The sequence below is a fragment of the Pongo pygmaeus genome, chromosome 22, assembly GCF_028885625.2.
Source record: "Pongo pygmaeus isolate AG05252 chromosome 22, NHGRI_mPonPyg2-v2.0_pri, whole genome shotgun sequence".
Lineage (NCBI taxonomy): Eukaryota > Metazoa > Chordata > Mammalia > Primates > Hominidae > Pongo > Pongo pygmaeus.
This window is the reverse complement of record NC_072395.2, coordinates 38,071,968-38,216,146: the sequence shown is the minus strand read 5'-3', so window position 1 is coordinate 38,216,146 and position 144,179 is coordinate 38,071,968. Positions and strand designations below refer to the sequence as shown.

The following is a 144,179-nucleotide window of genomic DNA, read 5'->3' as shown; positions in this document are numbered from 1 at the left end:
TTCAAAAAAATAGGAACTTGTTAGTGCTCTGTTTGCAATGTTCTCATCAATCTTGTGGTGGAACTAAGACTATAGTCAATAGTCCTACAGTAGGACTATAGTTCCTACTGGAATTCAGAAAGGTAGCAGTCTTGAATTTGAGGCTAAGAATGGTCTTACCTCTATATAAACTGAGAGAAAGCTCTCTCATAATACCTTTTCTCCTGTGAATTAAAAATGATTTATCAATGTTGAAACTAGTTCTATTAAAGAGAAAATACTTCCCTATCGTTTAAAATATACTATGGAGGCTTAACATTTATAAGCACAATTTTAATGTAGTGGACTAGGATCTCTAAAACAGTATGAGATTGCAAAGCAATGAGTCTTGGTAGTGGCCTGAAAAGATTTACCTATTAATACATGAAAGTGCTTTCATTAAAATGTAAATTTCAAGTGAGGAAAACTACATCGCTGTAATTTTGCTATCCAGAGACTGACATGCACTTTAGGATACGTGCCTTTTTAAACTATCATATGAGGTTTAATATATGTTCAGCAGCTGTCTGCCACGTCCACTACATTGTTCTATGATTCAGAATATTTATTGACATAGTGAATCATTCTACCATTGGTTAATCAAGAGAAGCTGCAGTTGATTTAAGGAGGAGCGGCATGGTATATACACAGAAAGCAGCTGGTTTTTAGTAACAATTGAAGTGTGTAGGCATAAAAACAATAAATTGAGGTACAGATTTGAAGGAATATGTACGGATTCCAATAGCATGGCTTCTTTCCTGTTTATAAAGTGAAGTTATCTGGCTTACGACGTTAACAATTGTTTATTAAATTTAATAACTATTAAGCATTATGTTTATTTTATTTTATTTTATTATTATTATACTTCAAGTTTTAGGGTACATGTGCACAATGTGCAGGTTAGTTACATATGTATACATGTGCCATGCTGGTGTGCTGCACCCATTAATTCATCATTTAGCATTAGGTATATCTCTTAAAGCTATCCCTCCCCCTCCCCCCCACCTCACAACAGTCCCCAGAGTGTGATGTTCCCCTTCCTGTGTCCATGTGTTCTCATTGTTCAATTCCCATCTATGAGTGAGAATACACGGTGTTTGGTTTTTTGTTCTTGCGATAGTTTACTGAGAATGATGATTTCCAATTTCATCCATGTCCCTAAAAAGGACATGAACTCATCCTTTTTTATGGCTGCATAGTATTCCATGGTGTATATGTGCCACATTTTCTTAATCCAGTCTACCATTGTTGGACATTTGGGTTGGTTCCAAGTCTTTGCTATTGTGAATAGTGCCACAATAAACATAACGTGTGCACGTGTCTTTATAGCAGCATGATTTATAGTCCTTTGGGTATATACCCAGTAATGGGATGGCTGGGTCAAACTGTATTTCTAGTTCTAGATCCCTGAGGAATTGCCACACTGACTTCCACAATGGTTGAACTAGTTTACAGTCCCACCAACAGTGTAAAAGTGTTCCTATTTCTCCACATCCTTTCCAGCACCTGTTGTTTCCTGACTTTTTAATGCTTGCTATTCTAACTGGTGTGAGATGGTATCCCATTGTGGTTTTGATTTGCATTTCTCTGATGGCCAGTGATGATGAGCATTTTTTCATGTGTCTTTTGGCTGCATAAATGTCTTCTTTTGAGAAGTGTCTGTTCATGTCCTTTGCCCGCTTTTTGATGGGGTTGTTTGTTTTTTTCTTGTAAATTTGTTTGAGTTCATTGTAGATTCTCGATATTAGCCCTTTGTCAGATGAGTAGGTTGTGAAAATTTTCTCCCATTTTGTAGGTTGCCTGTTCACTCTGATGGTAGTTTCTTTTGCTGTGCAGAAGCTCTTTAGTTTAATTAGATCCCATTTGTCAATTTTGGCTTTTGTTGCCACTGCTTTTGGTGTTTTAGACATGAAGTCCTTGCCCATGCCTATGTCCTGAATGGTAATGCCTAGGTTTTCTTCTAGGGTTTTTATGGTTTTAGGTCTAACGTTTAAGTCTTTAATCCATCTTGAATGAATTTTTGTATAAGGTGTAAGGAAGGGATCCAGTTTCAGCTTTCTACATATGGCTAGCCAGTTTTCCCAGCACCATTTATTAAATAGGGAATCCTTTCCCCATTGCTTGTTTTTCTGAGATTTGTCAAAGATCAGATAGTTGTAGATATGCGACGTTATTTCTGAGGGCTCTGTTCTGTTCCATTGATCTATATCTCTGTTTTGGTACCAGTACCATGCTGTTTTGGTTACTGTAGCCTTGTAGTATAGTTTGAAGTCAGGTAGCATGATGCCTCCGGCTTTGTTCTTTTGGCTTAGGATTGACTTGGTGATGTGGGCTCTTTTTTGGTTCCATATGAACTTTAAAGTAGTTTTTTCCAATTCTGTGAAGAAAGTCATTGGTAGCTTGATGGGGATGGCATTGAATCTATAAATTACCTTGGGCAGTATGGCCATTTTCACGATATTGATTCTTCCTACCCATGAGCATGGAATGTTTGTTTGTATCCTCTTTTATTTCATTGAGCAGTGGTTTGTAGTTCTTCTTGAAGAGATACTTCATGTCCCTTGTAAGCTGGATTCCTAGGTATTTTATCCTCTTTGAAGGAATTGTGAATGGGAGTTCACTCATGATTTGGCTCTCTGTTTGTCTGTTATTGGTGTATAAGAATGCTTGTGATTTTTGTACATTGATTTTGTATCCTGAGACTTTGCTGAAGTTGCTTATCAGCTTAAGGAGATTTTGGGCTGAGACAATGGGGTTTTCTAGATATACAATCATGTCATCTGCAAACAGGGACAATTTGACTTCCTCTTTTCCTAATTGAATACCCTTTATTTCCTTCTCCTGCCTAATTGCCCTGGCCAGAACTTCTAACACTATGTTGAATAGGAGTGGTGAGAGAGGTCATCCCTGTCTTGTGCCAGTTTTCAAAGGGAATGCTTCCAGTTTTTGCCCATTCAGTATGATATTGGCTGTGGGTTTGTCATGGATAGCTCTTATTATTTTGAGATACGTCCCATCAATATCTAATTTATTGAGAGTTTTTAGCATGAAGATTGTTGAATTTTGTCAAAGGCCTTTTCTGCATCTATTGAGATAATCATGTGGTTTTTGTCTTTGGTTCTGTTTATATGCTGGATTACATTTATTGATTTGCGTATATTGAACCAGCCTTGCATCCCAGGGATGAAGCTCACTTGATCATGGTGGATAAGCTTTTTAATGTGCTGCTGGATTCGGTTTGCCAGTATTTTATTGAGGATTTTTGCATCAATGTTCATCAAGGATATTGGTCTAAAATTCTCTTTTTTTGTTGTGTCTCTGCCAGGCTTTGGTATCAGGATGATGCTGGCCTCATAAAATGAGTTAGGGAGGATTCCCTCCTTTTCTATTTTTCTGTTGATTGGAATAGTTTCAGAAGGAATGATACCAGTTCCTCCTTGTACCTCTGGTAGAATTCGGCTGTGAATCCATCTGGTCCTGTACTCTTTTTGGTTGGTAAGCTATTGCTTATTGCCACAATTTCAGAGCCTGTTATTGGTCTATTCAGAGAGTCAACTTCTTCCTGGTTTAGTCTTGGGAGGGTGTATGTGTCGAGGAATTTATCCATTTCCTCTAGATTTTCTAGTTAATTTGCGTAGAGGTGTTTGTAGTATTCTCTGATGGTAGTTTGTATTTCTGTGGGATCGGTGGTGATATCCCCTTTATCATTTTTTATTGCATCTATTTGATTCTTCTCTCTTTTCTTATTAGTCTTGCTAGTGGTCTATCAATTTTGTTGATCCTTTCAAAAAACCAGCTCCTGGATTCATTAATTTTCTGAAGGGTTTTTTGTGTCTCTATTTCCTTCAGTTCTGCTCTGATTTTAGTTATTTCTTGCCTTCTGCTAGCTTTTGAATGTGTTTGCTCTTGCTTTTCTAGTTCTTTTAATTTTGATGTTAGGGTGTCAATTTTGGATCTTTCCTGCTTTCTCTTGTGGGCATGTAGTGCTATAAATTTCCCTCTACACACTGCTTTGAATGTGTCCCAGAGATTCTGGTGTGTCGTGTCTTTGTTCTCGTTGGTTTCAAAGAACATCTTTATTTCTGCCTTCATTTGTTATGTACCCAGTAGTCATTCAGGAGCAGGTTGTTCAGTTTCTGTGTAGTTGAGCGGTTTTGAGTGAGTTTCTTAATCCTGAGTTCTAGTTTGATTGCCCTGTGGTCTGAGAGACAGTTTGTTATAATTTCTGATCTTTTACATTTGCTGAGGAGAGCTTTACTTCCAACTATGTGGTCAATTTTGGAATAGGTGTGGTGTGGTGCTGAAAAAAATGTATATTCTGTTGATTTGGGGTGGAGAGTTCTGTAGATGTCTATTAGGTCCACTTGGTACAGAGCTGAGTTCAATTCCTGGGTATCCTTGTTAACTTTCTGTCTCATTGGTCTGTCTAATGTTGACAGTGGGATGTTGAAGTCTCCCATTATTATTGTGTGGGAGTCTAAGTCTCTTTGTAGGTCATTCAGGACTTGCTTTATGAATCTGGGTGCTCCTGTATTGGGTGCATATATATTTAGGGTAGTTAGCTCCTCTTGTTGAATTGATCCCTTTACCATTATGTAATGGCCTTCTTTGTCTCTTTTGATCTTTGTTGGTTTAAAGTCTGTTTTATCAGAGACTAGGATTGCAACCCCTGCCTTTTTTTGTTTTCCATTTGCTTGGTAGATCTTCCTCCATCCTTTTATTTTGAGCCTATGTGTGTCTCTGCACGTGAGGTGGGTTTCCTGAATACAGCACACTGATGGGTCTTGACTCTTTATCCAATTTGCTAGTCTGTGTCTTTTAATTGGAGCATTTAGTCCATTTACATTTAAAGTTAATATTGTTATGTGCGAATTTGATCCTGTCATTATGATGTTAGCTGGTTATTTTGCTCGTTAGTTGATGTAGTTTCTTCCTAGCCTCGATGGTCTTTACAATTTGGCATGATTTTTGCAGTGGCTGGTACCGGTTTTTCCTTTCCATGTTTAGTGCTTCCTTCAGGAGCTCTTTTAGGGCAGGCCTGGTGGTGACAAAATCTCTCAGCATTTGCTTGTCTGTAAAGTATTTTATTTCTCCTTCACTTATGAAGCTTAGTTTGGCTGGATATGAAATTCTGGGTTGAAAATTCTTTTCTTTAAGAATGTTGAATATTGGCCCCCACTCTCTTCTGGCTTGTAGAGTTTCTGCTGAGAGATCTGTTGTTAGTCTGATGGGTTTCCCTTTGTGGGTAACCCGACCTTTCTTTCTGGCTGCCCTTAACATTTTTTCCTTCATTTCAACTTTGGTGAATCTGACAATTAGGTGTCTTGGAGTCGCTCTTCTCAAGGAGTATCTTTGTGGCATTCTCTGTATTTCCTGAATCTGAATGTTGGCCTGCCTTGCTAGATTGGGGAAGTTCTCCTGGATAATATCCTGCAGAGTGTTTTCCAACTTGGTTCCATTCTCCTCGTCACTTTCAGGTACACCAATCAGACGTAGATTTGGTCTTTTCACATAGTCCCATATTTCTTGGAGGCTTTGTTCATTTCTTTTTATTCTTTTTTCTCTAAACTTCCCTTCTCGCTTCATTTCATTCATTTCATCTTCCATCACTGATACCCTTTCTTCCAGTTGATCGCATTGGCTCCTGAGGCTTCTGCATTCTTCACATAGTTCTCGAGCCTTGGCTTTCATCTCCATCAGCTCCTTTAAGCACTTCTCTGTATTGGTTATTCTAGTTATACATTCGTCTAAATTTTTTTCAAAGTTTTCAACTTCTTTGCCTTTGGTTTGAATTTCCTCCTGTAGCTCGGAGTAGTTTGATCGTCTGAAGCCTTCTTCTCTCAACTCGTCAAAGTCATTCTCTGTCCATCTTTGTTCTGTTGCTGGTGAGGAGCTGTGTTCCTTTGGAGGAGGAGAGGTGCTCTGCTTTTTAGAGTTTCCAGTTTTTCTGCTCTGTTTTTTCCCCATCTTTGTGGTTTTATCTACTTTTGGTCTTTGATGATGTTGATGTACAGATGGGTTTTTGGTGTGGACGTCCTTTCTGTTTGTTAGTTTTCCTTCTAACAGACAGGACCCTCAGCTGCAGGTCTGTTGGAGTTTGCTAGAGGTCGACTCCAGGCCCTGTTTGCCTGGGTACCAGCAGCGGTGGCTGCAGAACAGCGGATTTTCGTGAACCACGAATGCTGCTGTCTGATCGTTCCTCTGGAAGTTTTGTCTCAGAGGAGTACCCGGCCGTGTGAGGTGTCAGTCTGCCCCTACTGGGGGGTGCCTCCGAGTTAGGCTGCTCGGGGGTCAGGGGTCAGGGACCCACTTGAGGAGGCAGTCTGCCCGTTCTCAGATCTCCAGCTGCGTGCTGGGAGAACCACTGCTCTCTTCAAAGCTGTCAGACAGGGACATTTAAGTCTGCAGAGGTTACTGCTGTCTTTTTGTTTGTCTGTGCCCTGCCCCCAGAGGTGGAGCCTACAGAGGCAGGCAGGCCTCCTTGAGCTGTGGTGGGCTCCACCCAGTTCGAGCTTCCCGGCTGCTTTGTTTATCTAAGCAAGCCTGGGCAATGGTGGGCTCCCGTCCCCCAGCCTTGCTGCCGCCTTGCAGTTTGATCTCAGACCGCTGTGCTAGCAATCAGCGAGACTCCGTGGGCATAGGACCCTCCGAGCAGGTACAGGATATGCACCGTTTTTTAAGCCCGTTGGAAAAGTGCAGTGGGGTGGGAGTGACCCGATTTTTCAGGTGCCATCTGTCACCCCTTTCTTTGACTAGGAAAGGGAACTCCCTGACCCCTTGTGTTTCCCGAGTGAGGCAATGCCTCGCCTTGCTTCGGCTCATGCACGGTGCACTGCACCCACTGTCCTGCGCCCACTGTCTGGCACTCCCTAGTGAGATGAACCCGGTACCTCAGATGGAAATGCAGAAATCACCCATCTTCTGTGTCGCTCATGCTGGGAGCTGTAGACCGGAGCTGTTCCTATTTGGCCATCTTGGCGAAGCATTATGTTAAACTGATTCATAATATTATTATTTGAACTCAAAGGTTGTGATTAGGCTTATGAAGTATGACTGAAAATGTAAAATACTGACAGAAATGATCCAAAAGTATTTATTTAGGTTGAATGCTTATTTGATATGTTCTGGTATTCAGTAGAACAACCGTTCTAAGAAACACTAAGACAACATGATATAAAGATTTATAATGGGAAGATCAACATATATTTACTTACAAAATAGAGCATCACCTTTTCTAAAGGGCTTCTGATTCTCTAAACTAATTTCCAAATATCTTTTAGGTCATTATATTAAAAGCAATGCAATGATCTTTGAAAACAGAGGAAGTCTTTTTGTAGTGCTGACCTCAGAATATTTCAGGTCAGCGTCACTGAACTGTCCATCTTAGTATCTAAGTATTGAGGCTGCTCCTAGGAGGGAAATACTGAAGGAAGGCTAAGATGTCTGGGAAGTATATCACAAGTTAGAGATGATTCAACAGCGAAGGTCTATCTTTCTCCCCTGGTTGTCTTACATTTCTCTCTGAATACTGATTTTGTTGTTGTTGTTGTTGTTCTTCGGTAGTCTTTTACTCCTTGAGTGATAGGAAGCAACTGCCTAGAGAGCTGATTATAGGGTCACTGAATTGCCATTGGAATTTTGGTGCCAGTTAACTCAGATGTCTGCAGACCACACCCTAAGTAGTTAGTAGTATGTAATAATTGGTAACGTACAAATTTGTGTCTCTTCCCAGGAACTGAGGGAGAGCTTCCTCTATTCAACAAAGTGTATCTGGAACATGGATATGATGCTCAGGGGGGTGAGGCAGCCATGTGTGACCATATGATGTTAGAAATTTTGAGATAAAAAATTATATAAATGTACATATATTGTGTATTTTTTTATTTCTGTTTAGAATTTTGGTGATGTGTAAGTGCAAATTATATAACGTAACTATAGGTGGTGTCACCAGCTCTAAGACCAGACACTTGATAGTTGTCTGGAGCTGGCAGTTGTCAGCAGCTGAAATTCTGAAACCAGATAAAATGGCATGCAAAGTATTAATGTCTGTGTGTTCCTAGACTTTCATTTCCTTCTACCTGCTAAGAAGATTCTGGTTTCTGTGGTCCATCATGTTCTCTCTGTATCCTTTGAAGGGGGCTGCTGTGACAGAAGAATTTGTGTTTTGGCTTTTGTGATGCAGAATCAGAAGTCAAGGATGATGGCAGAAAGGAAAATAATTTTGCAATTGGCTCAGGGGAAAAGGTTTTTTTCTCTCTTTTAAGAAAATGTGTTAAAAGACATATGAGAGCAGTGGTGGCATAGGAGGAAAATGGATATGAGGTTCAAGAAGAGCAAATGTGGCAGGTATTGAGGGTGAGCCATCTGACCCTCTGACTAGCTCCTTCATTCCTTGCCTTTCTCTATCTTAAGACTAGAAAACAAAATGCTCAATATCTCCAGCTCCCTTGCAGGTAGGAGTGCCCATGGGCATGATTTTGGACAGTAAAATATGGGCTAAAGTATATTGGGGGGAAGGTGGCAGTGGTTAAAATTATATTTTGTTGTTGTTGCTGTTTTTAGAGACGGGGTCTCACTCTGTTGTCCAGGCTGGAGTGCAGTAGTGCTATTGTAAGTCACTGCAGCCTCAATCTCCTGGGCTCAAATGATCTTACCTTAGACTCCTGAGTACCTGGGACTGCAGGTGCATACCACCACACCCAGCTGATTTTTTTATTTTTATTTTTAGTAGACAAGGGTCTCACTGTGTTGCCCAGGCTGGTCTTGCACTTCTGAGCTCAAGTGATCCTCCCACCTCAGCCACCCAAGGTGCTGGCATGAAATTACATTTCTGAGTAACACCTTGTAGGAGAAAGCTCTCAGTCCCTTTACGTTTTATTCCTCTAGAACATGGAGTATCCTGGAAGTATGAGAATGAAAGTCACTTGCCAAGGATGGCAAAATAGGGAGACAGAAGGAGCAACACTGTGGACTTCTGCATTGAACCTGATTGCCTACCTTTGAACATTGTGAAGACGAAAGAAAAACCTTACGTATCATGTAGTGTTCTGGCAGACACAGGTGAAGGACCAAAACACTTTAAAAAATAATTCAATGAAGAGACTATTTACAGAGATAGTAACAAGAATAAGGGAACTATATTTCAGGGTTCTCTAGAGAAATGGAACCAATAGAAGATTTTTAAAAAGAGGTTTATTATAAGGAATTGCTCACACAATTGTGGAAGCTGGCAAATCCAAAGTTTGCAGAGCCAATGTCCCAGTTCCAGTCCAAAGCCTGGATGGCTACTGTAGAGCCACAAAAGGCTGATATTTCAGCTTGAAGGCTGTCAGGAAGGAGAATTCTCTGTTCCTTGGGAAGGGTCAGTCTTTTGTTCTATGCAGGACTTCAAATGATTGGATGAGAGCCACCCACATTATGGAGGATCATCCACTTTACACAGTTTACTGATTTAAACATTAATCTCATCCAGAAACACCTTCACAGAAAACCTGGAATAAAGTTTGACCAAATACCTGGGCATCCCATGGCGCAACCAAATATATGCATAAAATTAACCATTATAGGAACTAACAAGAAATGATACAACACCCAAGGACTAGAAATGCTGGGAAGTGAGAAGGATTAAGGAAGGAAACAGTGTTCACTGGAGCCAGCAAGAACTTGAGTCAGAGAAGAGGGGCTGCCTCATATAACTTGTGGCTATAAAAGAAAGTAATTGCCGGAATTACAGCTGTGCCAATAAGGTCAGGAGGCATGGGAGTGGTGGGGAAGACACTATGGGAGATCAATATGTGATCCTTTCTCTTCCCACCTCTATTAGCCCATTCTTACACTGCTATAAAATACTACCTGAGACTGGGTAATTTATAAAGGAAGGAGGTTTAATTGACTCACAATTCCACATGGCTAGGGAGGCCACAGGAAACTTAAAATTATGGCTGAAGGCAAAGGGAAAGCAAGGACCTTCTTCACAGGGCGGCAGGAGAGAGAACAGTGAGCGAAGGAGGAACTTGCCAAACACTATAGCCATCCATATCTCGTGAGAATTCACTGACTATCATGAGAACAACATGGGGGAAACAACCCCCATAATCCCATCATTTCCCACCAGGTCTCTCCCTGAATACCTGGGGATTACAATTCACGATGAGATTTGGGTAGGGACACAAAGCCTAACCATTTCATCACCTAAGCCAGAGGGCAGAAGATCTTGAGTAAAGCTGCCCATGAAGGTCAGCCTCTTGGGAAACAGAGCAGGGCAAAGATTTAGTACAAGTCAGTGGGGAGACTGGGATTAACCACAATACTTTAATAATTTAAACCACTCTGTACATAGTCTCTTTGTAATTTTAAAAAAGCCAGTATAGTATAATTAAGCCACTCAATCAAATGCAATCCTAACTGATACAGCAGGTGACAAACTTGAGTTATGTCAGTTGTTGGACTTCTTGATTGAAACTCTAATATGAATGATGGCTTTATACATGTTGCCCAATTAAGGCACACTGTAGTGCAGTTTACCAGGAACATGTGGTTTACTTTATTTACATAGCAAATGGTTTCATATATTTTTTAAATAAATTTTCTTATTTAAATAAAACACACTACACACTATATATATGTTTTATATAATTTTTGAGAATGGAAATTTAATATCTCCATATTCCTGCTAAGAGAATGTTGAACAAATATTTAAATAAAATTGATTTGAAGAGGAACCAAATTAGTAGCCTTATTCTGGTACCGTGTTTAAGGTTCTAGTTAAAGCCTACATTATGCAATGAGGTGTTTCTACCATTCAAAGAGATAGTTCAGTTTGTGGTTGGATTACATGTGATCCAGCTATTGATGGTGCTTTCCTGGAGGTGACAGAGGAAATGATTAGTTCATTTTTGCAGAAATCAGTATATGAGGCAGTGTCTGGATCTTCTAAACTCCAGCTGATTCCTGTGGACCATGAAGTTTGGGTCAGGATCTAGAACCTCTGGAGTTGGGGATGCAGCCATTCTGCTCATGGAGAAGAGAGATTAGGTTTTCTGTAATACCACCAAGTAGTTCATCTGATGGGTGGACAAATACATTGATTCAGCCTTAAACCCACAATTTCTGCTTGAAAGAAGATGTGTGATATGGTTTGGCTGTGTCCCCACCCAAATCTCACCTTAAATTGTAATAATTCCCAAGTGTCAAGGATGGGGGCAGGTGGAGACAATTGAATAATGGGGCTGTTTCCCATATACTGTTCTCGTGGTAGTGAATAATTCTCACTAGGTATGATGGTTTTATAAGTGGGAGTTCCCCTGCACAAGCTCCATTGCCTGCTGCCATGTAAGGTGTGGCTTTGCTCACTCATTACCTTCCACCATGATTGTGAGGCCTCCCCAGTGATGTGGAACTGTGAGTCAATTCAACCTCTTTCCTTTATAAGTTACCCAGTCTTACCCAGTCTTACCCAGTCTCTGGTATGTCTTTTCATTTTTTTAGATGAGACATTGGACTGTGGTCTTTTGAGTTAATGCTGAAATGAGTTAAGACTTTGGGGACTATTGGGAAGGCATGATTGGTTTTGAAATGTGAGGACATGAGATTTGGGATGGGCCAGGGGTGGAAGGATGTGGTTTGGCTGTGTCCCCACCCAAATCTCCATGCTGTTCTCATGATAGCGAGTTCTCACAAGATCTGATGGTTTTATAAAGGCTTCCCCAGCTTCACTCTGCACTTCTCCTTTCTGTTGCCATGTAAAGAAGGACATGTTTGCTTCCCTTTCTGCCATGATGTAAGTTTCCTGAGGACTCTTCAGCCATGAGGAACTGTGAATCAATTAAACCTCTTTCCTTTATAAATTACCCAGTCTTGGGTATGTCTTTATTAGCAGCATGAAAATGAACTAATACAGTGTGGCTAAATGCTTATCTGGCTCTGCTATGACTAAAGTTAAATATCTTTAAACCATGTAGGTGGGATAGTCTAGGATGCAAGTATGCCAAAGATCTGAATTGCATATAGAAAGTAACAACCCCACTCAATCCAAACGTGGCAGCATTGCATATTGTTGTTAAAGAGAACTGACTCACAGCAGCTGTGGGTATTTCCAAGCCAAAATGATTGGTTAGAGAGGAAGGAATCCCACAGTGTACGATGGTCACCTCAACTAGAATGGGATGGCTGTCTGAGTGCTTTAAACTTCTCTCAAATATGTTAACATGTGGTTCTTTGAGAGACTGACATGCTGAGGAGCCCAGGTTTTGTTAATAGATATTTATAGTAGGTCTAGATGCTGAACCTGGGTGTTTTGTTAAGGATAGTATACCATTTGGAGATCCTTAGTTTCTACATGGTTTACAGTTAAAGGGTTGGTGGGTAGTAGTTTTTGGAGAGAAATATGGAGCTAGCCATGGAATTTTGACAATTTTTAGTTATTTCAAATTTTATGAGTCATTGGAGATTTTTCCCCAAGACATATTTTCTTTTTAACTTTGCTGTATTTTTAAAAAAATTCTTTTGAATGTTAGCATGAAAATCTAGATTTTATTGCATGTGTATGAAAAGCATGATTTCTGTGCTAATTATTTCAGAACTTCTGGTTGGCATTACATGTATATTCCATAAGAAATCTATGTGTCTTTATCCACTTCATCGCAACACTAAGCTGATGTGCAGAAATAATTGAAAAGGAAATTAATTTTCTTATAATCTCTTGAGAACACACAATAAAGAGAATATATCCATAATGCCAAGTGAAATGTCTTAAAATCCTCTTTCCCCATCTTTTCATTATCTATTGCTGTGTAGCAAACCACCCTCAAATCAGTGACTGAAAATATCATCACTGGCTATTATCTAGTGCAATTCTGTGGGTTGATAAGATCAATTGGGTGATTTCAGTTCTTGTGCAGTTGGCTGGGGCTCAGTCTTTTGGAGGCTCATTTGGGCTGGAACACCCAAGATGGCTCATTCCCATGGTTGGCAGTTGGCAGCCAGGAGCACAACTGAGATTGTCCATCAGAATGTCTCAGTTTTCCTTACTATGGCTACTCAACGAGGCTTGGGCTTCTCACAGCATGGGAGCTCAGTAAGAGGGAGTCTTCCAAGTACATGAAAAAGGCACCTTCAGATCTCTTTAGGCCCACTTTCAGAAGTTACATATCATCACTTCCCTCACGATCTATTGGCCAAAGCAAATTTAACTCCTCAGAGTTAAAGGAGTTGAGGGATACTCTCTGCTATGGTCTGAATGTGTCCCTCCAAAATTCATGTGGGAATCTGAGACCCAATGTGACAGTATTAAAAGGTAGGCCCTTCTGGAAAATGATTGTTATGAAGGTGGCACTTTGTGGGGTTAGTTCTCTTATAAAAGAGGTTGAAGAAAAGCCATGTTCCCTTTCTTCCACCTTTCCTCATGTGAGGACACAGCATTTGTCCCTTCCTTCCCATGAAAGAAGACACTGTCTATAAGGAATGGGCCTTTGCCAAACATTAAATCTGCCAGCATCTTGATCTTGGACTTTCCACCTTCTAGAACTGTGAGAAATAAATTTCTGTTGTGTATAAACTACTCAGTCTAAAGTACTTTGTTATAGCAGCAGGAATGGACCGACACTCTCCCTCTTGGTGGATGTAGTAGCAATGTTTATGGCCATCTTTAATCCACTACAGCATGTCTTTCTCAATAGTTCATACACGTGGCAGCTGCTCCCAAATCTCCCTCCTCTCTCACTCCCAACTCTGCCCAGACCCCATCCCCAAATTCTGTCTCTCAAGTTGTTTTTCTCATATTCTCCTGCTTCCTTTCCAATTCATCATTTCATGTCTCTAGCATATCTCTGCTCTTTCTAGTGTAAATCCACTCAGCTAGCCTTTTTAGTATTTCTTTCTTACTTGTTACCTTGAGCTTCATAATAAACTGGGACTTTATTAAGATTTTAAATAACATAATGCTCCTCCATGGGAGTAAGCAGGAGTGGAAAGTGGACATGATTATTCATTTTATTCCTGTCAATCTATGTTTGTGTGATGCACAGCACAATGGGAATTTATTTTATTCAATTGCATTTGGTATCAGGGGAGTCTTAGAATGTGACACAAGGGTTGGGTTAGCAGAGAATGTGGCCAGTTCAGGATTGAGTACTGGAGATTGCCTGAGGCACATCACGTATCAGGATTGATGGAAATGGTGCTTACTGGGCATCATGCTATTTTTTTTAATCCTGTTACTTTTATGTTTTTATTTTATTTTTTAAAAATTTAAGTTCAGGGGTACATGTGCAGGATGTGCAGGTTTGTTACATAGGTAAACGTGTGCCATGGTGGTTTGCTGCACAGATCATTCCATTCCCTAGGTATTAAGCCCAGCACCCATTAGCTATTCTCCTTGATGCCCTCCCTCCTCTCACCCCCCACCTTCTGACAGGCCCCAGTGTGTGTTGTTCCCTTCCATGTGTCCATTTGTTCTCATTATTTAGCTCCCACTTATAAGTGAGAACATGCAGTATTTGGTTTTCTATTCCTGCATTAATTTGCTAAGGATAATGGCCTCCAGCTCCATCCATGTTCCTGCAAAGGACATGATGTCATTCCTTTTTATGGCTGCGTAGTTTTCTATGGTGTATATGTACCACATTTTCTTTATCTAGTCTATCACTGATTGACATTTAGGTTGATTCCATGTCTTTGCTATTGTGAATAGCACTGCAGTGAACATACATGTGCACTAGTCTTAATATGAATGATTTATATTCCTTTGGGTATATATCCAGTAATGGGATTGTTGGGTCAAATGGTATTTCTCTCTCTAGGTCTTTGAGGAATTGCCACACTATCTTCCACAATGGTTGAACTAATTTACACTCCCACCAACAGTGTAAAAGCACTCATTTTTTCTCCACAACCTCACCAGCATCTGTTGTTTTTGACTTTTAATGATAGCCATTCTGACTGGTGTGAGATGGTATTTCATTGTGGTTTTGATTTGTGTTTCTGTAATGATCAGTAATATTGAGCTTTTCTTCATGTGTTTGTTGACCGCATGTGTGTCTTCTTTTGAGAAGTGTCCGTCATGCTATTTTGAAGAGCAATGTTGTTGGCCCTAGGCTTAAAGAGTTTTATTGTGAACTTGAGACTTGCTAGAAATAGATCCCCTGCAGAAGTTGGTTTCTGAAGAAAATAACATTAAGCAAAAATACATTTCAGCAGTTCTGGCCCAGTATTGTCTTTAGAACAAGAGTACATGATTTGAAGCCCACAAACCATATATTTAAATATTTTAAAATTATAACTCAAACTAGTAATCTGTTAAATAAGATCTGTTCTGTTCTCTTATCTTGACAAATATACCTTTATATTGGCCTGGGAGGCTATGTGCAAATTTTTGACTCTCAAGCTTCTCAGAGTTCTTTGATAAAATGTGGCAGCTTTGGGAAAACTGAGCCTGGACCCTGCCTGCTCCCCTTTTCTCCCCACCACTAGGCACCTCTTGTACTGAGAGAGATCTCCCTCTATGTATATGGATACTCCAGGTCATACTCCAGAGCTGTGTCCATAGTCCTTAAATACAGCAGCTCCTTAGCCACTCCTCTGGCCTGGGATGAGCAAATGACCAGTGCCATCCACTTTTAGGAGGCACACCTGGTGAAATGTTCCATTTCAGCCTTGGAAGCAGGTTCAAGGATGTCTGGGCAGGAAAATCCAGGGTCCAGATTCCCAGTGCAGGGTCTACAAAAGGAGGCACAGCTTCCACATGGCAAGTTTGGCTCCATAAGCTTCTTGCTTTCTGGTGTGGAGTGTGGCAGAAAGCGGGCTAGAGTGAGCACAGGGTGCAGAACAGGGGGACTTCTTTTCCAGGTCATGGGCAGTACTGCCTTGAGCTGTGGGTGTGCAGAAATTCAACTCGATTTTTTCTTTTCTGCAAAGGTTCAGCAGCCAGAGTCCTATCCTGTACTTCTCTTCACGGTGCAGACATCCACGAAAGAGTGAGACTGTTTTTGGTTGGATTGAAGAGCAAATGTGTGGAAGACACCAAGGTTTGTGTGTAAATGTGGTGAGTGGGGCCAAGGAGGACTTGTGGACTTCTGCCAGTAGGAATTAGGAGGCTGAGCAAGACAGACCGCTTGGTCAGTGTGGAGGCATTGGACTGTGCTATGTGAGACTGATAACATTTGGCTCTTGTCTAATAAGCCCACCCGGCCACACTGGGGAATTGAAGAATCTAGTGACTAGAGGGTACCCACGTGTAGGTTATCTATAAGAATTCCCAAATATTGAAGAAGCTTAAAAAGTGTGTTAAACAGTCCTTTCTGCCCAGAGATCAAAGGAAGCAGAAAGATCTATGTTGGATGTCCTGATCTATTCTTCAGTCTCAATGGATTCAGCTCCCTTGGAAATACTTTTTCGTGCATGAGCAATCACTTGTATCTGAGACTTTCTGAGTCATTAATTAGTGCAGGTTTACACCATCAGATACAGCTTGAAACCAATCTTTAGAATGTTTCCCAGTCATCTTTTTGTGATTTTATGATGGCAAGAATTTACATTCCTTCCCCGTCCCGTGACTGGTATGTGTGTTCTAGGAAAAGCTGGCATTGGTTCTATCTGGATGTATTGATGCTGCTGTTTGGGGGGAATATCCAGTGCCAGAAAATGCCTGGAACACCCTGATCCAGTGGGAGGGTGTTAAACCCTAATGGGTCTATGCCATTGCCAATGTTCAGCAGGCCAGATGCCTTTGGAGGGAGAAGGTCGGGGGTTTGGACCTTTGGGGTTAACCACCACTCAATAATTTCCTACAGTCAAAGACTCACTTCTGTCTACTGATTACACTCCCACTGCCATTTTGCACTAAAGTACAAGTGCAGATTAAGTGAGTTATTCAGTTGGTTGCAACAGCATACCACTACAGGGGTAGCTGGTCTTCTAAACAGAGCTTGGGATGTTACTTTACTTACATTTTTTTTTTTTTTGAAACAGGGTCTCACTCTGTCACCTAGGCTGCAGTGCAGTGGTACAATCCAGTTCACTGCAGCCTTGACCTCTTGGACTCAAGCAATCCTCCTGCCTCAGCCTCCTGAGTAGCTGGGACTACAGGTGCGAGCCACCAGCCTGGCTAATTTTTAATTTTTTTTTTTTTTTTTTTTGTAGAGACAGGATCTCACTATGTTTCCCAAGTTGGTCTTGAACTTCTGGCCTCAAGCAATTCTCTTGCCTTGGCCTCCCAAAATTCTGGAATTATAGGCATGAGTCACCAGAAACGGCCCACTTTATTTACTTCTGTGATGCCTATACATTGTGTTATCAATAAAACTTGAGATTCTGTAACTGAGACTGGTCTCTGTTTTTAATTACTTTCTTTTTTTTTTGTAATTTCAAGGCTACCACTGAGGTTCAGATTCTGCATTTTGGGGCATCAGAACTAGTTTTTTTTTTTTTTAATTTGAGGAAATATGCTATATGCTGGCATAGGGATGGCAATGCAGCCTATCTATATGTGTTCATTGGAGTGTGCACACTTGTGTACATATATGCATGTGTACCATGTGGTTGCCCCTGGAATCAATAAGGGAAATTCAAGGTGGGGGTTGGGGAAGAAACTATCTCATTGGCTTACAGAGTATTGGGAAATACAGAGTTTTTCAAAATAGAGGAGGATGGCTTGCACATAGCAGCTTCCTGGCCATTCCCAGGGGAAATTAAAATCCAACAGAAGAATCAAAACATATTCCATCTTTTAGTTCTCCATTTTTCCCCTTTATTTGGACATGAAAGAGTAGAAAATTCTCTACTTATTTTTACTAAATTATAGTTTAGTAAAGTATAATTTAGTAAAGTAATTCTCTAATTATTTTCTGTTTTGCAATTTACAGCTCCTAAATATTGAGAGTAGAGTGGACAGTCATATAATTGCTGTGATTGAGAATGACAGTATTTTTCTGATTGAAAACATCTCTCAGTTGGCAAATATAGTGCTGGAAGTTTATACCACTGTGTCACTTCACTAGGCTTAAAGCAGAATTCAGAAGGCTCTGTTAAAATCAGAAATGTTAACTGAAAAAATTCACTCATTATTACCTATTAGAAAGGATTACTTTTTTTTACATTAAGTGAAATGAAACATAACACAAGCAAATTTTGTAAAGATTCAAAGGAGAGGATCTATGATGGGGAGAAGCCTGGTCTAGATGGAGTGTTTTTCAGGGAGGGTTTTGAATTACCAGGGGCTAGGTTGTGTGCATTCGAGTCCTGGAGAGAAAGAGGTGGGTGCACTTTGAAGAAAATTAGGAAAAATTGAACAGAATTTTGAATTTATAATTTTGTCCAGAGTAAACCTTGGATTTTTTTTTTTTTTTTTTTTTTTTTTGAGAAAGAGTCTTGTTCTGTCACTCAGGCTGGAGTGCAGTGGCGCGATCTCGGCTCACTGCAACCTCTGCCTCCGGGTTCAAGTGATTCTTCTGCCTCAGCCTCCTGAGTAGCTGGGACTACAGGAGCATGCCACCACTCCCAGCTAATTTTTGTATTTTTAGTAGAGAAAGGGTTTCACCATATTGGTCAGGCTGGTCTCGAACTCCTGACCTCAGGTGATGCACCCGCCTCATCCTCCCAAAGTGCTGGGACTACAGGCGTGAGCCACCACGCCCGGCTGGATATTTAACTTATTATATTTTATTGCTAGCTATTAATGCTTTCTATATGCTAAGCATTCAAAGTCATTTACAAATATTAACTGCTTAAAACCTTCAATTACAAGGTGGGTACTATTAAAATCATCCTTATCATGCCAGTGAGAAAACTGAGGAAGAAGGAAGTGATTTTCCCAGGTGCTATAAGTAGCCATGTTTTGAATCTAGGCATCCTGCCTCTAAGTCAGCAGTCAACACTACATACATACTTCTGTGATGCATGTGAAAATACACAGCTGTCACAAGTGTCAGGATTCAGAGAGGATCATAATTGCACTTATTCCTTTCTCTTGATTTTTTTTTCCAGAAAACCTTATGCTGATAACCAAGATGTATATTTTCGTTGTTTGAAATTTGTCTGCCTGCATTCTTACCATTATCTAATCACCATCTTCACTTGTTAGGATGATATTCTTCTCTAGTGCAAAATTAATTCTTTCATTCCTGTGTGGAACATGATATGCTGCTCTCTTTGATTTAGTTTCTAATATATGAATGTGAAAGAGCTTGTGGACTATTTTGCAATGCTTCTGTTTACAAAAGATGCATATTTCTAGGCAAGATAAGACAGAAACTATAATTTAGTAAAGATTTATTGAGCACTTACTATGTTTTAGGCATTATGGTAAGTACTTTATAAGTATTTTCATGTTTAATCCTTGCCACTAATCTATGAAGTAGCTACTATTATCACCTTCATCTTATAAAAAGTAAACTGAGAAATAACAAAGTGAAAACAAAAGAACAAAACCCAGAAAAAATAAAACAAAATACCTAGAAATGAACTGAGCCAACATTTAAACCAATACTCTGCTCCAGAGAACAGCATCAGATTGTCTGTACTAGAATTCTGGGTTCCATTACTATAGATTAAATGAGTTAGCACATAAAAATTACATGGAAAAATATCACCTGGTAAAAAGCAAGTACTTAATGAAGATTAACTAATAGTTTGTTACCTGAGTATATTGTATGATGCTGAGGTTTGGGGTACAAATGATCCTATCACCGAGGTACTGAGAATAGTACTCAAAAGATTTTCAATCTTTTCTTCCCTCCCTCCCACATCATGTAATTCCTGGTGTCTATTGTTACCATCTTTATGTCTATGAGTGCCCAAAGTTCAGCTCCCACTTACAAGTGAGAACATGTGGTATTTGGTTTTCTGCTCCTGTGTTAATTTGCTTAGGATAATGGCCTCTAGCTGCATCTGTGTTGCTGCAAAGGACATTATTTTTCTTTTTTATGGGTGCATAGTATTCCATGGTGTATATGTACCACATTTTCTTCATCCAAGCCACCGTTGGTGGGCACCTAAGTTGAATCCATGTCTTTGTTATTGTGAATTGTGCTGTGATGAACATATGAGTGCATGTGTCTTTTTGGTACAATGATGTTTTGCATTGGATATATACCGAGTAATAGGATTTTTGGCTTGAATGGTGGTTCTAAGTTATTTGAAAAATCTCCAGACAGCTTTACACAGTGGCTGAACTAACTTACGTTCCCACAAACAGTATATAAGCATTCCCTTTTCTCCACAGCCTTGCCAACATCTGTTGTTTTTTGACTTTTTTTTTTTTTTTTTTTTTGAGATGGAGTTTCACTCTTGTTGCCCAGGTTGGAGTGCAATGACGCGATCTCGGCTCACCGCAACCTCCACCTCCCGGGTTCAAGCAGTTCTTCTGCCTCAGCCTCCCAAGTAGCTGGTATTACAGGTATGCACCACCACGCCCGGATAATTTTGTATTTTTAGTAGAGTCAGGGTTTCTCCATGTTGGTCAGGCTGGTCTCGAACTCCCGACCTCAGGTGATCTGCCCGCCTTGGCCTCCCAAAGTGCTGGGATTACAGGCATGAGCCACTGTACCTGGCCCTTGACTTTTTAATAATAGCCATTCTGACTGGTGTGAGTTGATATCTCATTGTGGTTTTGATTTGCATTTCTCTGATGATTAGTGATGATGGGAACTTTTGTCTTATTTTGTTTTTATTTAGTTTATTAAACTTTTAAAATTAAAGCCTAAAATGTATACAGAAAATGTACATTTCCTAAAGTGTAGAATTCACTGAGTTTTTGCAAACTGATTACTTTCATGTAATCAGCATTCAGATGAAGAACACAACATGTCCAGTACCTAGAGACCACTTTTGTTCCTTCTGGGCACTATCCCAAAACCTCAGGAGTAACCACCATCCTGACTCCCAACAGCATTGATTTGCCTTCACTTTTTTTTGTGGGGGGGGGCATAGAGTTTCACTCTTTTTGCCCAGGCTGGAGTACAATGGCACAATCTTGGCTCACCGCAATCCCCACCTACTGGGTTCAAGTGATTCTCCTGCTTCAGCCTTCCAAGTAGCTGGGATTACAGGCATGCATCACCATGCCCTACTAATTTTGTATTTTTAGTAGAGACGGGGTTTCTCCATGTTGGTCAGGCTGGTCTTGAACTCCTGACCTCAGGTGATCCACCCGCCTTGGCCTCCCAAACTGCTGGGACTACAGGTGTGAGCCACCCCATCCAGCCTCTTGTTTTATCTTTTATAGAAATGGAAGCAGGGAGTTTTATTCTTTTGTGTCAGGCCTCCTTCACTCCAATGTCTCAATGTCTGTGAGATTCATCCTTATGGTTGCATGTACTTAAGCTTGTTCATTCTTATTATATTACATTGTGTGAATATACCACAATCTATTTATCCCATTGCACTATTGACAGGCATTTGAGTAGTTTCCAGTTTGGAGCACTTATGAGTAGTGCTATGTTAAATATTCTAGTACATGTCTTTGGTAAACATGTATTAGCTATTTTTACTGACCATTATGTACATTAGAGAAAATTCGGCATGATGGTTTAGTCAGAAGGAAATAAAAACCAAGAAGATCCTGTTATTAGTGTATTAAAAATTAATGTCGATTGAGAAAATATTGCAAAACAAAAAAAACATGATTTTGAAATTTGTGGCACACCAAGGTGTCAATAAGTCAATAAGAATGTCTTACATATTAGAAAATGAGAGCATAAGTTTCAAATATCTCATCATGAAAAATGATACGTAGGTGAAATGATGGATATGGTAATTAGCTTGAGTTAATTATTCCACATGCTATACACATATCAAAACATCACATTATACCCCGTAAATGTGTACAACTATGATTTGTCAATTAAAGAAAGTTATTATTAGATTAAAAAACCAATCAGAACTCAGTAGTGCTATCCATCAGTTCCCTGGTTCATCTCATGTGTGTGAATCTGTACCTTCAAAAAATAAGGTACACTTTCTAACTCACAAATAAAAAGAAGGACCAATGGATATTGGACTGGAGGAGGAGTATGCTACAGTTTCCAGGAGGTCAAGAATTGTGATGGCAGCTCTGAAGGTGAGGGTTATGGATGGCCCATAGCCAACTCAAGGTGGCCATTCATGAGATGTGCTGATTTTTCATGGTCATGTCTAAACTGGGATGAAGAGTCTGCAAAACTCATCAACCGACTTCGTCATATAACAAAAAGTTGAGTGAAGAACTTGAATAATATTGAACAAAACAATTGGTTAGGAGTATGTGACTAGGGTTGCAAATAATTATAGTTGGACAAAGTCAGCATGTATCTCACATGAAAACAAATGACAGTAACAGGAAGTAAAGTGCAACGTGCATCTGGTCACTTTGAAGTCTGGGGTGGGAAACTAAATGTAGGGTGTCAATAGATTCTTCTAATTGAAGGTTGTACTTGGAAGAGAAAGAGGAGCTGGAGAGAGAATAGTTGAAGCTTCAGTATTTCAAAAATGTAGAATTTGATTTAAGAGTCATCAGTTTCTGACAAGAGACAAATTTGAAGTGACGAATATTGAGGAAAATATTGTAGCTCAGACTTGTGGATTAAATTAACTTTACATTCATTTTAAGAGGGTGGCAAACACTCAATGATAATCATCAAGCTAAACAGTGTGCTATCCACGAATGACTTGCAAAAGTAAATAGTGTAGACGAGGTGCTTCATCTTCCACAGAGGAATAACAGAAATGGAGATAATTTTGTCAAAATCAGAGCACTGAAGATGAGCATTTCATCTTTGAAAAGACAGAAAAGGTAATGGCAGTAAATGTCAGGGAAATTCAGTGTTGGAAGATGTCTGTCCAACCTGTATATTTTACAGATGAGCAAAATAGAAAACTGGTGAAGGATGAGTCAGGCTCTTGAGTCAGGCTCTCTGGGTTTAAATCCTGGTGCTCAGACTGACTCTCTTTGCCCTGTTTTTCTTTTGTAAAATGAGGTAATAATTGTATCTAAATCAGAATTGTTTTGAAGGTTAAATAAAATGATGTAGATAGTTCTGAACAAGTGCCTGATATGTAATACGTGTTAGTTATTGATTTTGAGTGACTGCCCTAAAGTTTTACAGCTAGTTAACGATAGAGTTGCAACTAGATGTCAAGTTTACCAGGCCCTCAAACTTCCAATTTAGTGTCTTCCAAACATATCACATTGTGTCTTACAGGGATTTCAGAAACCCCTTTTCTTTGCTCTGAATTCAGAACCAGTTTTGGTGTAGACATGAGAGTCAGGGAGATGGGACCAAAATATCATATTGTTTTTCACTCATAAAAGCTGGATTAAAGGTTATGACTTAGATCGAGGACAGCTAGATAAACTTTCTGTTGGTATAGACTGGGGCAAGGATTCCCCTGGGAATCTCAATTTACCTGCCCACTCTCTTGCCACAATCTATACCAAAGGAAAGTTTATTTGCAGCTAAGAATGCTGTCTTGCTTTAGGGGGTAAAGGGAGGAAGGGGTATGAGAGAGGAGAAGAAAGGGCAGAAAGATTCCAGATCCCTCTTGTGTAGAAGTTGTGAGCTATATTAGCTCTACTCAGTCGATAAATATGCACTATGGCTGTCATCCACCAACTAGGTGATGTAGTCTACCATATCAGATCCCAAATCCCTCTTGTGTAGAAGATGTGAAATATTAGCTTTACTCAGTCGATAAATATGCACTAGTGGCTATCACCCACCAACTAGGTGATGTAGTCTACTTTCCGAGGTAGATTACTTAGTAGACCCCTTTGGGGGATGACCAAAAGTTGGGCAGAAAAAGGAGAGAAAGGATCCTCTCTGCAGAGGGAATAGTGTATGAATAGGCTATACTTGAATATCAAAACCATGAAGTGAGTGCAGACTCCTGGAGGAGGAATGCCAGCAAATCAGGAGTAGGCAATCAGCTTTCCTTCTCCAACTTGTCTCAATGCTGACACAGCAATTCCATATTTTAAAATTAACACAAAGAACTTGCTGATGATATAGAAATAAAGAGAGCATAATTTATTCATTCATTTAATAAATGTGGAACAATTTTTTTTTTCCTTTTTCAACCCTATTAACTGAAGAACAAGTTTGTTTTTAAATATCAGCTAGATTGCATCACTATTTTTAAGGCCCTCTAGTGATTTGCAATTGCGGTAGAATACAATCCAAACTGCTTACTATGACATTCAAGACTTTATCTGATCAATTCCAACTCTTTGTTCCTTACTTGCTAAGATCCATCCACATAGCCTCTTTCTATTCCTTGGTCATGCCAAGCTTGTTCCAACTGCTATAGGGTCTATAGACTCAGGGTCCAGATCTTAATGTTGGTTTTTCATGTCATTCGGTTGCAGCTCAAATATTGCCATGTATAGAGGCTATGTCTAACCACCCCATCTCTAGTACCCTTCCCATTGCACTAATACATGGCCTGTCTTATATGTTGTATTGATTGCAATTTACATCTGAAGCAGTCTTACTCATTTATTTGTTTCTTGCTCTTGTCAGGCCTTATTCTGCTACAATTAAAAGCTTAGAGAGAGCAGGGATCTTGCTCTGTCATTCACTGATGATCTTTGGAGGCCCAAAGAGTGCTGGTATATAGTGGGCTCTTGAAAAATATTGTTAAAAGAATGATTAAATAAGTAAACAAATTGATGAATGAATATAGCTTATAAGGCTCTGGGGACTTCCCGACCAATAGAGATTATTTCAAGAACTCACAGTCTAGATAATTAACTTTAGTGAAATGTATTAAGTGCTGTAGTAAAGGCACATGTAAAGTGTGTTGCAAGAATAGAGATGGAGAACTGGAAGGAAGGCTCCAGTGTAATCACTTTTTATATGAGAAAGTAATTCTATGAGAAAAAGTGATTACACAGTAGGTCTTCTTGGGGTATGATGGAGAGTTGGCTAGAAAAAGAAGAGGAGGAAGGACATTCTAGGTAGAGGTAACAGTATATGAATAGCTTATTCTTGGACATCAAAACAATGAAGAGAGAGCAGACTGCAGGTACTCAGAAATGTCATTCTGGTCTTTCATGAAGCAAATTTAAAAAATAACATAAAAAAACATAGTATGATTCCATGTCAGGGATCCTAGCTCATAGATGACATGGTTCAAGAGGAATTAGAAGAATCCTCCTTAATAATAACTACAAATTACCAACAAGAAAGGAGGAGGATCTAAGAGGCTGTTGAATATATTTAGATTTTAGGTAGAAAAATAAACAGAATATACATAGAGGAGACCATGCTTTTGGAGAAGCAGAATAAGGGAGATGAACCTTAAGGATTATGTGAGACCAGAAGAAATGGTGGCTTAGAAAAATGTAATAGCTAAAAATGACTTTCAGACCCTCAGTTGGAAAAAGCAATATAATCCCTCATGGAAGAGGCAACCCCTTTACTTACAGAAGTTAGCATAATATAGTAGTTGAGAGAAAGAAGGCAAACCTTATTCTCTATCATTTTATTTCTAGCTTTTCCATTCAGTGAAATAAATTTCAGATTGGAAAGTTTACAGGCAGCAGCAAGTGCAGAGAATGAAGATCTAGGTAGATGAATTTCATTTTATATGAATTTATGTGTCCAGACTAAAAATACATTAGAATTAATAAAATAATGGAATGATTTGCTAGTGGAGAGACTTGTTCATGTGTTTGATGTATGAAAAATGAGAGAAGAGAGTATCAGAAGAAGTAAGGGCAAGAAGAAAAAGGTTGTTGCTCCATTTAGGTAGGCTATTGTAAGCTAATTTTGGTTTAAGCACACACAGAAATTACCTATACTCTCCAATAAATACCCTTTTGAATTATAATAACTGTGTCTAAATCCAGACATTTCTGGCTTAGCTTAGTTGTGAAGATTTGGGTTTAGTTATTTTTCAGTATCTATCTATCTATCTATCTATCTATCTATCTATCTATCTATGTATCTGTCTGTCTGTCTGTCTGTCTGTCTATCTATCTATCTATCTATCTATCATCTATCTAATTTTTTTCCCTAAAACTTTTCTGGATCTCAGACATTTTCCCAAAAGTGCCCTTTGGCTGACCAGTGCAATGGAGAAAATCTCTCAGAACCGTAATACTTTGGTTTGGGACACTGATCCCTTAATGAATATTTAGGAATTATTGTGAAATAACATTGCATTTTAAGAGAATTGTCAACTATCAAAGACACGCTCTTCCACTCTTAATTATTTAGCAGGAAATGTATGTTCTGAATGTATTTGGCACATATGTGTATTCATGACACATAACTGGATTTTTTGAGGTCTTTAAAGGGTAAAAGGGAGAAATGATTAAAGCATCCCTGGGGAAATGTGGCAAACTCTTTGAGTCACAAAATTACCCCCAAATAGAGCATGTTCAAAGGGACTTTTTGTCTGCACAGTGAATAAGTTTTTTTTTTAATGCGAACTACATACACTTTTGCAACTTAGGATTTAGCAACTCATCTAAACCACTGAACGTTAGGAAGTATTCCTGCCCAGTTTCTTAGAACTTTCACTGTTCCCTTTTCTTCTGAAGGCTGTTGTTGTGAACATATGTGTCAAAAATGATTTATGTGCTTCAAGATAAGTCTTGGTCCATGTTGTTAGTCAAAATCTTACTGTGCTGATTCAGGACTGTATCGAAAACAAATTTATGAATTGACATAGTCAAGCTGTGAAACACTGACATTAAAGTTTTAGATTGTTTCAGTTAGATTGTCTCGCTGAGTTCCACACCTCCTTTTTTTCAAATGGTTTTAACCTTTAATTGTACATTGCATTAAGTCAATACATTTAAAGGTGTTTATTCTTGGTGTTTACTAAATTTAAAATTACAAACAGAGGCCGGGCGCAGTGGCTCATGTCTGTAATCCCAGTACTTTGTAAAGCCGAGGCAGGCGGATCACGAGGTCAGGAGATTGAGACCATCCTGTCTAACACGGTGAAACCCTATCTCTACTAAAAATACAAAAAATTAGCCAGGTTTGGCGGCGGGCACCTGTAGTCCCAGCTACTCGGGTGGCTGAGGCAGGAGAATGGCATGAAAAAAAAAATTACAAACAGAAAGGGTTTTTTTTTGCTCTAATGAGAGTAGATAGTAATAACAATTTTAGCAGTACTAATTACGTTTCAGATGATTGACGTAATTTTTTGTCTCAAAGAAGAATTTTAAAATTTAGCAGCCTTTTAAGTTGCAAATTCTAAAATGCACATTCCCCAGGCATAATAGCAGACATTCAAGAGATACTGAAAATTGAGTTTTTCTCTTAAGTCCAAGAGCCTCCAAACAAGAGTCTACACATCTTGGAAGAATTTGTGAACATTCTTTAACCTTTTCCTTACAATGCTCCAGTGAGAAGACTTTACAATATAGTAAAGCAATCTTAGAAATAAATATGAAGAATTTCCTTAGAAATGTTCAAGGAAATAAAGATTATCTGAGGGAAAATATGAAATGTAAAGAGAAGGAAACTGTATTGAAGTTGGTTAAAATCAATATAAGATTTATGGTATGAAAAAGATATTTATGCACCTCTAAAGTGGTTCTCTAAGACCAGTCTCTTGCTGTAGGGTAGATTGGGGTTGTTACTCAAAAGGAATAGATTGCTTTCAATATAGAAGGAGGGCAAAATAATTACCTACATTCACTTCCTCCCTCCCTCCTCTCTCCTTTCTTCCCTACTCTCTCTCTCCTTTGAACACTTACTATGTGCTCCCACTGTGGTTAAGTTATATCGGTCATACTATGATAGGAAGAGAGACTCCCTGCTCTTATAGAGCTTGCAGTTTAGTGGGAAACTGTCATATACAGATATTAAAACGAGGGCATTGAGGGGATGTCCCTGAATTCTGTACCATTGTAGATTCTCCAAGTGCATGTGGTTGATATTTTCTCTTGTTTATCTCATTTTCTTCTTCTTCTCCTTTTTTTTTTTTTTTGGCTATTTCATCATATCGATTTTTTAAAAAATAAAGCTATTCTAGTTATTTGTAATTTTTTGTCTTTTTGATAATAGCCATCCTAGTTGGGGTGAGATGATAACTCATTATGGTTTTGATTTGCATTTCTCTGATGTTTAGAGCATTTTTTCATGTATTTTTTTGACCATTTGTATGCATGTCTTCTTCTGAGTAATGTCTTTTCAGATCATTTGCCCATTAAAAATTTTTTTTTTGTCATGGTTAAGATGTTTGAGTTTCTTGTGTATCCTGAATATGAATTCCTTGCCAGTTGAATGGTTTGCAGATATTTTCTCCTATTCTTTGGGTTGTCTTTTAACTCTGTTGCTTGTTTCCTTTGCTGTGCAGGAGCTTTTTAGTTTGATATAATCCCATTTGTTTATTTTTGCTTTTGTTGCATGTGCTTTGGAGGTCTTATTCATAAAATATTTTCCCTGTGTTTTCTTCTAACAGTTTAATAGTTCTAGATTGTACATTTATGCCTTTGATCCATTTAGAGTTGATTTTTGTATAGGGTGAGATACTGGGGTCTAGTTAAATTCTTCTGTGTATGAATATCCATTTTCCCCAGAACCATGTATTGAAGAGACTGCCCTTTGCCCAATGAGTGTTTTTGGCACCTTTGTAAAAAATCAGTTGGCTATAGATACATGGATGAATTTCTGGGTTCTCTATCCTGTTCTGTTGGTCTAGGTGTCTGTTTTTATTTCAATACCATTCTATTTTGGTTACTACAGCTTTGTAGCATATTTTGAAGTCAGTTAGTGTGATGCCTCCAGCTTTGTTCTTTTTGCTCAGGATTGCTTTGGCTATTAGGAATCTTTTGTGGTTCCATACAAACTTTAAGATTTTTTTCCTATTTCCTATATTAAAATGTCATTAATATTTTAATAAGGATTGCATTCTATATGTAGATTGCTTAGTGTGGTCATCTTAATACTATTAATTCTTCTGATCTATGAGCATGGGATGTCTTTCTATTTGTATACTATTCACTTACTTTCATCAATGTTTTGTTTTCCTTGTAGAGTTCTTTCACATCCTTGGTTAAATTTATTCCTAGGTATTTTTTTGTGTGTAGCTATTGTAAATGAGATTGCCTTCTTGGTTGCTTTTTCAGCTAATTTGTTGTTTGTGCATAGAAATGCTGCCGATTTTTCTATGTGAATTTTGCATCTTGCAACTTTACTGAATTTATTAGTTCTAAGAGTTTTTAGGTAGAGTTTTTAGGTTTTTCTATGTATAAGATCATGTCATCTGAAAACAGACTATTTGTTTTCCCCCTTTTCAATTTAGTGTGCTTTAGTTCCTTCTCTTGTTTAATTGTTCTGGCAAGGACTTCTAGTACTATGTTAGATAGGAATGGTGAGACTGGACATCCTTGTCTTATTCTAGTTCTTAGTAAAAATGTTTTCAACCATTTCCCTTTTAGTATGATGTTAGCTGTAGGTTTGTAATATATTGCCTTTATTGTGTTGAAGTACTCTCCTTCCATCCCTAATTTATTAGGAGTTTTTATAAAGAAGGGATGTGGAATTTTATCAAATGCTTTTTCTGCATCTATCAGGATGATCATATGGTTTTTATCCTTCATTCTGTTAATGTGGTGTATCATGTTTATTGATTTGCGTATGATCAACCATCCTTGCATTCCTGGGATAAATCCCAGTGATAATGACATATTATCTTCTTGGTGTATTGTGGGATTTGGTTTGCTAGTATTTTGTTGAGGTTTTTTTTGTGTCTGTGTCGATCAGGAATATTGGTCTGTAGTTTTCTTTTTATGTTGTGTCCTTCTCTGGTTTTGGTATCAGGGTTATGCTGGCTTCATCAAATGAGTTACGAAGAATTTCTTCCACTTCAAATTTTTTGAAACAATTTGAGAAGAATTGATATTAATTCTTTAAAATTTTGGTAGAATTTAGCGGTGAAGTCATCTGGTCTTGGATATTTCTTTGCTGGAAGACTTTTTATTATGGATTCAATCTCATTGCTTGTTGTTGGTCTGTTCAGGTTTTCCATTTATTCTTGCTTTAATATTGGTATGTTGTATGTGTTGAGGAATTTATTCATTTTATCTAGATTTTTAAATTTACAGGTGTATAGTTGTTCATAATAGTTTTAATAATCCATTGTATTTCTGTGGTATCTGTTGTGACATCTTTTCTGTTTCTGATTTTTTTTTAATTTAGATCTTCTTTCTTTTTTCTTAGGTCTAGCTAATGGTTTGTCACTTTTGTTTATCTTTTCACAAAGCCAACTTTTTTTTTGTTGATCTTTTGTATTTTTTATCTCAATTTTATTTCTGCTTTGTTCTTTATTTTTTTTTCCTTCGACTAATTGTGGGTTTGGTTTATTCTTGCTTTTATAGTTCTTCGAGATGTAACATTAAGTTGTTTATTTGAAATCTTTCTAGTTTTTTTAGTGTAGACATTTATCACTATTACTGCCTCTTTTTTCCTTTGTGTTTTTTTTTTTTTTTTTTTTTTTTTCTGTCGCCCAGGCTGGAGTGTAGTGGCATGATCTTGGCTCACTGCAACCTCTGCCTCTTGGGTTCAAGCAATTCTCATGCCTCAGACTCCCAAGTAGCTGAGATTACAGGCACATGCCACCACGTCTGGCTAATTTTCATATAGTAGAAACGAGGTTTCACATATTGGCCAGGCCGCCATGTAAGATGTGACTTTGCTCCTCATTCACCTTCTGCCGTGATTGTGAGGCCTCCCCAGCCATGTGGAACTGTGAGTCAACTAAACCTCTTTCCTTTATAAATTACCCAGTCTGGTATTTTTTTTTTTCTTCTTTAGATAGAGTCTTGCTCTGTCACCTAGGCTGGGCTAATATTTGTATTTTTTTTGGTAGAGATGGGGTTTCACCATGTTGGCCAGGCTGGTCTTGAACTCCCAACCTCATGTGATCCACCAGCTTCAGCTCCCCGAAGTGCTGGGGTTACAGGCATGAGCCACTGTGCTCAGCCTAAACTTGCCTCTTAAGGCAAGTTTTGCTATCTCCCATAGGTGTTGGTATGTTTGGGTTCTATTTGCATTTGTTTCAAGGAATTTTAGAATTTAATCCTTAATTTCCTCATTCACCCATTATTCATGCAGAAGCCTGTTGTTTAATTGCCATGTATTTGTATAGTTTTGAATGATTCTCATTATTGATTTCTAGTTTTATTCTGTTGTGGTTAGATAAGATAGTTGATATGATTTCAATAAAAAAAATTGAGACTTGTTTCATATCCTAACATGTGGTCAATCCTGGAGAACGTTCCTTGCACTGATAAGAATATGTGTTCTGCAGGTGTTGGGTAAAATGATCTGTAAATGACTATTAGGTCCATTTGCTCTATGGTGCATTTTAAATCCAATATTTCTTTTTTTGATTATCTGTCTAGATGATCTGTCCAATGCTGACAGTGGAGTATTGAAGTCCTTAACTATTAATATCATTGTATTGGGGTCTATCTGTCTGTTTCAATCTAATAATATTTGCTTTATATGTCTGAGTGCTCCAGTGTTGGGTGCATATATATTTACATTTGCTATATTTTCTTGCTGAATTGGTCCTTTTATTATTATATATTGCCACTCTTTGCCTCTTTTTCACAGTTTTTGACTTGAACTGTTTTGTCTGATATACGTATAGCTACTCCTGCTCACCTTTGGTTTTTATTTGTGTGGAATATCTTTTTCCATCCCTTCACTCTCAATCTATGTGTGTCTTTACAGCTGAGATGAATTTCTTATAGGCAGCATGTAGTTGGGTATTTTTTAAAAGAAATCTGTTCAGCTCATCTATATCTTTTAAATGGGAAATTTAATTCATTTACATTCAAGGTTATTATTGATAGGTAAGAACTTATTTGTGTCATTTTACTGTTTCTTTTTCTGATTGTTTAGTATATTCTTTCTTTCTTCCTCTATTATTGTTTATTTTTGTGGTTAGGTGGTATTTTGGTAGTGATAAATTTTGATTCCTTTCTCTTTCTCTTTTGTGTATTGGCCTTCCTGGTGAGTTTTATAGTTTTGCATGTTTCGTAATGGTGGTTATTGTCTTTTTACTTCCAGATGTAAGACTCCTTTGAGCATTTATTGTAAGGCCAGTCAAGTGGTAAAAAAATTCCCTTAGTTTTTACTCATCTGGGAATGATTCGATTCCTCCCTCATTTTTGAAAGATAGCTTTGCTGGGTATATAATTTTTAGCTATCTGTTTTTTCTTTCACTACTTGGACTGTAGCATCCCACTCTCTCACAGCCTGTAATTTCTGCTGAGAAATCTATTGTTAGCCTAATACATATTCTCTTATATGTGACTTGATACTTTTCTTCTTGCTGTTTTTAGAATTCTTTCTTTGTGTTTGTCTTTTGACAGTTTGACTATAATGTGCCTTGGAGGGGCCCTGTTTGATCTGAATATATTTGAGGTTCTTCGAGCTTCCTTGATCTAGATGTCCTTCTCTCTCCCACAACTTAGGAAGTCTTCAGCTGTTATACTAATTTAGTAAATAAATTTTTACACCTTCTCCATACTCTTCTCCTTCTGTAACACCCATAATGTGAATATTTGTTTACTTACTGATGTCTCATAAATCCTGTACATTTTCTTTGTCCTTTTTAACTTTTTTTCTTTTTTTGTCTGCCTGTGTTATTTCAAAAGACTGTCCCCAAGTTCAGAAATTCTTTCCTTTGCTTGGTTTAGTCTGTTGTTGAAACTCTTGATTGTATTTAGGCATTTTATTTATTGATTCTTCAGCTCTAGGATTTCTATTTTTTTTAAGTATCTATCCCATTGTTGAATTTCTCATTCAAAGTATGAATTGTTTTTCTGATTTTGTTGAATTGTCTATATTCTTCTATATTTCAATGAGTTTCCTTAAGATTACTATGTTGAATTCCCTTTCTGACATTTTGTTTATTTTCTTATGATTGGGGTCTGTTACTGAAAAATTATTGTGTTCATTTGGAGGTGTTATTTTTTTCTTTTTAATGTTTGATATGTTTCTATTTTGATTTCTGTGCATCTGGTGGAATAGTCAGTCACCTCTTCCAATTTTACATGGTTTTCATAGGGAAAAATGTATTTGTATACATGAGTCTTGGGGTGTCAGTTCAGTGGGGGTGAATTGACTTTAGTTTAAGGTGGATACAGTATTGTAGTCTCCATTAAGTTTTTTCGGTTGTAAACTAGGCTAGTGATGTTTGCAAGTGTCCCAGTAGCCTAGATTAAGAGAATTTATGGTAGTGGTGGTGTAGCTTTGCTGGGGGTGGGTTTACTGAACTGTTTCTCAGGCCAGAGAAGCATTAAAGCACACAGTGGTTGGCCAACTTGGCATTGGCTCACTTGGGTTGGGGTCATGGGGCTGTTACTTTGGCCAGGAAGGGCATGGTTGTGTAGCGGCTTGGCTGGCCTGGGGGCATACCTGCCAGGGGTGGCCTATGGATTGGGGCCTGGATGCTTTATATAGCTGTTTGACTATCCTGGGTGGCCCCTGGGCATGTTTCTCAGGCCTGGGACACAGGTGCATGTCAGCTTGGCTAACGTGGGAGCATGTCTGCTAGAGGCAGATGGTAGGGCTACAGACCTGGGAGGTATGTACAAGCCTGCTGCATTAGCCTGTGGGCATGCCAGTCAAGGACAAGAATGCCCACTCTCACCACTTCTATTCAACATAGTACTGGAAGTCCTAGTCAGAGCAATTAGGAAGGAAAAAGAAATAAAAAGCATCCAAATAGGCGAGAAGGCGGTGAAATTGTCTGTTTGCCGATGACATGATCTTATGCATAGAAACAATAAAGACTCCACTAAAAAAACTGTTAGAACTGAAAAACAAATCCTGTAATGTTGCAGAATAAAAAATCAACATACAAAATTTAGTAGCATTTCCATACTCTAATAACAAATTATCTGAAAAAGAAATTAAGAAGGCAATTTCATTTACAATAGCATAAAAATACTTAGGAGTAAATTTAACCAACAAGGTAAAAGATCTCTACAAGGAAAACTATAAAACATTGAAATAAATTGAAGACAAAACAAACAAATGGAGAGCTATACTGTGTTCATGAATTGAAAGAATGAATATTGTTAAAATGCCCACACTACTTAAGGTGATCTACAGATTCAATGCAATCTCTATCAAACTTTCAGTATCACTTTTTACAGAAATAGAAAAAGCAATCCTACATTTTTTTATAGAGCCACAAAAGACCCCAAATAACCAAGGCAATTTTAAGCAAAAAGAAAAAAGCTAAAAGGCATGATATTACCTTATTGAAAAATGCATTGCAAAGCTATAGTAATCAAAACAGCATGGTACTGGCATAAAACAGACACACTGACCAATGGAACAGGATAGAGAGCCCCAAAATAAATCCAGGCATTTATGATCAATTGATGTTTGACAAAGGTGCCAAGAATACACTGGGGAGAGGACAGTGTCTTCGAGAAATGGTAAAGAGAAAACTGGATGTCTACATGCAGAAGAATAAAATTGAGTTCTTATCTCACCCCATATACTCAAAGTGGATTAAAGACTTAAACATATGACTTAAAATTGTAAAACTTCTAGAAAAAAACATAAAGAAAAGCTATATGACATTGGTCTGGGCAATCATTTCTTGGCTATGACTTCAAAAGCACCGGCAATGAAAGTAAAAATAGACAAATGGGATTGTGCTAAACTAAAAAGTTTCTTTCTCAACAGCAAAGGAAACAACAGAGTGAAGAGACAACCTACAGATTGTAAGAAAGTATTTGCATATCATACATCTGATAGGCTAATATCCACAATACATAAGAAACTTAACAGCACGAAAACAAAAAACCTAATTTAAAATGGATAAAAGACCTGCCTGAATAGGGATTTCTTTTTTTTTATTATTATTATTATACTTTAGGTTTTATGCTACATGTTAAAAGAAGACATACAAGTGGCCAAAAAAAAGAAAAAGAAAAAAAAGCTCAACACTTCTAATCAGGGAAATGCAACTTAAAACCACAGTGAGATATCACCTGACACCTATTGGAATGGCTAGTATCAAAAAGGTGAAAGATAACAAATGCTGGCAAGGATATGGAGAAAAAAGAACCTGTGTACACTGTTAGCGAGAATGCAGATTAGTACAGCCATTATGAAAAACAGTATGGAGGCTCCTCAAAAAACTAAAAACAGAATTACCATATGATTCAGCAATTCCACTGCTGGATATATATCCAAAGGAATTAAAAACAATATGTCAAGGAAATATTTGCATTCCCATGTTAATTGCAGCATTATTCACAATAGCCAAGATATGAAAACAACCTAAGTGCCCATCAGTGGATAAATGGATAAATAAAATGTGGTATATATACACAAAGGATTATTATTCAGTCTTAAAAATGAAGGAAACTCTGTCACTTGTGATGATGTGGTTGAACCTGGAGGACATTATGCTAATTGAATAAGCCAGGCGCAGAAAGAAAAATACTGCATGATCTCACTTATAAGTGGAATCTAAAAAAGTTGAACTGGGAAATAAGAAAGTAGAATAGTGGTTACAAAGCCTGGAGGGCTGGATGGATGGGGAAAGGGGAGATGTTAATCAAAGGGTGCAAAGTTTCAATCAGACAAGATTAATAAGTTCTAGTGATCTATTGCATGGTCTGGGGACCACAGTTAATAATAATGCATTGTATATCTCAAAATTGCCTAAAAAGTCGATTTTACATGTTCTCATTACAAAGAAATAATAAATATATGAGGCGATGGCTATGCTAATTAGCCTGATTTAATCATTCCATAATGTATATATTTATTATAACATCCCATTTTACCCTATTAATGTATGTAATTATCTGTCAATTACAAATACAATTTAAAAATTTTTTAGCTTTTTTTTTTTAGAACATGAAGTTAAGTGTTGTCAGCAATGTTTCATAGTTTTTATTTTAGAGGTTTTGTTTAACTTTTCTTAGGTTTATTTCTATTCCTAAGCATTTTATTTATGGTGCCATTGTGAATCTTAAAAAATTTTATTTTCTAATTGTTGTTAATATAGGAGAAACATAATTGATTTTCGTATATTATTCTTGTAGCTAGATGTTTTATTAAGTTTACTTAATAATTCTAATGGTTTGTAATAGTTTAAAAAATTTTCTGTGTATAAAACCATGTCATCTGCAAATAATGACCATTTTACTTCTTTCATTCTAATCTTTATACACTTTCCCACCCTTGCTTTATTGCATGTATTCGAATTTAAGTATTAAATGGAGGTGGTAATAAGTAGACATCTTTGTCATGTTTCCCTACCATATCGTATCTCACTAGGAAAGCATTCAATATTTCACCGTTAATATAATAATAATGTAGGTAATGTGTAGATGTGGTTTTATCAGATTATCAGATTAAGGGACTTTTATTTACCTGATTAGGAATTTTTCATTTAATTCCTTTTCTTTTTTTTTTTTTTGCTGTCAGTTTTTATCATGACCAAGTGTCACTTTTTGTCAAATGCCTTTTCTGCGTCCTTTGATATATTCATTTCCCTCCCACCTTATTCTGTCAGTATGTTAATTTACATTGATCAGTGTTCAAATGTTAAAACAATCTTGTGTTGCTGAGATAAATTCCACTTTCTCTTGCTGTATTATCTTTTTTATATATTATTTGACTCTACTTGCTATTCTTTTTTTTTGGATTTCTGTATCTATATTCATGAGGTATATTGATCTTTACTTTTCTTGCATGTATCATTATTATGTTAGCTTCATAAAATGAGTTGAGAAGTGTCCCTTCTTTTCCTAATCTCTGAGTGTGTGGGCTTGATATCATTTCTTTCTTTAATGTTGATAAGAGTTCTCTTGGGTCTGGAGTTTTCTTTGTGGGATAGATTTTTGTCATTGTTGTTGAGACAGGGTCTCACTCTGTTGCCCAGGCTGGAGTGCAGTGGCATGATCATTGCAGCCTTGACCTCCCATGCTCAAGCATTCCTCCCACCTCAGCCTGCTAAATAGCTGAGACTACATGCACATGCCACTACACGAGGCTAATTTTTAAAATTTTGTAGAGATGGGGTTTCCTTATCCTGCCCAGGCTAGTCTTGAACTCCTGGGCTCAAGTGATCCTCCTGCCTCCACCTCCCAAGGTTCCGGGATTACAGGCATGAGCCACTGTGACCAGCTAGCTTTTGGGAAAGCTAGCTTTCCCAAAATGGTGGATTAAATCTACTCGAAGTCAACATGATCAGTTTTTTTGAACACCCCTCTTTTATGGTCACACAGCATATATTTTCACTTTCACAAATTAAAAAAAAAATTTAGTGCACTGGTTTAGTCCATTCTCACACTGCTATAAAGAAATGCCTGAGGCTGGGCATGGTGGCTGATGCCTGTATTCCCAGAACTTTGGGAGGCCAAGGCAGGCAGATAACCTAAGGTCAGGAGTTTGAGACCAGCCTGGCTAACATGGCGAAAGCCCGTCTCTACTAAAAATACAAAAATTAGCCAAGTGTGGTGACGTGCACCTATAATCCCAGCTGCTCAGGAGGCTGAGGCATGAGAATCACTTGAACACAGGAGGCAGAGGTTACAGTTGAGCTGAGATCATGCCACTGCACTCCAGCCTGGGTGACAGAGTGAGACTCCGTCAAACAAAAAAAAAAAGAAGAAATATCTGAGACTGGATAATTTATAAAGGAAAGATAAGATGTTTAATTTGCCCTTGATCCCACAGGCTGTATAGGCAGCATGATGCTGGCATCTGCTCGGTTTCTAGGGAGGCCTTGGGAAATGTATAATCATGGCAGAAGGTGAAGGGAGAGCTGGTACTTCACATGGCTAGAGTAGGAGGAAGAGAGAGAGGTGGGAGGTGCTACAAACTTTTAAACAACCAGATTTCATGAGAACTCACTATCATGACAACAGCACCAAGTGGGGGTGGTGTTAAACCATGAGAAACCATCCCCATGATCAAATCACCTCCCACCAGGCCCCACTTCCAGCATTGGGGATTACATTTCAACATGAGATTTGGGTGGGGACACTGATCTAAATTGTATCATGCAGTATTTGAAACCTCACATGTATATTTGAACCCAGCTTCCATTATGCATCTGAATGACCTGAAAAGAGCAAAACTAACACTGCTGAGGAAGAGGAACATTTTCTCAGAATGTCTGAGCAGATTAGTTAATTAAGTCAGCTTTTAATGTATTCCTATGATGTGTCAGCTACTGTGCTAGCCAGTGGTACTACTTCTCAAAACAGAGTGAAGTCCGTAGATACTTTTGCAAAATAAATTTTGAAACAATGTCACACACATACACTGGAGACACCTGTTAATCCAGCAGGGCTGAAAAGACTTTGCTGAGGAGCTAGTATTTGGGTTGGACCTTGAAGGATTAGTAAGATTTCACCAGTCAGGGAAGGGAGGAAGGACTAGACAGATGGTGTGTTATATTATATGCAAAGGCATGGTCGTGGGAAAAGGTAAGATGTGTGAAAAAGAGGAATGAACTTGATGTTAAAGGAGATTAGAGTACTTGGGGGGGACAGCCATGAGAGTTGTTGTTCTAAAGAAATATTGGGACTTTCAGGAAAGACGTTTGTTTGCGGTGTAATAAGTTGAATTCTATCCAGCAGGCAGTGTACAGCCACCAGTGGATTTTAACCAATGAATAGACATTATTAAATCTCTGTTTCATAAAGTTACTCTGGCCATTGTGGGGAAGATATATTTGAGTGGCGAGAGACCAGTGGAAGATCAAAACATACGGTGTACAACCAAACAATGAAAATTACTATATATAAATATCAAGGGATAGTTCGTCTCACTGAAATTATATGAGAACTAAATCAGTACCCACTTTTTTTTATACTTGAATGCATAAACATTTTTGTATGTTTGTCTAACTTGTATTTGAGTTGATTCAGTTTTACAATGGGCTTGGAAAGACCTCACTGTTGAGATTATATTGGTCAGAGCTCAGTCAGGGAAAACGGTCATGATGATCATCATGAGATAAGGGGTTGATTATAGGATCTCTAGTAATTGTGGGTGCATTAGTCCATTTTTACACTGCTATAAAGATACTATCTGAGAATGGGTAATTTACAAAGGAGGCTTAATTGACTCACAGTTCCACATGGCTGGGGAGGCCTCAGGAAACTTGCAATTATGGCAGAGGGTGAAGGGAAAGCAAGGGCCTTCCTCACAAGGCAGCAGAAGAGAGACAAAGAGCAAAGGGTGAAAAGCCCCTTATAAAACTATCAGATCTCATGAGCGCTCACTCACTATCATGAGAACAGCATGGGGGGCACTGCCCCCATAATCCAATCACCTCATACCAGGTCCCTCTCTCAACACATGGGGATTACAGTTTGAGATCAGATTTGGTTGGGGACACAGAGCCAAACCATATCATTCTACTCTGGCCATTCCCAAATCTCATGTCCTTTTCACATTTCAAAACACAATCATCCCTTCCCAACAGTCTCCCAAAGTCTTATTTCAGTATTAACCCAAAAGTCCAAGTCCAAAGTCTCATCTGAGACAAGGCAAGTCACTTCCACCTATAAGCCTTTAAAATCAAAAGCAAGTTAGTTACTTCCTAGATACAATGGGGTTGGAGGCATTGGGTAAATGTTTCCATTCCAAATGGGAGAAATTGGCCAAAACAAAGGGGCCATAGGCTCCATGTAAGTACGAAACCCAACCGGGCAGTCATTATATCTTAAAGCTCTGGTATGATCTCCTTTGACTACATGTCTCACATCTAGGTCACACTGATGTAAAAAGTGGGCTCCGACAGCATTGGGCAGCTCCGTCCCTGTGGGTCTGCAGGGTATAGCCACCATGGCTGCTTTCACAGGATGACATTGAGTGCCTGTGGCTTTTCCAGGTGCATGGTGAAAGCTGTCAGTAGATCTACCATTCTGGGGTCTGTAGGATGGTGGCCCTCTTTTCACAGCTCCACTAGGAAGTGCCCAAGTGGGGACTCTGTGTGTGGGCTCCAACCGCACATTTCTCCTCTGCATTGCCATAGAAGAGATTCTCTATGAGGGCTTTGCCCCTGCAACAGACTTCTGCCTGGGCATCTAGGGGTTTTCATACATCCTCTGAAATCTGGGCAGAGGTTCCCTAAGCTCGATTCTTGTCTTCTATGCACCCACAGGTCCAACACCACTTGGAAGCTTCCAAGGCTTGGGGCTTGCATCCTCTGAAGCAACAGCTGAAGCTGTACTTTGGCCCCTTTTAACCATGGCTGGAGCTGGAGCAGCTGCCTTGCAGGGTACCATGTCTGGAGGCTGCAAAGAGCAGTAGGGCCCTGGGCTGGCCCAAGAAGCCATTGTGCTCTCCTAGGCCTCTGGGCCTGTGATGGGAGGGGCTGTCTTGAAAGTCTCTGACATGCCCTGGAGACATTTTCCCCATTGTCTTGGCTGTTAATATTCAGCTCGTTGGCTTGAATTCCTCCTCAGAAAATGGGGTTTTCTTTTTCACCACATGAACAGGCTGCAAATTTTCTAAACCTTTATGCTCTGTTTCCCTTTTAAACATAAGTTTCAATTTCAAACCATGTCTTTGTGAACATATATAACTGAATGCTTTCAGAATAAGCCAGAATTGGCCTCTTGAATGCTTTGCTGCTTGGAAGTTCTTCTGCCAGATACTTTAAATCATCTCTCTCAAGTTCAAATTTTCACAAATCTCTAGGGCAGGGGCAAAATGCTGCCAGTCTCTTCACCAAAGCATAGCAAGAGGGACCTTTGCTCCAGTTCCCAATGAATTCCTCATCTCTATTTGAGACCACCTCAACCTGGATTTCCTTGTCCATATCACTATCAGCATTTTGGTCAAAACCGTTCAACAAGCCACTAGGGAATTCCAAACTTTCCCACATTTTTCTGTTTTCTTCTGAACCCTCCAAACTATTCCAACCTCTGCCCATTACTGGTTCCAAAGTTACTTCCCCATGTTCAAGTGTCTTTATAGCGGTACCCCAATTCTGGTACCAATTCTGTGTATTAGTTCATTTTTACACTGCTATAAAGGTACTACCTGAGACTGGGTAATTTATAAACAAAAGAGGTTTAACTGATGTATAGTTCCTCATGGCTGGAGAGGCTTCAGGAAACTTACAATCATGGCAGAAGGTGAAGGGGAAGGAAGCACCTTCTTCACTAGGTGACAGGAGTTAGAGAGGGTGAGGAGGGAAATGCCAAACACTTTTAAAGCATCAGCTCTCATGAGAACTCCCTCACTATCACGTGAACAATATGGAGGGAAACTTCCCCCATGATCCAATCACCTCCCATCAGGTTCCTCTCTCAACAAATGTGGATTATAATTCAAGATGAGATATGGGTGGGGACACAGAGCCAAACTGTATCAGGCACTTTGATTTTACACTTCTTTCATTTTGTCTGGAACTCAGACAAGATTTGGAGCTTTCTTCTTGTGACCTTAGGTGACAAACATATATTAGGATCACTGGTCATAAAGATGGCATGAACTTGAGTTTCTGATGGCATTATGGGGCTTCTCTTTCAGCTCTGCACTAACTACTGACTTTTCATACATCAGAAAAATAAAACCCCAAATGTGTGACTAGCAGCTGAATTTGATTCCTAACTGATGGGAGTTGGGAGGGCAGGGAAACGTTGTGAGGGCCTTTCTAAAGCAACAACACAATTGTGAGTGCCTCTCAATTATTAACTAATAGTACCTCTCAATCATTAGTGTGCATACAAATTACCAGGGGACCTTGTTAAAATACAAATTCTGATTCAGTAGGTGTGGAATGATGTCTGAGACACTGAATTTCTAATAATTCTCATGTGATGCTCTTGCTGCTGGTTTCTGAACCCACTCTGAGTAGCAGCAAGGATCTAGAACACCACTATCCTGCCAGTTGAACCAATGAATGTTATCAATTTCCTGATTGTAAATGTACCCTATTTTCTTCTACCTCAGCTACTTGAAGCTTACCTGCTTTGTTTACTGCATCATTCTATCATATTTAATCGTAATAACACAAAGCAAAAAGAGTTGAAACAATAGATCTGTCTACTAAAATAAGGATGTTGCCAACACAAACCGCAAATCCGTAAGGGCCAATTTCAAAGCATAATGGTAGGCAGCTCACATTCCGACGTTAATGAAAAGGAAGCTTAAGTGCCTCTCTGTAATGTGGTTCTCTGCATAGCCTCATTGTGCACATCCTCTTGAGACAGTAACAGAGTTCTTGGAGCTAGGGTTTTCACTGCACATCTGCCTTGGGAATATTCAACTTTCCTTAGCTCAGTTATATTTAGGACATGCTCTGAATGAGCAGCTAAAGTAATTTCCACTTTTATGATTGCTGGCTAGTTGTTTGAATACTCCTGTTGCTCTTCTGGAAGTAATGGGCATTTTGAGAGAAAGTAGAGGCCAATATTTGCCAGAAACATTAGACAATTAGGAAGAAAAAGGTGTCCAAGGAAATCCAGGGTTCTTCCCAATGCACATTCAGATCTTCTGATATTTCCTTCCTCTGTCTAACATGAATATTACATCCCAGCTGGTCTTACCTGCTTGCCATTGCCTGAACACAAATGATCCATTCCCACCTCTGCTCATACGGCTCATACTGTTTTCTTGACATACCCTCACCCACTAACTTCCCCTACCAGTAATCATTGCTATCCAGTGTGGGCCCTTATTATATCAGGCTCTGGGTTTTATGTAGAACTCATTTTAATTCTCAAGCAATCTTACAAACTAGGTATTATGGACTGCATCCTCAATTCATATGTTGAAGCACTAACCCCCCAATGGGATGCTATTAGGAGGTGGAGACTTTGGGAGGCAATTAGGTTTAGATGAGATCATTAAGGTGGTGTCCCAACTTTTTTTTACTCCCTATGCTTGAGGAGCGATTAAGGACTTAGCAACAAGTAAATCCACAACATATTTCAAATGCTGCAATCCTTTGGATCACTAAGACCTCCTTTGATTTTTCATGAAAAACATCATCCTATGCCAGTCAATACAAGCCCTGAAAGTTGAAATTGAGAAAAATCGGATAAAATGTACATTTCAGATTTGTCTCAGATAGATACTTATCTCCAAAAGCTAAGTTTTCACTTCCTTTCTCCCTTGAAGTCAAATTGTTCTCTAATCTTTGATATGTTCAGAGCCCATAGAATCATGTTTGGTTCTCTAGCCAATGTTTGGACATAAAACCTTCAGATAAAGTTTCTGTAGTGGTAAAGGAAGAGGTGGAAGCTCTGAAACTGTGCAACATTTTCAAATGAATGAGTCTGACTAATGAAATTTGGTGCATAATTTAAACAAAATTATGATATAATGGTTGGAGGGGATATTAGATATGTTTTTGGTAAGTAATAAAACTAATGATCTTTTTTAAATACAAGAGATATAAACATCTGAGGACAAGGAGAATATTTTTTGTCTTAATTTTTTGCTCCCAATAAAAAGTTATTTTATCATTTTTCCTAAAATATAAACAATCATTTTTGTTCTAATTGGATAAACAACTTTCCGGAAATTTATATAAAAGCACAGAAATATAAGCTTCACATCTTAAAAATAACATTTTTCTTAGTTTATTATTACTAAGCTTATGATCATAATGGAAATGTCAAAGGATGCAGACTGACAGAAAAAAAACTACATTTTGGAGCATATGCTTTCAGACGCTTCACTGTAATACTATTTTGTTGTTGATTTGTTTTACTTTTTTATGTTGATCCTTTTGTAGTTCATAAGTGTGATGCTTGGGTCTTCCCATTCATGTGTGAGATGTACCTCACTCAAATGTTGGCACATTACCCATACGATGTGAAAAAAAAAAAAACTTTTACATGTTAATCAGTACCTATCTACAATATACTTTTAATTGACTTTATAGCACTTCATTATGTGGGTGTACCTTAACTTATCACTTTTGCTGAACATTTAGGTTGTTAGCAATTTTGCTGTTGTATACTCTGCTATAATGACAATTTTTATAGCCTATTTTTTACATTTTAATATTTATTTTTATATAAGCTACATCTAACATTTCCTTAGTATGTTAACATAGAGTTACTGGGTCAAAGAACATTACTAGAATTATTTCCTTAAAAAATAGATGTAGACCATGGAATACTATGCAGCCATAAAAAAGGATGAGTTCATCTTCTTTGCAGGGACATGGATGAAGCTGGAAACCATCATTCTCAGCAAACTAACACAGGAACAGAAAACCAAACACCACATGTTCTCACTCATAAGTGGGAGCTGACAATGAGAACATGTGTACACAGGGAGGGGAACATCACACACTGGGGCCTGTCTTGGGGTGGGATGCTAGGGGACGGATAGCATTAGAAGAAATACCTAATGTAGATGATGGGTTGATGGGTGCGGCAAATCACCATGGCATGTGTATACCTATGTAACAAACATGCACGCTCTGCACATGTATCCCAGAACTTAAACTATAATTTAAAAAAGTAATGTCTCCATTAAACTGTGTGTGAGTTCCTTGGGGGCAGGATTACTGTCTTATTGATCTCCGTATTTTTAATCTGATTAAAAATACTTGATGTAAGATGGACACATTCTAATCACGTAATCCCTTAAAAGCAAATAACTTTCTCTAGCTGCAGGCAGAAGGGGTGCAGTAGAAGAAGTGAAGGAGATTCCAAGTGTAAGAATGACTCAAAGCACACTAGCTTATCTGGAGATGGAGGAATTCAGGCAACCTTACGTCCCTGAGAGAGGCTCTTGGTTCACAGCCTACAAGAAAGCAAAGACCTCACCTCTGAAGCCCAAATACCTGGATTCTGACAGCCAACCTGAATGAGCTTGAAAGAAAATTCTCCCTCAGAACCTCTGAATACTAGTCCAGCTTGCCAACAACTTGATTTCAGCCTATAAAACCCAGGCCAGAGAAAACAGCTGAGCTCACCAGACTTCTATGCTACAGAACTGTGAGATAATAAATTTGATTGGTTTAAGTAGCCAAGTTTGTGGTAATTATAAGGTAGCAATAGGTCATAAATACATCATACTTTACATCAAAAGACCCAATTTGCTGAACAATGTTTAAAAACATTTATTCCTAACTCAGAAGGCAGGACAATGAGAAATTATTATATTCTGATATTTTACCTGTCACATTGGGAAATATATAAAAAGAAGTTGTGGTAGCAAAATTCATTGCTTCATGGTATTCACCATGATATTTCAAAAGAACAAGCTAACCATTTTTCTAAATGCTACAATCTGACAAAATCATAAATATAATCAGATCCTGGCTTGATTTAACCACATATAGTGAGAGTTGGATTTCAATGAAGGTATAGATACTCTAAAGTAGCTCAGATGATTTGTCATTATAATTTGTTGTTATTTACTTTCTCTGTCATTACAACCTCTGTTTAAAGAATCTGGTTTTTAAAATCTTGGTTTAGATAAGCAAAAATAATATCTAGAGTAGGTAAGCCTTCAGAAAAATGAAAGCATTCATGAGCCCCTGGTGGGCATATAAATTGGTCCAAAGTTTTGGGGGAGTAATTGGTGATACATTTCAGAAGTCAGGATAATGTACTTGACTTTTGACCTAAAATTCCACACCTATTTTTTTTTGAGTAATGTATTTTATCCTACTAATTTATTGAAGTTTCATATAATACAAATAAAGGAACAAAAGGATAATAATTTAACAAAGTGAAAAGAATACTAGTGCTTTCCTTTTATTTAATGGATGGAAAATAACTTTTGGGGCATTAAAATCTTGCCAGCTTACACAACCAACATTATGATTCATTGACATCTTGCATTAACGATCTCACAACATAGAATTTCTTAATTTCATTCTTGTGCTGATCTCAAGGGAAAGTTGAAGGTAAGGGAGTGGACTCCTTGACTCAGCCCTGGCACATACTAATCTATTTTCTGTGTCTATATTTTACCTGTTCTGGATATTTCATGTGAATAGAATCATACAATATGTTATTTAACTTAGCAAAGTATTTTCAAGGTTCATCCATGTTGTAGCAGGTATTAGTACTTCACTTCTTTCTGTCACCAAGTAAGTATCCATTGTGTGAATACACCACATTTTATTTATCCATTCATCAGTTGATGGACATTTGAAATTTTTCCACTTTTTTGCTATTATGAATAATGCTGGCATAAACATACAAATTTTTGAATATACATATGGTTTTGTTTCTCTTGACGTATTCCTGGGAGTAGAATTATTGGGTCCTATAGTAACTTATATGATTAACCTTTTGAAGAACTGCCAAACTATTTTTTAAACTGGTTGCACCCTTTTAAAATTCCTCCTGGAACATTTCAGGGTAATCTATACATTTTTTAAGGTTACATTGTGTATCTATGCCATGGCTTTGTATATAATGGACAACTACTGAATATTGTGGAATGAACCAATGAATGATAACAATGAAAAGTTAAATTCTAATATATAATCTTCTTAAAAGTTAACATCCAGTATACAAAAAGTAAGTACTTAATACACTGAGTTCTATCAATACATGACAAGTGTGTTTTTCTGTAGTAAAACTGAAATATCAGTATTAGCTGCCTGTATTAGTTTGTTCTCTTGCTGCTATGAAGAAATACCTGAGATTGGGTAATTTATAAAGGAAAGAGGTTTAGTTGACTCACAGTTTAGCATGTCTGGGGAGGCCTCAGGAAACTTACAATCATGGAAGAAGGGGAAGCAAACACATCCTTCTTCACATGGTGGCAGGAGAGAGACATGCAGAGCGAATTGGGGAAAAGCTCCTTATAAAACCATCAGATCTCATGAGAACTCTCTCACTATCACGAGAACAGCACGGGGGAACCGCCTCCATGATCTAATCACCTCCCACGAGGTCCCTCTCACAACCCATGGGGATTACAAGTTGGATTACAATTCAAGATGATATTTCGGGTGGGGACCCATCTAAACCATATTACTGCCTGTCTTTCTTTGAGCTGCTGTAACAAAATACCCTATACTGGGTAGCTTAGAAAGAACATGTAGGCAAACCCAAACAAAAACTATCTATGAAAAATAATAAAAATACTGTCTAATTAGTGGAGTTTCCTGTGCGACCAGTCATTTTGTTTGGTATTTTGGTCTTTCTCCTCAGGCAGCTGGTGTACTTTATGTGCCTGGTGATCATTGGTTGGCCACTCATATTTAAGAGAAGAGGACTGGCTTGCTAGTGCAGCTCCCCCTTCCTGGTGCAGTGGTGATGTGATGGCAAGCTCTCTCTGTGTGTGGTAGAGTTGAGTGGGAAGTGGCATTCTTCACTTCAGGATGAAAAGGAGTAGCTGCTAGACTGTGGGTCTCAAAATTCCAGATGAGGAGAGATTTACTGTGGGCATCAATATTCACCTTCAAAACATTCGCTTACTTAGACATTCAGTTTATAAAGAAAAGGCTTTTGTTTTATTTTTTACCCAGGAGACAAAAGCACGTGACTCTGAATGGGGTGGAAGAAGCTGATGAAGTTTGCCAGGTGGGTTAGTATTCTTTCTAGAACACGTGTACTGTAATCAGTGTACATTTTTCTTGCTTCTTATGAAACTAAAACTGAATTTCCATAGGGATAATGGTCATTTAATTGTCTTCTAAACAGGCATATTTTGAGATAAGTGGGGGCTTCTGTTAATTATTCTAGGAAAATAAGTTAAAGACTGCCCTAGAAAATCATGATACAAGATGTTTCATCTATATGATTGGCTTTTAGCTTTGCAGATACTTAGCAGTTTACTGCAGTAACTTTTCCTGCTTGTTTTATCAACCCACTCCCACTTATTTTTGATCTTTCAGAAATATGTTGACATTTCTTATTTGTTGGTAAAGTATGTACACACACCTCCATTTCTCTGCCACATTATCTTTTTTATATGACTGTTCTATTTTATACTTGTATCCTTTTTTTAATCAGTAGGGTTTTGTGAGGTATTGGAGACAAATATGTGTGCAAAATTGCATCTAGAATTGATAGCATTTTAAAGAAAATTAGTTCAACTTTGGCATTTGTGGATTTAATTGATGCCACCAGTGAGGCTGTATTAATTATGATTTATGTTAAAATTAAGGTCTGACAAAAGTGAATATTTATTAAGTATACAGTGTTGATAGTTAGAATTAGAGCCAGAATATATGCCCTCTAGGTGGAGAAAAAGACTCTAAGCCAGGATTAAAGCACTTGTATAGCATTCGTATAATAAAGAATTTTGCTAATATAACCAAATAGGGCATGAGGTCAGTACCAAATAATGAACAGTTTGAGTTGAAAAACATTTAAAAAGAAATGCAAATTTTAAGCTTTTTACATGTGCACTCCATTGCTCTCTGAGATCATTTGGATAGCAGAGGAAAGGACATTTCAGGCAGAGGGTGTATGAAGTGCAATACTCTGAGCAAGGAGCTTGCCTGCTCTGTTCAAAGAACAGTGACGAGTGATGAGCCCAGTTTAGTTAAGGTGAAATGAATAAGGGAGGAGGGAGGAGGAGATGTAGTCAGAGAAGTAATGGGGCCAGCTCATGTAGGTCCTGGTATACCATGGTAAGGACTCTTAGTTTTTATTCTGAGTGAGATGGAAAGCCATTGAAAGGTTGTGAATAGAGGAGTGAGATTACGTTTTCATGGAATCTCTATGTCTGTTCTTTGGAGAATATGCTGAAGCTGGACAAACTTATTATAAAACAGTAGGTCAGGTAGGAGGTAGTTGCAATAATACAGGCAAAAATTATTGTGTCGTGCACCAAGTTGATGTTTTGTGATAAACAGCCAAATTCTGGATCTATTTTGAAGATAGAGACAGTAGGGTGCATTGACAAATTTTGTGTAGATAAGGAAAGACATACAGAATGAGTGCCCAGATTTACATGTCCTAGTTAGATATGAGCTGTATGAGGACAGGAGTCATATATGCTTGTTCAGTATTTTATCCTTTTCTAGTATCTAGTTCACAGACAGCAATAAGAAGTACTGAATGAATGAATAAAACATTCATATAGGACACTGTATCAGAATTTGTATATAAAGCAGAGATCCCTCTTTTCTAGGCTACCAAATTCTTGATCTTTCTGAAAGTCCTTTTGCTCAGGCACAGGGATGGAAGATGTATGGATTCTTCCTTTTCAGATCCAGGTGCTTCTTCCAAATGTCCTCCTGTCAGTCTCACTCTGGTGGCTGTCACCCTGCAGGGCAGTGGTTGGTTATTCTTTACCTTTCTAGATTATGCAGAGAAAGGTGTTGTGTAGACCAGCTTCCTCTGTTTCCTCCAAGATTCAGACTACTCAAACTGCATGTTCATTCTCAGAGAGAAAGAGGGGCCATATCCCATTTTCTCAAGATCCAGTGCACTCACTCATCTGTTTTTTGAAAGAGTCTTTGTATTTTGAAAGAGTGACTTCTGACCTCTCAAGGAAACTTTCACAACATGAGTCTTCAGAGCCTTCGATTTGGCACTACCTGTAGCACAGAGCACCCCAATCAAAGGCCTAATGAGTCATTTTAATCCTGTTACTCTGGTAATTTTCTATTATGGGTATAACACAGTTATTTCCTTAGTGGTGCCTAGAAACAGTGTATGTTGACCTAGTTACAAACGTTCTTTACATAGTACAATACTACACAGTGTAGAAAAATCTATTTGAACATATTTTAGAGCGAAATGATATAATAAAGAATAAAACTCAAAATTCTACTTTCAAAGTTTTGGCCACAGGGAAAGGTGATGAATCCAATTAATAAGGCTCATGATTATCAATAAAAAAGTATATAAAGGATAACAGAATAAAATTTTGAGTTTTAGTTTTCAAAAGTTCATTTATCACTATGACAATTTTTTAAAGTTGTTGGAGAGATGGTGCTGACAAATATGTCAGAATGCCCTAGAAATTAAGGGTATCACCTTAGCAACTGAAAGAGGTAATTCTGAATTTCAAAAAGAAAAAAAAAGAAAAAGAGAAAAGAAGAGAAAAAGTTGTTACCTTCAGAAGAACCAAGCCATTGCAAATATGTCCCTGTTAAGTTGATCGGATTGCTGTGAAAATGTCAAGCATCTCTGGGCTAATTGCTTAGAACATCCTTCTGTTTACTACTTAAAAAATGAGTAAAATGTGAAAAGGTGCCTTTGATCTAGATTTCTAAATCTGCACTGGTATGTTCATTTTAGGCATCATAATGGTAAATATGTAAAGCATGTTTAAATTTTTCGGTTAATTCCTCTATAAAGGCAACCCTTATTCAAGGAATCTATAGTGAGGGTGAGGTTATCATAGACTTTTCTTGCTAATTTTGGGTTGCAAATTTCTAACCAACTTTCTATAAAAAATGTAATATGAGACAAATATGAGAAATAAATGACATTTCTTTTTCTTGGTGGGATCCTGTGCTTCATGAGAAACACTGGATGAGTTTCCGTATTCCAGTTTAGAAAAACATATTGGGGCTATAGCTTAAGAGCAACACTTACGTGATTTTTTAGCAATCTTTGATGAACTCTAAGAAAATGGGGCCAAAATGTTTCTCGAACTTTATCACAGCTAATCAAACTTAGAGTCAAATAATATGTAGGCTGAGTAAAAGTTTCCACATAGAACAAAATCTTTTTTTTTTTTTTTGTTAAATGTGACTTATGGCACATTTTAATATTTTTTTCTCACTTCCCTACTTTGTTACATTCTATTCTCAAGCCTTTGGGTTAGTCCTTATTCTTAAATTCATAATGCCATGTATTGTGCTATAATTCATTCTTGGATGATGACTATATTACAGAATGATTTGAAAAAAGTAATTGTTCTTTTTTTTCATTCATTGTCATTAAACCAATCAAAGGCATTAGACTTGTCACGGGGTTTCTGATTGTTTTAGTCTGATTGGGCAGTCATAACAAAATACCATAGACCGGTTGACTTGAACAAGAGAAATTTACTTTCTCACAGTTTGGAGGCTGAGAAGTCCAAGATCAAGGTGCCAGCCAGTTGGGTTCCTGGTGAGAGCCTGCTTCCTTGCTTGCAGATGGCTGCCTTCTCTTTGTGTGCTCATATCGCCTCTCTTCAGGTGCACGTGCCTGGAGAGAAGGAGAGAGGTTTCTCTCTCTCTTCCTCTTCATGTAAGCCACTGTACTATTAGATTAGGGCCCCACCCTTATGACCTTATTTAACCTTAATTACCTCCTAAAGACCCTATCTCCAGATACAGTCACATAAGGCATTAGTGCTTCAACATATGAACTTTGGGCTTCAACATATGAATTCAACGTATGAATTGGAACACAATACAGTCCATTGCACTGATCTGTCAACAGATCTGTGTCAGTATTTCCAGTGGTTTATCATGCTGATGGTCTTTCAGTTTCTGCAATCAACATTTACAGAACTGTACTGACACTTTGCTAGACTCGGGGCATATACTCTATACCTGATACTATGCTAGATTTGAGGCATTATAAAAATATATAAAAGAGTCTCCTGATTTTAAGCTTATAGTCTGATAGTCCAGATTGTATATATATATATATATCCACAAACGTCATTAATAGTTCTGAAATAAGTAGAATCAAATAGGCTGAAAGTAAGATTATGGTTAATACACTTTTAAAACCCACTCTGATATCAATACCCCTGTTAGACCTTTGCAAGGCTATCTCGTGGTTAATTTCCTAAATTAGGCGGTAAAAGTTCAGGAGATACCCTGAGTATATAGGCATTGAGGCTAGCCCTGTCCTGCCAGTTTCCTTGGTATTATTGTGACTGTTAGGTTTTAAAGTTGTTTCTATGTGTGTTTGCCCTTTTATTAATTTTAGTCAGTGGACCCACCTTTTCCTTTTTACACTGGTGTGTCGACGGCCTTTCCTTGTAATAACAGTTGACATAATCCTGTTGAACTGAAAGAAAACACTGCTAAGGAAAACACTGGATCTTTCCAACTTTCTCAGACCTCTGTATGGAGGAATGTAGGTTTTGAGCCAGGGTCAAGCAGAGAAAGAGATACCAGTGTACAACCAAATATTTCAGGCTCTCAGGCACTGTTTGCTTTGTTTGGGACTGACATCATTACCTTTACTCTATTCTCATACTGAATTGGAATTACAATATATATTTTTTTAACTTGTCTGACTGGCAAATGTTCAAACCAGCAATAACAACTAATGCTGGCAAATAGTCAAGGATATGAGCATTCCCTCACTTTTATGAGAGACACGTGAATTCCTCCATTTGTTTTGGAAAATAAATCTAGCAGCAACTATTTGAATTAAAACATCTATACGTTACACAGGAATTCAAATTATTGAATTCTTACATATTAAAATCACACTTGCTATAGAACATGTATAGACATAATACTATTTGTATCATTGTAGTAACAATAAATCATAAGCTGTCTGAATGTCCATCAATGGGTAACTGATTAAATCATGGCACTTGTGCATGTTCTTGCACACACACACGCAATGGAAAATGAGGCAGCTCTTAAAGAGAATCATATTTAGTTGTATTGGGACATATAAATGTCCCAAATGGGAGGGATGTTCACAATACACAGTGAGATTTAGAAAAGCAAAATCAGAGTGAAACGAATAATACCAATAAATTAAAAAAATCTAAATCTAAAAACATGGGGCCAGGCATGGTGGCTCACACCTGTAATCCCAGCTCTTTGGGAGGCCGAAGCGAGTGGATCACTTGAGGTCAGGAGTTTGAGAACACCCTGGCTAACATGGTGAAAACCCATCTCTACTAAAAATACAAAAATTAACTGGGTGTGGTGGCACATGCCTGTAGTCCCAGCTACTCGGGAGGCAGAGGCTGCTGTGAGCAGAGATCATGCCGCTGCATTCCAGCCTGGGAGACAGAGTGAGACTCCATCTCAAAACAAAAAACAAATAAACAAACAAAAAACACCTAAAAACAGCTTATGTGCTGACCAAAGAGAAAATGGGGTCAAGTACATACCCAGTTCTTCACATATGTAAACTAAGGGAAGTATGGGAGGATTTTTGACTTTTCATTCATTTGTATATTCACTTATTATATCAGAAATGGAAAGGTGCAGAGAAGAAAAGAAGAGGAACACCATCCTGTTGCTGGATGGTGGGTGAGAGAAGGGTTGGACACCAATATGACAGCCAGATTCACTCCACTCCCCTAAATGGAAACGAGTGGCTGTCTCTGACTTTTTCAGCACAGAGGTTCGGAGGAGGATGGTGACTGAGGAGGAAGAAAACATGGCTGGAACACCCAAGTCACCTGCAGTTATTGACACGGCTGTCCCCTGTACAGTTGTCTTTTATATTGGCAGGGCACCTCTCTCCCTAATTATGTTCAGGGGAAGTTCTGCCCATACTTGTGCCAAGTTCCCAAGGTGGGGAGGATAAGGGCGGTAAAGGGATATTGATGAAAGAGGGTGCATCTACTCCAGGTATAAGCAGAAACTTTCAGGTGAGCCAAGAAATTCACCAGATGTCCAGGCTTCCCTTTCTTCCTCTACCCACAGAACCAAGCACCAGTTTGCGTGTGGGGGTGTCACTGTCCAAAGATTTGCTAGGAGAAGAATATGGTAAGATAATATTTGAGGTTATTAATCTATGCTTTTTATTCTCTCTATACATATTTTTCTCTGCCTGTTCCTCCTCATTCAGGAAGGTAACTGGCCCTGGGAATTGTAAGATAGGTAATGTTTCTGGCTGTTAATTTTCAGTTCCTTAAATCTGAAGAGGTCAGGCAACATTTCCAGAACAGGAAACATTAAGGAGGAGTTGTGGGCCTAGATGACGTATCTTGGCTAGAGGCAGGGTAGAAGGTGAATTTTCCAAGGTAGAACGAGATCCCCGTGGGAATAGGGGAGTGTAGGGAGGAGGAGAGAGGAATGTCAGTGGGAGTGAGTAGATAGGGTCAGTGCCCGGCTTCCAACTACATGAAGAAAGGGATGGAAAGATCCTAAAGAGAAAGTGGATGCTTAGTGCTGAGGCAGATGAAACTAAGAGGAGCCATTCTCCCAATGGCAGACATTTTGGAATTACAAAAAAAAAAAAAAAAAAAAAAAAAAAGGATGCTGCAGGGAGCATTCTAGTGTTCCTGTGCAAAAGCGTTTCTGGATTTTATGCTTTAGAAGTTGACTTGCTGAGTCCTGAATTTCCAAGTTTACTAGATAGTGCAAAAATGTTTTCCAAATCATACCAGTGTACTCTTTTAACCTCTTATATTTTTCTTCTCAAATGTATGCTACACTGCCTTAGTGAAATGTCAATGTTCATTAATTACCAGTCATTAAGAATTTGTAAGTTTCCTGTCTCCCCTACTTCCTTACCATTACTTGTCATTGTCAGCCTTTTGAAAATTTTCCAGTCTGATGGACAGGAAAGAGTATCTTGTCTTAATTTGCATGTTTCTATTACCAGCAAGTGACAGCTTTTTTCCACATATCTTTGTTGGCCATATAGAGCTTCTCTTCTGTGAACTGAAGGTTTATATTTATCTATCTGCTGGACTTTTTGTAGTTTCCTCATTTATAGGATTTTTAAAATATTCTAGATTGCAAATATTTTTCAAATGTCTTGTAAATATCTTCTGTCACTTGCTTGCCTTTTAACTTGGTTTATAGTGTTGATTATAGAAATTTAAAATGGTAATGTCATTAAATTTATTCTTTTTTATTGTGTACTTAATGATTTGCTCTGTTATTTCTTTATTTCAATAGACTCAATTTTTTAAGAGCAGTTTTAGGCTCATAGTAAAATAGGGTAGACAATACATAGATTTCCCTTATACCTACCTCCACCCCTGCATAGGCGTGGATATTCGTTTTCCATATCCTGCACCAGAATGGTACATTTGTTACAACTGATAAACCTTTTTATATGTTGATAAATCTTTTTTAACTTTAGTATAATAGAGAGCCTCCTACATTTTCTCCTAAAATTTTTAAGGGTTGCTTTTAGTCTTTAATCCATGTGGACTTCCTGTTGGTATATAGAATGAGGAGAAACTTGATTTTCTGATACATTTTAAAATCTACTTCTAAATTACATGGGGCCAGACCATCCTACTGGCAGATTCACCTGTGTCCCCGCTGAAAGATTCAGGATAACAAAGCAGTTCATAACAGGTGTTAGGACAGGAGATTGTGGGTCTATCACTGGACTCTTGGATAGGTCTCAGAAACCAAAGAGCAGGCCAGGGTATTACCAAGATTAGTGAGTGGCATGACTTTTCCATGTCAGGGATGTTGGCTGATTAGGCAACAGGGACATTCAGATTGAAAAGTGGTATAGCTGGCCTGTCCTTACAACTGGATATTAGGATCTGTCAAAACAACTGACAAAGCTGCCACCATAGGAGCAAATATGGCAGAACTAACACAGCCAAAGCGTTTTCCAAGCCAGTGTACACAACCTAAAGGAGAATATTTCCTGGGAAAGGTTTCATCCCTGTAAGATCATTAATTTATGCCATGTATACTGTAACATTTTTAAGTTCTTAAAAAATTTTAGTGTAGTGGGATGTAGTAGAGAGAGGGAAAAATCATTTTTAATTGTTTGGTTGGAAAAATGAGATTTATATGTATTTCCCCCCCAAAAAATAATACAATAAAAATAATAAATTTTAATAATTTTTTTTTTTGGAGACACAGTCTCACCCTGTCATCCAGGCTAAAATGCAGTGGCGTGATCTCAGAGCTGGGATTACAGGCGCAAGCCAACATGTCTGGGTAATTTTTGTATTTTTAGTAGAGATGGGGTTTCACCATGTTGGCCAGGCTGGTCTCGAATTCCTGGCCTCAAGTGATTTGCCTGCCTCGACCACCCAAAGTGTTGGGATTATAGCATGAGCCACCGTGTCCGGCCCAATTTTAATAATTTGAGCAGGGCTCACAGTTTTTCCTATAAAAATTCTTCCTTATAAGTAAAACAACTACATGGGATTTCATGGCTATTTTGGTATTTATATAACTCTTTAAGGAAAATAAAACTTTAGTTATATATATAAAACCTTGAGTTATATAAGTAAATTTGAGTTATATACAGTTATAATGCATTATGTGCTCTAAAGTAAAATCTCAATGTCCATTGTCTCACTGATCGTAATTAAAAAGTATAACCCAGAATCCAGTTTGTAATTTCCAAGATGACTGTCACTGTAAGTATTTGAAACATAGTTGATCTTTGTAAAAAATTTTTTTAATGAAAATAATTAGCTGGGAATATCCCACATGTATTCTAAATCCCCCAGTTGGTTTAGGTAATTTTTCTTATTCTTCCACAACACATGGTATTCTTTCTATGAATGACATCAGTTTGGAAATACCCCGTGGTTTTCTGAGTTATAAATGGGTATCTCAGTATGAACTCCTGATTATATTATGATTCATACTTTCACTTCTGTTTTTTCATACTATCATTTTGAAAAAGTGAAAATGAAACTATGTCTCACTGGCCAAGAGTTCACAAGGGAGATAGAAAAGCAAAGTTTAATGGAATGATTTTTAAAATATTGAAGGATTGTGGTCTGAGAATATTGTAAAAACCATTTCTTAAGGAAAAGCAATGTAGTTGGGATCAAAACAAAAAAATGCTCTTTGAGAGTTTCTCTGGAACTTTAGAGTGCCTACTGTCAGAGTTTTGCTTCACATAAGAGCATTGATGAAGTAATAATTATTATACTTATAATTATTCAATTATTAAGTATTAATTTCTTCCGGCATTTATTTATTTATTTATTATTTATGACTCTTTTAAAAATTGTTTTTCTTGGTGGAACTAGGTTATGAACCCTAGCATTTTAATTCTAGAATTTGTTCTCTTAAGTATTACACTATAGTAGCAATTTGATGGTAACACTAAAGAAAGAAAGAAAGAAGAAAAGAAAGGAAGGAAGGTGTGGAAAGTCCCAGAATGACTGCAGGTCTGAGAGCATTTATTCAAACTGCAAATTTTCTTAGGGCAGGGGTCACGCTTGCTCTGGCTGTGTTCCCTGCACCTCAGTTCCTGGCACATAGCAATGCATGACAAATATTTGTTGAATAAATGAGTACAGTAGCTTAAAAACAAATTTTCGTACTTCATGGTTTTCTGTAGAAAGCCACAAGAAAAAAATTTCATCTGAGGTCTCAGCATTCTAGTAACTGTGAAGTATTAAGACTTGTATGAGTTCCCCTTATGAGAGCCTTAGAGTATTAGTATCATGAGGTATGAGGTCTAAGGCTAGATGCCTAAATGGCATCTCATTTTTTACTAAGCTGGATTTGTAGCATGGGAACTTTGCCAGGGATTATAAGACCTTTATAAAGATTAATGTGATTTTAAAAATCGTTAGCTTAGGCCAGGTGAGGTGGTTCACACTGTAATCCGAGAACTTTGGGAGGCTGAGGTGGGCAGATTGCTTGAGTCTAGGAGTTCGAGACAAGCTTGGGTAACACGGCGAAACCCCATCTCTGCAAAAAATACAAAAATTAGCTGGGTGTGTTGGTGCATGCCTGTAGTCTCAGGTACTTGGGAGACTGAGAGGTGAGAGGATTGCTTGGGCCCGGGAGGTGGAGGCTGCAGTGAGCTGTGATTGTGCCACTGCACTATGGTCTGGGTGGCATACAGCAAGGCCTTGTCTCAAAAAAAAGTTAAAAAAAATTATTAAGACTAAATTTACCTCCTTGAGCTGCTTGTCACCAAATGGTCATTCTTAACAAATAATTACATCTTGTGGGTCAATATGTGTTTTTAAATTTTATTTTATGTATTCATGTTTTGAGGGTGTCACTACTGTTACTCAGGTTGGAGTGCAGTGACACAATCATAGCTCACTGCAGCCTCAACCTCCCTGGGCTCAGATGATCCTCCCCACTCAGCCTCCTGAGTTGTATAGGCATGTGCCACGATGCCCGGCTGATTTTTCTTTTCTTTCTTTCTTTCTTTCTTTTTTTTTTTTTGGTAGAGACAGAGTCTGGCTATGTTGCTCAAACTTGTTCTCGAACTCCTGAGCTCAAGCATTCTATCCTGCCTCGTCCTCCAAAGCGCAGAGATGACGGGTGAGCCACCATGCCTGGCAATATGTGCTTTTAAATGAATAGATTAATTCTTCACCTTCCAATCTCCTCTTCCCAGACCAATTGTTTTCTCTACCAACCTTGCTTTCATGATTATATTTCAAATATATCAACTCCTTTAGGTTAAGGCATTGAAGAATGGTTTGTCTAAGAGAGGATATCACCTGTTTTAACTTTCATTAACATTTTAAGATGGAATAGTCCAACAGACCAATGAAGCAGTTATTCCCTGCATTTCTAAGAACAGAAGAGGGGTATGAGTATTTAAGTGTTGAGGAATAAAAAGAATGTCTGCATATCTGCAGTGGCCAATATGAAATGTGAAGAATGTTTAGTAGAGAATAGAAAAGTTACTTCTTCCAAGAATGGTCAAGAGGGCTTCAAAACATCACTTAAAAATGTTATATTATTCTAATGTCAGTTATACCAGTAACCTGATCTGAAAATGATGTTGAGAATATGCTGAGAATAATAATGATATTAATAAAAATGCTTATTATTTTGAGTAATGACATTTTGTGATCACTTATTAATCAGCAATTGATTACCAGAACAGAATTGTTGTAAGAATTAAATGGGTATTAATGAAAAGAAAGTCAAACAGTGATATTTTCTTTGAAAGCTTATGGAAATTGAGTGCAGCAAGATGGATCATCTTAATGAGATAAAATAGTTTATGGGCCAGTACGACTTGACTTGTAACTTGTTAAATATTTTTGAAACAAATAATGTGTTATACAGATAGCGAGTTGGTTCACCTGGCATATGAAAAAATAAAACAAAGAATCTATGAGGTACATTATGGCAGAAAAATCTAGCAAAATTGGGTTCCAAGTTTTTTCCTGTCTGATGATTGTTGAAATTGTAGCATCAGCCATTCTTCGCTTGGTGTAATTGAGCATCTTGCTTAAATCAACCTTCCACTTACTCTAGATTCAAGTCAAGCAATCAACATTAGGTTGGTACAAAAGTAATTGCAGTTTTTGCCATTACTTTGAAAGGCAAAACACGCAATTACTTGCAATTACTTTTGCCCTAACCTAGTATTTCAATTCTAATTTGACTTCTGATATAATTTTACAAGGAAGGGATGCTTTAGCTAGAGATCCCCCTTGGAAGTTGTATTTCTTGTTGTAATTAATAAGATGGCTTTTTGTTTGTTTGCACAGAAGTCTCTTGAATCGAGTTTCTGTGAATTATAATTCCCAAGTTTGACCGAATTTGACACCTTGACGAGACTGAGTTTTTGAATTGACAAGGCTGAGCAAGAGAGTTAGGGCTGCAATGGCTTCCCAAGGTTGTTGCCACTTGGATGACTTCTCCTGTTCTCTAGCTTCTGGTGGGGACACAGTGTGATGAGTACCTGGTAATAAGCATGACATGGGGTGGTGGTGTGCTGCAGATGTTAGTTCCCATTCCAAAGTGTTTCTCCAATAGCTTGTATGAGGGTGAGGGAAAGAAAATAATGCACTTGAGAAGAAGCAAAGTAGGGAGAAAAAGGAGACCTATTTATTGCAAGCAAATTTTACTGACATGGTAAGCTCTGAAAGAAATCTGTCATGAGTATTTATCAGGTGTAATGGTTAATTTTAGGCATCAACTTAACTGGGCCATGGGGTGCCCAGGCATTTGATCAAGCATTATTCTGGGTATATCAGTGAGAGTGTTTTTGGATGCATGAGATTAATATTTAAACTGATAGACTGAATAAAGCAGATTGCCCTCCATGATGTGGATGGGTCCACATGGTTTGGTTTGTTGAAGACCTGAAGCGGACAAAGGCTCATCTTCCCATGAGTTAAAGGAAGCTCTTTCTGCCTGAGTGCCTTTCAGAGGAGACATTTTCTTTTTCCTGCTTTTGGACCCTAACTGAAACATTGGTTTGCCCTGAGTCTCAAGCCTGCCAGCCTGAGCACTGGAACCATCAGCTCTCCTAGGTTTCCAGCTTGCTGACTTCAGATCTTGGGATTTGTCAGCTTTATACTCTTGTGAGCCATTTCCATATAATATATCATATTTCCATATCTCCTGTTGGTTCTATTTCTCTACAGAACCCAGACTAATACATCAGATGCCTTCTTAATATGTCATGTTACCAGGAAATTTTACTTTTGCAAATGAATCATATCTTTAATGTATTCACTGGCAGGGCAAATTCTTTTCATCTAAACTAGATTTTTGTGATCCAGGGTGAATGTGTTTCCTATTTTTTTCCTTTCATAAGGATACATCTCATTGACACTTTTCAAATTTATCTTCAGTAACTGAATTAAAAATTTTGTTGTACTCTTATGACACAGATGCCTGTGGTTCATCTCATCTGGTTTGTTTTGTTTGTGATGCTGCCACATTTCCTTTCCCTTAACAGGCTCTTCCCTCCAATCCCCAAACTAAACCTTGGACCATCTCTCCACTGGACCACCAGCTACAATGTCAACAGCTCCACAACTTGCAAGTCTTGCCAACGTGTTTTAAAGGATGATTTATTAAAGGAAAATCTAAATTAGCAATTGGATATATTCCACTATAGGAACTTAAGACCACTCATTAATTCTACAATGACTTCCTGAGCACTTACCAGTAGGCCAGGCTGGGGAAACAAAGGTAAAATAAGCAGACTTTTTCCTTGAAGAGGGAAGGTAGGAAAACAGATATGAAGACTAAGAGGAAAAGAAAAGTGCCTGATATTTATTGAGCATCTACACTTTACCAAGCACTCTGTGAGGGGCTTTCCAGTGAATCTTTATAACAGCTCTTTAAGGGAGGTACTATTATCCCTCATTTATGTATGAGAAAACCAAGGCTCAGGGAAGTTCTCCAGTTAGGAGCATAGAAATTATAGCTAGCATTCACTGAGCCTCAGAGACAGGGTGGAGTTAAAACACTGGTCTGTCTTCATTTTTGTTCTTCTTTCCACTTCACCTTGCCTGTCTGCTCTAGACCTTCACTGCCCAATATGAAGGCCACTAGCCACATGTGATTGTGGCTCACTAGTGTGGATCACTAGCACTTGAGATGTGGCCAGTCCAAACTGATAAGTGCTCTAAGCACAAAATACTAACAAGATTTCAGAAACATAGTATGCATAAAACGTAAAATATCTCATTAATAATTTTTATATTGATTACATGTAGGAATAATAACACTTAAGATATACTGGTGTATCAGGGCTCTCCAGAGAAGTGGAGCTAATAGGAGATTATAATTAAATGTTATATATTTAATTTACATATGTAATAGGATATATACACATACACACATGTATATACATTTATGCATACACACAAACACGTGTATTATACATATATGTATATGTAAATGCACACGTTATGTATATGTAAATACACATGTATGTGCTACATATACTTATGTATATGTAAACACACATGTATATTTATATACACATATGTATGCACACACACAAAGAATGAGAGACAGAGAGAGAGAGAGGAGAAAGGAATTTATTTTAAGGAATTGGCTCATGTAATTATGGAGGTTGGCAACTCTGATATTTGTAGACTGCGTCAGCAGCCTGGAGATTAAGGTAAGAGTTGATGTTGCAGTTTCGAGTCAGAAATCCACAGGGCAGACTAGTCAGGCTGGTAACTCGGGCAGTGTCATGAACTGAATCATGTCTCTTCCCCACATTCATATGTTGAAGTTCTAACCCCCAGTGGAATTGTATTTGGAGACAGAGCCTTTAAAGAGGCAATTAAGATTAAATGGGACTGTAAGGGTGGGGGGCTAATACAATAGGACACCAGGGATGTTCTTGAACAGAGAAAAGGCCTTGTCTGAAAGCCAAAAAAAAAAAAAAAAAAAAGCCACAGGAGAAACCAAACCTGCCAATACCTTGATCTTGAACTTCCAGTTTCCAAAACTGTGAGAAAATACATTTCTCTTGTTTAAACCACTCAGTCTGTGCTGTTTTGTTATGGGAGCCTGACGTGGTTTGGCTCTGTATCTTCATTCAAATCTCATCTTGAATTGTAATCCCCACATGTTGAGGGAGGGACTGGATGGGAGGTGATTGGATCATGGCGGCAGTTTTCCCCATGCAATTCTCATGGTAGTGAGTGAGTTCTCACTAGATCTGATGGTTTAAAAGTGTTTGGCAGCTCCCCCGACCACTCTCTCCTGTTGCCTTGTGAAGAAGGTGCTTGCTTCCCGTTTGCCTTCCACCATGATTGTAAGTTTCCTGAGACCTCCCTAACCATGCAGAACTGTGAGTCAATTAAGCCTCTTTCCTTCATAAATTTCCCAGTTTCAGGTAGTTCTTTATAGCAGTGTGAAAATTGACTAATATAGGAAATTGGTATTGGGAGTTGAGGCACTGCTAAAAAGATATTTGAAAATGTCGAAGAGACTTTGAATTGGGTAATGGGCAGAGGTTGGAAGAGTTTGGAAGGCTCAGAAGAAGACAGGAAGATGTGAGAAAGGTTGAAACTTCCTAGATACTTGTTGAATGATTTTAACCAAAATTATAGTGATATGGACAATAAAATTCAGGCTGGGGAGGTCTCAGATGGAGATGAGGAAGTTGTTAGAAGCTGGAATAAAGGTCACTCTTGCTATGCTTTAGCAAAGAGACTGGCAGCATTTTATCCCTGCCCTAGAGTTCTGTAGGACTTTGAACTTGAGAGAGATAATTTAGGGTGTCTGGCAGAAGAAATTTCTAAGCAGCAAAGCATGGAAAATGCTTATTCTGGCTTTCTCTGAATGCATACAGTCATATGTGTTCATGTAGAGATGATCTGAAATCAGAACTTATGCTTAAAAGGGAAGCAGATCATAAAAGCTTGGCAAATTTGAAGCCTATCCATGTGGTAGAAAAGAAAAACCCACTTTCTGGGGAGAAATTCAATCCAGCTGCAGGATTTTCCATAAGCAGCAAGAGGCTGAATGTTAAGAACCAGGACAATGGGGAAAATGTCTCCAGGGCAAGTCAGAGATCTTCACAGCAGCTTCTCCCATTACAGGCCCAGAGGCAGAGGAGGGAAAAATGATTGCATGGGCCAGGCCCAGGGCCCTGCTGCTCTGTGTAGTCTTGGGACATGGTGACCGGCATTCCAGCTTCTCCAGCTCCAGCCATGCCTAAAAGGGTCCAAGGTACAGCTCAGGCTGTGGCTTCAGAGTGCAAGCCCCAAGCCTTGGCAGCTTCCATGTGGTGTTGGGCCTGCAGGTGCAAAGAAGACAAGGGTTGAGCTTTGGGAACCTCTGCCTAGATTTCAGAGGATGTGTGGAAACACCTGGATGTCCAGATAGAAGTTTGCTGCAGAGGCAGAGCCCTCATGGAGAACCTATACTAGGGCAATGTAGAGGGGAAATGTGGGGTTGGAGCCCCCATACAGAGTTCTCACTGGGGCACTGCCTAGTGGAGCTATAACAAGATGTCCACCATCCTCCAGACCCCAGAAAGGTAGATCCACTGACAGCTTGCTCCGTGCTCCTGGAAAAGCCACAGGCACTCAATACCAGCCCGTGAAAGCAGCTGTGGGAGTTGTATCCTGCAGAGCCGCAGGGGTGGAGCTACCCAAGGTTCTGGGAGCCCACTTCTTGTATCAGCATGCCCTGGATGTGAGACATGGAGTCAAAGGAGATTATTTTGAAGCTTCAAGATTTAATGAATGCCCTGCTGAGTTTTGGACATGCATGGGGCCTATGGCCCCCTTGTTTTGGCATTTGGAACAGGAATGACTGTACCCCCATTGCATCTTGGAAGTAACTAACTTGCTTTTGATTTTATAGGCTACTACGTGGAAGGGACTTGCCTTGTCTCAGATGAGACTTTGGTCTTGGACTTTTGGGTTAATGCTGGAATGAGTTAAGACTTTGGGAAACTGTTGGGAAGGCATGATTGGTTTTGAAATTGAAAAGGACATGAGATTTTGGAGGGGCCAGTGGTGGAATAATATGGATTTCCTCTGTGTCCCCACCCAAATCTCATCTTAAATTGTAATTCCTCTGTGTTGAGGGAGGTGATTGAATCAAAGAGCAGTTTCCTTATGCTCTTTTCATGATAGTGAATGAATTGTCACTAGATCTGATGGTTTAAAAGTGTTTGGCAGTCCCCTACACCTGCTCTCCTGCTACCTTGTGAAGAAGGTGCTTGCTTCCCCTTCACCTTCTGCTATGATTGTAAGTTTCCTGAGGCCTCCCCAGCCAGGTGGAACTGTGCGTCAATTAAACTTCTTTCCTTTATAAATAACCCAGTCTTAGGCAGTTGTTTATAGCAGTGTGAAAATGGACTAATACAAAGTCCTAGCAAAGACAATACAGGTAAATTTTTTATGTTACAGTCTTTTTTTTTTTTGAGATAGGATCTCACTCTTTTGCCCAGGCTGAGTGCAGTGGCACAATCATGTCTCACTACAGCCTCAACCTACTAGGCTCAAGTGATCCTCCCACCTCAGCCTCCTGAATAGCAGGGATGACCGGCACATGACACCATGGCTGGCTAATTTAAAACATTTTTTTTTAAGAGATGGGAGGGTCTCACTATGTTGCCCAGACTGGTCTTGAACTTCTGGGCTTAAGTGATACTCCTGCCTCATCCTCTCAAAGTGTTGGGATTACAGGCATGAGCCACCACACCAGCCTCTATGTTACAGTCTTAGCTCTTAAGGCCTTCAACTGATTGGATGTGGCCCACCCACAATATGGAGTGTAATCTACTATACAAATTTAGTTGTTAATCACATCTGAAAAATATTTTATTGTGCCATCTAGGCTTTTGTTCAACCAAGCAACTGGACACAGTAGGGTAGCCAGGTTGGCACATAAAACTAAACATCACAATTGGGTTCAATAAAGTATGGCTTTAAAATTATTTTCACCTGTTCCATTTAATTTTTTAAAATGTGGCTACTAGAACATTCAAAATTATGTATGTGGCTCACATCACTCACATTTTATTTCTATTGGACAGTGATGCTCTAGACATTTATGAAAACAAATGTATTCCAAGTGAGTATGGAGGAATTACAGTGAAATATGCTTGAGGCAATTGGTGAAGGCTTTGCAGAGATGGTAAGATGATGAAAGCACAAATCCTTGCATCAGAATGCCTAGGTTTGAATCTCTGCTCTGCCACTTCGCTGTGATGCAGGGCAAGAAACTTAACTTCTCTGTGCCTCATTTTCTTCATCTGTAAAATGGTGTAGTAATTAGATCTTCTGCATGGGATTGTGGTAAGGGTTAAATGATTTCATACACTTAAGCATTTAGCATAGTATCTGAGACAGTAAATCTCTATAAATGTTAAAGAAGGCCATGCGTGACCAAAAACTGGACAGATGAGGGGCTGGGCAGTTCCCCAAGGGATTATTGAAAAGGGGTGAATTTCACAGGGAGGGAACATGTAACTCTCTTCTTTGGGCTTCCCTTTCTGTCTTACCACAGGAAGATCAGCAGTAGAGTCTCAGTATGTTCTGTGACTAAGAGTTCAACCATTTGCATTGAGTTTTGCATCAGTTGGTGAATGACCAACATGTGTCTGGCAAAGTGCTTGGCATCCCTTTTACTCCTCATTTTACCTGATCTCAGCAGCACCCATCCCTGCAGGACACAGCCTCGTTTTTAAATATATTGCTTTTATTTCTTAAAATGTGTGTAAATGGAGCCAGAGAGGAGAGACAGGAGGGAGTGAAAACACTGAAAATGGGAAAATGAAAGACTAAAAGATATTTGCAAGACATTTGTTGGTCTCACAGCAATTCAATTTTTTAAACAAACTTGGCATTGAGATTTATACAGTTCATTTACTCAAAGAAGACTTCAAATTTTGCATTCCACTCCTTTAAGGACTAGCTGAGACATTAAAATCCAAATATTACAAAATAAAATGAACTGAAGCATGAAATTAATATTTAGCATACATATTTACATAATTTTACTATTTAATAATAGTACTTGATTTTTAAAGCCTACTGCTGACCAAAAACAATGCAAATTATTTATTGTGGGCCACCTACTTACTTCTCAAAAAATCCTGAGAGGTACTTATATGTTTACCCTTATTTTTACAGTAGGACCTGTAGCTTAACAAAATTAAGTAAATGTTCAAGTTTATACAAACAGTACATAACTAAGTCAGGAATTTCAACTGAATACATTGAGCTCCCATATTATAACACTCCAGTTTACAAAACATAGTCTGTGCAACTATCAATTTCAAAATGCATGTGTTAATTCATCAAATGTTTATTCAGCACCTTCTTCTAAAGGCACCATCCTAGGCAGCATGTCCATTTGATAGTGTTTCCTAAAACTGACAGTTTTGAAAGTTAATTGCTTTAGAACTAAAATGCAATTTGAATTATCATTGAATCCTCAGATGACTTTTAGTTGCTGTTATTTTAATTCAAGGTGAATTAATCCAAATGAAAAATGTCCCAGACATTCTACAAAATTTTTGCCCTTAATATTCAATTTTTTTAAATCAGAAAGGGTAATTTAACCTTAGTAGGTTGTATGTGTAACAAAATTTATTCATTTCTTCTATGTTTTCAGTTTTGTTTACATATAGCCACTCATAATACCTTCTCATGATCCTTTGTATTTCTTTAGTGTTGGTCAAAATGTCTTCTTTTTCACCTCTGATTTTATTTATTTGAGTCTTTTCAATTTTATCTTAGTTATTCTAGATAAATGTTAGTCAATTTTGTTCATCTTTTCAAAAAATAACTCTTTGTTTTATTGATCTTATAAATTATTTAAAAATCTTTATTTCGTTTATTTCTGTTCTGAGCTTTATTACTTCACTCTTTCTACTAATTTTGGTTTTAATTTGTTCATATCTTTATAAAAGTGAGTTACCTTTAGTTGAAATTTCCAGTGAAAACTTAGAAATTGATCAATACCAAATTGATTTTTGTTTTTATTTCTACCAGTAGATTGAAGTCTATCAATGATTAAAAAATATTTATCCAAAGTTCAAAGGCTTAGTCCATGTTTGATGATTATCTTACACTTCGTGCTCATAAAATATCTGGATTCTAAGCTTTCAATTGCGTTTACACAAAGCACATCAATGGATCGCTTCATTGGGTGTTTTGTCCTTCTTGTTTGACTCTTCTTTTTCTATGGAATGGAAGCTATGCCAAAGGGAACCTCCTACCTGGTCCCATTCCTCTCCCAATTGTTGGAAATATTCTACCCTTAAGAAGTATGAGCATCAGCAAATCCATAAGCATGGTAAGTATGGCTATTTTCTTTTTTTAAATTTTGTGCTTTTCTACTATTTAAACTTTTAATTTAGATTCGAGGGTACATGTGCAGGTTTGTTTTATAGGTAAGCTCTCGTGTCATGGGGGTTTGTTGCACAGATAATTTTGTCACCTAGGTACTAGGCCTAGTACCGAACAGCTATTTTTTTCTCCTCCTCTTCTTCTTCCCATCCTCTACCCTGAAGTAGGCCCTAGTGTCTGTTGTTCTCTTCTTTGTGTTCATGAGTTCTCCTCATTTAGCTCTCACTTATAAGTGAGAGCATGTGGTATTTGGTTTTCTGTTCCTGCATTTGTTTGCCTAGGATAATATCTTCCAGCTCCGTCTATGTTCTGCAAGAGACATTATCTCATTCTCTTTTATAGCTGCATAGTATTCCATGGTGTATGTGTACTACATCTTCTTGATCCAATCTGTCATTGTTGGGCATTTAGGTTGATTCCATATCTTTGCTATTGTGAATAGTGCTGCAATGAACATTTACATGCATGAGTCTTTATGGTAGAATGATTTATATTTCTCTGGGTATATACCCAGTAATGGAATTGCTGTGTCCAACAGTGGTTCTGCTTTTAGCTCTTTGAGAAACCACCATATTGCTTTCCATAATGGTTGAGCTAATTTACGTTACCACCAATAGTGTATAAGTGTTCCTTTTTCTTCACATCCTTGCCAGCATCTGTAAGTTTTTGACTTTTTTATAATAACCATTCTGACTGGTGTGAGACAATATCTCATTGTGGTTTTAATTTGCATTTCTCTAATGATCAGTGAGACTGAGCTTTTTAAAATATGCTTTTTGGCTGCATGTATGTCTTTTCTAGAAAAATATCTGTTTATGTCTTTTGTCCACTTTTCAATGGGATTGTTTGCTTTTTTCTGTAAATTTGTTTAAGTTCCTTACAGATGTTGGATATTAGACCTTTGTCAGATGCATAGTTTGCAAATATTTTCTCCCATTCTGTAGGTTGTCTGTTTACTCTGTTGATAGTTTCTTTTGCTGTACAGAAGCTCTTAAGTTTAATTAGATCCCATTTGTTAATTTTTGCTTTTGTTACGATTGCTTTTGCTGTCTTTGTCATAAAATCTTTTCCCGTTCCTGTGTCCAGGATGGTATTGCCTAAGTTGTCTAGGGTTTTTATAGTTTTGGGTTCTACATTTAAATCTTTAATTTATCTTGAGTTGATTTTTGTATATGATGTAAAAAAGGAGTCCAGTTTCAATCTTCTGCTTATGACTAGCCTGTTATCCCAGCACCATTTATTTAATAGGGAGTCCTTTCCCCATTGCTTGTTTTTGTCAGCTTTGTCAAAGACAGTCATAGGTGTGTGGGCTTGTTTCTGGGCTCTCTATTCTGTTCCATTGGTCTATGTGTCTGTTTTTGTACCAGTACCATACTGTTTTCGTTATTGTAGCTCCATAGTATAGTTTGGAGTTGGGTAACATGATGCCTCCAGTTTTGTTCTTTTTGCTTAGGATTGTCTTGGCCATTTGGGCTCTCTTTTGGTTCCATATAAATTTTAAAATAGTTTTTTTTTTTTTTTTTTTTTTTTTTTAGTTCTGTGAAGAATGTCACTGGTGGTTTGACAGGAATGGCATTGAATCTGTAAATTGCTTTGGGCAGTATGGCCATTTTAATGATATTGATTCTTCCTGTCCATGACCATGGGATGTTTTTATATTTTTTGTGTGTGTCATCACTGATTTCTTTGAGCAGCACTTTGGAATTCCCATTGTAGAGATCTTTCACCTCCATGGTTTGCTGTATTCCTAGATATTTTATTCTTTTTGTGGTAATTGTGAATGGGATTCAATTCCTGATTTGGCTCTCAGCTAGGCTGTTGTTGGTGTATAGAAATGCTAGTGATTTTTGTACATTGATTTTGTATCCTGCAACATTGCTGAAGTTGTTTATCATTTGAAGGAGATTTTGGGCTGAGACTATGGGGTTTTCTAGATATAAAAACATGTCATTTGCAAAAAGGGATACTTTTAATTCTTGTCTTCCTATTTAAATATGCTTTATTTCTTTCTCTTGCCTGATTGTTCTGGCCAGACCTTCCAAAGCTATGTTGAACAGGAGTGGTGAGGGAGGGCATTCTTGTGTTGTGCCAGTTTTCCAGGAGAATGCTTTCAGCTTTTCCCTGTTCAGTATGCTGTTGTTTGTGGGTTTGTTATAGGTGGCTCTTATTATTTTGAGGTATGTTCCTTCAATATTTAGTGAATTGAGAGTTTTTAACACGAAGAGATGTTGAATGTTATCAAAAACCTTTACTGCATCTATGGAGATAATCATGTTTTTTTCCTTTAGTTCTGTTTATGTGATGAATTAGATTTATTGGTTTGTGTACATTGAACCAACTTTGCATCCCAAGGATGAAGTTTACTTGACTGTGGTAGACTAGCTTTTTGATGTGCTGCTGCATTTTGTTTACAAGTATTTTGTTGAGGATTTTTGCATCAATGTTCACCAAGGATATTGGTTTTGCATCAATGTTCATCAAGGATATTGGCTTGAAGTTTTCTTTTTTCATTGTGTCTCTGCCAGGTTTTGGTATCAGGATAATGCTAGCCTCATGGAATGAGTTGGGGAGGAGTCCCCTTTCCTCAATTTTTGGTGATAGTTTCAGTAGGAATGGTACCAGCTCTCTCTGTACATATGGTAGAATTCTACTGTGAATCCATCTTGTCCTTTTATTTATTTTTTCTTGGTAGGCTATTTATTACTCATTCAGTTTCAGAGCTCATTACTGGTTTGTGCAGGGAAGCAATTTCTTTCTGGCTCAGCCTTGGGAGGGTGTATGTTTCCAGGGATTTATCCGTATCTTTTAGGTTTTCTAGTGCGTGTGTGTAGAGGTGTTTGCAGTAGTTTCTTATGGTTATCTTTATTTCTGTGGGGCCAGTGGTATATCCTTTCCATTATTTCTAATTGTGTTTATTTGGATCTATTCTCTTTTTTTTTCTTTATTAGTCTAGCTAGTGCTCTATGTTAGTAATTTTTTCAAAATGCCAATTCCTGGATTCATTGATCTTTTAAGGTTTTCTTGGTTGCGATTTCCTTCAGTTTAGGTCTGATTTTTGTTATTTCTTGTCTTCTGCTAACTTTGGGATTGATTTGCTCTTGCTTCTCTAATTCTTTCATCTGTGATGTTAGCTTGTTAATTTGAAATCTTTCTAACTTTTTTACATGGGTGTTTAGTGCTGTAAACGTCCCTCTTTACACTGCCTTAGCTGTATCCCAGATATTCCGGTATGTTGTAGCTTTGCTCTCATTAGTTTCAAATAATTTCTTGATATCTGACTTAATTTCATTATTTACCCAAAAGTCATTCAGGAGCATGTTGTTTAATTTCCATGTAATTACATGGTTTGGGGCAATTTTTTTTTTTTTTAGTCTTGACTTCTATTTTTATTGCACTGTGGTCCAAGAGTGTGTTTGGTATAATTTTTTTTGCATTTGCTGAGGATTGTTTTATGTCCAATTATGTGGTCAATTTTAGAGTATGTGCCATGTGGTGATGAGAAGAACGTATATTCTGTTGTTTTTGGGTGGAAAGTTCTGTAGAGGTCTAGCAGATCCATTTGGTCCAATGTTGAGTTCAGGTCATGAATATCTTTTTAAATTTTCTGCCTCGATGATTTGTCTGATACTTTCAGTGGACTGCTGAAGTCTGTATTATTGTGTGGGAGTCTAAGTCTCTTTGTATGACTCTAAGAACTTGCTTTGTTAATCTGGATGCTCCTATGTTGGGTGCACATGTATTTAGGATAGTTAAATTGTTGAATTGAACTCTTGTTGAATTGAACTCTTTACATTATGTAATGCCCTTCTTTTTTTTTTTTTTAAACCTTATTAATTTAAAGTCTGTTTTGTCTAAGATTAGGATTTCAACCCCTGATTTTTTCTGATTTCCACTTGCTTGGTAGATTTGCCTCCATTTTTTAATTTTTATTTTGAGCCTATGGGTGTCATTATATGTGAGACTGGTCTCTTGCAGCATACCATTGAGTTTTGCCTTTTTATCCGGCTTGCCATTCTGTACCGTTTAAATGGAGCCATTTAGCCGGTTTATATTCAAGGTTAGTATTGACATGTGTGGTTTTGATCTTTTCATTGTGTTGTTAGCTGGTTACTATGCTGGTTTGTTTGTATTGTGCTTTATAGTGTTACTGGTCTGTGTATTTAAGTGTTTTTGTATTGGCCGGTAGCGGTCTTTTCTTTCTATATTTAGTGCTTTCAAGATATCTTGTAAGGCAGGTCTGGTGGTAATAAACTCCCTCATCATTTGCTTAACTGAAAAGGATCTTATTTCTCCTTTGCTTAGGAAGCTTAGTTTGGCTTGATGTGAAATTCTTGGTTGAAGATTTTTTCCTTAAAAATGTTGATATAGGCTCCCAATCTCTTCTCACTTGTAGGGTTACAGCTGAGAGATTTACTGTTATCCTGATGGTGTTCCCTTTTTGCAGGTGACCTGCCCTTTCTCTCTAGCTGTCTTTATCATTCTGTCTTTCATTTCAGCCTTGGAAAATTCTGATGATTATGTGTGTTGGGGAGAATCTTGCAGGGGTTCTCTGTATTTCCTGAGTTCGACTATTGGCCTCTCTAGCAAGGTGAGGAAGTTTGCATAGACGATATCCTAAAATATGTTTTTTAAGTTGTTTGCTTTCCCCTCATCCCTTTTAGGGATGCCAGTGATTCATATATTTGGCCTGTTTACACGATTCCATGTTTCTTGGAGGTTTTGTGCATTCCTTTTCATTCTTTTTTCTTTATTTTTGTCTGACTGTCTTATTTCAGAGAACCAGGCTTCAAGTTCTGATTTTCTTTCTTCAGCTTGGTCTGTTCTGCAGTTAATACTTGTAATTGTGTTGTGAAATTCTTGTAGTGTGTTTCTCAGCTCTGTCAGCTCTGTCAAGTTCTTATATGTACTGGCTATTTCATCTTTCATCTTCTGTATCATTTTATTATGGTTTTTAGTTTCCTTGGATTGGGGTTTGCCACTCTCCTGAATCTCGATGATCTTCATTTCTATTTATGTTCTGAATACTGTCATTTCAGCCAGCTCAACAGGGTTAAGAACCCTTGCTGGAGAACAGGTGCAATCATCTGGAGGACATATGACACTCTGACCATTTGAGTTACCAGTATTCTTGCATTAGTTCTTTCTCATCTCTGCATGTGGGTGTTCCTTTAACTGTAGTGTAGATTGATACAGTCAATAGACTTCTTTTCTGCGTGTTTTCATGGAGCTGAGCCTTTGTGCAGGGTCTTTATTTGTAGCTGACTTTTTGTCTTTGGTTTCTCAAAGGAGTCTGTTAATGAGGTATTTTTGGTGTTGAAGCCTTGAGGTATGATCGAGTAGGTGGTACTTAGGTATATTGATCAGTTGGTGGGCTCTTACTCAGTCATGTGGCTTCCTTATATTTTCTCACAGTTGCGGCCATGCCCCTCTCAATACTCTGAGTGTAGGCTCCTCTCCCACTTGAGTGCTGGCTATAGAGCCCAGCTTGGCACTCCTGGACTGCCCACCACAGCTCTGGGGCAATCTGAGTTTATGTTCCTTTTACAACGTGGAGACAGCAGAGGAAGAAATATTAGTGGTGGTTGCAGCCACAGTCTCCTTTTTAAAATAATGAATTTTTATCATGATTGTTTTTTGGTTTGCTCTTACCTCCTGAGATGCTCTGTCTCTGACTCCTTTGCACATTCAGTCCTTTCCTGGGTCAGGCTCAATCTTTGTCTCTCTCCTCTTCACACTCTATGCTCTCCCTGCTAGGAAATCTCTTTACACTTTCATGTAAAGCCTGAGTTAATACAAAGACTTCATAGAATTCACAATTTGTCTTTGTATTACTGGCTTTCCTACTGAGCTCCAGACATGAATAATTAGGTGCCTGCTTGATTCTTCCACTTGCATGTCTCAGAAACATCCCATTTTCAACATGTCCCCCAAAATATCACAATCTCCAAGGCCTCCTATCACACGTCTTGTTCTTTTTCAGTGTTTCAAACTTGTATCTAGTTCCAAAGCCTGAAACCTTTGAGTTAGCTCTTATCCTTTCTCTTTATTCTCCACATTCAACCCAACACACCAATACATCAGTTTTTTTTCTTATAGTTGATCTAATAAATTCGACAGGATAATAGGATAATAACTTGACTGTGCATAATTAAAAAGAGAATTAGGGAATTTGAAGAAAATACAAAAATGTTTTCTCTATAGCGTACATAGAGAAATAGAGATTTTTTTTTAAAAAAAAGGAAGAGTAAAAGATGTTAAAAGATGAGTAATATATTGAGGATTTTTTTTTTTTTTTTGAGACAGAGTCTCGCTCTGTTCCCCAGGCTGGAGTACAGTGGCATGATCTCAGCTCACTGCAACCTCTGCCTCCTGGGTTCAAGCGATTCTCCTGCCTCAGTCTCCTGAGTAGCTGGGACTACAGGTGCATGCCACCAAGCCTGGCTAATTTTTCTTTTTTCTTTTTTCTTTTTTTTTTAGTACAGACAGGGTTTCACCATGTTGGCCAGGATGGTCTCAATCTCCTGACTTCATGATCCACCCGCCTCAGCCTCCCAAAGTGCTGGGATTACAGGTGTGAGCCACCACGCCAGGCCTTTTTTTAATACTTTAAGTTCTGGGATACATGTGCAGAATGTGCAGGTTTGTTACCTAGGTATATACATGCCATGGTGGTTTGCTGCACCTATCAACCTGTCATCTACATTAGGTATTTCTCCTAATGCTATCCCTCACCTAGGCCCCTAACCCCCAACGGGCCCCAGTGTGTAATGTTCCCCTCCCTGTGTCTATGTGTTCTAATTGTTCAACTCCCACTTATGAGTGACAACATGTGGTGTTTGGTTTTCTGTTCTTGTGTTAGTTTCCTGAGAATGATGGTTTCCAGCTTCATCCATGTCCCTGCAAAGGATATGAACTGATCCTTTTTTATGGCTGCATAGTATTCCATGGTGTGTATGTGCCACATTTTCTTTATCCAGTCTATCATTGATGGGCATTTGGGTTGGTTCCAAGACTTTGCTATTGTGAACAGTGCTGCAATAAACATACATGTGCATGTGTCTTTACAGTAGAATGATTTATAATCCTTTGGGTATATACCTAGTAATGGGATTGCTGGGTCAAATGGTATTTCTCGTTCTAGATCCTTGAGGAATCGCCACACTGTCTTCCACAATGGTTGAACTAATTTACACTCCCACCAACAGTGTGTGAAAGCGCTCCTATTTCTCCACATCCTTTCTAGCATCTGTTGTTTCCTGACTTTTTAATTATCGCCATTCTAACTGGCATGAGATAGTATCTCATTGTGGTTTTGATTTGCCTTTCTCTAATGACCAGTGATGATGAGCTTTTTTTCTTATGTTTGTTGGCCACATAAATGTCTTCCTTTGAGAAGTGTCTGTTCATATCCTTTGCCCACTTTTTGATGGGGTTGTTTTTTTTTTTTCTCGCAAATTTGCCTAAGTTCCTTGTAGATTCTGGATATTAGCCTTTTGTCAGATGGATAGATTGCAAAAATTCTCTCTCATTCTGCAAGTTGTCTGTTCACTCTGATGATAGTTTCTTTTGCTGTGCAGAAGCTCTTTAGTTTAATTAGATCCCATTTGTCAATTTTGGCTTTTGTTGCCATTGCTTTTGGTGTTTTAGTCGTGAAGTCTTTGCCCATGCCTTTGTCCTGAATGGTATTGCCTAGATTTTCTTCTAGGGTTTTTATGGTTTCAGGTCTTACGTTTAAGTCCTTAATCCATCTTGAGTTAATTTTTGTGTAAGTTGTAAGTAAGGGGTTCAGTTTCACTTTTCTGCATATGGCTAGCCAGTTTTCCCAACAGCATTTATTAAATAGGGAATCATTTCCCCTTTGCTTGTTTTTGTCAGGTTTTTCAAAGATCAGATGGTTGTAGATGTGTGGCATTATTTCTGAGGCCTCTGTTCTGTTTTGTTGGTCTAAATATCTGTTTTGGTACAGTACCATGTTGCTTTGGTTACTGTAGCCTCCTAGTATAGTTTGAAGTCAGGTAGCATGATGCCTCCAGCTTTGTTCATTTTGCTTAGGATTGTCTTGGCTATACCAGCTCTTTCTTGGTTCCATATGATATTTAAAGTTTTTTTTTTCTAATTCTGTGAGCAAAGTCAATGGTAGTTTGATGGAGATAGCATTGAATCTATAAATTACTTTGGGCAGTATGGCCATTTTTATAATATTGATTCTTCCTATCCATGAGCATGGAATGTTCTTCCATTTGTTTGTGTACTCTCTTATTTCCTTGAGCAGTGGTTTGTAGTTCTCCTTGAAGAGGTCCTTCACATCCCTTTTAAGTTGTATTCCTAGGTATTTTATTCTTTGTAGCAATTGTGAATAGGAGTTCACTCATGATTTGGCTCTCTGTCTGTTATTGGTGTATAGGAATGCTTGTGATTTTTGCACGTTGATTTTGTATTCTGAGACTTTGCTGAAGTTGCTTGTTTGTTAGCTTGAGGAAATTTGGGGCTGAGATGGTAGGGTTTTCTAAATATACAGTCGCGTCATCTGCAAACAGAGACAATCTGACTTCCTCTTTTCCTATTTGAATACCCTTTATTTCATTCTCTTGCCTGATTGCCCTGGCTAGAACTTCCAATACTGCATTGAATAAGAGTGGTGAGAGGGCATCCTTGTCTTGTGCTGGTTTTCAAAGGGAACGCTTTCAGCTTTTGCCCATTCAGGATGACATTGTCTGTGGATTTGTCATAAATAACTGTTATTATTTTGAGATATGTTTCATCAATACCTAGTTTACTGAGAGTTTTATCATGAAGAGGTATTGAATTTTATCGAAGGCCTTTTCTGCATCTGTTGAGATAATCATGTGGTTTTTGTCATTGGTTCTGTTTATGTAATGGATTATGTTTATTGATTTGCAGATGTTGAACCAGCCTTGCATCCCAGGGATGAAGCCAACTTGATCATGGTGGATAAGCTTTTTGGTGTGCTGCTGGATTCAGTTTGGTCCTATTTTATTGAGGATTTTTGCATCAATGTTCATCAGGTATATTGGCCTGAAATTTTCCTTTTTCTGTTGTGTCTCTGCCAGGTTTTTGAATCACAATGATGCTGGCCTCATAAAATGAGTTAGGGAGGATTCCCTCTTCTTCTGTTGTTTGGAATAGTTTTAGAAGGAATGGTACCAGCTCCTCTTTGTACGTCTGGTAGAATTTGGCTGTGAATACATCTGGTCCTGGGCCTTTTTTGGTTGTTAGGCTATTAATCACTGCCTCAATTTCAGAACTTGTTATTGGTCTATTCAGGGATTTGACTTCTTTCTGGTTTCATCTTGGGAGGGTGTATGTGTCCAGGAATTTATCCATTTCTTCTAGATTTTCTAATTTATTTGCATAGAGGTGTTTATGGTATTCTCTGATGTTAGTTTGTATTTCTGTGGGATCAGTGGTGATCTTCCCTGTATCATTTTTTGTTGTGTCTATTTGATTATTCCTCTTTTCTTCTTTATTAGTCTGGCTAGAGGTCTATGTATTTTGTTAATGTTTTCAAAAAACTAGCTCCTGAATTCATTGATTTTTGAAGGGTTTTTCGTGTCTCTATCTCCTTCAGTTCTGCTCTAATCTCAGTTATTTCTTGTCTTCTGCTAGCTTTTAAATTGGTTTGCTCTTGCTTCTCTAGTTCTTTTAATTGTGATGTTAGGGTGTCAATTTTAGATCTTTCCCACTTTCTCCTGCGGGCATTTAGTGCTATAAATTTCCCTGTAAACACTGCTTTAGCTGTGTTCCAGAGATTCTGGTACATTGTATCTTTGTTCTCATTGGTTTCAAAGAACTTATTTATTTCTGCCTTAATTTTGTTATGTACCCAGTAGTCATTCAGGAGCAGATTGTTCAGTTTCCATGTAGTTGTGAGGTTTTGAGTGAGTTTCTTTATCCTGAGTTCTAATTTGATTGCACTGTGGTCTGAGAGACTGTTTGTTATGATTTCTGTTCTTTTGCATTAGCTGAGGAGTGTTTTACTTCCAATTATGTGGTCACTTTTAGAATAAGTGCGATGTGGTGCTGAGAAGAATGTATATTTTGTTGCTTTGGGGTGGAGAGTTCTATAGACGTCTATTAGATCCACTTGGTCCAGAGCCGAGTTCAAGTCCTGGATATCCTTGTTAATTTTCTGTCTCATTGGTCTGTCTAATATTGACAGTGGGGTGTTAAAGTCTTCCACTATTATTGTGTGGGAGTCTAGGTCTCTAAGAACTTGCTTTATGAATCTGGGTGCTCCTGTATTGGGTGTCTGTATATTTAGGATAGATAGCTCTTCTTGTTGCTTTGATCCCTTTACTGTTATGTAATGCCCTTCTTTGTCTTTTTTGATCTTTGTTGGTTTAAAGTCTGTTTTATTAGAGACTAGGATTGCAACCCCTGTTTTTTTTTTTTTGCTTTCCATTTGCTTGGTAAATATTCCTCCCTCCCTTTATTTTGAGCCTATGTATGTCTTTGCACATGAGATGGGTCTCCTGAATACAGCACACTGATGGGCTTGACTCTGTATCAAATTTGCCAGACTGTGTCTTTTAATTGGAGCATTCTGCCCATTTGCATTTAAGGTTAATATTGTTATGTGTGAATTTGATCCTTCATTATGATGCTAGTGGGTTATTTTGCCCGTTAGTTGATGCAGTTTCTTTATAGTGTTGATGGTTTTTACAATTTGGTATTTTTTTACAGGGGCTAGTACTGGTTTTTCCTTTCCATATTTAGTGCTTTTTTCAGGAGCTATTGTAAGGCAGGCCTGGTGGTGACAAAATCTCTCAGCATTTGCTTGTGTGTAAAGAATTTTATTTCTCCTTCACTTATGAAGCTTTGTTTGGGCTGGATATGCTATTCTGGGTTGAAAACTCTTTTCTTTAAGAATGGTGACTATTGGTCCCCACTCTCTTCTGGCTTGTAGGGTTTCTGCCAAGAGATTCGCTGTTAGTTTGATGGGCTTCTTTTTGTGTGTAACCTGACCTTTCTGTCTGGCTGCCCTTAACATTTTTTCCTTCATTTCAACCTTGGTGAATCTGGTGATTATGTGTCTTGGGGTTGCTCTTTCAAGACTTATCTCTGTGGTGTTCTCTGTATTTCCTGAATTTGAATGTCAGCCTGTCTTGCTAGGTTGGGGAAGTTCTCCTGGATCATATCCTGAAGAGTGTTTTCCAACTTGGTTCCATTCTCTCTGTCATTTTCAGGTACACCAATCAAACACAGGTTTGGTCTTTTCACATAGTCCCATATTTCTTGGAGGCTTTGTTCTTTCCTTTTCATTCTTTTTTCTCTAATCTTGTCTTCACACTTTATTTCATTAAATTGATCTTCAATCTTTGATATCCTTTCTTCTGCTTGATTGATTCAGGTGTTGATACTTGTGTATGCTTCACGAAGTTCTCGTGCTGTGTTTTGCAGCTCCATCAGGTCATTTATGTTCTTCTCTAAACTGGTTATTCTAGTTAGCAATTCCTGTAATTATTTTTCAAGGTTCTTAGCTTCCTTGCATTGGGTTAGAACATGCTCTTTTAGCTCAGTAGAGTTTGTTATTACCTACCTTCTGAAGCCTACTTCTGTCAATTCATCAAACTCATTCTCCGTCCAGTTTTGTTCTCTTGCTGGTGAAGAGTTGTGATCCTTTGGAGGAAAAGAGGTGTTCTGGTTTTTGGAATTTTCAGCCTTTTTGGCCTGGTTTTTCCTCATCTTCATGGATTCATCTACCTTTGTTCTTTGATGTTGGTGACCTTCGGATGGGGTTTCGTTTGGACATCTTTTTTTGTTGATGTTGATGCTGTTCCTTTCCGTTTGTTAGTTTTCCTTCTAACAGTCAGGCCCCTCTACTGCAGGTCTGCTGGAGTTTGCTGGAGGTCCATTCCAGACCCTGTTTGCCTGGGTATCTCCTGCGGAGGCTGCAGAACAGCCTAGATTGCTGCCTGTTCCTTCCTCTGGAAGCTTCCTTCCAGAGGGGCACCCACCGGATTCCAGCCAGAGCTCTGCTGTATGACATGTCTGTTGACCCCTGCTGGGAGGTGTCTCCCAGTCAGGAGGCACAAAGGTCAGGGACCCACTTGAGGAGGCAGTCTGTCCCTTAGCAGAGCTTGAGCGCTGTGCTGGGAGATCCGCTGCTCTCTTTGGAGCTGGCAGGCAGAAACATTTAAGTCTGCTGAGGCTGCCCCCATAGCTGCCCCTTCCCCCAGGTGCTCTGTCCCAAGGAGATGGAAGTTTTATCAGTAAGCCACTGACTGGGGCTGCTGCCTTTCTTTCAGAGACGCCCTGCTCAGAGAGGAGGAATCTAGAGAGTAAGACATCATTTTTCCAGTACATGATTCAAGGCTGCCATGTCCCTCACCTGGATCAATAGATTAGCTTCCTGCATCCTTTTGACCGTTTTCTAATTTCTTATCTGCACTGTAGCAAGGCTGGCATTTTGAATTTCAAGCCTCATCATATCATTACTTTTTAAAAATATTGAATTGTTTGTCATTTTATTGAGTAAAGTTCAAAAATTATTGTCCCAGAAAATCTAAGATAAAGTTTTAATTTCTGGACCCTAATTTCTATGCCCCATTTCACATCTGGCTTCTCATTTAGCTACACAGGTTTTTTGTCTTCTCCTTGGTCCAATAGTATGCTTTCTGGCCGTATAATCTGTTCTCTTTACTTGCCCCTCTCCCTCCCACCCCTCGTTCTCAGGACACTATTCTCTTTCAGAGAATTTACCATAATTGGGATTTATTCATATTATCCTTTGATTATTGTCTGTGTCCACCTGCCAGATCAGAAATGCCAAGAAGTCTTAAAGGGCTTGTGTTTCTCTTTTCCTTCACTATTGCATCTCTGTTGTAGTAAAGTGCTGGCACATAACAGAAACTCAACAAATGAAGACATTGTCTCAACCAATATTCACATCAACCCTATCTCAGAAGTATTTTCATTCCTCAATTTCCATGTGCAGCCAGAGAGGTTGATTTGATTCATCAACATGCCCAAGACTGCACAATCAGTAGAAGGAAGAACTTGGAACTGAAAGCAGGTTATGCTGTTTTTACTCTTCCACACTACATTTTAGACCTCCCTGTTTCTTAAGCTTGGGGGTGGATAACAGGAACCATGTGACTATCCTACTCCACTCCCTCCTTTTTTTGTTATTAAATTGTCCTGGAAATTTGGGCTTTCAGTGATTGTATTTTTTTCTGAACATGCTTTTTTTTTAGAAAAATGAACTGACTAGTTTTTTTTTAAATGAAATATGATTGAGTGAAAATAATCTCTGATAGGCCCATAACCAGGAACTCTGGATATTTTTTATTAAGTGGAAGAAAAATATAGACTTTGGCAATTGAGGCAATCTTCATTAATAAATAAAAGCATTGTTCCAGATGTGCTACAAAATAAATACATTGAGAAGATGTGAAAAGCAAGATGGTTTAATACACAGCCAAAATTTTAGTGTCTCTATTGGTAATAATCAGAATAACTTGTTTGATTATACCATTGTGATTTAGTTGGATCACATAATATGTTGGTATTTGGCCATTTGGGGCCACGAAAAAACATTTTCTTATGGTTCAATCCCCAATAATGGGAGATTTTTCTCTCCCTCCTCTGTGTCCCAGGAAATGCTTCAGTTCCCATGAGCCCGTTGAAAAGAGGTTGACTTTGGTTGAATTTGCTGACAAGTGTGTTGGTTCTTCTTTCTTCCCCATTTCTATATGTTTGTCCATCTTCCATGTGGAAGCTGTGGACTAGTTAGAGGTAATCTGCTACTTGATCAAAAAGGATAAAGAAGTTCATGAAACTTCAATGACCTCTGTACTTACAACTCTCTTTTAGAGAAAATGGCCTGAAGCAGCATCTTCCTGCAAACTTTTATATGACATTTACTCACACTGAGTGAAAACAATGGGTTCAATGGATTGGACCAGAAATCAGGAGGTAAAGTGTACTAGTGAGAAGGAGATGAGAAATCACGCAAATTAAGAGAGATGATCTCAGTTTCTGATTTTCCAGTTCCCAATATATTTATAAGAGGTCTGGGTGTATTTTATTTTTCACTTGTGAATGTCTATGAAGTTGTCCTTTATAGTCTTCCAGCAAAAATGTTTTTATTTGCCCTCATTTGGGAAAACTTTTTTCGTCACTGAATAATCCCTGACCAGCACAAAAATTAAATGGGGGTAATGTCATGTATATAATATAAACTCTAAAGATAATGAAATACATCTACGTAAAAAGAAAAATGTTCTTTCTCTTGTGGAACTTAGGTTTCAGAATGGAAATGTATTTTATATTGGCCAGTTGGACTGGCTGTGAAAGACCAGTAACCAAGCAAGAGAAGTAGATGTTGCTTTAATGAGGTATAAACTATATCTTGTTAAATAGGTCTTATCTTAGACAAGTAGTATAAATGCACACCCAAACATCATTCATTTGCAATACAGAGGCATTTAGAAGTGATTCACATGGATTTTTTCCTTTTATTTTTGGAAAGGTTTAATCTAAGCTTCTGCTGTGTATGGACCTGTGGCTACATTACAAAATTCAGTTGTGAAGATATAAAATCAATTAGTCTAGACCTCAAATCTTTATTTCCTATGAAAAGCCTCAGACTTGTAGCTGTATGAACAAGTGTTTTTGGATTTTTTTTTTTTTTTTGCTAGAACAGAGAGAACACACTGGAGATCACAAATGCATTTATTCTTTTTCACCATTTCATTGGCCTTAAAAAATACTAGGCTAAACTTAAGTGGTAAAGATCTGAAATAAAAAGATTCATCTTTATGTTTGAACAGCAGTTTTTCATTGGTCTCTAATATCTTGCATTTCCTTATCTATGGATAAGGAGATCTGGAATTGATCTACATTTTCTTTAGTAATGTTTTCTCTGTTTATTGGGAACAGATATCTTCATCTCCTTCATGCATTATCCTTAGTAACAGATGTCAGTAGGTTCCAGAGCCATTTTGGAGTTTACCAAGGATTAAGGATGAGCACACATCACATCAAGAGTCTGTAAGAAGACAGCATTTCTGATTTAGACCCAAAAAGACACTATCTCATAATTGTGAGCAAAGATTGCATTTGAAGGATTATGTTTCTTTTTCCTGACAAGATGTTGCATACTATGGAATGTAAATTTTTATGATGATTGGAGAGGAACTGAGCTCCTTTCTAGCTCAGTTCCTTTCTAGCTCAGTCCCTTTCCAATCACCATAAAAATGGAAGCACAAACCTTCAACAAAATATATTCCTTAGCTGAGCTTGAGATTTTGCATAGCCTCTCATTTATTCTTTCTAGAATCAGTAAAGTGCATTAGGACTCAGAAGACTCCACTTGTTCTATTTGCTCTCCATTGCATTATGACTTCATCAGGCACTGCTATCAAGGGGCACTGGTAACAAATGTATGTACTTTCTAAATACCCACGATGTAGTAGCTAGGTGGCTACATGTTGGGCAAAATGGGATAAGACAATATCATTTTAACATGCTTCAAGTACTATGTCAAGGCCTTACTATGTACTATTTCATTTTAATCCTAAAAAAAAAAAAACACTCAAAAGAAGGTATGATCGGGTATATTTTATAGATACAGAGGCTAGAGTTCAGAGACATGAACCTGCCTGGCCCCCTCTGCACATAAACAATTATTAAGTAAGTGGATGTTTTGGGAGTCAAATCCAAGTTTATTTTGTTCCAAATCTGCTTCTCTTAGTTAATATACTCTACTGCTTCCAGATACCATTATTTACCTTTAAGTGACTGAGATTCTAATGATACTGGTAAACCTGTTAGTAATCAACCGAGCAGGTTACGATGAAAGAAAGTGTAGACTCTAAGAGGCTATAGAGAAGGCACCTAAGCTGGGTTGACAGGATGAGACAAGGCATTCTGGAGAAGGTAATTGTGGTGGGGGAGTAACAGGCAACCCACAGTGATGGAGGGCAGCCATATTTCAGGCATTGGGCAGGGAGTGTGCCCATTCTGGAAACAACACATCATTTTTGTAAAGTTGGGACCTAGAATGAAAATACGGGAGTGATTGAGGATGAGAGTAAAGGGTAGGAGCCTTGTATGGCATCATTTATAGCACCCTTAACAGATTAGATTTTTCTATAAATCAATGGGAAGATGTTGATGATTTTATGAATAAGAGTAATATGATTAAATCTGAATTTTAGAAATATCACTTTGGAGGCCATGTACAGATCAGATTTGGAAGTGACCAAGACTGGAGGCAGGGACACCAGAGTTTTCTGTTAAAAACTGGTCCATGCAAGAAAAGATGACTCCTGAAATAAGACAGTGGTCATTAGGATGAAGAGGAACAGAAGATTTGAGGAATACTTAGAACAGAATTTACTGAATTTACTGGTTGAATTGAATGTGAAGAGGAGATGAATAAAGAAGAAAATACCCTCAAAGATGATAACTAATTTTCTGTCTTGACTGAGTGTTTGATCAAACGAATGGCTATACAGGAGGAACAGTTTAGACATTTATGCAGCCAAAAAACACATGAAAAAATGCTCACCATCACTGGCCATCAGAGAAATGCAAATCAAAACCACAGTGAGATACCATTTCACACCAGTTAGAATGGCAATCATTAAAAAGTCAGGAAACAACAGGTGCTGGAGAGGATGTGGAGAAATAGGAACACTTTTACACTGTTGGTGGGAATGTAAACTAGTTCAACCCTTGTGGAAGTCAGTGTGGCGATTCCTCAGGGATCTAGAACTAGAAATACCATTTGACCCAGCCATCCCATTACTGGGTATATACCCAAAGGACTATAAATCATGCTGCTATAAAGACACGTGCACACGTATGTTTATTGCGGCACTATTCACAATAGCAAAGACTTGGAACCAACCCAAATGTCCAACAATGATAGACTGGATTAAGAAAATGTGGCACATATACACCATGGAATACTATGCAGCCATAAAAAATGATTAGTTCATGTCCTTTTTAGGGACATGGATGAAATTGGAAATCATCATTCTCGGTAAACTATCGCAAGGACAAGAAACCAAACACCGCATGTTCTCACTCATAGGTGGGAATTGAACAATGAGAACACATGGACACAGGAAGGGGAACATCACACTCTGGGGACTGTTGTGGGGTGGGGGAAGGGGGGAGGGATAGCTTTAGGAGATATACGTAACGCTAAACGACGAGTTAATGGGTGCAGCACACCAGCAAGGCACATGTATACATATGTAACTAACCTGCACATTGTGCACATGTACCCTAAAACTTAAAGTATAATAATAATAATAATTAAAAAAAAAGAAAATGATGGGGTACCTCTACAGGACAGCCAGAGAGGGAGGTTTAGGATTGTACATATGTATCTGGAGCTCTGCAGAGAGGTCCAAGCTAAAGATATGCTTCTGGAACTCATCAGCATAGAGGTGGTCGTTCAAGTTAGTAGAGAGGAAGAGACCTTTTAGGGAGAGTGTGAAGAAAGAGAAAGGAGAAGATGAGCAAGGAAGCTCCAACATTTACAGGGTGGGTGGAGGAAGAGGAGCCTGTGAAAAGTATGTGAAAAGCATGTAGGTTTATTAAATGGCTATATTCAATAAAACAAAGGGAGGTGAGAACGACTAGGAGGGATGAGGAGCAGCTTCATATTCTACAGAGAAGTGAAAAAGTCTGAAAAGAATCTTTTGGATTTAGCAACAGAATGATGATTGAGATAACATTTCTCTTCAGTTTAATAACTTTTGTTCCTCAAGCTCCTCATGGTGATAGGGCTTAGTGTGGTTAGAGTTGGCTCAGGAGAGAGGTGTAAGTTCAGGGTTTATACACCACTCCAATATTCACAAAAGAGGTGGCATAGTAGAAGAGATTTTTTTTCTCCTTGAAATAAAATTATAAAAGTAAACCTTATTTAATGTCTTTCTCTGTTTGTGTACCCCACCCAAGGAAATCAAGGGATTTCTCCTCATTAGAAGGAATTGCCCTAGAAGTAAGAATTTATCCCTTTCCACTTTCAGAGCCACCTCTGAGCATACACTATACAGCAAACATTGGATGAAGAACGTGTATTTTCAGTATCAAGCTGTGAGTGTTCAAATTATATGTTAGTATATTAGCTTTAAGAACATAACTTCTACCACTCAAACAAAGTTAGAATTGTGTTCTTACACCTTGTGACACTGAGCAATGAATCAGAAATAGAAATTTTCAGTGCATGAGCTTGAGTCAGATAGGTCTGTGTTTGGACACCACCTCACACTTTCTAGGACATCATGGGGAATTAATTTATTTTAGTTTCAATTTCTTTGTAGGGGAAGTGGAAATGATGATATCTACTTTGTAAGGTTTTCATAAGTATTTAAGGAGATAATGTACATTCAGCATTTAACCAGTTCTTTGCAAATAATCACTGCTCAACAAATGTTAACCAGTATTATTTTTATTCTAATTTTTAAAGTCAACCTTTCTTCTCTGCTTTGGGACACATCCTTGATTGTGGCTTTTCAGACATTGCTCCCACACCTTGCCACACTCCACTCTTCTTAGGGTCCTCAGTCTTTCCTTTTTAAATTCTTTCTTGTTACCAGTCATGCCCAGGGATCACTTGCCTTAAACAAATCAACATTTTTCTTTGGATATTGATGCCTATTTAATAAATTTAAAATTTATTTCTTTTCATGATCAACGCTTATAATGAGTAGTCAATGCTTACTCTCATTTTTTTTATTTCGTTTTATTTGTAAACTTTGAAATTGAATCTTAGCCTACTGGAACATAGACTCCTGAAATGGCTCATTGGTGACATATTGCTAGTGAAAATAAATGGCCTTTTAAAATCTTCCACCTCTTGGGTCATTCAGCTGCGCGTGATTTTCTTGAGAACCTTGTCTTTGAAAAACTTCTTACTTCTTACTCTTCTATTACGTGTCACCACAACATCCTCAATCTTTTCTTCACGGGTCCTGCTTTTCCCTCCCACATCACAGTCATTGGAGTTTCTCAAGGATTGGTCCTTAGCTTTCTCCTCTCCTTTTTACATCAATCCGTTCACAGAGTTTTATCTACTTAGAGTTTTTACCATGCTCTTGATGATGAAAAGCATCACATCTACATCTGTGTTGTGACCTTTTAACTCGTACCCAACCTCCATATCTGCAAATATGGGAACCCTAGAATTCCTGTCATTGTCTCGCTATCTTCAGTAGATAAGCTCGACTTTCACTTTTTTTTTGAGCTTAACTATTTTTCAGTCAACAAAGACTTCTACCCTTAAAAAAATTATTTTTTGGCTCTACCATTCAGATTAGAATCTGCCTTAAACTATGTGAAAACCCTATCATCCCTAGCTTCTATGCGCTTTGAGGTCAGCACCCACATTTATATTTCTTGTGTGAAATTCAAATACTTCACAATTAACTATTGTGTCCACTTAAAAAAAAGTCAGTGTTGTAGATGAAAAACAAAACACAGATAAACATCAGATTAGAAATACTATTATATCCTAGAGTGGTCTAATACTTACTTGGGAATTTGTATTTATTGTCAGGCTAAAGTTTGTTTAATAATATTAATAGACATAATTAGAAGTGAGATTTAAGTGATTAAATATTGAGGGTCATATAAAACAGACATACTAAACAAATGTTTATTTATTTATTTTTTGTTAATTACTTGGCACTTGAACTTAATATAATTTAATGTGTTTCTCCGTAACTCTGGTTAAGAAATGAATAGGGAATTTTCAATGGAAGTATTAAATGGGGTATTTAGTAGACATTTTATGAGTCACAATTTGAAGAATGTTGTTAATTCTCAATATAATTACTTTCATTAAAATCCAGTAAATCTGACTTGTGCAGTTAACTAGAAAAAAATTCTTGAGTAGTAAATTCTGTGTTGAAGAAATATTTTGCTTTGTGTGGTAATGAGCAAAGCTTTCTTAAACTTTCATGTTTTTCATTTGAAAAGATCCAGACTAAATCTCAAACAAATGGTAGATTTGGTAAGGTCAAACAAAACACTTTATGGAACAGATCCACACAAAAAGGAAGCAATTTTTCATAGATTTGAACAAAAGGACTACATTTCTCTTATTCCTACTTAGTATACAGCTCAATCTCAGTACATAGACTTGTTTTGTGTATTTTCTGGTTAAGAAATGACTTAAATTCTATTATGGATAGGGATACTTAGTAGGCCTCTTCCGGTGGTCAAATAATAATTTTGATACTATTTGGGGCTATATGTTAGTATATCGAAAGTCCAGTTTGAATTATTTTCGACAGCTGAGTCACCACAGTGATTTTGCAAATGACTTTTATTTTTTTGCTTTGATTTCTCTATCACAATTCAAAGAAGGACTTTGATCAGACACTATACTAAATTATTTAATAATGAGAAAAATTTGAAGTCATTAACAAGAGAAAAGTTGAAAACTAATAAAGTTTAGCAGAAATTTTGCCAAGAGAGAGATGAGGGCCAGATGTGGCTGACTTACAGCTGAGACAAGTCAACAGCATCAATGTTTTATCCTAGTCTATCCAAAAAAAATGTGTCTCCAAGATGCCATATTTCTGCCTCCAGGTATCTGTTTTATTTGATGTGTTGCTACTGTGCTTTCACTTCTTTATTCTATCTTCACTTCTTTATTCTATCAAAAATATGTGTATTACAATTTGCAATTGTAAAAATTTGGAACCAGCCTGAATGATATACCATGGAATACTACTCAGCAATGAAAAGGAATGAAATAATGGCATTTGAAGCAGCCTGGATGGAACTGGAGACTATTATTCTAAGTAAAGTAACTCAGGAATGGAAAACCAAACATAGTTGTTTTCACTCATATGTGGGAGCTAAACTATGAGGATGCAAAGGCATAAGAATGATACATTGGACTTTGGGGACTTAGGGGAGAAGGTAGGGGATGGCAAGGGATAAATGACTACATGTTGGGTACAGTGTACTCTGCTTGGGTGATGGGTGCACCAAAATCTTGGAAATCACCATTAAAGAACTTATTCACGTAACAAAACACCCCATGTTCCCCAAAAACCTATTTAAATAAAAAATTGACGAATTAAAAAAATAAAATAAAATAAATTAATCATAAAAAACCCCAAAACCAAAAAACAAAAATAAGTGTATTAAATACCAAATATGTGACCAGATACCAATGATTGGCGTTGCCTCTAAAGCGTGTGAAGTTACAGCCCTGACTCTTGCTAAGTTCTTCTCATTCATCTTTACCCACACCTTATTCCCAGATGGGAGTCACTTGCAAGAATCACAAGATGTGAATGTGGGTTTTATACTTTGGGGATTGTGGGATTCATGGAAGTTACAGTTGGGAAAATAGGTATCTGGCTTTTGAACCCGTCATATTTCCTCTGTTGTCTCTATGCTGGAAACACCAAGGAATTCAGTAAAAAGAGGTAGAACTTGGAAAGGCTGAAGCCCATTTTAAATAGATCAAGTCCTCCCGGAGTGGGGGAAGATGGCCACTGTGAATTCCAAGACTAGGCTAATGACGCTGTGATATACATTTAGGTAGTAGTTGAGATGTAGAAGGTGGGAGACCCAAAAGAAAGTTAGCATAACTCTGTTTTATTATTCTTTTTCTTACTGTAATGAATCACCTAAGCTTCCTCTTTCAATTCATGGGGTAATCTTTAAATAACTACAGAAGAGGTGGGCATAATTATAGATAGGTTCATTCTTTTCAAGATATTTTTATTCCAGCTGTGCGTTTCTTGATATTCTGTCTCCTTTCTCTCTCTTATTGCCCTTTATGTTTACACTCTGTATATTTTAAAAGAGTGATTCCTTTTCCTTGTAAATAATTAGAAATCATAGACGTTTCTAAATAAACACAAAATAAACAATGGGATGGTGTCTCCTTTTATAGTTAAAGTTATAAGATTGTAGAGAAAAATGATTGGAAATAGGTTGATTCCATGAAGCTAGGAATAGAAAGAATAGAAGGGAAGAGGATTTGCATGGCACTTTTTTATGATATCTAAAATCCAAGTTATTTTCATAGGGGCTTGTCAGTCCTACAGAACATTCTCTATATAGAGAGGAAAGTCACTACTGCAGAAGAGATAACCTCCTAGGGTGCGTCCCCAGGGATCCCAGCTTCTTCAGGCTTCTCTGATCAGTATAAGTTACAAAACTTACAATCAGTGGGGAATTTCCTTATTTGAAGTCTTGTCACTTCAGTGACTTTCTAAATAGAAATTAGAGAACCCAGAAAGGTTTTGAAAAAATTTTTAGTTCTTCCTGGCAATTGCATGTATATTTTTTTCTGTATGTTATTTGGATGTGAACAGCTGTCATTATTTTAGGAACAAATATGAAACAATCTCTGGAAAATGGAATTTGATTTTGATTCAACAACAGGAGAATTCTACTGTTTTTCTCCAGCAGCTCCACGATAAAAGGTATGTTCAATATCATTGAGAAGAAAGGCTACAAATGCTGCTTTTTCTTCACAAGTATCATTTGGAATAAGTATAGTGAAGGCAAAATTTGAATAATTAAGGGTGTAAAATTGGCATGTGCTTTGGTTTTCTTGATATTAAAAAAATGTATACTGTGGATAGTCATCTAGAAGTTTACTTCAAATTTCCACTGACTTTCTTATGTAGAAACAGATATAATATTCCTTTTCTAAAAAGTGAAAAAGGGAAGTGACAAAGAACAAATGTTTCACGGTTCATTGATTATAGGACCGAAAATAAGAAGACTGCATGTGTGGTATGTGTGTACGTAAAAGTGAATGAGAGAAAGAGACACAGAGAAAAAGGTGTTTGAGGCAGAAAGGAGAGTTTTTGGTAAATAAAAAAGGCTCATCTATACTTAAAACATAAAAGCTTAAAATAATTCAAAGTAGAAAAAAAATGGCTGTAAGGGAATACTAAGAGAAATTGGTGAGATAGGATATTTTCCATAACAATTTTTAAAGGTCATAACGATATTTTTATTTCCTAAGCTCAAAGCTCTATGATTATAAATAACTGACATGACTAGGTTCTGATCACAACTTTGAACTTAGTTAGATTTGATTTTTGTGTTTTTCTTCATCTATTTACCAAGTTGATCACATTGTTGATAAAAAGGATTTAGTAAAATTAATGTAATCATTTATAATAATATTAGATTAATGAATCAGACCAGAATAATTCTCTAAAATGGTTTAAAGTCATTTAAATTAAATCTACTCAAACATCTTTATTCCAATGGTACTTTTCTCAGTATTCTATCTCTTTTCCCTTTTTCTTTATCATTTTTATTTAAATAATCAAAAATAGAGTGGTTAAAGGGACCATCCATGTCAAGATACTAGTAAATTTGAAACTATTCTACTTATATCAGAATTTTTATTAATACATTTGTGTTCAAATAGAAATCAATTTCCCAGGATAAATCTTTCTTTGATTTATAAATTGTTAACTATTAGACCTCATTTCTGATGCTCATAGATATGTAACATGTTAGCAAACTCAGACATCACTTTTCTTCCTTCCTTGTTCAGTTAGCTGTAGAATACAAACGAATGGTTTCATGCTGACTGATTGCTGTCCTTCATTCTAGTATATTTATAGACCTAGCATACGTTTTGAAGCTTCAAAATGTTTTCCAATGTAATATAAATAGCAAATTTAATTTTGAACCTATTGATATTTGGAATAAACATGTAGCACAATGTTTGACCCATAGTAGATAATCAATTAGTTTTTGTGGAAAGGATGAAATCTTCAAGTTGACTGTTCTAGAAAAATCGGCTAGCTGAAATTTGCTCCATGAAAATAGACTACTTTCCTGAACTTATATAGTATTTTGCAACTTCCTGCTGTAATTCAGAACTAAACCAAGGCCTCTTAACTATAGATGTGTCTGAACCAATCTATCACCAATTCAACAAAAATGCTTTAAAAATAGACCAAGAATTATTCCTTTGGATAAGTAACTGATATACTAGTTTATATTTAAATTAAAAAATAATTCAGACATATAAATTGAATGCTACCAAAGTATACAAAATTTAAAGTAAAAATAAAAAACCTAACCTTAAAGCACATGGCTGTTGTTGAATTGGGAATGTAGGCAAGCTACTGTTGCTGTCGACAGTACTTGCCAAGGTCAGGTTCAATTAACGGCCAATGCCATGAGCAGGGCATCAAAACCACCCACCTTCACAAAAAACACTTGCAGGCACCAGGCACCATGGGCACATATTCAAGAAGAGGCTAATAACTTAGAAGCAAAGGGACTCTTACATTTCCCCTTATTTCCATATTGTTTGTGATGAATAAATCCTTAATATTCATAAATATCCAAATAATTCTAATAAACTACTCAAAACATACTTTTTAGATGACAAAAACACATGTAAAATGATTTTTTTTCTGGAACATCAATTCCCTATGGTTTCAGGGAAGATAAATATTAAGTGTCTTAGAGATACAGTGTGAAACCTCGTGGGTTTCATGTTTGCCACCAATTGATGAATCTGTCTTTTCTAATAAGAAATGCTCCTAATATTCTTGTAGGTTATAGAATTTAAAGAGATTATAAAAATCACTCCTTCCTTCATTCTTTAAATCATTTACCAAATATGGAGAGTCTCTTAAGTTTGTAGTGGGAGTAGAGAAATAAGAAAGACAGAAATAGCCTGTCTTCATGAGATGAAACATGAAAGTTATTACACCTAAAAACTATGAAGAAAAAGCTATCATCAGTTCCAAAAGTTGGAGGAACATTTCAGTTAGACAGGAAGAATAAGTTCAAGAGATCTATTGTATATCATGATGATTATAATTAATAACAATATACTGTAAACTTGAAAATTACTGAGTATGAGGTAATGCATATGTTAATTTGTTTGATTTAGCCATTCCACAATGTACACATAAAATTAAACCATGTTGTACACCATAAATATATAAAATTTTTATTTGTCAATTCAAAAACAGTTGGAAGAAACAAACGAGAAAAACAGAAGCACACAGCATGGTGGTTTTTTTACTATGGTCTTTTTCATGTTCTTCTATGCACCTGTAACGCCCCCTTCAGGCATTCGTGTTCCACTTTCTAGGCTGGGCTCAGGGAGCCATCTCTGCCTTTTTTCTAGTGCCTTGTGCCTGTGTGTGTACCTCTCTCATTGTCCTCACTATGCTATTAAAATAGATCTCTTTATATGTCTGTTTCTATCAGTGAATTACACACTTCTTGAGGGTGGTGACAGATATTATCTTTCAACCCTAGTCATCGTGATGCAATTGAAAAGTGGATGAGTTGATTTGCTGAAGGTTGAATTCTTGGCAGGAGGTGTGATGAAGAAGAAAAGCTTCACTTCTCTGGAGACAGGAAGTCTGAATTCTACTCTGTGGCTGCCACTTACAAGTTCATAGGAACTGAAAACAAGGACACCATGTGAACTTGTGTGGCGACTTTCAATGCTGAGCCGTGGCAGATGCTTTTGATACTTTGCATCTCTTCCTCTCTGATTTCAGCCACTGTGTCAGTGGACAATCCCTCAGAGTTCAGAGACTCATCTCTTGCTGGCAGCTATCTCCTATTTTCCTGGGATTTGGCTCAGGAAAGAGGACACTGGAAGAGGCAGGGATTTTTGTCCTGGGGCAATCATTAACCAAGGACAATGGGAAGCTGTTGGAGAAATTTTTCAGCCTCTTGTCTTTGGCCAGAAGTGGGAGAGGTGGAAGGGGATGACTGCAGGGCGTTTGGTTTGCTTTTCAGAGGGCCTGGCAGAAACAAACCCACATTTATAACACAGCCTTATGTTTCCTTTCTTTCTTCTCACTCTTCTGCTCATTTATTTCAGCTTCCTGATATCTCCTTCCAAATAAACCACCTGCCCCCAAGTCTAAGTCCTTGTCTTAGGCTCTGCTATCGGGAAGACTCAAACCAAGACACCAGCCTAAGCGGCAGGGTTCTTAAGTGGTAACCTAGTAAGGCCAGTACTTTTCTGTTTTGTTTCCACATAACACGCAATATGATTTTCCTCCCAGCCTGTGCATGCATTTTCTCATTGATGGTTATGTCCAGCCAAGGACAACTTGATGACTTTTTTTTTTTAATTGTCATTGTCTTAGAATATCTTCCCTGTATTTACTAGGCAAGATTTATGTAATTTTTGTATTTGTCTCATTTGTTGACAGGGAACCCTGAGCAGAACACATGCACAAACTCATGCCATACCCTAAGGGACAAGGTTCCCCACATCTACTTGGAAATCTTCGGGATGCTCAATGGTAAGTACTGTAAGTTGCAAGATTTCAAAAATATTCAGGAAGAAGAAATTTGTGAGCCAAGTAGCTCCAAGTCATTCAGCCTTCTGAGGTTGCGCCGTCTTTTCAAATACAAATTCAATAAATGAGCCCTTCCTCCACAAATTCAATAAGTGATACAGTTGGCTAATACCCTTTCTTGTATTTCCCTGAGTCAATGAGTGAAAAGAAGTGGGTACAAGATGCTCTTGGCTTATATATTCTCCCATTTGACAAACTTCCTAGTATCCATTTCCTGTATCACTTCCTTTAGCTCTGGAGCTGTTATCCTCCTGGTACCTGTCTCCTGCCTATACCAATTCATTCCAAGCCAGAAAGGACTACCTTTCCTTCAAAACCTTCTGTATCATCAACTCAGGGCTGTTAACAGAGAATTTACTTTACCTGAAGGCTTGGTCATATAGCACAAATAAGGAAACGACCTCAAATAGAATAAGTGAATCACCTTTCCTAAGTTCATCAGCCCTTTCTGCTCTAGGGGACTCATATTTTTTGGGCTTTTTTTTTTTTTTGGCTCCTGGACTGCTACTATTTTTGTGGGTCTGCTCTCTCATGCCACAGTCTTTTTTCCCTTTTCTTCAAGTCCTTAAATTCACCTCCCACCCTTTTCAGACAAAACCTTTTTACAACACACATTATTACTGCATGTGGAACTTACTGATCATTTGTTAAATGGAACAATTTAGCTATTTAGCTTCCTTTGTGTCAACCTTCTCATTCCAGACTCTGCCCTAGACATTGCCTCTTGTAACAAAAAGTCCCAATAAAATGTTCTCTCCAACAAACTGCCGGTTGGCAATGCACACTTAACAATCCAAGAATTGGCAGAAACTTTGAAAATCACAGCTCTTCTTTAACTGTTTAAAGATAAAATTCTTAGGTGGTCTCGAGGTTGAAGCATTACCCATGACTGCTCTGTCAGGGGTTTTGTTAGAGGAAGCAGGATGGTGGCAGAGTTCTTTACCCCTTCTCAGGAGATAAAATCTGCGGGTCAGAGTGGCCCCACCTGCCTCCCTCTCTTCCACAGTCAAACACAGCCTAGACTGTCTGATTTGGGGTGCAGTCCTACTGACAGCTCCACTTTATGTCTCTGGTCAATTTCTCAGGTTTGCTTCATGGTCAGGGACCAGGATAAAAGAAAGTGAACTGGGAAATTTTTAGTGTCAGAAAAGTAGTTTTTAACTCATACACACTTTATCAAAATCTTTTTTTTTTTTTGAGAGAGACTGCACTCTGTCGCCCAGGCGGGAGTGCAGTGGCACGATCTTGGCTCACTGCAACCTCTGCCTCCTGGGTTCAAGTGATTCTCCTGCCTCAGCCTCCTGAGTAGCTGGAACTACAGGCATGTGCCACCACACCTGGCTAATTTTTGTATTTTGAGTAGAGATGGGGTTTCACCATGTTGGCCAGGCTGATCTCGAACTCCTGACCTCAAGTGATCCACCTGCCTCAGCCTTCCAAAGTGCTGGGATTACAGGCATGAGCCATCGTGCCTGGCCAAAATCTGTTTTCTTGAGTTGGGCTTAAGGTGTGGCACTGACTGCTGTTGGACTGCTGCATCACGAGGCTAATAGAGGTTTTCTAAAATTCAGCAAGCCAGGCTCTAGCTTATGAGGATGTGTGGGGTGGAAAATGCAGGGAGCTAGTATTGCTGAGATCTTCAGATTCTTTCTCTGAATACTTTTCCTAGACTCAATCTCTTTCTCCCTCCTTTCTGGGACTAATCAGTGACACAGATATTAGATATTTTGTGATTGTCCCATAGGTCCCTGAGGCTCTGTTCAGTTTTTTCCCAGTCGATTTGCTCTTTGTTGTTCAAATTGGAAAAGTTCTATTCTACCACTGCACTAATCCTTTTTTCCTCTCCATTCTGCTGTTGAGACTATCCATTAATTTTTTTTAAGGTATAGTATTTTTCAATTCTAAAATTTCCATTTGGGTCTTCTTTATATCTTCTATCTCTTCACTGAGACTTTCTGTTTTTTGTCTCAAACACATTCATAAGTGTTTATTGAAGCTTTTTTATAATTGCTGTTTTAAAATTATTGTTTGATATTTCTGGCCTTTGTGTCATTTTGGTGTTGGTGTTTGCTGATTATCTTTTCTCATTTATGTTGAGATTTTCCCAGTTCCTAGTATGATAAGCGATTTTTGATAGAAACCTGGACATTTAGGGTATTATCAGACTCTGGATCTTATTTGTCTGGTATAACAGTCTTCTTCTGGTAATGCTTTGGTGGGTGAAAGGGGCACTGTCTCCTTATTTCCAGGTGGGGCTACAAGTATTGAAGTCCTGGTTCCCAAGTCAGCCTCTGTTGACTCCTGAAGATAGGCAATTCTTATTACTGCTGAATGGGCAGGAGACTTCAGGCTTTTCCCTGGCTCTCTGTGACATCACCCTGGCTCTCTGTGACATCACCCTGGCTCTCTGTGACATCACCCTGGTATGGAGAGGCAGGAGTGGCTCCACTGTCACTATGAGACAAGGATGTCCTTTTTACCACTGAGCTTGTTCTAAGTTTCCTCTGGACCTCCTCTGTTGATAAGCTAGTGGGGACTCGAGGAGTGAGGCTGGAAGTCCAGCCTCCCTGCCAACACCTCAGGGATGAAGGTGAAGTCTTCTCATTGCCTGGCATCATAAAAATCTCTGCTTCCATCTGGGCTTTCTTTGATATCACTCTGGTGGGAGGCTTGGGGTGCCTCATTAGAGTTAGCAAAGGTGCCCAACTTGGCCTTTGTTTGGGAGCATACAGTTATTTTCCATAGTGCCTGGCTAGAGTAGAATGCTTATTTTTTAAAAATTTTCTATCTTTCCGGGGTGCTCCTTTTTGGATAATAAGAGCAATATTTCTTTGGGCTTTTTTTTTTTTTTGCCTATACCTATTGGTGTTTCTGGATTGTTGACTTGGGATAGATGAGGCATAGAAAACCCAAAGAAACAGAAGCCCAGAAAACTCACTACTATGTCTTTCCTTGGGTCCCGAGGTCCCTAGGCAGCCTGCATTCTTCTTTCCACATTTCGAAGTCTTCTTATGCCTGTTTTTTATATAATGTCCTAGTGTCTTTTTTTTTTCTTTAACTCGTAGCTGGGAGAAGAGCAGGAGGAATAGGGAAAAATATGTCTACTTCATTTTTCCAGCAGTGAGAATGTCTGATGTATTTAAGATAGAGAACTCTAAGATAGAGTGGGATTAGAGCCTTTGAAGTGTGCCACTCATCTAACCAATCTTCAGAGCTGTAGAGGCTCACTGGGCTCTGACCAGACTCTCACTGTCTGGTTACTTGATCTAGGCTACCCCTGAACCACAAAGTGTCTGGCTGTAGAAGGGGTGGTGCCTTCTCTTGCCCTGATTTCTACCGAATCCCAACCCATACTCCCATCTCTCTACCCTTTATTGTTAGATATGTGTCTTTTCACTTACTTTCTCTATGTATTTCCCAATGTCTGGTCTATCTCTGTACTACGTTGAAAAATTGAATAAAAATACTCTGTAGTCTAAAGAATGAGTACCAAAAGGGAGAAAATAATTATAATTATGCTATTATTTGGCATGTTTGTTCATAGCAAATTTAAGTTTATCATTTAGTAATTTCCCCCTTTAAGTGGGCTTTTTAAACTTTTCTAAAAACAGAAAAATAACTTTTCTTAAAAGAAAATGTTTTGATTCTCTTCATAAAAACAAGTGTGTGTGTGTTATATTGCTGAATAGTAGAGAAAGACAAAGTAATGTTGGAAGTAATACATGCAGAAAAAAGATCTCAGTTCAAATAGTGTCTCTGTGCTGTTAGAAAACTGTTCGTGTAATTATTTTTAATTCCAAATGCTGCAGTATTTACAATAATTACTGTTTTTTCCCCTGGTAATGAGAATTAAGAAAGGCCAGACAGAAAGAAAGTGAAATAGAATGATTACTAATGCAGAAAGTGTGTTTAACCCCAGAATCCTAATATCAGTTAAACTAATATTATGGCTTCATGATTTCGTTTAAAAATTAATTTTCCCTTTCTAAAGTGTTTGACAAGCTAATTTTTGCTACCAGCCATGTCTCAGCAGATATGAACTGACTGGAAACTTTGGACATCCATAGAAATGTTTACTGAAGTTTTGAATAATAAGGTTATCCACCAAACAATAAGCAAACACATGTTCATGTTTGTTGATCAATTGTTCCTAGTTGAAGTACAAATTTGGGTTAGAGAATTCAGAAGAAAGAGCAAAGTATGCTAAGTTGTTTGCATGGATTATACATCTATAGATAATAAAAAACAAATAAACCAGTCAATCAACCAAACAAACCTTAACTGAAAACACAATGAACATAAGACAAGTTTATTCTCTATTAGAACAAAAAAACATGACAACAGTGTGTGTTAAACACAGTTCTTTTCTAAGGAGTTCATGTTCTACTTTTCTCTATGCAACTTTTTATGCTTGGGATAGCTTAAGGGAAAGAAGGGTGAATATGAGTTTCTACTATTCCTTCACTTATGAAGGAAATCTAACCTTGTGGAAAGACTATAGGGTTCATACTCTACAACTGCCTGTTCAGTGAGAAAATACCTTCTCAAGATCATGCTTGTCTCCACTAGAGCAGAGTGGGGCGGGGGGTGGGAACTGCTCTCATTTATTTAAATGGATGCCACTTTTTTGTTAGCTTCTGATTGTTAAAATCATTCCTTATATTGAGCTGAACTTTTCCTCTGTGTTCTAGTTTTGTCTTATGCAGCAAATCTCTTCCAATATCTCTTGTGTACGATGGGCTTTATTTATTATTTTATACATTCGCATGTTTTAAATTCAATTATTTGAGAATTAGTTGCTTTAGCTTTGCGTACTTCATGACACTTCACTCCTACATACTTAAATGAGTATCTCAGAAGAACAAGAAGATTCTCCTCATACCCACAATGCAATGATCACACTCAAGACATTTAAAATTGATATAATGACATTATCTAATATATGGGCTTTAAAAAAAGTTCTTCAATTGTCTCTATGCAGTCTTTAAAATGTCTTTTAATTTTATTTTTAATTAACAAATAATATAAATAATTGGTATATATCATATATTTATGGGGTCTTGATGTGATGTTTTGATATTTGTTTACATTATGGAATGATTAAATCAAACTAATTAACAAATTCATCCCCTCACATACTCATTATTTTTTTGTGGTGAGAACATTTAAAATCTACTCTTTAATTGTTTTTTATAATCACCATAGATTACTAAAGCTTATTCCTCACATCTAACAGAAATTTTTTGCCCTTTAATAAACACATGTGATAGACTTTAAATGTTTTTTTCTTCTGTAAGATTTCTTCAGTAGACTATTCATTATTGACAGCACTTGTAGACATTTACCATCATAATAATCTCCTTCCTTCAATGTTCCCTGTTATGGATAGAATGTTTGTGTCTAACATTTGTATTTCAAAATCTAACCCACAATGTGATGGTGATATAGTTTGAATATTTGTCCCCACCCAAATCTTATACTGAAATATAATTCTCAATTACATGGGGCCAGGTGGGGCGTGGTGGAGGTGTTTGGATTATTGAGGTGGATCCCTCAGGAATGTCTTGGGCCATCCCCTTCATGATAAGTGAGCCCTCGCACTGAGTTCACATGAGATCTGGTGGTTTACAAGCGTGCAGCACCTTCCCCCACTCCCCACTGTTACTCTTGTTCCCGTTCTGGCCATATGAGAGGCCTGCTCCTGCTTTGCCTCCTGCCATGAGTAAAAGCTCCCTGAGGCTTCCCCAGAAGCCCAGCAGATGCCAGGGCCATGCTTCCTGTACAGCGTGTAGAACTCCAAGCCAATTAATCCTCTGTTCCTTATAAAGTATCCAGTCTCAGACATTTCTTTATAGCAAAGCAAGAATGGCCTAACACAGGTGGTATTTGAAGGTGGAGTCTTTGGGAGGTAATTAGGTCATGAGGATGGAGCCCTCATGAATGGGATTAGTGCCCTTGTGAGAAGAGGACAGAGAGCTCTTGCTCTTTTTCACCATGTGAGGATATAACGAGGAGTTGGAAGTCTGCAACCCAGAAGGGGATCTTTGTTAGAACCCCACAGTGATTGGACCCTGATCTCAGACTTCCGGCCTCAAGAATGTTTGTTGTTTAAGTACTAGTCTATGGTATTTTGTTACAGTAGCCCAAACTGACCAAGACACTCCCTATGTTACAAGTGCACCTTCTAAACTGTGATGGAAATATTGGTTTAAGAAAATTTCAATTCAGTACAATTCAATTCAACAATGCAGGGAACAATTATCAAGCATTTATAATTTTCCAGGCACTCTATTAGGCCCTAGGGGTATATCAGTGAACATGAAAGATGATCTCCATTTGTCTTCCTGAAGAGCACAGTCAGCCAAGACAGATATTCAATAATATTGAATAATAATTCAATAGTGGTAACAACTGTGATGAGCATTGCAAAAGAGGTTGTAAAGTTGTCTGAAGCAAGGGGAATTTAATCCTGGAGAATCATGGAAGCCCTCTATGATGAGGAGATATAAAGTGAAGACTTGAAACATGAGTAGAAATTAGAGGGATTTCTAATAGAAATTTTTTGGGATAACAGAGGTCTAGGCAATGGAAGTGGTACATGGGGAAGATGTGGGGCTGAGAGGTGTCTGAGAGCCAAGGGAGACAGTGTTTAAGAAGAGGATTCCAAGTTCCTCTATCAATGCAGCAGGTCCTGCGTGGCCATTATTAGGTAATGGGGAACTCGCTGTTCAAAAAGGAGTAATACCTCCACTCTCTTCTTTCTGGGTCTTGCTGTTTAGCTTTTACACTGTTTCCTTTTATTTCCTTGCACCATGGTGTTGACAACTATCTTGGTTATGTGAACATATTACTTCAATAATAAAGCTTTAAATGTTTCACTTATGGAAAAAGTGCTAAAGGCAGATAATCTCTCTTCTTCCTCCTTAGTTTTATTTTTGTGTCACAATAATCAATTAGATAAAGACCAATCAGTGTCCAGTGGGTTTAGCAGCAAGAAGCTCACTGGTAACATCACAAAGAGCCCTTAGTGGCTTAGTGAGAGAAAACCAGATTGCAGCGGGATGGGGAGTGAATAGGAGGCGAGCTAGAGACTACAGGGAATGCAGCCACTCTTAAGAATCTTAGTTGTTGGGGCAAGAAGAGAGATAGTGTAAGCATCTAGAAGAAAAGAGGAAAAAAAGTCTTTTTTATTATTATACTTAAAGTTCTGGGGTACATGTGCGGAACGTGCAGTTTTGTCACATAGGTATATACGTGCCAACATGGTTTGCGGCACCCATCAACCCGTCACCTACATTAGGTATTTCTTCTAATGCTATCTCTCCCCCAGCCCCCTACCCCCTGACAGGCCCCCGTGTGTGATGTTCCCCTCCCTGTGTCCATGTGTTTTCATTTTTCAACTCCCACTTGAGACCATGGTAAGCTTAAATATTTCTGGAAGAGCAATACTGTTTTGCAAAAAGTTAAAAATAGAGAAAAAGAGTTTTTCCTAAATGATACCTCATCTGTGAACTTTGATGATTTCCAATTTGGCTTAAAAGGCAAATTTAATATACAAGTAATGACTAAGGCAAGAGCCTAGTTGTATGATTTTAAAAAAGTAAAAAAAGAAAATTAAGTAGTATGTATTATGGAGACACTTGGGTAGAACGGACAATACATTCAAAAGGTTACCATCTAAAAATCAGCTTGGGCTGGAGGTTTAGAAATAGAAAAGATTTTGAAGCTTGCCTTCCTTACCAAAGTAAGGGAGTTACTTAGCCTTTCCAAGCCCATGCTTTCTGTCTGTAAAAAAGGGATTATGATGCTGAATTTGAATGTTTTTATGTTTGTGAAGAAGAGGTAGTCCTTGTAAAGTTCCTGGTATGGTTGATGTACAATAAATGATAGAGTTCATATAAAAGACTTAATAGAACACAGGCCTTGAAGGATAGAGAGGTTTTACGCTGTCATGCTTTGCACAGAACAGTTGTTCTGAGAATCAGGAATAAAAGAGAAGTGAAATGCACACTGTGAACAAAATATATGAAGCTACAGAACATATGTGAGGGAAGATATGTTGGGTCCACATGTCATGTAGGAAAGTTTAACTGTGTTTATATTAGGAAAATCTGGGAATCAGATATGTGGAAGCTAACTCATACCCTGTAATTCACGATATAAATGGTAATTATATTTTCTATCATAACAGGTACAAATCTCAGTCCAAACTAAACCAGGTGTGTAAGAAACATTATTTTTCTATATATCAATGGAATTTTTCTTTGAATCCTCCATTTCCCTAGGATATCAGACACTAAAACTCTATCTCTTTTCCCTGGGCTGTGTTTAAGTTCAAGGGAGACTTATGTAAGTGCGAGGTATTGCATGACTCATCTTGTCCTTGTGCCATCTGTTCACACAGATATCTGCTGACCAATCCATGGTGCCACTTGGTCCTTGCTCACCAATCCATGCAGTAAACTGTCGAGACAATTCTCATTCTTGTCTACCTTGGACTTCAGGTCTAATGGATCACTCTGGGACTTTCATGCTAGGCTTGAAAACCGGGGCATCATTCCATTTCTTCCATGCTATTCTCTGGCAAAAGATTTATCCTGGGACTTATCTGTGACCCTATTTGCCTTGATATGGAATGTGGGGCTTTATCACTTCTCAGGGTTTATTATCTAAGAAGAGGGGCAAATATCCAAATTTATTCTCTGGCTTTAATACTAAATTTGTATCTTGCTCCTTCACTGAAATTCTAATGTGGAGAGTGGAGTCAATGTTCTTTCTCTAAACCACCTTAATTTGTTTTTCTTCTGCTATTCCCTATGTTTTTAGTCTTCTGGGAAAATCCCTTCCTGTTCACATCTTGATAGGTTCCTCCCAAATTCATTTTTGCCCCTAAAATTAAACCCCTTTTAGCTTTAAGATTTTGGAAACATATAAATCAGAGACTTAGAGGAAGTTTCTTTTTTGCACCCTACCCTGTCACACCTGCAACCTCAGGAAAGAACTCAGAATGGACTATTTGCCTGAATTGGCTGAATAGATAGGAAAGTGAAAGTGGGAACTTTAGGGAAAAATAATTTATAATTCAACAATTGGTGACAATGACAATACACTGCATTACTTTACAACTTGCTATACAATTGGAAATTGATAAAGACCCTATATCGGTCATTTCACTTTGGCTATTTTCCTTCAGCAATGCACCTCAGTACATTTTTATTCATTTGCATTCTTCATTTTCATGCCTTGGAATAAAAATTTCTGTACAAATTCCTTTAGCTTAACTAATCAGAATTTAGATTATTTGGCAGAAATGTTAGTGTCTGGCAATCACAATTCTGAGATTGTAGTGGTAACATTTTAATATGGTCGTATGGGTCTTGCCGTTCATCTTACAAAGGGGATTACTTCAACCCAGACTTTTTTCTCCTGGAATATTCCTGGAAAATCAATATTGATTCTTGTCTAAGGTTTCTTGGTCACTTCTCAGTGACATAAAATCACTTTTGGAAGGTTTTGTGCAAAGTTGTGTAGCATATACTATGTTAATATTTTATTCAATATAAATATTTTATCCAAAAGTTACCGATTCTACAGTCTTGTGTTGCCATGTTGAATTTGTTTTGCATTTTCTTTTGCATGCCAATGTTTTACTAGTACTATTTCTTAATATGTTTACCTGTAATGTGTATTTTAACTATTTTCATATACTGTCAGTAGAAACATGCACATTTTGTACATTGTGCTTTTTTTTTTGGTGGGACATATGCAGTGTGACCCAGTTGTTTTCCATCATTTCGTTGTGCTGAATTAGGAATGTTGGTCATATCAAACATTAAAAATGACCATTTTTAAATTAAAATTAACTTTTAAGTGGTATAAGAGTATAAGCATTTAAAATAACTTCATGCTGTGAAGGCATCTGAGATTTGTCATATTTTTGTCATGAACTGTACTGCTCCTAATTATTGTAATAAAAATAGTCATGGTAAAAAAATTTATTCAATATAAAAATCAGTTAACGGGTTGGTAGATTTCCACTTTCAGTCAGTGCCTTCATAGAAATACATTCCTGATCTAGCTATGTAAAACGAACAACATGGATGAGTTCCATTTGGAAGGAGATTTTCTATTTATAAGTGCTTTTATTCTCCAGGGAGTTTCTCTACTAGATATCCTCTGCACATGAGCCTTAAGATAATTTACCAACCCCCGAGACACCTGTGGGATATGTTCTAACACCAGTATTTTCAATGACACAACACAATATGACATGAGTATTTAATATTCCTTTTCTAAATGTCCAAATATTTAGACAAATATGTCCTAGGCTTTGGACATAAATCTTCAGTACTGGATAGAGGAATTTATAATTAAGAGTAGTACTACCCTTTGGGAGGAGTTATACGTGTATTCTGAGTGGGTATGATGTTATTCTTGAATAACTGATATCTTGGGGCCATCTGGCATTTTGTGGCTAGTCACTGCATCAATACCATATGGTGAAGTGTCAGGGGCAGGAAACTGTGGTTTATTTCATTTGCTTTAATAATAAAGACTCAGAAGTCAGTAACTGCTTGACAGTCTTGAAAGTGTCCTCAAGTTGGAGAGCAATGAAATAATGAAAGGGTTAGACAATAAAATAATGAACAGGCTGAGCAAAGAATGTATGTGTGTGTGTGTGTGTGTGTGTGTGTGTATGTGTGCATGCAACACATAGAGTTGCCTCAAGGATATGTGAAGACCTGATGTTGTCTCTGGAGCAAATAAATTATAGTTGGTGTTACTATTAGGGGTAAGAGTGAAATAATTCAAGCAGACAAATATTTTGAAAGATAATAATTTCATTTTTCTCTTTCCACCTGATGTGGAAAAGTGAGGGTGGCCTTATGAACTCTGTCTCTGAGTCTGTCCAATATTAGTCCTGCAGTTAGGATTATTCACCTAGGATCTCACAACAGGAATCCCAGATATCAGGGCTTTCATCAGAAGCATTGAAGCATTCTGGGGGATGCAGAATTTCCAAACCACTTAGCCCAGAGTGCTTCTCAGTAGGTATCAGTTTGAATGTTTGTAGTAACATCTGTAATGATCAAAATCATTGCCATGTATTTGGACCAGAACTTTAAATACAGGTCTTACCATGTTATTGTATTTATTTTAAATTTCTTTGTCTTTTAAAGTGTTATATTATTTTAAATTGACAATAATTGTGTATATTTACGGGATACAATGTGATGTTCCATGCATACATAGTGGAATGATCAAATCAGGATAATTGGCATATTGATCACAAGTATTTATCATTTCCTTGTAATGAAAATCCTCTTTTCTAGCTTTTTGAAATCTACAATACCTTAATATTAATATTAAGTTATTAATATCACTATAGTTACTGTACTGTGCAATAGAACACCAGAACTGATTCCTCCTATATAACTGAAACATTGTACCTATTAACTCTCTGCATCCACACCATCCCTTCATCCCCTGCCTGTAAAACCACCATTTTACTCCCTGCTTCTATGAGTTCAACTATCTGAGATGCCACATGAGTGAGATCATATGGTATTTGCTTCCCTGTGTCCGGCTTATTTCACGTAACATAATGTCCTTTAGGTCCATCCGTGTTGTCACAAATAACATAATTTTATTTTTTTTAAAAAAGGCATATACATATAAGGTAGGTTTGCTAGATGATATGGTAATTTTATTTTTAGTTTTTTTGAGAAACCTCCTTATTGTTTTCCAAAATAGCTGTGCTAACTTACAATACTACCAACAGTGTATAAGGGTTTCACATCCTCCTCAACCCTCTGTGGGTACATAGTAGGCTTATGTATTTATGAGGTTCATGAGATGTTTTGATACAGGCATTCAATGTGAAATAAGCACATCATGGAGAATTGGGGTATCCATCCCCTCAAGCGTTTATCTTTTGAGTTACAAACAATCTAATTACGTTATTTAAGTTTATTTAAAATATACAATTAAGTTATCATTGACTATAGTCTCCCTACTGTCCTATCAAATAGTAGGTCTTATTCATTTGTTCTAAATTTTTGGTACCGATTAACCACCCCAACCTGCCCCCCCAACCCCTCACTACCATTTCCACCCTCTCATAAACCATCCTTCGACTCTATGTCAATGAGTTCAATTGATTTGATTTTTAGATCCCACCATGTGATGTTTGTCTTTCTGTACCTGGCTTATTTCACTTAACATAATGATCTCCAGTTCCATCCACATTGTTGCAAATGACTGGATCTCATTCTTTTTTATGGCTGAATAGTACTCCGTTGTGTATATGTACCACATTTTCTTTATCTGTTCATCTGTTGATGGACACTCAGGTTGCTTTCAAATTTTAGGTATGTAAACAGTGCCGCAAGAAATATAGAAGTGCAGATATCTCTTTGGTATACTGATTTTCTTTCTTTTAGGTATATACCCAGCAGTGGGATTGCTGGAGTATATAGTAGCTCAATTTTTAGTTTTTTGGGAACCCTCCAAACCGTTCTCTATAGTGGCTGTACTAAGTTACATTTCCACTAACAGTGTACAAGGATTCCCTTTTCTCCACATCTTAGCCAGCATTTGTTATTGCCTGTCTCTTGGATATAAGCCATTTGAATTGGGGTGAGATAATCTCTCATTGTAGTTTCTATTTGCATTTCTCTGGTGATCAGTGATGTTGAGCACCTTTTCATGTGTGTGTTTACCATTTGTATGTCTTCTTTTGAGAACCATCTATTTAAATATTTTGCCTATTTTAAAAATCAGATTATTAGATTTTTTCTCTGCAGAGTTGTTTGAGTTCCTTATATATTCTAGTGATTAATGCCTTGTCAGAGGAATAGCTTGCAAATATTTTCTCCCATTCTTTGGGTTGTCTCTTCACTTTGTTGATTGTATCCCTTTCTTTACAGACACTTTTCAACTTGATGCGATCCCATTTGTTCATGTTTGCTTTGGTTGCCTGTGTTATGGGGTATTGCTCATGAAATCTCTGCCCCGTCCAGTGTCCTGGAGAGATTCTCGATGTTTTCTTTTATTAGTTTCATAGTTTGAAGTCTTAGATTTAAGACTTTAATCCATTTTAATTTGATTTCAAAGTGCCCATCCCAAACTTGAGTGCCTGCAAACCTCCCACCAAGGGCCAAAGTGCTCTTAGTCCATAAGTAAACTTGAAAGGGAGTCTAGGCCTTAAGGACTGCGACTCATAGGCAAGTCCTAGGGCTAAACTAAGCCCAGAGACAGTGGATTGTGAGGGGCATGTGACATACTGAGACACCAGCTGGGGCAGCCAAGGGAGTGCTGGCATTACTCCTCCTCTAGCCCAGAGGTGGCACAACTCACAGCTCCAAAAGACACCCCTTCCTTCTGCTTGAGGAGAGGAGAGGGAAGAGTGGGGAGGACTTTGTCTTTCATCTTGGATACCAGGTCAGTTACAGCAGGATAGGGCACTGGTCAGAGTCGAGAGGCCTCTGTTTCAGGCCCTAGCTCCCAGAAGACATTTCTAGACACACCCTGGGCCAGAAGGGAAGCTGCTGCCTTGAAAGGAAGGACCCCGTCCTGGCAGCATGTATCTCCTGCTAACTGGAGAGCCCTTGGGCTCTGAATAACGAGCAGTGATACCCAGATTCTAAATCAAGGGACTTGGTGAACATCTGAGACTTGCTGGCTTCAGGTACTTATGCCACCACAGCAGGGTAGAGCACCAAGTGGGTTCTTGGGGTCCCTGATTCCAGGACTTGACTCTTAAATGGCATTTCTGGACCTGCCCTGAGCCAGAGGGGAGCCTACTGCCCTGAAGTGTGAGTCCCAGGCCATGCATCATTTACTGCAAGCTGATTTAAGAGACCTTGGGCCTTAAGGGAACATCAGTGGTAGTCTGGCAGTACTACTCATGGCCAGGAGTGATGGTGGTGGTTGCTACAGATTGAGGCTCCTCTGCCTTTGGGAAGGGGAGGGAAAAGTGGGAAGGACTGCATCTTGTGGTTTGAGTGTCAGCTCAGTCACAACAATAGAATACCAGGTAGACTTCTACCTGTAGACTTCTATGTTTTTTGACTCTAGTCTTTGACTCTTGGACTGCACTTCAGGACCCATCCAGGGCCTGGGGGACCTTGCTGCCCTGAAAGGAAGAGTGTTATGACATGTTTGAAGTGCTTAAGGAAAATAACTTTTATCCTGTAATAGTATATCTGGTAAAAATATCCTTCAAACATGAAAGAGAAATAAAGACTTTCCCAGACAAACAAAAGCTGAGGGGTTTCATTAATATCAGACTCATCCTACAATAAATATTAAAAAGAGTACTTCAATGAGAACAAAAGGACATTAATGAGCAATAAATAATCACCTTAAGGTACAAAACTTACTGGTAATAGTAAGTACCCAGAAAAACACAGACTATAGTAACACTGATATTGCTGCATCATATGGTAGTTCCTTTTTTAGTTTTGGAAGGAACCTCCAGATTATTCTTCACTGTGGCTGTACTAATTTACACTTCCTCCAATGGTGTATGAGGCGTCCCCTATTTCCACATCCTCACCAGCATTTGTTATTGCCTATATAAAAGCCATTTTAACTGGGGTAAAGTGATATCTCATTGCATTTGCCTGATGATTTGGCCTTTTTTTCAATACCTGTGGGTCATTTGTATGTCTTCTTTTGAGAAATGTCCATTTAGATTCTTCACCCATTTTGAAATAAGATTATTTGATTTTTTTCTATCAAGTTGTTTAAGCTCCTTATATATTCTGGTTATTAATCGCTTGTCGGGTGGGTAGTTTGCAAATATTTCCTCCCATTCTGCAGGTTGTCTCTTTGTTTTGTTGGTGTTTCCTTTGCTGTGCAGAAGCTTTTTAACTTGTTTTACCTATTATCATTTATTATTTATTTATTTTTCTTTGGTTGTCTGTGCTTTTGAGGCCTTACTCAAGAAATCTTTGCTTGGACCAATGTGTTGGAGAATTTCCGCGAAGTTTTCTAGTAGATTCAAAGTTTCAGGTCTTGGATTTAAGTCTTTAATCCATTTTGATTTGATTTTTATATATGGTGAGAAATAGAGGTCTAGTTTCATGCTTCTGCATATGGCTGTCCAGTTTGCTCAGCACCATTTATTAAAGAGACTAAAGAGACTATGCTTTCCCAATGCATGTTCTTGGTGCTTTTGTCAAAAATGAGTTCACTGTTAATGGATAGATTTATTTTTAGGGTCCTTATTCTGTTCCCTTGTCCTATGGATCTGTTTTTATGGCAGTACAATGCAGTTTTGGTTACCATAGCTCTGCAGTATAATTTGAAGTGAGATAATATGATTTCTCTAGTTTTGTTCTTTTTGCTCAGGATAGCACCTATTCAGGCTCTATTATGGCTCCATATAAATTTTAGAATTATTTTTTTCTTGTGGTGAGAATAGAATTGGTGTTTTGGTAGTGACTGCATTTAAACTGTAGATGGCTTTGGGTAGTATGGGCATTTTAACAATATCAAATTTTCCAATCCATGAGCATGAGCATCTTTCTATTTTTTGTGCATCCTCTTCAATTTCTTCATTTATTATTATTTTTAAAAGTCATCAAGAACTACAGACAACTTCTTCGATCAATATTTTATAGTTTTCATTGTGGAGATCTCTTACTTCTTTGGTAAATTCCTAGGTATTTTATTTTATTTGTAGCTATTATAAATGAGATATTTTCTTTATCTCTTATTCAGATTGCTCATTGTCGATATATAGAAATGCTACTGATTTTTGGCCAGGTGCGGTGGCTCACGCCTGTAATCCCAGCACTTTCGGAGGCCAGCGGACAGATCACCTGAGATCAGGAGTTTGAGACCAGCCTGACCAACATGGTGAAACTGTGTCTCTACTAAAAATACAAAATTAGCCAGGTGTGGTGGCACATGCTTGTAATCCCATCTACTTGGGAGGCGGAGGTTGCAGTGAACTGAGATTGCACCATTGCACTCCAGCCTGGGCAACAAGAGTGAGACTCTGTCTTAAAAAAATATAATAAAAGAAATGCTACTGATTTTTGTATGTTGAACTTTGTATCTTGAAACTTTACTGAACTTGTTTATCAGTTCTAACAGTTGTCTTGTGGTCTTTAGGGTTTTTGGTTTTTCTCTATATAAGATCATATAACCTGCAAACATGGATAATTTGACTTATTTCTTTCCAATTTTGATGGGCTTTATTTTTTTCTCTTGTCTGATTGCTCTAGCTAGGACTTCCAGTACTATGTTGAATAACAGCGGTGAAAGTGGCCATCCTTGTTGTCTTCCAGACCTTACAGGAAAGGTGTTCAGTTTTTCCCCATTCATTATGATACTAGCTGTGGGTCTGTCTTATATAACTTTTATTATGTTGAGATATGTTCCTTCTATACCAAGTTATTTTTATCATGAATGAAGCGATGTCAAATTTTATCAAATGGTTTTTCAGCATCAATTGAAATGATCATATAGTTTTTGTCCTTTGTTCTGCTGATATGATGCATCATATCAGTTGATATGTATCTGTTGAAGCACCCTTGAATCCCTGGGATAAATTTCACCTGGTCGTGATGAATGATCTTTTAAATGTATTGTTGAAAATGTTTGCTAGTATTTTGTTGAGAATTTTTGCAACAATATTCATCAGAGATATTGGCTTGCAGTTTTCTTTTTTTGATGTGCCTTTCTCTGGTGTTGGTATCAGGAAAATACTGGCCTTATAGATTGAGTTTGGAAGTATTCCCTCCTCCCTGATTTTTTTGGAATAGATTGAGTAGGACTGGTATTAGTTTTTCAAATGTTTGGTAGAATTCAGCAGTGAATCCATCAGGTGCTGGGCTTTTCTTTGATTGGAGATTTTATTACAGCTTTGATCTCATTACTTCTTATTTGTCTATTCAGATTTTGGATTTTTTCATGGTTCAATCTTTGCAGGTTGTATGTATCTAGGAATATATCCATTTTTTTCTAGGTTTTCAAATTTTTTGGCATACATTTTCTCATAGTAGTCTCTAACGATTCTTTGAATTTCTGTGGTTTTAGTTGTAATGTCTCCTTTTTCATCTCAATTTTATTAATTTGACTTTTCTCCCTTTTTTTGCCATAGCTTGCTAAAGGTTTGTATTAGTCCATTTTCACACTGCTGATAAAGGGATATGTGAGACTGGGAAGAAAAAGAGGTCTAACGGACTCACAGTTCCACATGGCTGGGGAGGCCTCACAATCATGGCAGAAGGCAAGGAGGAACAAGTCAAGTCTTGCATGGATGGCAGCAGGCAAAGAGAGAATGAGAATGAAGCAAAAGTGGAAACCCCTTATAAAACTGTCAGATCTTGTGAGACTAATTCACTATCATGAGAACAGTATGGGGGAAACTGGCTCCATGATTCAATTTTCTCCCACCAGGACCCTCTCACAACATGTGGGAATTATGGGAATACAATTGAAGATGAGATTTGGGTGGGGACACAAAGCCAAACCATATCATTCCACCCTTGTCCCCTGCCAAATCTCATGTCCTCACATTTCAAAATCAGTCATGCCTTCCCAACAGTCCCCCAAAGTCTTAACTCATTTCAACATTAACTCAAAAGTCCACAGCCCGAAGTCTCATCTGAGACAAAGCAAGTCCCTTCCGCCTATGAGCCTGTAAAAGCAAGTTAATTACTTCCTAGGTACAATGGGGGTACAGGCAATGGGTAAATATACCTGTCCCAAACTGGGGGAAGTTGGCCAAAACAAAGGGGCTACAGGCCTCGTGCGAATCTGAAATCTAGCAGGACAGTCAAATCTAAAAACTCCAAAATGATCTCCTTTGACTCCATGTCTCACATCTGTGTCATGCTGATGCAAGAGGCGGGTTACTGTGGTCTTGGGCAGCTGTGCTCCTGTGGCTTTATGGGTACAGTCTCCCTCCTGGCTGCTTTCATGGGCTGGTGTTGAGTGTCTATGGATTTTCCAGGCACACAGTGCAAACTATCAATGGATCTCCCATTCTGGGGTCTGGAGGACAACTCTTCTCACAACTCTTCTAGGCAGTGCCCCAGTGGGGACACTGTGTGGGAACTCTAACCCCATATTTTCCTTCTGCACTGCCCTAGCAGAGGTTCTTCATGAGAGTCCTGCTTCTTCAGGAAATTTCTGCCTGACATCCAGGCATTTCCATATACCTTCTGAAATCTGGGCAGAGGTTCCCAAACCCCAATTCTTGACTTCTGTGCACTGGCAGGCTCGACACCACGTGGAAGCTGCCAAGGCTTGCAGCTTGCACCCTCTGAAGCCACAGCCTGAGCTCTACATTGTCCCCTTTAAGCCACAGCTGGAGCAGCTGGAAACCAGGGCAGCAGGTCCCTAGGCTACACACAGCAGGGGGACCCTGGGCTTGGTCCACATAACCACTTTTTCCTCCTAGGCCCCAGGTCTGTGATGGGAGGGGCTGCTGTGAAGACCTCTGACATGCCGTGAAGACATTTTCCACATTATCTTGGGGACTAACATTCAGCTTCTTGTTACTTATGCAAATTTCTGCAGTTGGCTTGTATTTCTCCTCAGAAAATGGGATTTTCTTTTCTATTGCATTGTCAAGCTGCAAATTTTCTCAGTTTTTATGCTCTGCTTACCTTATAAAACTGAATACCTTTAACAGCACCCAAGTCACCTTTTGAATGCTTTGCTGCTTAGAAATTTCTTTTGCCAGATACCCTAACTCATTTCTCTCAAGTTCAAAGTTCCACAAATCTCTAGGGCAGGAGCGAAAAGCGGTTAGTCTCTTTGCTAAAACAACAAGAGTTACCTTTGCTCAAGTTCCCCAAAAGTTTCTCATCTCCATCTGAGACCACCTCAACCCAGACCCTACTGTCCATATCACTATCAGCATTTTGGGCAAAGACATTCAGCAAGTCTCTAGAAAGTTCCAAACATTCCCACATTTTCCTGTCTTCTTCTGAGCCCTCCAAACTGTTCCAACCCTTGCCTGTTTCCCAATCCCAAACTTACTGCCACAATTTTGGGTATCTTTTCAGCAGTGCCCCACTCTACTGGTACCAATATCTGTATTAGTCAGGGTTCTCTAGAGGAACAGAACTAACAGGAGATATATATATTATTATTAATATATATTAAGTTATATATATAATAATATGTAATATATAACAATATATAAAGTTATATTATATATATATAAAGTTATATATTAAGTAATATATATTAAGTTATTAAGAAACTCACACAATTACAAGATCCCACAATGGACCATCTGCAAGCTGAGGAGCCAGGAAGCCAGTCTGAGTCCCAAATCTGAAGAACTTGGAGTCTGATGTTTGAGGGTAAGAAGCATCCAGCACAGGAGAAAGATGTAGGCTGGGAGGCTAAGCCAGTTTAGTCTTTTCATGTTCTCTGCCTGCTCTTTATTCTGGCCATGCTGGCAGCTGATTAGATAGTGCCCACCCAGATTAAGGGGGGTGTCTGCCTTACCCAGTCTACTGACTCAAATGTTAATCTCCTTTAGAAACACCCGCACAGACACACCCAGGATCAATACTTTGCATCCTTCAATCCAATCAAGTTGACATTCAGTATTAACCATCACAAGGTTTGTTGATTTTGTTTATCTTTTCAAAAAACCAACTTTTTGTTTCATTAATCTCTTGTGTTTTTTAAAATTTCAATCTCAGTTGTATTTGCCCTGATCTTTCTTATTTCTTTTCTTCTACTAATATTGAGTTCAGTTTGCTCTTGTTTTTCCAGTTCTTTAAGATTCATCATTAGGTGCACATTAAGTTTTTCTGCTTTCTTGATGTAGGTGCTTCTTGCTATAAACTTTCTTCTTAGGACTGCTTTTGCTGTATTCCATAGGTGTATGTGATACTTTCATTTGTTTTAAGAGATTTTTAAGAATTATCTTGTTAATTTTTTCATTAACTCACTGGTCATTCAGGATCATATTATTCAATTTTCATGTGTTTTATGGAAATACTTGTGCATGTTCGTTGATATACAGGAACTGAAAAGTTATTCTAATCATCACATTCTGGGCTTGTTTGGACTCGTCCTTGTTGAGAAGGCTTTTTCATGTATTCAAAGAGAATTGAGTGTTGTGATCTAAGTCTTTGGTCACTACATCCATATCCACACTAGGGGTTACTCCAAGCCCAGTACCTTAGTAATTCGTAGACTCCTAGAGGTGCTGCCTTGGTGGGCTTGAATAAGATCGGGAAAAATTCCCTGGATTACCAGGCAAAGTCTGTCATTATCTTTCCTCACTTTCCCCAAACAGAAAGAGTCTCTCCCTCTGTGCTGGGCTGACTGGAGCTGGGGGAGAGGTGATGTGAGCAGTCCCTTGGACATCATAGTGGGGACTATGCTGGGTCACCCCCGAGGCCAGCACAGTACTGGGTCTCACCCAAAGCTTGTGGCAACTACTGCCTAGCTACAGCTGATGTTGATTTAAGGCTCAAGGGATGATTGATCAGCAAGTGGGGAATCCTGCCAGTACTGGGTCCTTACCTTCAGTGTAGCAGATTCCCTTCTGGCCCAAGTAGGTTTAGAAATGCTGTCCAGGAGCCGGGCCCTAGAATCAGGGGCTTTAAGAATCTGCTTTGTGGTTTATTTTAGTGTGACTGAGCTGGCACCCAAGTTGCAAGACAAAGTCCTCTGTATTCTTCCCTCTCCTTTCTGCAAGTGGAAGAAGTTTTTCCTGGAGCTGAAAGCTGCGCTGCCTGGAGTTGGGGGAGGGGTTGACAGAAGCAATCCCTTAGCCACCACAGCTGGTGTTTCACTGGGTTGTAGGTAAATCAAGGCCTATTGGCCTCAAGCTCAGCACAGCACCAGGAATGTCCTTGTGAAACCTTTGTGGCCTGATTGCCTTTTTTTTGTTTTATTTTTCGAGATAGAGCCTCTCTGTCGCCCAGGCTGGAGTGCAGTGGCGCCATCTCGGCTCACTGCAAGCTCTACCTCCCAGGTTCACGCCATTCTCCTGCCTCAGCCTTCAGAGTAGCTGGGACTACAGGCGCCCGCCACCATGCCTGGCTAATTTTTTGTATTTTTAGTAGAGACGGGGTTTCACCGTGTTAGCCAGGATGGTCTCGATCTCCTGACCTCGTGATCCGCCCGCTTCAGCCTCCCAAAGTGCTGGGATTACAGGCGTGAGCCACCGCGCCCGGCCATGATTGTCTTTTAAATTTATCCTGGGCCCCAGGCCCTTGTAGTCAGCTGGTAGCAGAGCTAGCTGGGTCTCAAACTCCTACCACTGGGGCACAGCGTTCCTCTCTGGCTGGGATTGGTGTTTCCTTCAGATTTCAGCTAAGTGAGCACTGGCTTGTGCTGTGTTCCATTGTGACAAGGCAGCACTGAGTTCCAATGCAAAGTTCCACAGTCACTCTGTTCTCCCTCCCCCAGGCACACAGATTCTCTCTCCACTTGCTGCTGCTGGAGGGTAAGGGAGAAGTGGTGTATACAGGGCAGGCCTGCCTTTCCTAACCCCATCGGTGCCTCTTTCCTTGATATGATGTCAGAATCAGGTACTGTGATCGTTCACCTGATTTTGGCTTTTATGAAGGTGCTTTTTTGCTTGAGTAGTTTTTCAATTTGGTGCTCCTGTTTGGGAATAATTGCTGGAGGGTTCTATTCAGCTATCTCGCGCCTTAAAGTTTGTCTGTTTAATTGAAATTAAATGTTCTAATTTAAATCCAGCCCAAGGAAAGTACAAATTTATTTCAGTTAGCATTTTTGAGGACTATAATATATGATAACTTTTTTTTTTTTTTTACTTTATATATGTCCTTAATAGATATATCAAGCTTGTCTGGGTGCAGAATTACCAATGGAATAATCACTTCTGTTCGACTACTATAAAGCAATTCCTACACCAAGAAAGTTGCCCTGGATTTTTATATATTTTCAAGCAGGTCCTTAAAAAGGGGGTCACTTCCCCTTTTGTAGGAGAGAAGAGCAATAAATATATTTAATGTTATACACAGAAATATGAACATAAAGTGTAACTTCATGCATCCTGATTCTAACTGCAAATAATTTTCATTCTTCTGTGGTCACATCACAGATAATCAGTTGTAATTAGAGGTCACGGATAAAAGCTAATCCTTGGCCCAGCCTGCTTATTCTCTCCCACTATCTGTATCTCACCCTCGGGACCTCTGTATCTGCTGCTCTTCTGTTAAACTCAAGGTCCCCATGTAGACTTTTACTTTAAGCCAGCAGTGTGTGGCTCTAGAACTTGAAACCATTCATTTTTAGAATACAGTGATACCGCAAGCCTAGATGAAATAACTGCTTCAATTAAATAGCGCCTTAAATGATAATTTGTGTTAACCCATATGCTATTTTAGTTTTTTAGTTGAAAATAAATTTGTATGTATTTATGGTATAAAACATGATGTTTCAAAATATGTATGCATTGTAGAATGGCTAAATCAAGCTAATTAGCATACTAATAGTAAACTTTTTTTGTGGTAAGAAAATTTAAAATCCACTCTGCTATTTTCAAGTATTCAGTACATTGTTTTTAACTAGTCATCATGCTGTCCAGTAGATCTCTTGAACGTATTCCCTCTGTGTAACTGAAATATTGTATCCTTTGCCCAATTCTCCCCTCTGCTCTCAACCTGGGTAACCATCATTCTAATCTCTGCTTCCATAAGTTTGACTTTTTTAGTTCTACATTTCAGTGAGATCATGCAGCATTTGTCTTTTTGTGCCTGGCCATATGCCCTTTCATCTATGTTGTGAGTGGCTCTCACCAAATCAACAGCGACACATTTAAACTAGAGAAATAGATTGCCAAAAATTACATTTGCTTCATGTTTAAATGGGCAATGAACCATACCTAAATAAATAAATTAAAAAAATGTTTTATACCAAGGGTGGCCATAAATATACCTAGAATAGTCAGCTCTAACATACATGGTGTTACTCAGAGTGATATAATACCCCTTTGCTGCCTAATACATTCTTGTTGTCTTTTGACCTGTTAACAATAAACATTATATGGCACTCACCTGTGCTGAGCACTGTTCTCCACCTCTCCTGTACCTTTGACGTTTGGGGATAAACCCTGTATTCGCATATCGTGCCTTCCATACCCACCTGTACGCTACATGCGCCAGGTAGAAGGGTTTTCATTCTCCCCTCTCCAATGGACTCTTTTCCCTGGTTTGGTAGCTACGTTTCCAAACCCCATCAGAAGATACATGTTTTATTCTGGCAAAACATATATTCTAGAACAAGTCTTCAAATCTCATTAAAGGCCACTCTTTTCCCCTTATGCCTTAGTCCAGTTAATACCTTCATTAATGATTTTTTTAAAATTCAATGATTAGAAACCTTTTATCCTTCTTCCAGGGAAAGACTTTAGGACTTAACCATTAGACTTCCCTCATAAATATCTCATTCCCCATGAGGCAGGCATCTAAAAGCTTGTAGCTAGTTGGATTTTAATTTGAAGGTTAAATTACAAACAGATCATTCTCCCTGAAATTAGTTAAGACTCTGTTTGTGTAGAATAAAAAATTAATTCCATAAAATCAGATATTAGATTGCAATGCTTTTTAGAATATTTTATACAATTATAAGATGATTCTACAACTTAAATTCAGAAATAAAAGAAACCATTTTTTAAAAAATGGAATATGTTCTAAGTAAGACTATTAAAAGATCACATTGCAAAATCAATCAGAAATTTCAAATATACGTAAAAACAAGGATGGCTTTCAAATATCTTTCACTGGAGATTTTAAAGTAAAATAATTCTCTGAAGGAGATATATATATTATGGAATCAATTCATTCCAAGTTTCTAAAGTTTTAAAAATCCATTTAATCTCTATCTCTTCTGTGTTATAATGTAGAATGTATTCATATTCAGATTATCTCTTTAAGTGGCCTACTTGATTTAAAGGAGAAGAATATAACCTAGGCATTGCATTGACTGAAAAGATATGGCATTTTAAATGGCATCAAGATTGCACTTTCTACATTTATGATTTTCCTTTTGATTTTACAGCAGCAATACTGTAAAAGGTTTAATTTATTTCTCAGATTAGCTCTTTGGAACTGAGAGATGAGATGAGGCCTGGAAAACTTCCCCCAGTACAGTCAAGTTCCTGTTGACTAATCGTGTGACCACCAGTGACAGTCTATGAGTCTGTGAGGCAGAGTTGCGGCAGCACAGGCTTTGCTTGGAGTTGGATGGTTCGCACCCTGCTTGGCATGGTTTCTAAGAGACATCCTCTGAGTGGATGAGGGGAGAATCCAGCAGGCCTCTAGTCACACTGGTACAAATAATTCTGATGGTGGGAGATGGTGGTGTGAGTGCAGGGTCTGTGGGTGTGATGAACACCTGAATGACTCATGGGGAGAGGGGTGTTAACAGGACAGATGCCACTTGCTGTAATTTTCATATGATGTGTTTGGAAAGCCCCCTGCATGGAGGAAAGATAGATCGAGGTCCCTTTCAAAAGTGCTCCAGATGAAGAGGCATTTCCATTTTCAGAAACCCTGAGAATCCGCGAAAGAACCTCGAACTAGTCATTGTACTGGAAGCCGCTCCTCTGCTCCAAATACTGCTGTTCACTGTCCCTCTCAGCAAACTGTACTGCTCCTATTGCAACCTGAGTTTAGGAAGGCTTAAAGCTACATCAACTGTTTAATTCTTTCTCTCCTTGGAGAAGTACCTGTGTCGGCTACCCAAGGTTAATGTCTCCACCAGGTTCATTATTTTATATTTTAAATATATTTTAAAATCAAAAGTGTTTGAAGGACTTGCTTTTTTCCCCATGATAAAGGTAATAACTCCTCTCTATAAGAAATCTGGAAAAGTAGGCCAGGCGCGATGGCTTATGCCTGTAACCCCAGCACTTTGGGAGGCTGAGGAGGGAGGATCACTTGAAGTGAGGGGTTTGAGACTAGCCTGGCCAACATGGTGAAACTCTGTCTCTACTAAAAATACAAAAATTAGCCAGTCGTGGTGGCAGGTGCCTGTAATCCCAGCTACTCTGGAGACTGAGGCAGGAGAATCGCTTGAACCCAGGAGGTGGAGGCTGCAGTGAGCCAAAATTGCACCACTGCACTCCAGCCTGGGAGACAGAGTAATACTGCATTAAAAAAAAAAAAAGAAAGAAATTTGGAAATAAAATTATTTATAATTCCAGTCAATCAAAACAAACCATTGTTAATTTTTAATTTTTTAGATCCAAACTTTCTCATTTCACACTCTTTGCCCCATAAACACTTGTCTCACCCCTTTTGGTGTTGGGTTTTATTGTATAATTATAACTTCCTTAAGAGTTATACATGTTCACTCTTGATAACAGGTAAATGAAGACAAGTACATAGAAGCAGAAAAAATACAACCAATCTTAACATTTTGGTGTATTTCCCTAATAATGGTTAAAGAAAAAAATTCAATGACACTTTAAAGTACTACCATACTTTAAATAAACAGGCAGTTTATCCAGGACCATTATAATATAGGGACCATTGCAGTGGGATTTTGCCATGGGGAGAAAGATTGGGCTTAATTCCAAATACAGTACTGGCAAGAGGGAATTTATAGCCAAGGTGCAAGGTAGGAGTCATGCATGAAAAATTACTAAGAAATAACACCAGGAGTAAGCAGGATTCTGGCCAAACTGAACTAATTAGATTCTTGCTGAAGATAGACCAGGATGATCAGATATCATCTGGGGGATGGTGGAGGGTTAGGAACCTGATCAGATATCAAGGATGGAGGGCTCTTGCTAAAGTTAGCAGGCTTCTTCTAAAACCGTGTTTTACAAGAAAGTGCACAGATAGGCCTAGGAGAACATTCACAAGCTGGACCAAAGTTTGGTCAAGCACAGAATCTTTGTCACAATCATAATTCATAAAAAGTTTCATTTTTAATCAAAAGCTTTTAATAAATGTCACTTATGGAAGCTGAATGAGATAGAACATTTTGAGGATCCATCCAAACTATTTTTATTTTTTTCTTTTTAAAATTGACACACAATAGTTGTACATGTTTGTGGGGTACATATTGATATTTTGATACATATAATGTATGGTGCTTAGATCAGGGTAATTAGCATATCTGTCATCAAGCATTTATCATTGCTTCGTATTGGGAACATTCAATATCCTTCTTTTAGTTATTTGAAACTATATTGTTCATTATTATTAAATATAATCATCCTACAGTAGTCTAGAACACTAGAACCTATTCCTCCTATCTAGCCTTTTAGTTTTGTATCCTTTAACTTTTTAAAAACAATGTCCCCTACTTTGGGAGGCCGAGGCAGGTGGATCACCTGAGGTCAGGAGTTCGAGACCAGCATGACCAACAACAACAACAAAAAAAATTAGCCAGGCATGGTGGCATGAGCCTGTAATCACTGCTACTTGGGAGGCTGAGACAGGAGAACTGCTTGAACCCAGGAGGTGGAGGTTGCAGTGAGCCAAGATTGTGCCATTGCACTCTAGCCTGGGTAACAGAGTAAGACTCCATCTCAAAAAAAAAAAAAAAAAAAGAGGCCCCAAAGTGTTTCCAGTGTATTATTTTCTGAGGAAACAAAGCGCATGGATCATCTTGGAAGAAGCTGCATCCCAGAGTGGCTTCTGCATAATCCTGCTTCCCCTCCCTTCCCTTCATAGGCTGTGACCTCAAACCCCACCTCCGTGTTTCTTCCAGAGAACCCTACCTGTGACATTCTAATGAACACCTGAAAAACCTCTGTTTCATGTTGATTTTTCCTCCAAATTCCTGCAAATGTACAAAGATTTATAGAAAGAAATGGTAATTTGTGTTTTTTTAGTTATTTATATACTTCTATTTTATTTTTGTTTTCATTACACTCTCTGCTTTATCTGTAGTTCATTAGCAATATTCCAAAACACAGAACATAATAATTTTTCACATATGAGGAGTATTGACGAACTACTAAGAGCAAGGCACGCACCAGAGGCATTTTCTGCTGTTGCTAAGAAATAAGACTGAGTGAGTGAGTTGTATTTATGTTATTTATTAGCAAACATTGAAAATTCCAGATTCCCCTCTGGAGTCCAGAGTTTGACTTCAGAATCTAGAGAACCTCATCATTGCATCATACAGCACACACAGAATAAGATGAGGGCAACAAAGATCCCATCTTCTAGCTGTTTTGGAAGAATCACAGGTGCAAAGAATTTCAAATTATAATCCTTCAGCTTAAAAGCTTTTGTTTAATTTTTCCAAATAACTCTGTATTTTCCCTAGATTTATTAACAAAAATTTACAGAAAAAGTGGTGTTAGTAGCTTTTCACTAACCATGATTAATGCAAGCAAAATAATTTAATATTTTAATTACACATGGAAAAGTAATGATTAATCTAATTTTCTACACGATTAATAAAGCATTGCATTTATTATATTAACGTGATTTGAGATGTGTTTTTTCCCTCCTTTTTCTCCCTACCTCTTTCTTTCCTTCCTTCTCTCCTTTCTCCCTTTCTTCTTTCTTACTTTTCTTCTCTCCTTTTTTTTTACCTCATTTTCTCTTTATCCCTCTCTCCTTCCTTTCTCTTCTTGCTTCCTATTTCCCTTCTGTCCTCCTACCTTCTCTCCCTCCCATCTTCTCTTCTGCCTTTTTCCTCTCCTTCCCTTCCTTTTCCCCTCAATTTCTTCCTTTTTTATTTTGTTTTTTAGTTTTTTAAAAAGGAACTTTAAGTCATAATATTAATGTGTGCTATAAGAGAGATTTTGTTACATTATTGAGAAGAGCTTGGACATTCTAAATTACCATTTCATCTATCATATTTAGCCCAGATTCAAATAAGTGTATTTCTTTTGAATAAATTTGTTTTAAAATAAGTGCATTCCAGGCTGTGCATGGTGGCTCACACCTGTAATCCCAGCCCTTTGGGAGGCCAAGGTGGGTGGATCATTTGAGGTCAGGAGTTCTAGACTAGCCTGGCCAACATGGTGAAACCCCATCTCTACTAAAAATACAAAAACTAGCCAGGAGTGTGGCATGCACCTGTAGTCCCAGCTACTCAGGAGGCTGAAGCAGAATAGCTTGAACTTGGGAGGTGGAGGTTGCAGTGAGCCGAGATCACGCCATTGCACTCCAGCCTGGGCGACAGACCAACACTCCGTCTCAAAAAATAAATGAAATAAATAAATAAATAAATAAATGCATCCTTTCCAAATTATAGAATATAATTTTTAAACAAAATGCCTTTCCTAATTCACAAGGGATTTTGTGTAGAAACCAGCAACCTCCCATTCATTTCCCAAGGACGTTTACAATCTCCGTGAATCCTTATTGATTGAACAGGAGGTGCTGGGAAATGGTTTGTTAACAATGTCAAAGACAATCAGAACTGGACAGAAGTTAGAGCATGAGAAAGCAGATTATATTAAGGAATTATTGCAGTAGGAGGAAAGAGACCTCAATATAGAACTGGGCTCAGTTCTGAAAACACCACAAACAAGTGGGGTTTATAGACAAAAGTGTGAGAGTCAATGGGCGGATTTTTACATATGGCTAGCCAGTTTTCCCAGCACCATTTATTAAATAGGGAATTCTTTACCCGTTTCTTGTTTTTGTCAGGTTTGTCAAAGATCAGATAGTTGTAGATATGTGGCATTATTTCTGAGGGCTCTGTTCTGTTCCATTGGCCTATATCTCTGTTTTGGTACCTGTACCATGCTGTTTTGGTTACTGTAGCCTTGTAGTATTGTTTGAAGTCAGGTAGCGTGATGCCTCCGGCTTTGTTCTTTTGGCTTAGGATTGACTTGGCAATGCAGGTTCTTTTTTGGTTCCATATGAACTTTAACGTAGCTTTTTCCAATTCTGTGAAGAAAGTCATTGGTAGCTTGATGGGGATGGCATTGAATCTATAAATTAACTTGGGCAGTATGGCCATTTTCAAGATATTGATTCTTCCTACCCATGAGCATGGAATGTTCTTCCATTTATTTGTATCCTCTTTTATTTCATTGAGCAGTGGTTTGTAGTTCTCCTTAAAGAGGTCCTTCACATCCCTTGTAAGTTGGATTCCTAGGTATTTTATTCTCTTTGAAGCAATTGTGAATGGGAGTTCACTCATGATTTGGCTCTCTGTTTGTCTGTTATTGGTGTATAAGAATGCTTCTGATTTTTGTTCATTGATTTTGTATCCTAAGACTTTGCTGAAGTTGCTTATCAGCTTAAGGAAATTTTGCACTGAGACAATGGGGTTTTCTAGATATACAATCATGTCATCTGCAAACAGGGACAATTTGACTTCCTCTTTTCCTAATTGAATACCCTTTATTTCCTTCTCCTGCCTGATTGCCCTGGCCAGAACTTCCAACATTATGTTGAATAGGAATGGTGAGAGAGGGCATCCCTGCCTTGTGCCAGTTTTCAAAGGGAATGCATCCAGTTTTTGCCCATTCAGTATGATATTGGCTGTGGTTTGTTATAGATAGCTCTTATTATTTTGAGATATGTCCCATCAATACCTAATTTATTGAGAGTTTTTAGCAAGAAGTGTTGTGGAATTTTATCTGAAGGAGATAGAGACACGAAAAACCCTTTAAAAAAGTCCATGAATCCAGGAGCTGTTTTTTTGAAAAGATTAACAAAATAGATAAAATGCTAGCCAGATTAATAAAGAAGAAAAGAGAGAAGAATCAAGTAGACACAATAAAAAATGAATAAGGGGATATCACCACTGATCCCACAGAAATACAAACCACCATCAGAGAATACTATAAACACCTCTATGCAAATAAATTAGAAAATCTAGAAGAAATGGATAAATTCCTGGACACATACACCCTCCCAAGACTAAACCAGGAAGAAGTCAAATCCCTGAATAGACCAATAACAAGTTCTGAAATTGAGGCAGTAATTAATAGCCTACCAACCAAAAAAGGCCCAGGACCAGATGGATTCACAGCCAAATTCTACCAGAGGTACAACAAGGAGCTGGTACCATTCCTTCTAAAACTATTCCAAACAATAGAAAAAGAGCAACTCCTCCCCAACTCATTTTATGAGGCCAGCATCATCCTGATACCAAAACCTGGCAGGGACACAACAAAAACAAGAAAATTTCAGGCCAATATCCCTGATGAACATCAATGCAAAAATCCTCAATAACATACTGGCAAAATGAATCCAGCAGCACATCAAAAAGCTTGTCCACCATGATCAAGTTGGCTTCATCCCTGGAATGCAAGGCTGGTTCAACATATGCAAATCAATAAACACAATCCATCACAATCCATCACATAAACAGAACCAATGACAAAAACCACATGATTATCTCAATAGATGCAGAAAAGGCCTTCAATAAAATGCAACACCCCTTCATGTTAAAAGCTCTAATAAACTAGATATTGATGGAATGTACCTCAAAATAATAAGAGCTATTTATGGCAAACCCACAGCCAATATCATACTGAATGGGCAAAAACTGGAAGCATTCCCTTTGAAAACTGGCACAAAACGAGGATGCCCTCTCTCACCACTCCTATTCAACATAGTATTGGGAGTTCTGGTCAGGGCAAACAGGCAAGAGAAAGAAATAAAGGTATTCAATAGGAAGAGAGGAAGTCAAATTGTCTCTGTTTGCAGATGACATGATTGTCTATTTAGAAAACCCCATCGTTTCAGCCCCAAATCTCTTTAAGCTGATAAGCAACTTCTGCAAATTCTCAGGATACAAAATCAATGTGCAAAAATCACAAGCATTCTCATACACCAGTAACAGACAAACAGAGAGCAAAATCATGAGTGAACTCTCATTCACAACTGCTACAAAGAGAATAAAATACCTAGGAATACAACTTACAAGGGAAGTGAAGGACCTCTTCAAGGAGAACCGCAAACCATTGCTCAAGGAAATAAGAGAGGACACAAACAAATGGAAAAACATTCCATGCACGTGGATAGGAAGAAGCAATATTGTGACAATGGTCATACTGCCCAAAGTAATTTATAGATTCAATGCTATCCATCAACTACCATTGACTTTCTTCACAGAATTAGAAAAAACTACTTTAAATTTCATGTGGAACCAAAAAAGAGCCCGTATAGCCAAGACAAACCTAAGCAAAAAGAACAAACCTGGAGGCATCATGCTACCTGACTTCAACAATACTACAAGGCTACAGTAAACAAAACAGCATGGCACTGGTACCAAAACAGATACATTGACCAGTGGAACAGAACAGAGGCCTCAGAAATAATGCCACACATCTACAACCATCTGATCTTTGAAAAACCTGACAAAAACAAGCAATGGGGAAAGAATTCCCTATTTAATAAATGATGTTGGGAAAACTGGCTAGCCATATTCAGAAAACTGAAACTGGACCCCTTCCTTACACCTTATGCAAAAAATTAACTCAAGACGCATTAAAGACTTGAATGTAAGACCTAAAACCATAAAACCCCTAGAAGAAAACCTAGGCAATACCATATAGGACATAGGAATGGGCAAATACTTCATGACTAAAACACCAAAAGCAATGGCAACAAAAGCCAAAATTGACAAATGGGATCTAATTAAACTAAAGAGCTTCTGCACAGCAAAAGAAGCTATCATTAGAGTGAACAGACAACCTACAGAATGGGAGAGAAGTTTTGTAATCCATCCATCTGACAAAGGGCTAATATCCAGAATCTACAACTAACCTAAGCAAATTTACAAGAAAAAATCAAACAACCCCATCAGAAAGTGGGCAAAGGGTATGAACAGACACCTCAAAAGAAGACATTTATGCAGCCAATAAACATATGAGAAAAACTTCATCATCACTGGTCATTAGAGAAATGCAAATCAAATCCACAATGTGATAGCATCTCACGCCAGTTAGAACGGTGATCATTAAAAAGTCAGGAAACAACAGATGCTAGAGAGGATGTGGAGAAACAGGAACACTTTCACTCGTTGGTATGAGTGTAAATTAGTTCAACCATTGTGGAAAACAGTGTGGTGATTCCTCAAGCATCTAGAACCAGAAATACCATTTGACCCAGTGATCCCATTACTAGGTATATACCCAAAGGATTATAAATCATTCTACTATAGAGACACCTGCACACATATGTTTGTTGCAGCACTATTTACAATAGCAAAGTCTTGGAACCAACAAAAATGCCTATCAATGATAGACTGGATAAAGGAAATGTGGCATATAGACACCATGGAATACTATGCAGCCATAAAAAAGGATGAGTTCATGTCCTTTGCAGGGACATAGGTGAAGCTGGAAACCATCATTCTGAGCAAACTAATTCAGGAATAGAAAACCAAACACTGCATGTTCTCACTCATAAGTGGGAGTTGAACAATGAGAACACGTGGACACAGGGAGGGGAACATCACACACCGGGACCTGTAGGGGGCTAGGGGACTAGGGGAGGGGATAGCATTAGTAGAAATACCTAATGTAGATGACGGGTTGATGAGTGCAGCAAACCACCATGGAACGTGTATACCTATGTAACAAACCTGCACATTCTGCACATGTATCCCAGAAATTAAAGTATATATAAAAAAAGAATATAAAGAAGAGTGCTATTATATGTTTAAAAGAGGATATTTAATTTAGCAGAAGTTGCAGAATGCAATGGGGAGTGAAATCCAGTGAAAGAGTGGAGAATTGAGACTATATCATTTGTCGAGGCTGTAGTCCAAAGTCCAACTTCCAGAAATCTGTTATCAGATCTGGAAAAGGTAGAGACTTGGAGGAATCATCAGACTCTGGAGGGAAGCAATCTGTACTCAGACACAGAGAATGTTCCCCTAAAATGTCTCCCCAGTTCTGGTAACCTGAGGATACCAGAAAATATCTTGTGCAAATGAGAACCAATCTGTTTGGCATGGGTGCAAGCACAGGAGAGGAAGGCCAAGTTTGCTACAGGTACCTGAACAGGGAAATACTGAGGGTTCCTTAAAACAACAAAACAAAACAACTCAGCCATCCTCTTCTCAGAGCACTGAGATCTACAAACTAAGGACCCCAGTGGTGTGTCAGACATGACCTCTTCAATGGCTGAGACATCCCTTGGTACAGTCTGGCTGCAGCACTAGTCAGAGTTCATCTTCCCGCTGCCCTGGTTTTGATTCTGTTTTCTAATCTTTTCGGCCTAGCTGAATCTATTATGGGTATTCATGTGTGATCAAGCTATAGCTGCTCTTTTGCTAATAGCAGACTGGCCCCGTTGATCCCTGGCAGAGTCTCTTGCTCTCGTAGCTAAAGCACTCCAAGAAATATGCACATAATCTTAAGTCAGTGGCAGTGGGAAGGGAGAAGTAGGTTTGCATTAGAGAGATCTGGAAAGTTGAACGATCAGGATTTGGTAATAAATTGGGTGTGGCCATTACAGAAGAGAGAAGAGGCAGAGCTGAGCCTGGGTCATGGTGTTTAAACTCTTGTTTAAAGCTAAAGATATTTTTTTTTGCCAGAAAAATCCAGGTAGGCACATTTTGCCTACAATATCAGGAGGCGCACAGAAGCTTTAGCCAAATGTTAGAAACCACTCTGTAGAGGAAAATCCTAGAGGTTGGATAGGATGACCTGAAAGATTCCTTCTGCTTCCTCAATATTTGAATAGTTACAGAACCCAAATATCGGTATATTTTTGGGCCTATTGGTAGCTACAAGGAAGTCAGGAAGAGGAGCTGGTGCTTTTGTGAGGCACGAGGAAATGTAGGAGGGAAATGTATTTTGTTTCAGACCTGGAGGTTGAAGTGCTGGGAGGGCATTCTTGGGTAGATGTTGAGTAGGTTACCAAAGGCATACTTTGAGAAAGTGTTTAGAGCATTAGATCTGCGCTGTTGAATATGGTAGCCATTGGGCACATGTGGCCATTGAAGACTGTGGCTAACAAAATGTGGCTAATCCTAACTGGGATATACTGTAAGTGTAATGTACAGCAAATTTCCAAGACAGTTAAAAAATGTAAAATATGTCAATTTAAGAATATTAGCTACACGTTGAAATTATAATATTTTGAATATATTCAGTTAAATAAAATATATGATTAAATTAAGTTCATCAGCTTCTCCTTACTTTTTAAATGTGGCTACTGGAAAATTTAAAAATGTGTAGTTTTTGTTTGCAGCTGACGTATTTCTGTTGGGTAGCACTGCTCAAGGTGGTGTTTGGAGGTATTATCAGGGACAACTTGGGAACATTTGAGCTCTCTGGGAAGAGGATATACAGAGAGAAAAGCAGAAGGTTGAAAATGTACTTGTGGAGCATGTCTACATTCATAGGTCTAGAATGAAGAGGAGGAGACCGGAAAGGAGCTACGGGATAAGGCCAGAGAAGGGGAAGTAGGTGACATCACAGGAATGTGGTGAAGAAGGGGCATTAGGAAAGAAATGGATAGTGATTAGGATTATGCAAAGTAATTTGGCCTTTGTTCTATTGCTATTGGAGAGCATATGGAGGTTTTTTTTCCCAGAAAGTAAAATGATCAAATTTAAATTTTAAGAAGATGATTTTGGCAAGAAAATAATGAACCAATTGGATTGACAGAGAAATTGAAGGTCAGGTGGATAGCTAGAAAGTCAGGGAATAATAACAACCAAAAAGCCGTTAGGCATCTAGAAAGCTGAGCAGAAAAGAATTGTTTTGACTTTGAGAAAGAACTTTTTATTTTATTTTCTTGCCTTGAAAAATGAGGTGTTTTTGAAGAGTAGGATTTTGGTAATTTAAAGCATGTGTCTCTGTTTATAGAATCCAGGAAAATGGGTTGCCATAAAAATCAGTGTCACAGATGATTAAAAATGCTTTGTGTGGGGAAAAATAGAAGGCTATAAAGAAACTAAAGACACAAAAGTTATAGGATTTCTAAGAAACAAAGGTTGTCTTTTTGTATAATTGTCTCATGTAGAGAAAACAGAAAAGAACATTATTCCCCACCCTTAAGAACATGAAAGTAGAAAAGAATGGTTTCTAAAAAGGGTTTTCCTTGAGATTCTGCCACCATAACTTGTGACCATTTAAGGTGTTTCTAAGTATTTACAAATTGAACATACTATGTCCTAGAATGTTCTTTGAGCAGAAATTTTGGTACATAAAATTATTAATCTGGAGTTTGGTTTAAGGCAAAGAACAGATTGAAATATATGAAAGTACAAAATTCAGAGAATTAAGTGAAGATGAGCTGAATATTCTGAAGGTTGTATTAGTGCATTTTCATACTGCTATGAAGAAATACCTGAGACTGGGTAATTTTCTTAAAAAAAGAGGTTTAATGGACTCACAGTTCCACATGGCTGTGGAACTGTAATGCCTCACGATCATGGTGGAAAGCGAAGGAGGAGCAAAGGCACATCTTACACGGTGGCAGGCAAGAGAGCATGTGCAGGGGAACTGCCTTTTATAAAACCATCGGATCTCATGAGATGTATTCACTATCAGGAGAATAGCATGGGAAAAACCCACGCCCATGATTAAATTACCTCCCACTGGGTCCCTCCCTTGACATGTGGGGATTATGGAAGCTACAATTCAAGATAAGATTTGGATGGGGACACAGCCAAACCATATCAAAGGTGTTTGGATCCTGTTTAAATATATGTTATAAAGTCTTTGCTAGTTTAAAGGGAAAAGAAAAAAAATGATGGCAAAAGGAAGCTGATGAAAGCAGCCATATGAGGAGACTAAACAAAAAGGAAATGGTCAATTAAAGACATTTGGAAAATTTACCTAGATGGAGTACTATAGGATTTGGACACTCTGCTGGATACTGAATACACAGGATTAGGATAAAATCAATGCTGTTGTAGAATAACTGTAATATGCAGCAGCTAACATTTATTAAGCATTTATTATGTACTCATTTATTTATTACAACAGCCTCACAAAATAGGTATTATCTCAATGCTACAGATGGTGCAGTGAGATTAGGTAACTTGTCCAAGGTCACTCAGGTAGCCAGTGAGTCCACTATATCATGCTGTCTCCTTAAGTGTTGTTGGGAGAAACATGATTTATCAGGCAGTGTTGGCTGAATTATGTGTGGTAACACATGACTGCAAAAATTTTAGTAATCTATAGTAACACAGTTTTTTTTTTTGTTTGTTTGGTTTGGTTTTGGTTTTGGTTTTCTGGTTTTTTTTTTTTTTTTTTTTCTTTTTAAATTTCATTGCAGGACACTTGCTCTGATTCATTTCTGGACTTCAGTGGAAGAAGCAGCCCTTATCTAGGATATTGTTAGTCTTTGGTAGAGGGAATACAAAGCGATGGAAGGGTGATGTGATGGCTCTGAAAGCTTCTGTTGGATGTAGAATATAAAGTTTGCTCACCGTTTTTAATCCAAAGTAAGCCATGTGGCAAGCCTGACAGTGGGGTTGAGGAGTGAAATGTTCCCATTAGGGAGGGTCTTTAGAGGACCCATTAGAGAGAGTTTAGGTTCTTTGTCTTTTGTTTTTGTTTGTTTTTATCATGTGAATCTTTAGCTTTACAAGGAAGAGAATCAATGAATGGTTGGTCTGACTTCTTTTCACAATGAGGAGTTAATAGTATGACCCAAAAAGTTAATCCCTATACTGTCAGTGTTGTTTGGGAGTGGCAGGTGGCAGAGAGTTACGCACACAGGAGACAATGTAAGGGAGGGCGCTACCTCTCATAGTGATCAGTAAGGGTAGTGAGACAGCCAAGTGGAAAGGGGTCCACAGAGAAACTTCAGGCGGCCGGCACACTGGGAGGAGTGGGCACTGGGGTGGAGCCAGAGAAGTTTGCACCGTTTGCAGTGGGGAGGAGCCTGACCCCTCCTCTTCCGGGGTGGAACCTGGGATTCAATCTGTGAGGAGGGAAGCATGTATACCAGGACTCTCTCTCTGCTGAGAGTCCCTGTTTCCCATTTTTTCTTTTTTGCCCCATAAATTCCATTTTTCTCACCCTTTAAAGTGTCTGTGAGCCTAATATTTCATGACTGTGTGACAAGGACCCGGCTTTTAGGTGAACTAAGGAGAAAATCCTACAACAGTAGGACTAGGCCATAGCCAAAATCCAAACACAGCAAAATCCACACAACCAAAATCTTTGCTAAGCAAGGCACCTGCGAAAAAATCCTGTCTCAGCAGTAAGTCAGGCCACATCAGACAGAAGCTAAAGGCTGGCCTGAGTGAGAGCTGGTAGGGAAGGAGAGACAAAGGAAGGTGATAGGAAACAAGATCCAATTAGGGCTGAAGGTCAGTTCAGCTATCAAGGGTGGGGGAAAGCCAGTTTTTGAGGAGGTCACTTCAAGCCTTGAGTTCCTTTGTCTAACCCCCTGTTCTCCTGGCTGTTTCCCATTAATTTTTGGGGAATGTGCTATGAACTGATGGGCACAGACGTGTGTAAAACAGAGACGGTTATAGACAGTCCTATTTATTCAAATGTGACAGGATGATGATGGACCTAGTCATATCCACAAAACCAATTATAAGCTAAACCCATGCAGGTAGTTAGGTAGAACAAACACATTTAAAAACGAAGAGTACTTTAATTCTTGAATTAATGTTAAATTCAGCCTGAATTTATTGGATAAATGTCTCATTTCATGTAAGTAAATCTAACTAGACTGTAACTAAATCTAACTAATGACTCTAACTAAAGCTATTTCCACAGAGATGTAAATTGTTCTTGATGAATACAATAAAAGCAAGTAATAATCACTTTTTGGAACTTAGAACGAATTCACTTCAGGTTAAGGTTAAGCACTTGAGAATAAGACAATTATTTTTCCTTTCAAATACTAAAGAGTTGCAAAAACTCTGGTGATAAATTGGAACATTTGGGAAATGAAGGCAACAATAAGATTTAATTTATTGCCCAGGTATAAGAATTCTAAGTTTTGCACATTCCTTATAATCTTTTCCTATATACATGTAAAAACTGTGTAATTACATAGTTTAAAATTTCACTGTAATATAGCATGTTCCATAAACAATTTTTCAGGTTCTAGTACAGGCCTTATGATTATAATGGTTGCAAAATAGTTCACTGCATAGAATTAACATAATTTAGTTTATTATTTTTATTATTAAACATGTAGTTTCTTTCAGTTTATTACCATTATTCATAATACTGCAGTAAATGGCCACATGGAACCTATGTGTTTTTTTTGTTTTGGATTTTTTTCATTGCAATACATGTCCTAAATCGGGATTACTGGGTCAAAGGTTATGAAATCTTAATGACTATGCAAACTGACTTAAAAATAACTACTAATTTAACAAAAACGTGGGTATGTAATCCACTGAATTCTCACTTGCTTTAGAAATTATATTTAAAGATCATATAAATTGACTAATTAATATTGTAGAAAAAAATGATACTTTGTGTTAATTTGTGTGTCTGAATACTTGTGAGGCTAAACACTGTCCAGTAGGTTATTTTAGCCAACAGAAGGAGTCATAATTCTTTCATTTGGTAATTGGACAAATATTTTTTGAGCGCCTACAACGTGCCAGGAAGTTTTTTTTGTTTGTTTGTTTCAGAGCACACAGCAGTGAAGTAAACAAACTCTCTTGCCCTCATGGATTTTATATTCTATGGTAAAAAAGACAACAAACATAATAAGTATTAAAATTATGTAGTATGTTAGAATGTTATAACTGCTGTAAAAAATAAAGTAAGATAAAAATAATAAGAAGAAGGATTTAGCAATTAGCAGAAGTTGCATTTCTAAATATAGTGGCCATTGAGAAACAAATATTTGAACAAAGACTTGAAAGAGGTGGAGTAGGTCCCATGTGGGTATCAGAGGAAAGAGTATTGCAGCTAGGGACGTTAAGTTGTAGAAGACCCTAAGGGGACCATGTGTGAGGTGTTGCAGGAGAATCAGGGAGGCCAGTTTGGCTAGAGTGAAGTGAAATCTTTGATGTGATGAAGTGATGATCTTTGATGAAATCTAATAATTCTTATTTGTTTCATAGGAGAAGAACAAGGAGAAAAAAATCTAAACCCAACAGAAGAGAAAGTTTCAAGAAAGAGGTCGTCGCCAATACCAAAATTAGCTATGATATTCAGGAAGAAAAAAATGGAAACACGATAATCACATTCAATAAAGACCAAGGCTAGATTCCATTGGCCGGAGCTCAGCCACGCGTCCACACCTGGCTAAAGAGAGACTCTGGCTGAAGAATTCCCTGAATATTTTAATATAGCTCTGGTTATAACACAGAACAACCACAAGGTGGCAGAAGAACTCCATTCTTGTAAATCTCTTAGTTGCTTCTTTATTTCATCTTCCCTATTCCATCCAATGTTCCTTGAATTTTACTATTTTGTTGGTTTGAAAATATGTGTGACTTACGTACTTTAAAGGATTTGGTTGCTAAAGTTTTAAATAGACTGGAATATAAAACATTTATAGAAAAGAAAAATACCTACAGTATGATGAACTATTAATAATCCAATTAAATAAAATATATTTGCTTTGGATTAATACATATTTTATTTTGATGTTTGCTAAATAAAACTAAGCATTAGGAGGTCAAATAGCCACAATGAACATTTTCATATTATTTAATAAGCCAGTTTCAAGGCATACATGCTAAATTTGTTCTTAAGGAAAAGTTGAATTTTTGCTTTCATGAAATTACAAACTCTAAGGCAATTTTATACCTGTAAATCCAATGTGTTCTGAAGTTTAAAGTGTCAAAGGCTGTTGGATTTAAACAGATCTTGTATGACTCTCTGTTTCATCTCTTTAGAGGTTGATAGTAAGCAAGTTTGGCAGCAACTCTCAGCTTCTGCTGTAACATGAGGCTAGTAATGACGACTTTATAAGGTTGTTGCAAAGAGTCAGTGATGACACAAGCAACGTTCTTTATATATGCAGAATTTAAAAAATAAAAATAAAGTAAATAAAAATATTTCTTTCTCTAGTCCCAATTTTTCTAACGTTATTTGCAACTGGTGTTTTAATGCAAGACAAAAGGCTAAAATATACATGTAGCTAGCAGAATCAAAACCTAGATCAGATGTTCAAAAGCATCATGCTGCTAAAAGATTTCAGAGTCTAAAACCTGTGCTCACTGTTCTGAAACATCTTTCCACTTCCTGTTAAAAAAAAAAAACCATGATATTCTTTGAAGCTCATTTTTTGGGCTTCATGTGTTGTAATTATACATTTGTTATATAGGGTATATTATGACTTATGCTCTATGGTGTTATTCAGTACATTGTAGAAAAAGGAGAATAAAGAATGTTGTTTGTCAGTAGGCAGCTCTGTCCTTTTTATCCTTGACTGTAATTTACTAAAGAGCTGATAAAATTACAGCACAGGCAGCAATTCACCATATTACCCTGCAGACAGCCAAGAGACTGACATTGAGATGATGAGTTTGAACTTGGGTCCATGTAAGGAACCTGATGGGGTTATATGAATTCTTTATTTCTGTTCTATGAAAAAATGAAGTTGCTTATAAGAAGGAGGCACAAAAGTGTGTACTCTGGGCAAGGCTACTGATAAAGATGCTACAGGGATGCGTGGAAACCCAATATGTAACACTGAAATGGCTTTTGATTCATTTATATGTGGTCTCAGACAAGAAACATAGATTAAGAAAAGGTCTGAAAAAATGGAGCACCAGGGAAAATGATAGGAAATTTTGTATTGTTGACTAACAGTTATCTAATATGAAATACACATTCGTAATATTTTGACATATATGATTTGATTTAATACAACTGTATTTTGTAATAAATATCTTTAATTCTAAGGATTGAAAATCTTAAAAGGATCTCAATTTTATAGTTATAGCTGTTTTGTTTCAATAGGCTGATGGGCTTGGAAATTCCAGGTTTCTTAAACATGTTCGATGAACTTGAAAAGCAGGGGGAGATACTTTCAGATGGCCTTGAATGGGAGTGGCGGGACTCTAGATTTCACTGGACATCTCTTTCTTCCTTTCTTCTCTGTAGTTGGGGACCTCTTCTCAACTAGTCAGCAATTATAAGAATGAAAATTACCTGCCGGGCGTGATGGCTCACGCCTGTAATCCCAGCCCTTTGGGAGGCCGAGGCGGGGGGATCACGAGGTCAGGAGATCGAGACCATCCTGGCTAACACGGTGAAACCCCGTCTCTACTAAAAAATACAAAAAATCAGCTGGGTGTGGTGGCGGGCTCCTGTAGTCCCAGCTACTCAGGAGGCTGAGGCAGGAGAATGGCGTGAACCTGAGAGGCGTAGGTTGCAGGGACTGCACTCCAGCCTGGACGACAGAGCGAGACTCCGTTTCAAAAAAAAAAAAAAAAAAGAATTAAAATGAAAATTACCTTAGCAGCTATTCAGAGTAGGTCCAAAAGATAATCAAATAAATAAGATTTCAATATTCTCAAGATTTCAATATTTTCAAGGCGGAAGACACAATGTCTTTGCATTTGCAGTTGGAAAGCCTGGAGTAATCTCCTTCCACTGTGGAAATCCCTTCTGTCTTCAAGGTCTGGAGCATATGATACCTTCATGATGGATTTCCTGACTCCTGGAGTTAAAACGTTCCTTCCCTTGCCTGCACTCATGTAGCCATGAGATTATTAGGTGTTACATCCTCAAACAGAGCTGCTAGGCCACGTGTGCTCTTTACATACAACCTCTGACATTGGCTTATGACTATTGGGCTGGCATTTTTCTCAATTCTTAAGAAAAATCAAAACCAGTTTGGTTTTCTTTTTAAGTAGTGGTAAAATAGACATCATGTAAAATCTACTATTCTAACCATTTTTAAGTGTACAATTCAGTGGCATTAAGTACACTCACATTATTATGTAATTATCACCACTCAACAGTTTTTTGTGTGGATTTTTCAGGGTTTTCTAAATATATAATCCTATCATCTGTGAACAGAGATAAATTTAATTCTTCATTTCCAATTTTATTTCCTTTAAACTTCTAATATTATGTTGAATAGAAGTCAGAAAAAAATGCATGATTATACTTCTGTGAAGCACCTAGAAGTCAAATTCATAGAACTGGAAAGTAGAATGGTTTACGAAGGGCTTCGGAGAGGGGTAACGAGAGTTATGGTTTAATGGGTACAGTTTCAGTTTGTGTTGATGAAAACATTTTGGGCATGGAATATAAGCTTTTGTCTTAGGTTCTGATTTCAGAGAAAAATGGCCAATATATGCTGCTTTTGTTTTGCTCATGGCTAGAAAACTGGGGTCTGGGAACCAAGGGATGGAAGTGGTATTGGCCTTTTTCACTATCACTTCCAGCGATACACTTTGGGAGAATATTCATCTTCACAGCCTTAGGATCTTCCAGAATAAAATGTTTGGTTCTCATGGGTATAACACACCTATGGAGGACACAGTAAGAGTTCCAGTGAATGAAGCTACTCTACCCCTGGTCACTCTTGAATCCCCAAATCAGAGGATCAGCAGGCAAAAAGGGGGTGTTCTATATTGGTAGGATAATTGAGTCTGATTATTGCATGAGGACTGATGTTGCATCATGGTATCAGGTAGGAGTAGCTCTGGAATTTGGAAATTCACTGGGTTATCTTTGGATGCTTCCATGTTCATTGACAACTATAAATGAGAAATTGAGCAACCTTGGCCCAACCAAGACGAGACAAATAAAAACTAAGATTTCTCAAGGATGAAGGTCTAGGTTATCCAACCAGAAAAGCCTCGACCTGCCAAAATACTGGTCAAGGCAAACTGAAAATAGATGATGAAGAAGACTGATGGTGGATATTAGTCATGGCCTCAGGTTGATGACAGCAGCAGGGACCGGTCCATCAATCCTTTCTACTATGCCCTTGTAGACACTGGGGTTGATTGGAGATTGAAGAGGCCTCTCTAACACTTGGGACTTAAGAGAAGCCATGCCAGACTGCTGCTTTTTGTCTTACATTGAAGGGAAATATCCGCGCTTGAGTATTCTACTTGATTTTTTTAAAAAATAGCAAAGTTATCATTAAATCATTGCTTGTAATGAAATCCAGCCATTGTCAGCTATGAGAGTTGCCGGGGTAGGGCATGTTTGAGTATGTATATGTCTGTTTCCTTTGCTCTATTTCAGTTCTAACCCTTGAATTGCTAATTAGGGGAGGGAATGGCCTCTTTTTAGATTGTCCTTGTTTTGACTTATCTGCCAAGGCAAAAGAATGTTAGAGGGTTTGCCACACAGTCCTGCAGGGACCCCAGCACTTTGCCAGGATTTTTGTATCAAATACTTTGTTTGGCCAAATTTAGAGAATAGTTTAAAGGGGGAAAAAGCTTGCATGTGATATGTCTAAATATTATGTTAGAATGCTTTTTAAATAATATGCTGTGATTGGAATCTTTCTTCCTGAAGGTTGCAGAGCATGCTGACAGAGTGCAGCTGTGTCTCTGCTCTCTGCAGTCTTGGGCAGGCATCACTGTTTGTCTCCTGATACAGAGGGCTGAATGCACTATTTCACACTGATGCCACATTTTTAAATCTAAATATGATTAACATGTTTTAGGGTGTTTATCAAATAATTCACTTTTTTTGCAGATATTAAATGCTAAGATACAAAAAAAAGAGAGAGAGAGAAGGCACGCCACAGACTGTGTAATACTAGAGGAGGACTGTATTGGACACAGTACCATCTTTTATTCCATATACTTCTGTGACAACCAGGTCTATGCAGGATTTGACTAGTTCTGTACAGATACCATCTGATGGAGTTTTCACCTGGTACCTTACCATGAACCTCTGACTTTTGTTAAAGGCTTTTCTGGAGCATCGGCATTGGATGTTCTTGGAAGCTTGCTCACTTCTCATGAGTGTGCAATCTGAGCACTGGGGGAGATAATGCCCTGTGAAGCACAAAAATCAATTGATAAATGGCTTCTTCTTTCTTTCCCCAGGCAGATAGTTTTGAGATATATTCCATAAGAGTCCTTCAAAGAGTCCAGGAGATCAAAAACCAATCACCAATTTGAAAAATCATTCTCATATTGAATTTGTCTCGTACCTTGTTCCACTTTCTTTCATTCCTGCTCTCTAGGATAATCACTTCCCAAATAAAGTGCTCCACCTAAGACTTTGTCTCAGGATCTTTTTTTAGGGATCACAGGTTAAGACACAGCAGAACCATCATATGAGCTAATTTTGATGAAAAAAAAAATCTTTGGAGGAGACTTCTGGTTCCAAAATGGCAACATAGAAGCAAACTGGCCTTACTTTTCCCCATAGAATACCAAAAACAAATACGCAGTACGAAGATTATCACCAGCAATATCTCAGAACTCAAATATGAGGCTGAGATGTTCCTGGGGCCACAGAGAAGTGAAAAAACTCTAAGAAAACAGTAAGAGAATTGGCCCTTCATATTCATGACATCCATCCTCCCATCTGCCCAACACCAAGCATGTGGAAAATTTTCCCAACTCACAGTTTCTCTATTGGAAAAAGTGAGATCAAAGTGATGACAAGCTTCTCCATAATCCTGGGTTCTTTGGCAGGGTAACTGTCCCAGCCTCAACCCATAGGAAGCATTGGGAGTATCTGAAGGGAGAAATATCCTCAAAGACAGTCAGAGACAAAGAGGAGAGGCTGGACTACTATTCTTAGCCCAGGAAGCTCTGCTCTGTAACTTGGTCGAAGAGATGGCAAATCAGAGTGGCTGTTCAGCAGCTTCAAACGGTAAAAGGTTTCTTCCACAGGTCACTGGGCATGAATCTTTAGGCACAGGCACCCTTCTAATACTATTAAGTATCTCCTTTGTGACCTCTCTTGTTTGGGATGGCAGCACTCTGGTTGTTTCCTAGAATCAAGGGAGACTTGGGTGTAAGACACCATCTAGTACTGAAAAACAGCAGTGACCAAGCAGAGGAAAAAGAAAATCAACAGAGAAATTACAAAGCATCTCTAAGCAAACATATCCAATAAAAACCCAAAGAACTTAGACAAAAAGACTAGAATAAATAATAAATCCTTCAATGCAAAGGCATAGACATATATCCACAAGAAACAATAGCAAATAGGGAACCATAATTTCTCCAAAGGAACAAAGCCAGGATCCAGCAACTGACTCTAACTAGATGCTGATATGTGATCACTCTGACCAAGAATTCAAAATAGCACTTTTAAGGAAACTCAGTAATCTCCAGGATAACACAGAAAAACAATTCAGAAATTTACCAGAGAGAATTAATAAAGAGATTGAACTAATAAAAACAAACAGACAGAAATCTTGGAACTGAGAAATACATTTGCTGAATCAAAAATTCCTTAGAAGCAGCAGAATGGCTTAAGCAGAGGAAAGAATCAGTGAGTTCAAAGGTAGTCTATTTGAAAATACACAGAGGAGAAAAAAGAAAAAAGATATAAAGAAATAATCACCAACAAAAAATAGAAAATTAACTTAAAAGACTAAACCTAAGAATTATTGGTGTTCAAGAGGGAGTTGAGCAAGAGCAAGGAGTGGAAAGGTTATTTAAATACACAATAACAGAAAACCTCCCAAAACTAAATAAAGAGGTAAATATCTAAGTACAGGAAGGTCAGAGAACACCAAATAGGTGTCTGACCTAAATAAGACTGCCAAAAGTCCTATTATGATCAAACTTTCAAATGTCAAGGACAGAGAGAATCCTGAAAGCAGCAAGAGAAAAGAAGCAAATAACGTATAAAGGAGCTCCAATTTGCCTAACAAACCTCTCAAAGAAGATCATACACGCTGTGAGGGAGTGGAACAATATTTTTCAAATAACTTTTATTTTAGGTTTTGGGGTACATCTGAAGGTTTGTTACATAGGTAAACTCATGTCACAATGGTTTGTTGTGCAGATTATTTCATCACCCAGGTACTAAGCCCAGTGCCCAAGTCTTCTTTTCTGCTCCTCTCCCTCCTCCCACCCTCCATCCTCGAGTAGACCCCAGTGTCTGTTATTCCTTTCTTTGTGTTCATGAGTTCTCATCATTTAGCTCCCACTTATAAGTGAGAACATGGGGTATTTGGTTTCCTGTTTCTGCATTAGTGTGCCTAGGATAATAGCCTCCAGCTCCATCAGTGTTCCCACAAAAGACATTAACTCATTCTTTTTTATGGCTGCATAGTATTCCGTGGTGTATATGTACCACATTTTCTTTATCCAAAGTGTTGTGGTTGGGAATTTAGGTTGATTCCACATCTTTGCTATTGTGAATAGTGCTGCAATGAACATTCACATGCATGTGTCTTTATGGTAGAATGATGTATATGCCCTTGGGTATAAACCCAGTAATGGAATTGCTGGGTCCAATGGTGGTTCTGCTTTTAGCTCCTTGAGGAATCACCATACTGCTTTCCACAATAGTTGAACTAATTTACACTCCCACCAATAGTGTATAAGTGTTCCTTTTTGTCCACATCCTTGACAGCATCTATAATTTTTTGACTTTTTAATAATAGCCATTCTGACCGGTGTGAGATGATATCTCATTGTGGTTTTGATTTACATTTCTTTAATGATCAGGGATATTGAGTTTTTTTTATATGCTTGTTGGCTGCATATATGTCTTCTATTGAAAAATGTCTGTTCCTGTCCTTTGCCTATTTTAATAGAGTTGTTTTTCTCTTGTAAATGTGTTTAAGTTTCTTATAGATGCTGGATACTAGACCTTTGTCAAATGTATAGTTTGCAAAAATTTTCTCCCATTCTGTAGGTTGTGTGTTTACTCTGTTGATAGTTTCTTCTGCTGTGCAGAAGCTCTTAAGTTTAATTAGGTCCCATTTGTCAATTTTTGCTTTTGTTGAAATTGCTTTTAGCACCTTTGTCATAAAATCTTTGCTCATTCCTATGTCCAGAATGGTATTGCCTAGGTTGTCTTCCAGGGTTCATATAGTTTTGGGTTTTAACTTAAGTCTTTAATTTATCTTTAGTTGATTTTTGTATATGGTACAAGGAAGGGGTCTGGTTTCAATCTTCTGTATATGGCTAGCCAATTATCCCAGAATTATTTATTGAATAAGGGGTCTTTTCCCCATTGCCTTGTTTTTGTCAGCTTTGTCAAAGATCAGATGGCCATAGGTATGTATCCATACTTCTGGGCTCTCTGTTACGTTTCACTCATCCATGTGTCTGTTTTTGTACTGGTGCCATGCTGTTTTGGTTACTGCAGCCCTGTGTTATAGTTTGAATTGGGTAATGTGATGCCTCTAGCTTTGTTCTTCTTGCTTAGGATTGCCTTGGCTATTCAGGCTATTTTTTTGGTTCCATATGAATTTTAAAATAATTTTTTCTAGTTCTGTGAAGAATGTTAATAGAACAACATTTTCAAAGTGCTGAAAGAAAAACATCCTGTCACCCAAGAATACTGTATCCACAAAACTATCCTTCAAATATAAAGGAGAGATAAAGTCTTTCCCAGACAAACAAAAACTGAGAAAATGCGTCACCAGCATACCCATCTTACAAGAAATGGTAAAAGGTGTTATTCAATCTGAAAGAAAAATACACTAATGTGCAGAAGAAAACTTTTTAAAAAGTATAAAACTCACTGGTTAAACTAGTCCACAGACAAACCCAGGATAATCAAATATTGTAATTGTGGTGTGCAATTCACTCATAACTTCAGTATGAAGCCCAAAAGATAAATCTGTCAAAAACAATAACAGCTATGGCAACCTGTTAAAAGGTAGGTAACATAAAGGTAGATAAATCAAGCCAACTAAACTAAAAATATGGGAGGATTGAGTTTAAAAAATGCACAATTTTTTTTTCATTTTTCTTTTTTTCTGTTCTTTTCTTTATGATTTAAGTTGTCATCTTTTAAAAATAACTTGTTATATCTATAAGATGTTATTGGCAAGCCTCATGGTAACCATAATGCAGAAACCTATAGCAGACTCACTGAAAAAAAAAAAAAAAGGCAACGAAATAAAGCATACTACCAGAGGAAAAGGAAATCACTTAACCACAAAGGAAGACATTAAGAAACATGGAAAGAGAGAGAGAAATCTCAAAACAAACAGAAAAAAAGCAAGAAATGGCAATAGTAAGTCTTAGTTTACAAAAAAAAAAAAAACACTGAATGTAAATGGACTCAATTCCCAAATTAAAAGGCATACAGTGGCTGAATAATAAGGAAACATGGCCCATGTATATGTTGCCTACAAGAAACTCACCACACCTATGAAGACACACATAGATTGAAAGTAAAGGGATAGAAAAAGATATTTCATGTAACTGGAAACCAAAAAAGCAAGTAGTTATACTTATATTGGATAAAATAGACCACAATTAAAGACTGTAAAAAGAGACAAAGAGGGTCACTATATAATGATAAAGGTGTCAATTAAGCAAAAAGATATAACAATTATAAATGTCTATGTACCCAATATTGGAGTTCCTAAGTATGTAAAGCAAATGCTAATAAATCTAAAGGGAGTGATAGATTACAATACAATAATAGTAGAAAATTTGAACACTCCACTCTCAGTAATGGACAGAATTATCTAGACAGAAAATCAACAAGAACATATGGAGTTAAACTACACACTAGACCAAAGGGGCCTGACATTTATAAAACATTTCACCCATCTGCTGCAGAATACACATTGTTTTCATCAGCACATGAAACATTCACCAGAATATACCATATCTTAGGCCACAAAACAAGTCCCAATAAATTTAAAAAGCCAGAAATCTTATCAAGTATCTTATCTATCAACAATTGAGCTAATCAAGAAATCAATAACAAGAAGAGCCTCAGAAAACATACAGACATATGGAAATTAAACAATATGCTTATGAATGGCCAAGTCAATAAATTAAGAAGAAAATTTAAAAAATTTCTTGAAACAAACAAAAATGAAAATACAACATACCAAAACCTATGAGATATGACAAAAGCAGCACTAAAAGAAGAACTTATAGCAATAAACACCGATATCAAAAAAGTAGAAAGACTTCAAATAAACAAGCCAATAATTCATGTCAAGGAACTAGAAGAGTAAGAATAAACCAAACCCCAAATTGGTAGAAGGAAAGAAAAGATAAAGATTAGAACATAAATAAATAAAATTGAGAAAAAAATGAACAAGATCAGTGAAATGAAAAGTTGATTCTTTGGAAGGATAAACAAAATTGACATATCTTTAGCTAGACTAAGGAAAAAAAGGGAGACCACTCAAAGAATTCAAATCAGAAATGATAAAGGAGACATTATAAATGAGATGACATGAACACAAAGAATCATTAGAGGAATATTATAAACAACTATACAGCAATAAATTGTAAAACCTGGAGGAAATAAATAAATTCCTGTACACATACCTCTTACCAAGATTGAACCATGAAGAAATATAAAACTTAAACAAACCAATAATGAGTAGCAAGATTGAAGCTGTAATAAAAAGTCTCCCCTCAAGGAAAAGTCCAGGACCTGAGGGCTTCACTCCTAAAATTTACAAAATATTTAAAGAAGGACTAATATCAATTCTGCTCAAATTCTTCAAAAAAATTGAACAGGAAGAAATACTTCCAAACTCATTCTATAAGGTCAGCATTCCCCTCATACCAAAACCAGACAAAGAAAAACAAAAAAGGAAACTGCAGGCCAGTGGCACTGATGAACATAGATATAAACATCATCAACAAAATGCTAGCAGACTGAATTCAACAGCATATTAAAAAGATCATTCACCATGGTCAGGTGGAACTAATTTCAGGGTGCAAGGATGGTTCAACATATGCAAATCAATAAATGTGATATATCACACTCACAGAATCAAGAATGAAACCATATGATCATCTCAATTGATGCTAAAAATGCATTCAATAAAATTCAAAATTCCTTTATGATAAAAACTCCCAACAAACTGGATATAGAAGGAACATACCTCAAAATAATAAATGCCATATATGACATTTATGGTTACCAAAGTTCAGGAAGGAAGGGTAGTGGAAATGGGGAGATGAAGAGAGTTTTTAAATGAGTACAAATATACAGTCTGATTAAAACATAAGATCTAGCATTTGATAGGTCAGTAGGGTGACTACAGATTACAATAATCTACTGTAGGTTTCAAAGTAACTAGAAGAGAATGAATGTTTCTAGCATAAAGAAAAGACAAATACTTAACATGATAGATATCCCAATTACACTATTTGATTTTTACAAATTATATGAATGTACTAAATTATCACATGTACCCCCAAAATAAAAAATATGAATGAAAATTAAAAAAATTATTGAAGAAGTGATGACATAGGTAATACCCACTCAATAAAATGAATGTGGAAATATTGAAATTGAAAGGCCATTCTGAGGATGCATGTGAATTTGCCTTCAATATCTCTTAGTGAACTCCCATGACATATTCATTTTCCTTCATTTTGGAGTTTTACAATTAGCAGTTGGCCCAGTGACTGATTGATTGATTCAATAGAATCAAGTATGGTAATTATACTGAAGATTGGAAGGTTTGTGTATATTTTAAAGGTACTAACTGAAGTCTCAGGAATGAGTGGAAATAACTTTGCCACTTAGAATTTCTCCCTGACGGGTGTCGTATTAAATAGAAAACTCAAGGATTAGTGGTGAGAAAAGGAGAAGAAAGTCACAATTTATTACTCGCTCTCAATACAGGCTCATTAGCTAAGTCAAAGAAAGGACTTCTTTTCTTCTGGATCTAATACTACAGTAGTAGCT

General features: G+C 37.9%; 2 long non-coding RNA genes and 1 pseudogene across 5 annotated transcripts in view; all 3 read left to right on the top strand.

The window, feature by feature from the left end:
* Positions 1-17,445, top strand: part of LOC134738966 (uncharacterized) — a 23,795-nt gene extending 6,350 nt beyond the window's left edge. For all 3 annotated transcript variants that reach the window (XR_010125262.1, XR_010125261.1, XR_010125263.1), the window contains 2 exons: positions 15,931-16,040; positions 16,984-17,445. This is a non-coding gene — a long non-coding RNA (uncharacterized LOC134738966). The remainder of the gene's footprint in view (positions 1-15,930; positions 16,041-16,983) is intronic.
* A 26,247-nt stretch (positions 17,446-43,692) lies between these two features.
* On the top strand, positions 43,693-43,785 carry LOC129022759 (small nucleolar RNA U13; annotated as a pseudogene).
* Positions 43,786-47,206: 3,421 nt separating this feature from the next.
* Positions 47,207-134,238, top strand: LOC129022498 (uncharacterized). 2 transcript variants are annotated; one of them, XR_008496447.2, is made up of 4 exons: positions 47,207-47,470; positions 89,597-89,692; positions 93,434-93,526; positions 132,497-134,238. It is a non-coding gene; the product is annotated as an uncharacterized LOC129022498 (long non-coding RNA). The 2 variants fall into 2 exon arrangements; XR_008496446.2 differs by lacking the exon at positions 47,207-47,470 and having other exon boundaries at positions 89,376-89,692.
* Positions 134,239-144,179: the final 9,941 nt, after the last annotated feature.